The sequence below is a fragment of the Natator depressus genome, chromosome 25, assembly GCF_965152275.1.
Source record: "Natator depressus isolate rNatDep1 chromosome 25, rNatDep2.hap1, whole genome shotgun sequence".
Taxonomy (NCBI): Eukaryota; Metazoa; Chordata; order Testudines; family Cheloniidae; genus Natator; species Natator depressus.
The window spans coordinates 6,932,961-7,053,935 of NC_134258.1; the positions used below are offsets into that span (position 1 = coordinate 6,932,961).

At 51.6% G+C, this 120,975-nt stretch overlaps 1 protein-coding gene across 1 annotated transcript; it reads left to right on the top strand.

The window, feature by feature from the left end:
- Nucleotides 1–20,324: 20,324 nt before the first annotated feature.
- ADAMTS10 (ADAM metallopeptidase with thrombospondin type 1 motif 10) lies at nucleotides 20,325–120,733 on the top strand. The gene is made up of 25 exons (XM_074939438.1): nucleotides 20,325–20,622; nucleotides 38,311–38,773; nucleotides 52,657–53,021; nucleotides 59,984–60,143; nucleotides 66,041–66,258; nucleotides 68,289–68,372; nucleotides 68,973–69,118; nucleotides 73,463–73,506; nucleotides 75,056–75,161; nucleotides 78,528–78,674; nucleotides 82,698–82,839; nucleotides 88,720–88,827; nucleotides 91,571–91,716; nucleotides 91,911–91,974; nucleotides 94,347–94,449; nucleotides 107,246–107,379; nucleotides 108,822–108,945; nucleotides 109,419–109,499; nucleotides 111,512–111,675; nucleotides 112,152–112,278; nucleotides 113,205–113,334; nucleotides 114,521–114,725; nucleotides 117,501–117,677; nucleotides 119,271–119,427; nucleotides 119,935–120,733. Exons 2-25 carry the CDS (start codon nucleotides 38,653–38,655, stop codon nucleotides 120,042–120,044), a joined length of 3,363 nt encoding a protein of 1,120 aa, XP_074795539.1. The 5' UTR covers nucleotides 20,325–20,622; nucleotides 38,311–38,652; the 3' UTR covers nucleotides 120,045–120,733.
- Nucleotides 120,734–120,975: the final 242 nt, after the last annotated feature.

The window sequence follows — 120,975 nt, forward strand, 5'->3', positions numbered from 1 at the left end:
AGCAAATACAAGCTTGTCTCACCCCTTTCCTGGAAGGTGGCTCAGGCCTGACCTACAAGCCCGTCACAAGTGGAGAAAAGAGTTCAGTCTCAGTGGCCTGGTCAGTCCTTAGCCTTTGTGTGTTCTGTGCTGCTGGTCCCGGGTGTCTGAGTTACTCCAGGCCCTTCCTTGCTAAGATATTTATTGACTTGGCTCCAGAATGGCAATCTTCCGAAGCCTTCCCCATGTCCTCGCTGCTTCACATACTTGGCCCCCTAGGCAAACTCACTGCGGCCTTTAGCACATTGTGTTTAGAGGCTAATTTCCCAGTGGGACATCTGCTCATAACAGGTCCCAGCCCCATTCTACTGCAGCACAGAGGCTGCAGCTGAGGTCAGCTGCCAAGGGTTAACGTTCTCCCCAGAAAACCCTCAGACCTCTGTCATCTCCAGCCACACCCTTCTGCGGTGCCCAGCAATGTCCAGTTATCTCACCAATGTGCAGGCTGCTCCTTAGATCATCTGGTGGTAATCCATGAAAATGAACTCTCCTGGGGGAACATTATTGCTCAAGGAACTGGGTGTTTGCCACAGAGTCTTTCACCTCCAGGTCACGGGCTTGAAGCCAGTTCTGATGAGAAGTGATTGGCTATTCCAGGCTGACAGCTGTTTGGTAGCCCAGAGGGGAAATGCGTGCGTTTGTCTTGGTCTGATTCATAGTGGACTAGTGTCCCCATCACAATGATCTAGTTGACACCCCCCGCCCCCCCCCCCACACACACACAGCAGAAAGAAAAGTACTTGTGGCACCTTAGGGACTAACCAATTTGGTTAGTCTCTAAGGTGCAACAAGTACTCCTTCTTTTGCGAATACAGACTAACGCGGCTGTTACTCTGAAACACACAGCAGAGAGTCTAAGAACTGAATTGACTTGGGGGATTGAATTTGCCCTCTGAGGGAATCCTTCCAGGTCACAGTGAAGTGTGTTGCTTGGAGGACATGTGGAAGTTTTCCCTGCTGCAGCCAAGTTGTTTGTTTTTTTGTGCGTAGAGAGAGGACATTAGAGTAGGATTCTCAAAAGCACTCAGCATTGACTTCACTGGGCACCGAGTTAAGCCAATGTTAAAACTCCCACTGAGCACATCTGAAAATCTCCAGCCCTCTCTGGCACACCTCAGTCCAAAAGGAGGAAGCTGGACTGGGAGAGAGGGGGATGCAGTTCTCTATGACCATGGGGCCTTTAGCCAGTCTCTTGTCCATTCATGTGCCCGGGCAGTGTCCATTGAATCTGTTCTCAGAGCTCTGGACTTTGACCAGGGTTCTTTACCCGGGGTCCCCCTCTGCATTGCTTGTTTTGATCCTGTGACCTGCACCCCCATGCCTATTTTTGACATTTTGTCCTCCATAATCTGTTGCTTTTTGGACTCTGGCCCCCTCCCTGATTTGAGGGCAGGTGGGCCAGTTGTTTTGGTAGGCTCCACCCACCAACTCAGGGTTCAAATAGGCTGGCACCTTTTTGTCCAATACCAAATTCACTTAAAAAAACAAAGCACACTTTAAATAATTAATAATGATCACATGGCCATGCTGGCATCTCACCTCTGCTTTCGTGTGTGTGTGTGTGTGTGGGTAGGTGATCACAATCTTCCCAGATAAGGAACAGGCCATATATGTGTGTGCGAGCACGCGCACACACACGCGCGCACACACAGTGTTCAGCTTCTCAGCTTTTTCCACACAAACATCTTGGGGGGAGGGGGGTGTAATGACTTTCACTGTGAAGTGTCACGGTGTTGAAATGAGACATTCTTCTCCGTTTTCCATTTGCCCTAGTGACCCCTCAGAGGCTCCAGTCTGGTTTGCTGGAGAAACGTGCAATCGGAGGCCTTTTAAGCAGAACGACGGGAGGGAGAGGAGGCGGTTGATGGAGTAACAGGCTGGGAGAATGTGATGAATCTCTCTTTTTAAAAGTGACGCAACTGGCGTCATGCAAAGCCGGGGTGGATGAACCAGTCTGGATAGTCTCTTATGAGACATTGCCTTCATAGCCTCTTGAAGGACTTTGTCAACAACTTTTGGAAAGTCCAAATAACTGTATTCATTCATCAATTTTAAGATCTCATGGGACCTCACCGATCATCTAGTCTCACCTGCTGTCTAACAGAGGCCAAAACCTTTCAGGGAGGGTAGAATCGGATCAAGGCCCACCACGTTCATTTCACACGTGCCACCAGACGTTCATTCTGGACCAGTACAGGATTTGAACCCATGCTCACAGCTGAATGGCACCATCCCTGTACCCCACCTGATGAGTCGTTCATCTCCCCTCTCCTGCTCTTTGTCATCTCATTCTTCGTCCACAATGATTTTGCCACACGCAAAACATTTCTAAGCACTTTGGAATGGTACATTTTTGGCTGAATAATCATTGGTGCTAATTCTCCTGAAAAGTCGAGATTCGTTAACCTTTTCACTAATGCCCAGCTTGTGGATAGTATAGCTCCAGGAATCCATGAGCTCAGTTGTTTTACCATGCAGCCTACTGAGCTTTGCTTACCCCGAAAGCTGTCTGAATTGGGATCATTCCAGGAGCCCCTGGAAGAATCCAGCTCATCCTGTAGAATCCGTCTCACGACTGGGCCTTGTGGAATTCTGCGAGCAGCCCTACCAAGTCTAACTGCAGATGAAATGGAAGGTGCAAAGTCCTGCTTTGGTTTTAACCCTTGTGACTGAAGGATTTTTCAATGTGCATCAAGGGGAGTGTTAAAATTCCTCTCCTCCTCTTTGTGAAATCTCGCTGTATTTCAGTGCTCCTGGCTGGAGAGCCCTGGAAGGAGCTAGAGAAGAGGGGCCCTTGAGAGCCAGGGGCTCCTTTCCCATTGACTGACAGACTTGCGGTAGATTTTACCTGATACAAATTTCCCATTGTATTTCAGAAACATTCATTCACTGTTTTTCTTGCTGCCTGACACGTCTGTGTCGTGGCTGTGTGCTACCTGAGAGGCAGGTGACGTGATTACTCATTCTGCAAAGCCCTTTGGGGTCCTTCAGGATAAAAGGTGCATTTATTTATATAGCAAGAGAGAATAGTAATAATACACTGGGATAGAAAAGACCGGCACTGCCCCAAGGGGCTGCTCCTACTTGCATCCGGCCTGGCCTATTTATACATAATTATCCCTGCTAAACTAACCCGGTAACACATTCTACTAAGCCTGTAAACCATCCCCGCTTCCCTTGAGCTCCAGCTTAACCATGTTGTTGCGGTCCACCTGCATCCTAGCAATTGCAAGATCAGGGGTGTAGGTCTGGTCTACGCTAGGTCATGTTATAGCTTGGCACAGCCTTGCATGCATCTGAACTTAATTCTGGATCCCGCTCACACAGCTCTTCCCCCTACTCCTGAGCAACGTACAACCCTCTACCAGCAGAGTGCCAATGTGGATGTAGAAGTACCAGTGTAAGCAGTTCTCCAACAACAATTTCTCAGTGCATCTGTCCCTTCAGCATTGCACTGCCTGGTAAAGGCTTTGAACTCTGCTCTCCAAGGGTGTCAGTGCCCAGAAATACATGTGTAATACTGACAGACCCCACTCGTCGGCCAACAGGCTTGAACCTGGGGCCGCTGGAGCTTAGTGCCTCAGTATCTACTGCATGAGCTAAAAGCCACGTGGCTCTTAGCCAAAATTGTAGCAGACTTATTAATCTCTAGATCAGTGGTTCTCAACCAGAGATATACGTACCCCTGGGGGTATGCAGAGGTCTTTCAGGGGGTACATCATCTCAATTAGGGATTTCCCTCATTTTACAAGAGGCTACATAAAAAGCACTAGCCAAGTCAGTACAAACTAAAATTTCATACAGACAGTGACGTGTTTATGCTGCTCTAGATACTATACACTAAATGTAAGTACAATATTTATATTCCAGCTGATTTATTTTATAATTGTGGTAAATGAGAAAGTTGGCAATTTCTCAGTACTAGTGTGCTGAGACACTTGTGTATTTTTGTGTCTGATTGTGTAAGCAAGTCGTTTTTAAGTGAGGTGAGACGTGGAAGTCCGCAAGACAAATCAGACTCCTGAAAAGGGTACAGGGGTCCGGAAAGGTGGAGAGCTACTGCTCTAGACCAGGGGTGGCCAACGTGAGCCGCATGTGGCTTCGGAGCCCCAGGTTGGCCACCCCTGCTCTAGATCAGGGGTCTCAAACACGTGGTGCACGGGATTATTTCCTGCAGGCTGCCAAGCTCCCCTCCCGCCCTTCCCCCAGCGCACCGTGTCCCCGCTCCTCTGCCTACCTCCAGGCGCTTCCCGCCGCCAAACTGCTGTTTGGCGGCTCTCAGCGCTTTCCAGGGAGGAGGTGGAGAAGAGGCGGGGATTTGGGGAAGGGGTTGGAATAGGGGAAGGGAAGGGATGGGAATAGGTGGGGCCTCATGGAAGGCATGGAGCGGGGGAGGGACTTGGGGCAGGATGTCAGTGATGCGGCCCTCGGGCCCATGTACTAGTCCTCATGGGGTCCCCCTGGTGATCTGAGTTTGAGATCCCTGCTCTAGATGGTCTAGGTGCCACTCGAGGGGGACAAAGCACCACATCCAGCAGGCATGGGGTTACACAAGCCTCCCATTTTAGAAGCTCAGTGTGTTACCAGCTCTATAGGCACTGGAACTTGGGGTGCTCCTGCACCCCTTGGCTTGAAGTGGTTTCCATCATATACAGGGTTTACAGTTTGGTTCAATGGCTTTCAGCACCCCCCCCCCCCCCCGCCTTATACAAATTGTTCCAGCCCCCCTGCACTCCAGCTGCTTTGCACTGCCCCAGCAGTTATAAATCCATTTGAGCTGGTCAATTCTCCGGGCTGATGGCTCCTTTGTGTCAGCAGCGCATTGTAAAGTCGCCAGCGCGTACTGCTAAATGTGACTCTGATTAGTTATAAACCCAAAGAACTCTCCTGCACCTGGTCTGGTGCTTGAACGATAGGCCTCCCCTAGAGAAATATACATTTAGGCATTTACAGGAAGATTTTTCCAAGGACCTAAGGGTATATCTATGCTACCAAAAAATTTTGCAGCAGGGAGTCTCGGAGCCCAGGTCAACTGACTCGGGCTTGCACTACAGGGTTAAAAATAGTGGCGTAGACCAGGGGTGGCCAACCTGTGGGTCCGGAGCCATATGCGGCTCCTTGTCTAGGCACCGACTCCGGGGCTGGAGCTACAGACGCTAACTTTCCAATGTGCCGGGGGGTGCTCCCTGCTCAGCCCCTGGCTCTGCCTCCTGCCCTGCCACCACTTCCCGCTCCCTCCTCTGACCCTACTGTGGCCTTGGTCTTCCCCTTTTGAGCCTCCTGCACGCCATGAAACAGATGATCAGGAGGTGTGGGGAGGGAGAGGGAGGCGCTGATCAGCGGGGCTGTCAGTGCGTGGGAAGCAATGGGAGCAGGAGGGGTGCTGATGGGGGGGCTGCTAATGTGTTACTGTGGCTCTTTGGCAATGTACATTGGTAAATTCTAGTCTCCTTCTCAGGGTGGCCAATCTGAGCCTGGTGTAGACTTTCCCAATTTGGACTGGAGCCTGGACTATGAATTCCAGGCTCTAAGACTCTCTGTTGTGTTTTTGTTGCATTGTAGACATACCGTAAGCAAACTAGGCACCTGAATCCCACTGAAAGGCAATGGGCCCCTAATTCCCTTCAGCTCATTTGAAATCCCAGCCAGTTGTGAGTAGAACTGGATGAAAAATGGTTTTCCTGTCCTGTGAAAATTTTCAATCTATCGGAAAAACTTTCCCAACCTGAATTGGGACAAAAAGGCCCAATTTCAAAAATGTCAGCGAACCAAAATCGTGGCGGGGGTGGGGGAACGTTCAGGTTCATTGAAACGTTTCATTTCAGAGTGAGAGACACAAGGTGGGTGAGGTAATGTCTCACATTAAGTTTTATTGGACAGAAGTTGGTCCAATAAAAAGTACTGCCTCCCGCACCTTGTCTGTCTTAGCCTGGGACCAACACCACTCCAGCTCCACCGAAGAACATCAGAACGGCCACCCTGGGTCAGCCAGAGGTCCACCTCGCCCAGTGTCCTGTCTTCCGATGGTGGCCAGTGCCAGGTGCCCCAGAGGGAATGAACAGAACAAGGAATCATCAAGTGATCCATCCCCTGTCACCCTGTTCCCAGCTTCTGGCAAACAGAAGTCATTTCAATTTTGACCGTTTTTTATTTTTTAAAGTGTTAGTCTAGTTTTTAATTTTGAAAGGAAAAGCCATTTTGAACAGGAACTCTGGAAATTTTTGTTTATAAATGTTGAAACCTTCTGTTTTGACCATTGGGAAACTCTTTCTTTCTTTTTGCCTTTTTTTTCGAGCCGAAAAATTAGTTGAAACTGGCCCTTTTCTGCAAAAGGTTTCCAATTCAACTCATTGGCGTTTGTCGACCAAAAAACCCCTGTTTTGAGGAAAAGCCCAGCCAAGTCTATCTGGGAGTGCTCAGCAACCTTGAAAATCAGGCCAATGATTTAGGTGCCCTAACGTGAATGGAAGGACAGGATGGTCACAAAGCCTATGGGAGTTAGGCACCCAGTCCTACTGAAATTGAATAGGAGCTGGTTGCTTCGGATCTCTTGAAAAATCCTACTCTAGTTGCCTAACATTCAGGGGCTGGGTTTGCAAACAGTGATGCCAGCTTAAGAACAATTAAAGGCAGCACTGAATGTAGGGCTTGACTTTCATTTACACCAAGGGGCCTTAATATAAATAAAAATCACACTTCCTGTGCTCAGTCTGCTTTGAAATACTGAGGCTGGTTGTGAGTTACAGAGCAGTGGGGGATGGGCAGTGCACTGAGGAAAGACCTAAAAGCTTCCATTTTTTTGGTTACGGTTCTAACTGGGGCAAATGAAATAGCAAGCCAGCCCAGACCGAATGATCATCTGGGCCTAACAGCAAAAACCGATCAGTTGAGCCGACCGGTGTGTCTCCTTGAAGAGCCTTAAGTCATACGCTTAATTTATAGTTGATGCACAACTTAATCGGCAGTCAATACAAGTAGTGCAAGATGTGACTAATATTCACATCCGTAGCGAGTGATTGTCAAATGCCTGCTGGACGCGATGCAGGCTGGGACGCTGGTCAGCAGATCCACAGCTGGTGGGGAGGGCTGATTTGCCGCATCCATCTCGTTGCCCTGTGAGTCTGGAGGACAGCATGCCCCTAACGCAGTTTGCTAAGCAGAAGGGTTTTTTCCCCTTTCTTGTTAATCTCCAAAGATGTGTGTAAAACTCCCATTAATGCACATGCTTAAAAGACCCGTTCATGGGCTCTCCCCTTTTCAGCGGGCAGCATTAAGACACCAGGGGATAAAGGTTCAAACTTCGTCAGCTCTGCTGCACTGGCAAAACACCGTAGGCGCTGACGTGCAAACGGATGTTTGCGTGAGACCAGCATGCATTTTGTGCAAAGCCAGTGACTCCGTGAAAATGGATGTTGGTGTACCCTGGTTGCTATTTCTTGTGGGAAAGGGTCCGTTTTGAGTGTGCAAATGCACGAGTGATTTTTTGCAGGCGAGGCCCAGCGGTCGTGGAAGTGGCTTGGATGCTGAATTTTGAAATATTGAGTCCTTAACGTCCGCTGCATGGCAAAGGCTGAGCAACAAACATGTTTAGCCCTGATTCAGGGAAACAATTAAGCACGTGCTTGCACCCCAGGAAGCCAATCTTACGTGCTGCCTTGAATGGGGATGCTTTCCTGTCCACGTTGGCCATCGCTAAGTCCTAGACACAGCTGCTTGGGGATTAAATTCCCACTGCCAATCTGCCCTTTTGCTGCATGTTCTGCACATACCCAGGATATATCTACACTCAGAGCTGGGGGTGTGATTTGCAGCTCGAGGAGACCTGCTGGTGCTAGCTCCCGTCGAACCAATGGGTAGCCACAGCTTCGCAAGCAGCGGGAGAGGCTAGCCATGCTGAGTATGTACCTATGGTCTAGGATGGGGTATCCCAGAGGAATCTCAGATTCCCCCATAGATCCCACCTCCTGTACTGCAAACCACACCCTAGCAGGGAGGATCCCTCTGTGCCCAGACAGCTGACAGTGCCACAGCAGCCTTACCCAGTGGACCTCGGGGCTACTTTGAAATAGTAAAATGCTTTGTGATATTTAATGGTCTGACAGACAAATAACCAGCCTGTCGTACTGCCCAGAAATGACGGCCACTTACGACCCCGTTGCACCCCAGCAGCTAACTGGCGGAAACCCATTAAAAATGGCGGGGATCTTCGAGGACCTAACGTTGAGGCTGCTTCTGTTCCATCTCGTGGGCCCATGCACAGATTGAGGAGGTGGGCTGTGATTGTTAGACCTCAAAGCTACGTCCCCGCCCTGGGCTGGGTCAGAACTGGACTGGGAGACTTTTAAGGGACATCGGGCTCATCATGACTGGCATTTCCAGTTCACTAGGTGCCACTGTTCCCTTTGGATCAGCAACGAAACCATGCTCCTCTGGGGCAGTAGGGACACTAGGGGTGCGGACTTTCAGAAAGGGCTCATGGCCCGGGCCATCCTGTGTGGTTATCAAAGATCCATGGTGCTTCCTGCATAAACAGGGGTGTTTAACCACCGTGTATGTGGCAAAATATCCGCTTGGATAAGAACTTTTTTTTTTCTGCCTCATTCACTGGCTGACTTTTGTTCTCTGTTAAGAACGGTTGCTGTTTCACCCCAGAGAGGGCTGCATTTCGTTGGTAGATGAAGCAATCCCAGTGCCAGTGTGTGAGATAAAAGGCATTGAAAGATCAGTCTCACTAGACAATTTATCTTAGGGACTTAGCTGGTCTCCATCACTGCACTATCCAAGCACCTCTCAATCTTTAATATGTCTATTTTCACAGCACCCCTCTGAGGTAAAGCAGGGCTGTTCTCCACATTTTTCAGAGGAGAACCAAGACGCAGAGAGACCACATGTCTTATATAAGGTCACACAGGACGTTTGGGGTACAGCAGGGAATTGGACCCTGGTCTCCCAAGAACTAGGCTGATGCTCTAACCACTGGTCCATCCTTCTTCTTTAGGACCTGTCCTTTCCAGGAGAGCATCTTGCTTTCCTTCTTTTCTCCCGCTGCAGTTAATGAATAAGTGACATGAACCTCGTTCTCCGCTCCCCCGCCCCCCCTACCAGCTGCTTGTATCTACAGTAGAACCTCAGAGTTACAAATACCAGAGTTGCAAACTGACTGGTCAACCACACCCCTCATTTGGAACCGGAAGTGCAGAGTCAGGCAGCAAAAAAAAGCCAGTACGGTGCTGTGTAAATGTAAACTACCGAAAAAACCAAGGGAAAGCAGCATTTTAATTCTGCATAGTAAAGTTTCAAAGCTGAATTAAGCCAGCATTCAGTTGTAAACATTTGTAAACTAATAGGGGGGAGGGCTAGCTCAGTGGTTTGAGCGTTGGCCTGCTAAACCCAGGGTTGTGAGTTCAATCCTTGACAGGGCCATTTAGGGATCTGGGGTAAAAATTGGGGATTGGTCCCCCTTTGAGCAGGGGGTTGGGCTAGATGACCTTCTGAGGTCCTGCCAACCCTGAGATTCTATGAAAGAACAATCATAAGTTTTTGTTCAGTTACAAACAATTCAGAGTTCTGAACAGCCTCCATTCCCGAGGTGTTCATAACTCTGAGATCTCTACTGTACTTGTTTGCAGTCTAATACTTCGACCATACTCTCTTTGGGTCAGGGCCCAACATTTCCTTCTAGGGATGTACGGTGCCTAGCAAATGGGGCCTCGGACAGGGCCTAGGGATGGTAGTGTAATAGAAATGAAATCATTGGTGATCATTAGCTGGGATGAACTAAATTTAAAAATACAGATTAATCACTGAGAGGCAGAGAGAACGATCCCGAACAGCCAAATAGAATAGCATGCAGCAGAAGCCATAATGCTGACTGTGTGTGTCGCAGTCTGTCCAATGCTTCGTTATGGTAGCTGGGATTAACAACGGTTCATAGGAAAGCAGGTGATCTACAGCATACGTAGAATTTCAAGTTATTTCATATTGATTCCACGCATTCTGTCTAGAAAGCCACACCTCAGTGGCCCCAAGACTGGTGTCCTGCAACATGCTTACAGAGGTCTTCACCTAGATGGATAGCAGCAAATACAAGCTTCCCTCCCCCTCCGCCCCCGGTAAAATGGTTCAACTCTGACCTACAAGGCCCTCGTTCAGGGTGAAAAATGGTTGAGTCTCACTGGCCTGGCCAGTCCCTGATCTCTTTGCTTCCTGTTCTGCTGTCCCCATGTGGCCAAGGTTTGTGTTAGTCAAGACCCATCCTTGCTAAGATATTTATTGCCATTCTTGAGCCAAGTCAATCTTCCCAAGCCTTTGCCACTTCGGTGCTGCCTGCCATACTTGGTACCCAGTGCAAAACGTGACGCGGCCCTTAACCCGTGTCCCACACACGTCACGTTTACAGGCTAATTTCCCAATGGGACATCTGCTCGTAACAGGTCCCAGCCCCATTCTACAGCTGCACAGAGGCTGCAGCAGAGATAGGTAACCAAGGGTTAACATTCTCCCCAGAATACCCAGGCGTTGGCCAATTAAAGGACAAATGTGCCCAGGGTATTGGTTAAAAGACAGGTGCCCAAGGACAGCAGTGACCTTGTCACGTTGCATCTCCTAATTATGGTCTTGGTGGAAAATAACCTTTATAAAATCTCATAAAATCCACTTTACAAATTAACACTTAATGCAATTGTGGCTTCATGCCTATTTGTTTATGAAAGCGTGTACTCAATTGTGGTGCCAAAGCATTTTACAGGAATATCAGCATGGCATACAGGAAGCTGTGCCACTCCCCGACGCCAGTGGAGAAAGGATAATGAATGGAAAAAATACAGAAATCAGACAGGGTTGACACAAACCTGCTGAGATCATCTAATCCCATCCCCCTGCCAAGATAGGCGCCTTCCCTGTGATCTTTTCTCCAGTTCTTTGTCCTGATCTACTTATAACTGACGCACGTTGATGGGGTTTCCACCGCTTCCCTTGGGAGCTTATTCCACGGTCTAACAAATCTGACCATTAAGAAAGGTTTCCGGAAACTTAACCTCAAATTTCCTTTGTTCCATTTTGTTCCATAACCAAGCTCGAATTGATGGGATTTTGCGATGTTGCCTGTGTTCACTAGACAAGTGCAGAGCAAGAAGAGATGCGATGACAAAGAAATTAAGGGAAATGGATGAAAAATTGCCAACAGCCTGTCTTGCGGAGTATAGTTTATGTCGATATTTGTAGGTGGAGAGCCTGTGAAGGCCCCCTCTTTATTTAAAGGTGTTCGTGAACAGGTGTCAGGGAATCTCAGCCAGGCTCTCCTTCCCATATTGCTAACTGGGACGAGGAGTTCTGGCTAGATCCCAATTCGATGGGAGAAAAGGCTCCGGAGGCAAGTCCTGGTATGGAAAAGTTTGAGTACCACTGGCTAACAGGATGTCAGGCCATGTTAATCACTACTCCAAGCTGGCTAACTCCCCACTGTTTTGAAAAGAAAACTCAGGGACCCTGAAACACTCTAACCTTCCTCCAGTTTTGTTCTGCTGTAACGCTCCTGAAATCAACAGAGTAACCCTAGGGTAAAACTGGAGCCATGCAGCGGTGAATCAGGCTCAGTGCATTTAACAGGCCCCCAGTGCTCGGAGGACGTATAGACAGACATAAGAGAAGGGAGAGTAGCAGCAGGGTCGCAATAACCCTGGAGCCGCGCACCGTAGCTTACCTGGCTTTGAGGATGGGGCGAGGGTCTTGGCTGGATTTCTTTACATCAAATACGTAGAAAGAAAGTGAACAACATTCCTGGGCATAAAAGCAACGTGATGGTTTCAGAAGAGAGCAAAAGGGAAATGGGCCAGGTCCCAACCCCTGTGCGGACTGACATTCACAAACCCCCGCCTATAGGTTTCTTTGAAATGTGACCTATTTCCTTGTCGCAAAGACAGGAAAGGAAAGAAGAGAGAAGCTCTGCAGCTCTCAAGGGGTACAGAGTTCTGAGAACAAGCCCGACATGGCTGCATAACTGTCTGTTATGGAGGAAAACAAAATCAAATGAAGAAACTGATGTGCCCTGCCTGCAGAGCAAAGTTTATCCACAGAGCAGACGCCATCTGGGAAATGAGCCCTTTGGCACAAATGCACCTCGCTAACACGCCACAGCCCCTCACTTGGAAATCACTGGGGGCTAGAGCACAGCCGAGTCTCCAGAGGGAATCTCTGTCTGGCCACTCCACTGAGACCGCCAAGAAAGGGCCATTTGCATTGCCCTGCTAATGGCTTTTTGGGATGGGGACACCTGTCCACTAAGAGCTGGGCTGAGATCCACCAAACCCATTTCACGCTGAACAGCCTCGGATGGGAAGGACTCAGGGTTAGCCCTGCGCTGGCTGTAAATCCCTGTCCTAGAGGGGAAAAGATCCACATCCCATTACCCATCCAGCCATCTCTATGCTATTTGTCAGCAGGCAGACCTTGCCTCCTTCTGAGAAAAGCTCGATGTACCTTCACAGGGCAGTAGCAGTAATAACAGTAGCTCATTGCAAGCACCCAGAAGGCATGTTGGGAGGATCTCACATCCATTCCCTGTCATCCACTCCCAGCTTCTGGCAATCAGAGGCTAGGGACACCCAGAGCATCCCTGACCATCTTGGCTAATAGCTATTGATGGACCTATCCTCCATGACCTTATCTAATTCTTTTTTGAACCCCGTTATACTTTTGGCCTTCACAACATCCCCTGGCAATGAGTTCCACAGGTTGACTGTATATTGTGTGAAGAAGTATTTCCTTTTGTTTGTTTTAAACCTGCTGCCTCTTAATTTCATTGGATGACCCCCTGGCTCTTGTATTATGTTAAGGGGTAATAACACTTCCTTATTCACTTTCTCCACATCATTCACGATTTTGTAGACCTCTATGAAAACTCAGTGCCTCTTCCTCCATGGATGCAGAACAGTGACCGAGTTAAAGTCCAGCTTAGCTTTGGCTTTGTCCATCTTCTGTGCTGCTGCGTGGAAAAGACCCATGATAAGTGTCCCAGTCCTTTGGCTCACATAGCCCCTTTCTGCAGTTTCCCTGAGCATGCTGCAGGTATTTCACATCCTGGTTCTCCCAGAGCCTCCTAGGCAATGGCTCCTTGCCTTGGCAATCTTGGCTCTGTGGATGCATTTTGGCCTATCCCGTTCCTCTGTCAGACAGCTTTGTTGAGCCCCCCCTGAAAAGACGTGCAGCAAAGGCCCTGTCTACACCACAGTCACAGTGTGGGGAACAGAGCTTAGCACCTTTTGCCGCCAAAATCCCAGCCTTTGAGGATGTAGGAGAAGCTGCATTGGCTCTATGTTGGATTTGGATTTTGGATTCGGTCCTCTTCATAGTCCTCTGGCCATGAGAGGGCAGCACAAGCCTGAGAACAGCTCTGATTCAATCGACTAGAAGGCCGTGGTCACATAGTCCCTTCCGCCATACGGAAACCAGCTTGGGCCTCCCAGTGACCGGCATGGTCAAATAACTCCTGGGTTTGGTTACTGTCTGTTTAAGGAAGGGGGCTGAGATGTTTAGTGGAGGGGTTCTGAACCTAGGAGGGTCACAACCACCCTGCCCTTCTCAGATTGGTCTGAGCTAGATCCCAGCTAGATTTGGAAGGTGATTCCAGGGAGGGTGTCCTGGTATGGAAGAGGGGAGAAGGGTACCAGTATGGAAAATGTTGAGACATACCAGTCCAGTGGTTAGAGGTTTAATCCACTGATGTTTCTAAAGTGTTTTAAGGTCCTCGGACGAGTGAAAGGTGCAATAGAAGATAAAGCATATGGCAGACCAGCTGCCCGTGAATGTTGCTCCGCCTCTCCCGCCACGGGGTTTTATTGCCAGGTTTCAATCTGGGATTTCTTTTCTTACGTTAAATTCTGTAGCAGCATGAGATTGTGACCACCAACCTATATTCAAGGTTTAACACAAAACACAGGACTGCTACACTGCATACCATCCCCACTCAAAACTTCATAGCCTCAGTAGGGATAGGACCCAGATCTTCCTGGTTCAAGGCCACAGTGCACTTGAGCTCAAGGGAAGCCAGGGGTATCTCTCGGTAGTATAGGACAGTGGCTCTCAACCTTTCCAGACTATTGTACCCCTTTTAGGAGTCTGATTTCTCTTGTGTACCCCCAAGTTTCGCTTCACTTCAAAACTACTTGCTTACAAAATCAGACATAAAAATACAGAATTGTCACAGCTCACTATTCCTGAAAAATTGCTTACTTTATTTTTACCATATAATTATAAAAAAGATCAATTGGAATATTAATATTGTACTTACATTTCTGTGTACAGTATACAGAGCACCGTAAACAAGTCGTCTGTGTGAAATTTTCATTTGTACGGACTTTGTTAGTGCTTTTTATGTAGCCTGTTGTAAAATAGGGAAATCTCTAGGTGAGTTGATGTACCGTCTGGACGAGCTCTGCGTCTCCCCCCTGGGGTTATGTGTATCTCTGACACACAGCTGGGCAATTCTGATTCCTCCAGCAGAGGGCAGTGGTGCGTGCGCGCGCACACACACAGCTCATGTCTCTGCAATATAATGGTTGCCCCATCTGCAAACACGTTCACAGCCCGGTTATTGAATAAGCCCTAATTACCCAACACATCACAACCACACCAGTCAGTGCCACAGCCCCTGCAAGAAGATGACAGAAACATACATCCATAACTTGGCCGCAGAATGCATACTTTAGCAAGAAATGTTCAGTCCTGCAAAACTTCCAACAAAATATAGCAGGGTGACATATTTTCATACATTAATCAATATAATCCATAAATGAGTCCCATATGTTTGCACATCACCATTCTCTGTCCTGAGCTTTATAAATCACAGCGACGCTGTGTGAGTCAGTCTTGCTACCTCTGGGGTGGCGTTCCCATTCTGTTGCCTTAAAACAGTTCTCTTTGCCACCATACGGAGCTGAGACGCCTTCCTTAATTCAGTGCGCTTCAGGCCAGAACTATGATTAAGGATACACGCGGCTGGATTAGCCGCCGTGTCCAAGGGCCTCATCCAGAGCCTGTCCACTGGATCTCATGGGCTTTGGATCTAGCCTCCTGCAGATTCTTGGCTTTTTAACAACCCGGTGTCCTCTCGAGTTGCCCCAGGAGACCGTCCACATGCATCAATATCAACGCTTTGGCCAGCTGAGGAAGATAAGATGATATCCATGAATCAGGGCCTCATGGGAAAAACTAATGCACAAAAAACCCAAGGGGAACCAGGTCGTCTGGATTCAAAATCAACAGGCTGATGAGGTGAGATCGGAATCCGGCTTTGGTCGGGTTAGCCCAAAGGTTGGTGTGGTAAAGGGTGCTTTAAAGGGTCCCAGTGTTGCTGAAATCCTTTCCTGGGAACTGATCAAAGGACGCAGAGGAAGGAAGCCAGCTTTGTATAACAGGGAAAACGGAGGTAGTCGCAGTTGAGAGGGAAGTCAACCAGCAAGCTGAGTTTAAATGTGCACAAGGGACTACAGCCATCTCTGTGTGTTACTACGTGCAGGGTGCTGCACAGAACAGTGTCCGGAGTGTTATTAAACATACTAACCTTACTGTCAACCTGAGCCATTCATTGCCTGTTTTTTTAGCCTCAGCCAAGGGCCCTTTCTCTCCGTTGTATTCGCCTGCACGTTTGTCCTTTGTTCAAAGCCCCCATTCGGCTGGGGCAATAAGCCATGTCCCCTTCCAGCCACGCTGTCAAAGCCATCAGCTGTTCGATAACACTTCCAGGCTGGGCCTTTGTTTGTTTTTAAATGGGATCTATTTCTCCCTGTTGGTGCTGTTAGCTTGCTTCCTTCTTGCATTTCTCTCAGCTCAGCCTATGAAAATCAAGGAAGTCAGTTTCACGGGGGTTTTTTTGGAGTCAGTTTCACTTGCAAGGGCTCAGCCCTGTAGTGTTTGGGTGGCAAAGGGTGCAGAGAGCGTGAATTACTCGCTGCTGCTGTTTATTACGATAGTACCTAAAGGTCCCAAACAGATCCTCATGCGCTAGGTGCTGTGCAAACATAAAAAATCCATGACCTGAGGAGCTGACCATTTAGATGGCACATGAAAGATGGGGGGGGGAAAGTACAATCAGGTGACTGGGACGTTCGTTGGCACATGTTAGGTCCAGGGCTTTTTGGCTGAGGGGATAGCTGGGTAGAAGGGGATAACTGAAGGTGGTAGAGACCATCATGATCCCAGCACAGAAAGACCTGGTTCCTGTTTTTATTTCGCTGTGGTACAAAACGATCACAACACAGCACCAGGCCTCTGCATCACACCCTTCTTTGTGTCGTCTTGTCAGGACGCCACATTCCGACAGAAGGACACAATGTCATGACATTGTGGTGCAAGGCCTAAAATACTATCGGGGGCTCTTTAATTATCCTCTGAGCCAGAGCTGTGGCACAGCCCCCTGAAAACTCAGGAGCACCCCACAGATCTGGGGGAATCTGACAACAGTATCCAGCGGTGATGACTGCCACGTGCATCAGGCTGTATGTGATCCCATTTACCACCTTTCTAGAGGGACGTGATCGGACTCCGTTCGGCAGCTCTTCGGGATCTCCGCGTTTAACTACTGGTGACAACTAAGTGATCTGGACCTTAGAGCAAAAGTTTCTGTTCAGGCCAAATGCAATGTCACGTGGGGAAAAGATGAGAGGCATAGAGTGCATTTGAAATCTGATGGTAACCTGAATCCTTATAAAAACAACGAGGAGTCCTTGTGGCAGAATCCTTATGTGACTATTGCCAGTCATGGCCACATGAGGGCACAGTGTAACTGAGCATCTGAGCGTGTGCTGTTCCTAATGGAACCGCTTTTCAGGCCCTTGCTGATTCTCCGGCTCCAAACGGTGACAGTCCAAACTAGTGAGATTGCAGCAAAGCCAGCGGGGTGGGATTTTGAGTGTCTCCTGGAAACAGGACAGAAATTCTTCATTGCGAGAGTGACAGAGGCTCCAGAAACAACTGTGTGCATAGTTAGTCGAATGGCGGGGTTTGCATGCCAGTCCTCCCCGAAATTTTCATTTCATCACCGCTGCCCTCTACTGGAGAGAATCTGAACTGTACAACTGTGTGTCTGCCGCCATGCACTGTTAACAGCTTGATGGAGGTTCTCCGTTTGCGCTACCAACAGAAGGAGCTGGGTCTGAATTCTGTCCCTGCTGTTGTGGATTTCCAAGGGGTCACAAGATGCAGGATGGTCCCAACCAGGAAGCTCCCAGATGTCTCCAGCGTAAGTCACCTTAGGCCTGGCCAGTTCTTAGGTTTGGAGGCACTATTACCAGGGGCAAGAGGGCCTCTGGTTTACGCCAGCCAGGAAACCCACTCCTCTCTCAGGCTGCGAGTGACAGTCAGTGGCCTGCAAGGAGAGGGAGACTGCATGGGCAGAAGATAGTCCCCCAGAATGGCTCTGTGCTCAGATGCAGGGCTAGGAGGCTTTGAGCATAAGGCAGACGAGCCTACAACCCTGCCCCCTTGTATGTTACAATATGGTCTCTAGTGGCATCTCTGCAGATCAGTTGAGAAACCACAAAATCCAACCTCCAATACAAGGAGAATCTTTTCCCACAAGGGGAAAAAACAAGTATTGGGGTGGGGGGGGGGGGGGAGAATGCAGGGCAGCAAATTCCTGGGCAGGAAAGATGTATCTTTGAAACCTCCTTTCCTTGTAATCACCCATGAAGTGTGCTTGATGACAAGCTTTAGCAGAGAGAAGTCATTCGAAAGTCCTTTTGCCTGGCTTCAGGCCACGTTCAATGCAATTAGTGAGTTTTCCCCTGGCCAGAAGCAGTTCCATTCAACAATTAAGCCCCCAAATACTTTGTTTAGCTGCTCTTTTATGCATGTACTTTGGGGCTCATACAATGGCCAAAGCAGCATGAACTGTATGGAGAGGAAGGAAGGAAGCCACTCTTCCCACCCACCAAGGGAGCTGGCCAAGAATCCAACCCAACAATTACCTCCTCTTTGAATTGCTTTTATTCAATAAATGGCCAATTCCTTTGGGTTTCTAACGTCCGTAAATGAAAAGGCGTTTTCTTGCCTGACATTTTCTGGCTCCAGTGTCACATCGTGCAGAGACGCCAGCAGCTCTGGCCTCTGCTGTCTATGCTTCCAAAGTATCCATGTGTGTGTGACCCACCTGCCGGCCCCCACCCCCCAGAACGTCAGCTTCTTGCTGGGGCTTTCAGAATGAAATCGTGGCTGCGTTGCATACAGACATCAGGGTCATAGAATATCAGGGTTGGAAGGGACCTCAGGAGGTCATCTAGTCCAACCCCCTGCTCAAAGGAGGACCAATCCCCAATTTTTGCCCCAGATCCCTAAATGGCCCCGTCAAGGATTGAACTCACAATGCTGGGTTTAGCAGGCCAATGCTCCAACCACTGAGCTATCCCTCCCCCCCTTGGCTTGGGTCCTTGGCTGAAGGGTGCATCGGCAGCATTGGGAATAGAACCAGCCAAGCCACTGCCACTTGAGTTAAAGGGTGTCTTCCAGCCCCCAGAGTAGGGCTTTTATCTTCTATAGCAGAGGCTCTCAACCTTTCCAGACAACTGTACCCTTTTCAGGAGTCTGATTTGTCTTGCAAACCCCAAGTTTCACCTCGTTTAAAAACAACTTGCTTACAAAATCAGACATAAAAATACAAAAGTGTCTCAGCGCACTACTTCTGAGAAATTGCTTTCTTTCTCATTATTACCATATCATTACAAAGTAAATCAACTGGAATATAAATGCGGCACTTACATTTCAGTGTATAGCATTCAGAGTAGTATAAACAAGTCCTTGCCTGCATGAAATTTTAGTTGGTACGGACTTCGCTAGTGCTTTTTATGTAGCCTGTTGTAAAACTAGGCAAATACCTAGATGAGCTGATGTACCCACTGGAAGAGCTCTGTGTGCGCCCAGGGGTACATGTACCTCTGGTTCCCCAGTTCACTCTTTCTGTCTGCTCCTGATGGTCCCCAGCAGTCACAAAACCCTGCAGCCTGTGTTTCCAGACTGATAGGGGTAGGCCATGTGGCCAGAGTGACCCCTCCGTGGTCTCCCTGAGGCAATAGGGAAGCAGAAGGCTATTCAGAGCTAACCTTCCCAGGCTAGCAAGTGATTTAAGTAGCACGGTCACACGCAGCAGAGCAGACATTTGTGCTGGGTTGGCTGGGCCCTGAACTTTTCCAGCAAGCTGGTGGGGGGCACGCACTGCGGACAAGGCTGCACTGAAAGGGTGGCAATCCCCCGAACGATGGAATGGCCCTTGCCATCAAACTCAGTGTTTTGTTATTGAACTCCAGTGCCTAGTAACATGGAGAAAGGATGTTTTTGTTAAAGAACCAACCCCTCCCCCATCCCTTTTCGTAAAGGTGTGAGAGCTCATGATACATGCCTCGGAATGGTCCGGGGACGGCCAGATTTGATGTTTCTGATATTTCTATGGTTAAATCTTCAGTGGAAAAGAAATGCAGACGTTTGGAAGGGCAGGACCTTTTCTTTCTTCATGGTGAAAAAGGAAAGCAGCTCAATTTCTAAAACACCTGTTGCACATCACGTTCCGATCCATTCCTCTAGTTCGGGGGCTCTCCACCTTTCCAGACAACTGTCCCCCTTTCAGGAGTCTGATTTATCTTGTGTACCCCTGAGTTTCACCGCACTTAAAAATGACTTGCTTCCAAAAATCAGATATAAACATATAGAAGTGTCGCAGCGCATTGCTACTGAAAAATGGCTGACTTGCTCGTGTTTGCCATAGAATTATAAAATAAATCGACTGAAATATAAATGTTGTACTTGCATGTCAGTGGATAGTATCTAGAGCAGCATAAACACGTCATTGTCTGACATTTTAGTTTGTACGGACTTCGCTAGTGCTTTTTACATAGCCTGTTGTAAAACTAGGCAAATCTCTAGATGAGTTGATGTACCCCCCGGAAGACCTCTGCATACCCCCAGGGGTACACGTACTGCTCTAGTTTCCTGGTCATTAATTATTATAATTATTTACCATATGTAATTACGGTGGCCCTTAGGACCGCCAGTCACGGAGCAGAACCCCACCGTGATAGGCCCGGTACAAACACAGCGCAAAAAGTTGGTCCCATTAAATCAAGTAAGGGATGGAGTGTTTCCTTTTAGAACAGGGAAACTGAGTAGTTTTATTCTGTAGCAGAAAAGGCCTGCCTTCTTTAGTGATTTCATCAGTCTGGGCAGGGCTTTTATGGCCTTGTGGGGTTTTGACTTTTGTGTGTGTGTATCCCTGGCAAAATTCCTGAGCGAGCGGTGATTTTTTTTATTTTTTTTTTAACAGCTCCTATCCATGCTGCCTGCAAGCTGCTCTCTGATTACCGCTCACTTCCTGAAAGGAGACTTTTCAGCAAAGCCTCTCACTCAAGAGCTGCCGACCTCTGACAGAAGAAGGCTATTCTGCTGTGACTTGAGCAAAGGCGACGCACACCCTGGCAGCCTGGAAAGTTTCTGACACACGCAGGAAAGAGAGAGAAGCTTTTGGCTGCTGCTGGGAAAAAGAAGAGATCCTGGCAGACTAGAAGGGGGGAACAGAAGAAAAAGGGGGAAAAGATAGCCAAGGTAATATGCTTTCTTAATAAAGAAATCTTTGCAGAGCAAACTCTCAGCGGTTGGGCTTGTGGGGGTTACGGGAGGGGGGTTATGCAGATGTTCTTTGAAATCCAAATGGTCTCCGGTTGAAGGAATGAGGCTGAGGAATACTGCATGCTGGAAAAACATTTATGAGAATGAAAACCATGTTCACCCGTCTCCAACATTCAGAGTTTCCATAAAACCTCTGGGTTGTGTTTCAGAGTGTCTGCAAACAGCGGGAGTCAGGCATTTGCTCTCGCTTGCTCTCTGTCGCTCCCAAACACACCAGTCAACTGCTTTGACTGGGCTAAGCCCTCTGATTGCATGTTTGTTGTTCTAAAATCGGAGTCCCTTTTGCAAAGCGGCTACGGGGTGAAACTCTTAATTACCAAGCCCCAAAGCTGTAATCGTGCTGGAGAATTATATGTTCTTAGCTGCCCTCATTCCTGAGAATAAGCACACATTGCTTTCTCTCTCTTTCTCTCTCTCTCTCTTTGACTTCATGCACTGCCAAGGCTTGCTTTCCCTCCTGTACTATGTGGCTTATAAACTGTCTGCCCCCAAAAAACTACAATGCCGCTAATTTTGTGAGCAGCATCCGGCATTTGGCAGTTCAGACTGGTCATTTGTTTCTCTGCCTTGATTATATTTTTAAAGGGTTTTTTTTTTTCTAATTTAATCCCCTGGACCATGTTATTTTAAACATCAAGGTAAATATTAGCCATGGAGAAATGCCAGCAGATTATCTCATTAGGGTTGGTGGAGCTGTACTATAAATAGAAAGGAGTTTATAAAATAACCTTGGTGATCCAGTCCAACAAAATAAAATCAAGAGAGGCACTGAATGCTGGGCTGGTCTGAGCGCTGGGGAAGGGCTGCTACCCTCTGCCTTTGGCGCCAGCTAGGGCTGTGCGGCAAGATTTAAATTTTCAAATTGGGGCCAGTTTGGGGGAGGCTGTTCTCAGCAGTGATTTGATCAAATATCAAAGTGGTTGTAAGCCTTGAGTTTTTCTAATGGCAGCCGCTACCTGTTTACATGGGAGAAGATTCCCTATCCTGCTTGGACACACCAGCCAGATGGGATTTCTGTCCCGGTTTTATCCGTTTTTGTCAGTAGGGTTTAGACTTTGACAGCTCAGGGTCTGGCGTCAGCTGTGCGGAGGGTCACGAGGGTTCTCGGGGTCTGTGATTTCTGTTGGTCCTTTGGTTTGGATCCATCATAGACGCTTGGAAGCTGTGGGAAAGGGAAATGACTTATTGGGCCATCTAGTCAATTTCAAGATTCCTCCCTACCCTCTGTTCGCCAGTGCTTTTCTCAGTCTAGTTTTAAATGTCTCCATCAGTGACAGTGTCGTCGCTTCTCTTGGGAGACAGTTCCACTGAATTATAGTTTGCAGTGGTGGTGTTGTATCTGTGTGTGTCCCAGCTGGTCCCATGTTTCCACAAAATTATAGACGGGGGCATCATTTGCTATGGGGCAAGGAGGCAGGTGCTCCCCTAAACCTTGTTTTGCCCCCTCCGACTTTTATAGGTCTATAGGCTTGATTATGTCTTCCACCCCAACCCCCACTATGACTTTGCATGACATAATATCACATATAATGTTATATTTGCTGACACAACTTTGTCCTGCCCCAGAATTTTTCTGAAATGATCCCCTGATTATAAATCTCACTGTCAGGAAGAGTTCCTTATATTAAACATACCAAGTGTTTCCTTTGCTCCATTTCATCCAATTATTTTCAGTTATACCCCCATTGGACCTCCCTGTACATTCCTTTCCCCTCCTTGATGTTTAAACCTTCCAGACACTTATATTTGGTTCTCTAGCCCTACTCGCTCTTAGCCATATGGTCAAAATCACATAGATTTTGCTCTTGTAATCTTCTGGGTAAACCAACCCCCTTTCCCAGTTCACAAGGACAAGGCATTGGAGGTAGAATACTTGTCATTTGGGCCTGGAATGCCCCAAACAAAACTCATGATAACGAGAGCTGTTAGATTCAGGGAGGGCTATTGGCTGCCCCGAGGTTTACAGATTCCCCCTCCCATACAAGGAATATAAGTGTGCTTTAAGCAGCCACACTGAATAACCAGCAATCCTTGACTTCCTGTACTTATAAAGCGTAGAGGTCACGGGTGTTGTCTGTTAGTTTAAGCAGCCGGCCACTAGATGGCAGCACCAAGTGCAAAGAACCCGGGACCCATTGGCCACAAGATGGATCACTGAGCCCCTGACAATGGAGGAATACAATGCTCTGGAGGAGTCGGGTGACCCAGAGGGGAGCATTTATTGCCACTGTCAGTCCTGGCTGCCCACCGGTCCAGGAGATGGTGAGCACTGTGCGGCTCTGCGGCGGCCTCAGCCGATGGGAGAGTCTTTTCATTGATTTCCACAAGAATTGTATTGGGGCCATCGTGAGCGGAGAACATCAGTCAGTGGGATGGTTCCGTCCGTATCTAAAGCCCCCTTAACTCTGAAAACCTCCATAGACCAACTCTGAGTTCATGCCAAGCCAGAAATGCCATGGGACGTGCCTCTGAGCCATTTGTCACTTCCCAGACCAACTGTGTCCAGGAAGCGCAGGGGCAGTGCCAATTGGGTGAAAACCCACAGAAAGCGAACCAGGCTTCCTCAACCTCAGAAAGGTTCAAGGCGGATTTGGATTTTTATGGCGAAGTTTAGGCTCACATGTCTGGGTGACACAGGAACCAGAAAGAACACAGCTTGGCTCTCCAATTCCGGGCAAGGCCTGCAGAGCGGCTAGTTCGGAAAACCACCTTCTGGTTTGTAAGCCGATCAGATCTGATGTGGCATCATTCCTACATAAGAAACATGGGAACCCATGGGGCCATTTTGAGGGTCCGTTTCCAGAGCAGAATCACACTGAAACTGTCTTCAGACCTAATCCAAGGTTAATAGTAACTGAGATGAGAAATATCTAACTTGATGGTATCCCTTTACAGTCAGCGTAACTCCATTGAAGGTAGTGGCACTACTACTTCAATTGACACGAGCTGAGGATCTGACTGTTCTCCAGTGATGTGGGTTGTTTGTTTTTTGGTTTCAGTCAGCATGGGCAGTGAAAACAGATTATTCAGCGGCACCCTTTCTAGTCGCTTTCACTTTCTGTTGATTGTCCTAGGCCAATGCTGTTACTTTTGGGTTTCCAACACTTCTTCACACAATGCACAGTCAACCTGTGGAACTCCTTGCCAGAGGATGTTGTGAAGGCCAGGACTATAAAAGGGTTCAAAAAAGAACTAGATAAATTCATGGAGGATGGGTCCATCACTGGCTATTAGCCAGGGATAGTGTTCCTAGTCTCTCTTTGCCAGAAGCTGGGAATGGATGACAGCAGATGGGGGAGGGATAGTTCAGTGGTTTGAGCATTAGCCTGCTAAACCCAGGGTTGTGAGTTCAATCCTTGAGGGGGCCATTTGGGATCTGGGGCAAAAATTGGGGATTGGTCCTGCTTTGAGCAGGGGGTTGGACTAGATGACCTCCTGAGGTCTCTTCCAACCCTGATATTCTATGATTCTATGATCACTTGATGATTACCTGTTCTGTTCATTCCCTCTGAAGCACCTGGCATTGGCCACTGTCAGAAGACAGGATACTGGGCTAGATGGACCTTTGGTCTGACCCAGGATGACTGTTCTTCTGTTCCATTTTCAGTTAATTTTTAAAGAAAAAGCAAGTCACTAACAGGATTCTGCTCCTTTTAGGTTTGCAAAACCCTACTGAATGCAAAATCTTCATCAGTATTGGTCCTAACATGCGTTGAGCTTAGTGCATGCAATACCTGGAGTTTTGCCATGCAATGGCGCCAGGATTTCACCCTTCAGTTGAAACCAGAACAAAAGAACTAGTTCAATCCCCTGTCCGGCTAACAGCCCCAGATTCCAAAGCGATGAACCGCGGTGTCTCGTCAGTGACTAGGCACAGATAGCACGCTGCGTGGCCTTTGAGTTGCAGCTACCTCATTAGAAACCTACACATTTTGGCAAGTCTGCCCTGTCCCATCAAAACTAAATAGTCTGGCTGATATGCTTCCTCCATGGGGAGCCCACAGATGGGGGAGAAAGGGACTCTTAAATCTCAGCAGGTGAGAGCCATCCGAGCTGACCTCTCATGCTCCCATCTGAAGAGGGATTTGGAGCCCAGAGCCGGAGGCAAGAGACATGACTTGCAAGCCCTGTGACTCCATGAGATCCATCTAGAACTCAGGGCCCAGCAGTGTGACTCCCATTCCCTCTGCAATGCTTCCTGGGCAGCACTCCTCCTCAGGCCCATACTGTCGCTGGTTCTCCTGCTGCTCCACGGTACCTTTCCCCTTCCCTCCAGGAGCTGCTTGGGCCAGTGTTAACTCCAGCCTTGATTTCTGCTCACCGATGTATTGGGAGTTGAAGAGCACGGATGTTCCTTCCCTCAGGCGCCCCTCTTCCTTCAGCTCCCTCTGTCAGACACGCTCCCCACATGACGTCTGGGACCTTTAGCCACCATCCGTCGGCATCTGACTGGGATGGTGTACACCTCGGGGCGGTGACCACACACATTTGCACAGGGCCAAGCTAGAAAAACCAGACTGAGAGTTGCAGGGCCTTGGAGAAGGAAGTCCTCAATCAGTCAAGCCCGTCCTCAACCAGTGGGGCCTGGTTCCACGCAGATTGTCCAGGCCATGTTTAAGTAATGCAAACAATGAAAGCAGTGACCAGTTCCCTCCTGTCAGCCTCGCAGATCTCAGCAGTGGGAAGCTTTTCCTGCTATTTAGTGTAGATTTTTTCCTTTGCTTAATTTCATCCCATAGGTCCTAGAGCGGTGATACTCGCTCAGAATCCCCTAGCGCCACCCCCCCCTGTTACTTTAGGTAGCTAGCGCATCCCACAATAGTCAGAGATTCTAAGGCCAGAAGGGATGGTTGTGATCATCTTCTAGTCTTACCTCCTGCATCACACGGGTCATAGGATGTCCCTGAATTAATTTCTGTTTGAGCAGAGCCTACAGTACAGTCTTGATCCAAAGTTTGCCAGGGGTGTTCCAATGGTTACTTACCCTCCTATTAAAAACTCGTACCTTATTTCTAGGCTGTATCTAGATTCTACTTCCAGCCATTGGATCTTGTTCTATCTTGATTGAGGAAACTATGATCAAAGTTCTGTTCGCCAAGCAGGTACTTATGGACTGTGATCAAGTCATCCCTTATCCTTCTCATGGTTAAGCTAAATAGATTGAGCTCCTGGAGTCTCTCAATAGAAGGCCGGTTTTCTCATCCTTCGATGATTCCCGTGGCTCTTCCCTGAACCCAATTTATCACCATCCTTCTTGAATTATGGCCACCCAAACAGGACACGGTATTTCAGCAGCGGTCGCACCAGTGCCAAGAGGTATAATAGCCTTCCTACCCGAGAGTGCCCTGTGTATGTATCCAAGGATTGCATTAGCCCTTTTGGCTCCAGCCCTGGGAGCTCCTGTTGGGCTGATTATCCACCGTGACCCCCCCCCCCAGAGGTCCGAGTCGCCGCATCCAGCACGTCCCAGGTTTTGAGTACAGCTGTGCACCCACTTTAATCCCACGCCACTTGCTGTCTTGGAGTATCACTGTCCAGCATTAAACACCTGCTGCGCTCCACTCCAGAGAGAGTGAAGTGATTACACGTTCCATCTGTCCCATGTTCTCTCTCTCTCGCACACACACATAGAATCATAGAATATCAGGGTTGGAAGGGACCTCAGGAGGTCATCTAGTCCAACCCCCTGCTCAAAGCAGGACCAATCCCCAATTAAATCATCCCAGCCAGAGCTTTGTCAAGCCTGACCTTAAAAACGTCTAAGGAAGGAGATTCTACCACCTCCCTAGGTAACGCATTCCAGTGTTTCACCACCCGCCTAGTGAAAACACACGTTCCAGCAGACCCATGTTCTCACACACACACACACACACGTTCCAGCTGTCCCATGTTCTCTCTCACACATACATGGAATCACAGAATCGTAGGACTGGAAGGGACCTCGAGGGGTCAGCTAGTCCTGCCATGAGAGCAGGGGGCTGGACTAAGTATTACATACACACGTCAGATAGGCAAGACTAAATTTTCAAAAGAACTCAGGGTCAGATTCGCTGTATACTTGCGGTTAAAATATGTCGGGACCTTTGGGCATGACAGGCGCTGTGGAGTTGCAAGGCATTGCCGTGTCACACGTCCTGCGTCCCATCGTAGGGCTCAGTACTGAAGTTCTTCCTCTGAAGTAAATCAGTGGGACTTGTGCTTGAAAGAAGAGCTCAAGACTGGCTCTGCGGTGGTGTGGTCACTGTGCCGCCCAGCGAGCCTGTGGGCTTGATTCTCCATGGCCCTGTGCAGGCATTAACGCCCGTGGACAGTGGGTGTATAAGGCTTGCACAGATGTAGTCGGCTGCCCAAGGCTCTAGGCAGTGGGGAATCAGGCCAGGAGGTTTTGTGTGTAGGAGGGGCAGGGGGAGGGGGTGGTGTTTTCACCGCCTGTGTAGAACCATGAATGCTCCATCCTTTTCCGAGCCTCGACACGCTTATTGCAAGCCAAGTGGAGCCAGCGACGGTGCTGGATATCGCGGACGCTGCTGCTTGCCAAGGAAGGGGGATGGGGGCAGTAAGAGGAGTGGGAGGGAAGCTGCCTTCCCTGACACCCATGAAGGTGGCAAGTCCATATTTCCTGCCCACCCCGAACCCCATAAACTGTTCGGAGCATAGGGGGGCCATTCACAGTTGCACACAGTGTAGCTTATGTCTGAGGACGGGACGCCGCAGGCGGCGATCCCGCTGAACTGCCAACTATTAAGCAGTCAACGATCCAGTTGACGGAAGAGGGTGCAGGGGCCGCAGAGCTGATGTGGAGGCCCTGAGTGCCAAACGATCAGTCTGCACAGTGGAACGGTAACAACTCAAGCAGGTGTTTGTGGCTCTGGATCCGGTGGAAATAGGGTTTGCTGATTGATTGATTTATTTTATGGTTGTATCCTGAAGCTCTCTTTGTCAGCTGAGACTGTAATAAATGTGTGTGTGTGTGTGTGTGTGTGTGTGTGTGTGTGTGTGCGCACACACGTGCACACACACACATGTTCCATCTGTCCCGTGTTCTGACACACACACACACACACACACATACATGGAATCACAGAATCATAGGACTGAAAGGGAGCTCGAGGGGTCAGCTAATCCAGCCCCCTGCTCTCCTGGCAGGACTAAGTATTACATACACACATCAGATAGGTAGGGCTAGATTTTCAAAAGAACTCAGGGTCAGATTTTCAAGTGCTCGGCCCCTATAATTTTGTAGCCCCCCCCCAGCACAGGTAGCAGACAGGGACCCACGTGTAGAGAGATTCATCTGTGTGGATGGAATACATACCTAGTCATTCAGGCATGGGAGTGGCATATACACGGACAAACACACACGTAGGTGGTATACACACACAGACATACATGTGTTTAGGTGGTGCACAGTAATGTAGATGGCGCACATCCTTGTGCATGGATGACACACACACGCAGAGATGGCTCATATCCATGTATGTGTAGACAGCACACACGGACGTACACACATGCATAGATGCATGCACACATGGATGGCACACGGACATGTAAGTGTAGGTGGCACCTGCACACGCCCAAGCCGATGTGTTGATGGCTCGCACGCTTGTACAAAGGTGGCGTGTGCGTGCCCACGCTTCGATGGCATGCGCAGGCACGCGCACGTCGGTGGCAGATACGTTCGCTCAGTGACTGTCTGTTCTTTTTTCACGGAAGCCAGTGGGGGCCAGCAAGTCTGGATCACGTGGAACTGCTCCAAGCCGTTGCGTAACTCCTGTCTGAGAGGGGACCTGCCTGGGAACGCTTCGCTTCATCTCCTTAAAGCAAAAGACGTCCCGGGGCCGGTGTCTCCTTCGAGGGCAGGAGCTTCCAGTGTCACTCAGTCCATAGCTGTCTTATCTCTGGCCTAGAGGGTTACCCTGGGTTGTCCAAGGACTAGGGTTCAGACCCAGTGCAGATGCTGCCATGCGAGGCAGGACAGGAGGCACTGCCCCCACGTCTATAGCACCTCCTGGATCAGGCTCTCAAAGCCTGTACAAGGGAGCTGGACAAGTAACATGATCCCCATGGGACAGATGAGGAAAGTGAGGCACAGATAGGTCAAGGGATGCCTCCAAGATCACAGAGCAAGTCAGTGGCAGAGCAGGGAAGAGAGCCCAGGAATCCCTGACCCCCTGTCTTGGACTCGGCTGCCTCCCACTAAAATGCGGTGCCTTCTGCCCCAGGCCCGGGGAAATCAGAACCCTGCTCTCCTGGCTGGCATTCTCTCCCCAGCGAGAGCAGGGCTGAGTTCTCAATGACTTCTACGTTGGTTCCTTGCTTGAGGCTGTGGGTGGGGGGAGGGAAGTGAAGGGTAACTGTGTTCTCTCCTGTGGAGCCCGAACGGGCCTGCAGAGAGCTTAGGAGAATGAACACAAACTCCCCTTGCTGGCCGGCAGCCCCGGAAAACTGAGACTGTCCAGCACTGCCCAGCTTGCGAGCAGCCAAGCGGCTGCAGTTGGGACTCGCCAACGCCTTTCGGAGGCAGCTTGGTGTCTTCCTAGAGAGCCAGGAGCGTGCAGAGAGACAGCGGAGCGGGAGCCATGAGAAATGGGATCTGCTTTGAGGGCTCCATTTCAAAGACAAGCAGGCAGGTTGGTCTTGAGAGGCTTTTTCTAACCCAGCTATTCCCTTCAAGTCCTTATGCCCTCACCTTGGCAGGCAGGAGACTCTCCGGCTCTGAGCCTGCTGGTGTCTCCTGCAATCCTTCCTCTGTTTCAGCTCCTTCCAGCCCTCCTGCACCCAGAGAGAAACTGATCCCAGTGCAACCAACCGGGCAGCTGTGGCCAGTCCAGGAGCCATGCCGCCCGCTGCAGAATGGACCGGTGTTGAGCCTTTCGTGCGCTGGGGACGTTGCTGTTGATTTTATGGGCCAGGCATTCAGATACTGCCATGATCAGCATCAGCAGAAACCCCCAGCTAGACAGGGGAAGGGAGGGGAAGGTGACACCGCCACCCAGGGGCGTAGTAGACCCCAGGCAGACGCGCACGCCATTCACTTCTGGGGCCGATACTTTGATTTCCCCAGTGTGTGAGTGGCAGGCCGGTTGTCTTGTTCCTCCAACCTGTAACAAACAACTTGCTACATTTGAGGCATGTGAGAACTTCGCAATGAGAGGCAAAGCTACTTGATGGAGTTTGGATGTGGTTAAAAACTCAGAAAAGGGCTCATTTCCCCCAACAAAATAACTAAAACAAAATTCAAGTCAGTTTTAAAATCCCTGTGTTTTATGAATTTTTCACTTCAAAACAGACCTGTCTGGCTGTGCCTCTCATCCAACTGAATGGCCAATCGGGTTCAGGCGCATGGAGCCAGGTGGCCAGTTGGAGTCGGTGACTTGGTGATATTTCACCATGCGAACAAGCCCACCGGACAGCCTGTTTCTCCTTTCAAAGAGCAGAGAACAAAGATGTGCAGTTGGTCGATAGGAATGAGTTTCACATGTCTGGGAAATTAGTGTTTAAAATAATGAACATCCTAATAAAGAGAGGCTTGACTAGGGGGTACAGCCCTTGAGGATGGTGTCGTCTCTGTGGTACCGTTTCAATGGTAGCTTAGGGGTGCTGTGCAGGTGGGCCATCAGGAATGAATGAAGGGCTGTCTCTGGAGATCTAGCCATGGCCTCCCTTCAGCTACTGCCTGGCAAAGGTAACAGCAGCTCTGGCTTTTGGCTTTCAAGAAATGCCAGTCCCCGTTAAGCAATTTGGAGTTCTCTTGGTCACAAATTTCTCAGCTTTCACATTTTATCTGAATGATCCCTGCAGGTTTGTTCCTTTCATAGGAACACACAAATCAGACCAATGGCCCAGCTCAGTATCTTATTTCCATCAGTGGACAAAACTCCACTCTTCGGGGGGAGGGATAGCTCAGTGGTTTGAGCATTGGCCTGCTAAACCCAGGGTTGTGAGTTCAATCCTTGAGGGGGCCATTTGGGATCTGGGGCAAAAATTGGGGATTGGTCCTGCTTTGAGCAGGGGGTTGGACTAGATGACCTCCTGAGGTCCCTTCCAACCCTGATATTCTATGATTCAGAGCTGATAATGGACAATTATGCAATAATCCGTGATACTGGCCTTGGTTACTATATACCCCTGAGCAGAATAACCCAGACTAGGTTTGGGACCGCACTTTGGGATGACACAGAACTACCCTTCCTTCACCTTTTGACTGGATTGGTCCATGTCTGCGAGCCATATTTCAGCAAAGGCTCCAAACCAGAATTCTCCAGGTCTCCATGCAGCAGCTCTAGCATTTAATGAAAGAGGCTGGTTTTCAGAGAGAAGAGATTAGGATAATCTCAGGATGAGTCTATGACTATTTGGATGAATGCTGAACCTCTCCCGCTGCAAGGTCTTTGCTCTGCAGCAGTCCTGGGTCCTTCCTCAGTTCAGGTCCTTGCTGACCTACAGTGGCATCTTTCTGGTCTTGGTCCATAGCGGTGGTGGTAGGAGTGCAGCAGATTGATGGGGCGATTTGGTTTACGGTGATTGTTTAGGATGAGAAATCTTGGCGTAAGGAAACTATCCGGCTGGATGGTGTCTACCTATGGTACTTATGGCCCTGAGCACCTCAATCTTTCATGCATGGATTCTCCCAGCACCCCCATGTTTTGGGGAAGTGCTATTTTACTGAGGCACAGAGAGACTAAGGCTATGTCTACCCTCGCACTTTTGTCGGTCAGGGGTGTGAAAAACACACTAACATAAGTTTGACTGACAAAAGCACTGGTGTGGACAGCGTTCTGTCGGCAGGAGAGGCTCTCCCACCAACACGGCTCCCGCCGCTCGTCGGGGGTGGTCTAATTGTGCCCGCAGGAGAGCACTCACCTGTTAGCATAGAGCGGCTACACAGGAGACCTTGCAGAGTTACAGCCATGCCGATGCGAGGTCCAGAGTGTAGACATGGCTTGGGTGATTTGCCCCAGGTGACCCAGGAAGTGTGACACAGAACAGGGAATTGGAGCCAAGTCCCACAAGTTCCAACCTAGCACGTTAACCCCCTGGAACCTCCTCCTCCTTTGAGCTGTGTGCTCCTGATCTAATTTGAGGACTTCAATAGCTCAGACATAGGTTAGATAGAGGTTTGTTACAGGAGTGGGTGGGTGAAATTCTGTGGCCTGCATTGTGCAGGTCAGACTAGACGGTCATATTGGTCCCTTCTGACCTTAAAGTCTATGATTCTATGATATCAACCACCCGCACTGGATCTGGGCAGCAGACTCGGTGCATTAACTAAGTGCTCTGTGGTTGAGTTCCTCTGGTTTGGAGAGTGTATCCAGCCTGCATGAGCTGTTACCACGTTGTGATGGCATAGACAAAGGCCAGGTATTCATTCGTTCATTAATTATTTAGCTAAGAGAACAACACCGTCTGGAAGTTCGGATTCCGGAGCTTTATGTTCTCCTTGTTTTCAGCAGCTGGCACCGCACATCAGGGAAGGTGTGTAGGTGGAAGGGGGATGGGGACAGGCTGGCAAGAGGGGCTCGCAAGTATTTCCTCCCACCGGGGCGTGCTGGAAGCAGAAATCTGTGTTTGTCTTTATTTCTCTCTCAAAAAGGGAAAGGGACACCTGAGCTCATAAATTGCAAACGCTGGATGAGAAACCTGGAACCAGCAAGCCCCTGCGTCTTTAAAAGTATTTAAGTTCCTCTCCTCTGCACTAGGAGGCACCTTGAACCTTCCTCTTGGGCCAAATCAGAGCCCATCTGCTTTCTATTACCTTCCCATCCAGCTGCCTCCCGAGCCAAAAAGCCAGGCTTTCAGGGAATTCTGTCTGCAGACCCGATGTTGAAATTAGTAACAGTTGTCCTTTCTGTCTTTCTGTCTTTCTTTCTTTCTGTCTTTCTTTCTTGAGAGCCAGGGATCCAAACAGCCGCCTTGTACTCACGCCACAACCCAAGAGTTCACACAGCGAAAGCCACCTTGGCACAGGCAGCTGGGAGTGTTAGCTATCAGGCAGCGCCTGCCAAGTACAATGAATTCCTAGGAAAGGAGCAAATCGGAACCGACCCAAGTGAGGCAGGCACGAGACCCGGAGAGGTCACGCTGTACCCTGGGCCTCATTACTGCTGGACATGGCCCCGCCGCATAAGAGCCGAAGATTCTGGAGCCCCCACCCCCCACCCCTGTGCACAGAGCTGGGGGCTTCCTGCCTGTTTGTGCCTGTGTATTATTGACATCCTGAAGGCTAAATCTTGAAACGAACATTCTGGAAAACTTTATACATATTAAAGAAACTGAGGAGCCCGCTGGTCTTCTAGCTTCCCTCCTCCTCTGCTCCTTGTTTTGGGTCTTTCCCTCCCAGAATAAAGGCTCATTGGGGATCTCAGAGGTGGAGTGCTGTGGAAAAGGGGATGCATTTTTACCACCCTGTGCATCAATGCTTGGGCCCTTCCCCCACTGCAGTTCAGGGGAATTTTACAGCCCTAATTCCCAACCTGTGGCGCTAAAAACAGACCTTCCTCCCTGTGAGGTCAAGGGTTGAAGGGTTCTCCCTGCTCTGCAACCTCTCCCAGGCTTTGATGCCTTTGGGGATGAGGGAGCTGCTAACATAAATGAGAGGGAAAGGGGGAGGGAAAGATGGAAGAGGATAGGAGGGAGGTCAGAAGTCATGGCCACTGCAGCTCAGGGTCTTGGAGATGTGGAAGAGCGACAGGAAATAATAACTGCTTTGAGGAAGCTGGTTCAACAACGGAAAAACAAGACAAATTAGGAGTGTAAAGCCCAGGGGAAATATACTTCAGCTGAGAGGCTTTCTGTCCAGAAACCTTGGAAGTAGGACAAAGTTTAAGAGCTGGAATCTCAAAGCTTAATAGAGTCTAAAAATGCTGACTTGGGAGAGCAAGCCCATGCTGGGCTTTTGTTTCCCTTCTCCCTTGTGCAGTTTAAATCATGCAGCTTTAAAGGGAATCATGATGGACAAGCTCTGAGCTTTTGTGTCGGTTTGGCTGCAGGATTGCACTTGCTGTTCTCTTAAATTTATTCTCCGTTCACCGGTACGTCTGGAGGTCATGTTGCGATGTGGCAACGTCACTAGGTTGGACACCGCTACGTCACTGCCTCATGACCCCATGGCATGGGCCACATCGGCCTTACTTTATTGAGAGGTGGGATCAGGGATAGTCCTGCCTACCAGCCCCCCAGATTTCTCTGTTCTTGGTGACCAGAGTAACCCAAGATCAAGCTTTGGCCAGCTGTTCTGCAGCCATGTAGTTACTTCACTGAGGCTATGGCATAATTGGGAGATGATAGTTTCTGCGTAGGATGTGAAGGGCATAGACAATTGTGTTCTATCTGCCTACTCTTGGCATTTGGACCCAGGGTTTCTAATAGTCTTTTCGACATGTGTGAGAAGATAAAACCTTGTAGGACTCCTCCAATGAGAATTTAAGAGAGAGAACTGAAGATACCCATTATAACTCGGTTGGTTTGGACTGAGAGGAGGGCCTGGTGCCAGGAATACACTTCCCCGCTGTCCATAGCAAGGAAGCATTCATTTAATAACACACCCAAGGTCATCTCTGAGCCATACCTGGCTTACCATTTAAAGGGATACAGAATGTTGATGGCAATCAGGTGTGGTTGGAAGCTTAGCTTCTCATGCGCCTAATTTAGAAATGGGAGGTTAGACACCAGCCTGTAGACAGCCATACTGGATAGTTGGCCAAGTTTGTGTCAAGCAATCGTTTCTTAATTACTAGCTGGAGTTTGCAAGGTTTTGAGAGGGAAGACATCTACATTCATCCAAGGTGCCCAAGAGTTACAGACTGTCCTTAATAAGCCAAAAAGGGTGTGGGACAAAGTTGCATGTGGTGTCTCTGAGATCTTGCAGTGCTTCCAGGACTTGCATCTGATATGAAGAGTCCAAATCCATGCGGACAGAAATGGAAACACGGGTTCTGTATGTGTTCATCAGTATACCTGAGGGGTCCTCTTGGATTTGTGTGACCTGATCTGAGATGAACATTCTTTGCAACAAATTGCTTATGCTTCTGTCACCATCTGTTCACAGTTTTTGTTATTGACCTTCATGCTTCCTTCCTTTCCGCAGGTCATCTGAGAGCCATGGGTGTCTGTGGAGTGATGGGACAGAAACTTTTGGTACTAAGGTTTCAGTGACAGTGGAAAGTATATGTTCCAAATGTTTGACCAGATCTCCATGCCGTGGCTGCTTATTTGGATGGCTGGTTTCTTTTAGGATGTTCTGAAAGTTGACTGGCTTCCTGAGTCTATACGGTCAGACTGTTATCAGTAGGGTGAAAGAGCTGACACTATCCTGGATGAGTTGACTGTCTAACAAGGACTCCCAGGGCCCAAATCCAGGCTAAAGATAATGTCTAGAGTGTGACTTGCCAAATAGCTAGACTGGAGACTACCCGGGAAAAGCTCCGGGAGGAGAAGGTTGAGATGAAGCTCCATGCTAGTTTCTCAGAGGAGCTGTTCGGGCATGCAATGAAATCAGGAAGCCTTGGGGACTCCAGCATCATGCCTGGAGAATATTTCTCTCAGTTCTGCCAGGACAGCATTGCTTTTTGGAGATCCCAGACGTATCTGGATTCACAGGCCAAGTGAATAATGGGCTCAGGGGACGTTTTGTTCTTGCTCAAGGGAACCTCTCTTGCATGGAGGTGGGATGGGAATGACACAGCCACCCTGCCCCAGGCTTGTCTTTCTCAGTTGGTAGTGGACAGAGTAACCTGAGAAAACAGGGTGAGCCATGACGGAGTTTGTGATGTCAGCTAGTCAGGCTGCAGTGATGGGGTCAGGGGGTCTCAAAGAAACTTTGAGACAAATTACACAAATTACAGCCGGCTCTTGCACCATCTCCTGTTTTTCCCCCAGACTCCCTCTAGTGTTCACAGGTAGGTACTGCATCATTCCTTCTCCTGTCCAATTAGTATTTAATATAACAAAATATTAACTATCGTAATGTCTGACGGAACCACTTATGGGACTAAACACAAGATCGTGGTATTTAAATTCTTGAGGAAAATGCCACAAGGAAACTGTATCTTTGGTTTATTTTATCTTTCTAAAGCAAAATTAACTCCCCAAACCTAGAAACAGAAGTACAAAACACAGAGCAATTCAGGTTTCTTCCCGTTCCTGCAGAATGCACAACCCTACTGTGAACTGCAGGCCATTCCCTTTACCCATCTCCTGCCATCCTCCTGTTAGCATAAAATCTCTTTCTATTTGAATTCACGTATTCTTCTACGCAGCCCATCTTCCGCAGCCTGTTGCCGGAGCATTCACACGCTCTGTCTGTTTTGTAGCATCCCAGTCTGTCACCCCAGATCTGGCAGTGACATCCCAAATGCAGCATAATGCATCACCATGCTACAGCAGGACCCAGGGAAGGGGGGGGTGAGAGGATGGTGGCTCTTGGGCCAAATTCTTGCTTATGATCTGGGTGTAAATGGACAGTGGAGAATCTTAAGATATAAAATAATATAAATAATAGGGTTAACTCCATTTTCCAGATGGGGAAACCAAAGGACAGAGAGGTTAATGACCAGTCTGAGATCAAAGAGTGAGTCAGTCAGTGACAGAGATACGAATAGAACCCAAAAGTCCTGACTCCCCAATCCTGTAGTCTATCCACTAGACTATACCTCCCTCCTTTACTAATTAAAAGCATAAGAGGCATTAAGAATATGGGACAAGGCAACGGGTTAATGATTCAAAATGCTTCATTATTCAAAGTGTTCAGAGGGATGAGTAGTTATTCAGATCTCTCTGGTTAACATAAAAGTCACTCCCATTTGCAGACCCTCAGTCAAAATTCTCACTTGGACCCAAAATAACTATCTTAAGGTTGAAAAAAACGCACCTTCTGCATTTCCCATCCAGCAATGGAGTAGGAATTGGCCAGTGCTGGAATTGAGCAAATACTGAAAAACTATGTCCGTGACTACACGTTCAAATTTGAAATCCAGTTTCAATTTGATTGCAGCTTTCACCCTTTTGTGTTCTCTTTCCAGGAACATTTGTGCTTGGTTAGAGATGATACTCGCAAACAGGACATTTAAAGTCAAATATTGTTAGGGAGTACATTTGGAGTTCTGTATCCAGTTGGTAAATTTGTGCAGCATTGGTCAGTTGCAAAGGCCATCCAATCAGCAAACAGAAATGAAACCACGCCCCTATATAACCATCCGACCCCATGTGAATTCCTTACATGGACATTGCGGATAATTGATAATTCTGTGTGGAATTGATCCAGAGGCCAAGACTCTTCACAAATCATTTCAAATAAATACTATCAAGAATCTCCTGATCTATTTAGGAACAGCTCAAAAGGCAAAATGCACTGACTGCATCCTTTAGCTCTGACTGAGTACCCTGACAGAGGCAGCTGTGCTCACAATACTGTGGAGCCATTACAGCAGTGACACTCAGACTGAGCCTCGGGAGCCGCAAGTGGCTTTTTAATGCGTCTCCTGCGGCTCTTTGCAGCACGTGATATTAAAACCCTGTGTGATTGAATATATAGCAAATCGACAATGAATTCACACGACTGTGGCTCTTTGGGGTAATGATGATTGCTAATTTGGCTGCCGAACCACAGAGGTTTGAGTATCACTGCATTACAGAGTCAATGTTTCCCACATGATACCATTCATTTGTTTCATCTGTTTCTTGTTCTAAGGACTGAAAATGGTGGTGGCGTCTCAGATGCCACTGGGTGGTAAGTGTTGACTTTTTCATAGAGACCACTGGTATTGCCACCTGGAGCCGAATGGAGGATATGCCAAAACTTCCAGCCCCGTTATTTAGACTGAAGATGGCCTGATAAGCATCTGAGCAGTGGGGTGCTCTCTGGACTCCCATGGCCCATGAGCAATTATATTCCCCTCTAGGGGACACATGACATTCTGAGGGGAGATTGTCCTAGGGCGTGGATTTGAACTCAGACCCTTTGCTCCACCTTGTGCCTTCTACTTCTGCTCTGCCCTGTTTCTCTCTCTTGAGATCTCTGTTGCTGAGCCAGCCAGCTCGCTGTGTTGCTGAGGGGATTCTCTGAGCGGCAGCTTCTGAAACATAACTCTTGCGCCTCCTTAAAATGTTTCTGCCAGAGCAGCAGCGCTGTGCGTGCATTCGTCATTTGTTTTGAAGAGATCAAGTAGATCTTGGGCCTGATGCTCCTTTGCCTGGCACAAAGACAAGAAAGGGGATGGGCCTCGTTTACACTAAGAACGATTGATACCATGTTGGCAGGGCAAAGGGGCCTCAAAGTGGGTGCAAATGGCAGTTGCCATTACTTTAAGGTCCCTTTACATGGCCCAAGCAGTATAAGGGACCTCGGTATAGCTGAGCGTTCAGGCCGGCGGGTGCAAAGGGGGTACAGTGCCAGCCAGTGAGAAAGGCAGCCACTCTTCACTGGCGTGAATGATGACCCAAGGGGAAGGATCCCGGAGAACAGGCCCCTTGACTAACGGGGCTTTAATATGCTATGAAATGACGGGGTTGATTTAATTTATACCCTTCCCCCTGCCCACACCCCTCTTTTCCTTTCCTTCTCTGACACACTCACTCTTCCCTTCCTGCCCACTCTGCTTTCCCTAGCTTCCCCTGCCTTTTTTTCTCTCTCCTTTCCTTCTCCGTTTTTCCCCACCATTCCCTCTCTCTCTCCTTTACTCCGCTTCTCTTCTCTTTCTCCCACTCCCTCTCCTCACCCTCTCTTCCGCAGGGGCAATGCCGCCGAGAGCCTTTGATTCTAATTAGCACATGTTGAAGCCATTACGCCGGCCCGGGTACAGCGCACTACAAAGACCCTATCGGCTTCGCTGCTTTGGGGAGAGCACGGAGCGGCTGAGGATGTCTGGGAAGAGACCAAGGACTCCTGTCTCTACATAAGCGGTGGCCCAAAGAGAGACATGTTGGGACAGAGCCCTTTAGGCTGGTACAATGCTCCCTGCGCTGAGACGAGCATCGCTAACCATGGCAACAGCTTGGAGGCTTCTGACATGGACTCTCATCTTCACCACAGCGGCGTGCGACTCTCCCGGTTACAAATTCCAGTCACAAGGTAGGGATTTCCCCCAGGGGAGGGGAAGATGGGCTGGAATTGGGGGGGAGAATCCCTAGTGGTGGCTCTAAGGTGGGAAAACCTGCAAGCTAGTCCTCCTGTACTAGTCCAGTGGTTCTCAACCAGGGGTACATGTACCCTGGGGGTACTCAGAGCTCTTCCAGGCGGTCCATCAACTCCATCGAGATATCTGCCTAGTTTTACAGCAGGCTACGTCAAAAGCACTAGCGAAGTCCGTACAAACGAAAATTCCGTACAGACAGTGACTTGTTTATACTGCTCTGATCGATTTTATAAGGAGAGGGTAAAAATGAGAAAGTCAGCCATTCCTCAGTACTAGCCTACTGTGACACTTGTATGTTTAGGTCTGGTTTTGTAAGCAAGGAGATTTTAAGTGAGGTGAAACTTGGGGGTACACAAGACAAGTCAGACTCCTGAAAGGGGGACAGTCGTCTGGAAGGGTTGAGAGCCACCATGCTAGGGAACCCCTGGACCCACCTCTGCTTGGCCTACAGTAGGAGAACCCCCTAGGGCTGGCTCTTTTACACCTGTAGCATAGATATAGACCCCTCTCTGCCTGTGAAAAGAGAGATGCTTTTGTTGTGGGATTTAATGCTCCTTGATTTTAGGCAGTGCTTAGCCAGCAAACCGATAAGGGCTGTATCAAGCCCCAGGATGACAGCTAGAGAGAGCAAGAGGTAGGTGCCTTTTAGCAAGCAGAATGAGGGTCCTCGCATTGCACTTCAGTGGAGTGGAGCATCCCAGTATGAGTAAGAGCTTTATAGCGAAGAGCCTTACGAAAAGGGAGACGCGTGTGTATGTGCATATCGATGTGTGTGTGTGTTTGCAGGCATTTCTCTGTGTGTGCATGTCTGTGTATGTCTGTATTAGCATATGAATGTCTGTGTCTGTGCAGATGGCTGCAATTGTGTAGGTGATTTTATGGGTTTGAGCATGCTTGCGTGTGGGTGGTACTTTTGTACCGTCTGTGTACTTTTGTGAACATGTGCATGTCATCTGGCAGTGACTGTTTGAATGCATTTATGAGTTAGTGTGTGGATACGGATGTGAGTATTGTCGGTCTGTATGCAGTGTGCATGGGTTTAAGTGAACTTGTACAGGTGTTGGATTATCCCCAGGGAATTGTGTGCACTCAGGGTGATGGGGCTATCTGCAGTCGGGCTAAATTCAATGCTATATTAAGGCCCCTCGCACGCATGGCTAATGCCATCAGGCTGTGGTCTGCTTGTTACATAGAGTTCTAACAGAGATGAACAAAGAGAAAGGACAAAGCCACAAAACTATTCTGAGTTCTGAATACAGTCCGAGTGCCACATCTGTGCTCCAAATCCGTGGGACGGCCTCCTCCAGCTGCAGCCTGTGCGGGGGTAAACTAAGAGGTGACTGAAAGCAGAACCACCACTGTCACTGTGCAGTTCACAGTTTTATAAAGGCAGAAGAGAAAATGAATTGGAAACAAACACAGTTTCTGGTGCTTTTAGCCAAAGGCTCTGGCAATTCCTGTTCTGAATGTTCTGGGCTTCCTGCATCAGTGAGTTCACACCTCGCTCCAGCTGCATTACCTTATTCACTGCACTAAATAAACTCCAGTGAAAACTTACCTACCCCATGCAGTTCTGTCAAAGCCCCTCAATTCTCACCTGGAACACCCCCTGCTGCCAAGCCTTGGCCCCCACTCAGTTCTGTCCATGCATCTCAGTCCAAATCTACAGTACCCGCTGCAGCTCCAGTCCTGGGATCTGGTGCAGTTCATTCAGCGCACCTCACTCCAGAGTCCTGACCTGCAGCACCCACTACTCTTTTAGCCCTGGACTTCTGCAGAGCAGAGACTGCCAATTCTGCTACACTGTAGAGTTGTTTTGGTGGCCTGCTGAGATCACCAGAGCCCTGACCACCATTTGACCTGAGCCAGGATTTGAAACCCAGTCTCCAGACTTGAAAAGTTGATGGACTTCTCTGTTGAGTAAATGCCTTTGTGACGACCCCTGGGGTTGGACCCTGTGGCGTTTTGAATGGGTATTTGGAATGCGGGGCATCTGAATACCAAATCGTTTGGGAGGTTGCTTGCTAACTCACACTTAAAGAAAAGGAGGACTTGTGGCACCTTAGAGACTAGCCAATTTATTTGAGCATAAGCTTTTGTGAGCTACAGCTCACTTCATTGGATGCATTCCAAGTTGAAGTGAGCTGTAGCTCACGAAAGCTTACGCTCAGATAAATTGGTTAGTCTCTAAGGTGCCACAAGTCCTCCTTTTCTTTTTGCGAATACAGACTGACACGGCGGCTACTCTGAAACCTAACTCACACTTGGAACAGATATTGTGGATTCCTTTCGTGAAACCAAAGGCAGGTTCTTAATCGTCTTTTCAAGGTCATGTTTCCAATAGGGATGTAAAATATTAAACAGTTGACCGGTCAGCGTTAGTCTTACTGTTAACCCATCCTAACCGTTAACCCCCAGCCCCAGGCCAGCAGGAGCAACCCCAGTCCTGGGCCGGCTAGAGCAGCCCTAGCCCCTCCCCCTTTCATCAGTTAACCAGTTAAACAATATCATTTTAATTGTTTAAACGGTTAACTTTTTAAATGATATTTACATCCCTGGTTTCCAACCTTGTATCAGCCCTGTTATTAAATGGGGCCAGAGACTCCTCAGCCTGTGGCTAGTGGAATATGATTTCTGCACCCGCTTGAAATAGACGCCGGGGACGGTCTTAGGTTTTCATTTTTTGCAGCAGTTGCCAGAAGTAACTACACTTTTTATGAGCTAAGAGCTAGGATTTGATCCATGCTCTCTTCAGGGGCTATAAAACCCCCTGTTCCGTGGCAAGATTCTGCAGCAAGGCCCCCTGGTTGTGTGAGGCGCTGGAAATTCAGCGCATTTGGAGCGAATTTGATGTGTCCGTGAACAGTCAGTCAGTACAACAGCCCCAAGGTTATTGATTCTGATCATCAATTCAGTTTATTTTAAGCGGCCTCAAATGGTTGCTATACCCCAGAGCTGTGCACTGAAAACACACAGCTGCACTGGAGCACTTGTCATGGGTAGCCAGGATTCCTGGTGCTCAGATCGGCGTGGGAAGAGGTTGAGGCTTGGGGCACTGGCCCAGTGGGTGTGTCTCCCCTTCCTCTCTCCTTTTATAGGGCAGAGCACAAGCCAGGTCAGTAGCAGAGCCAGGAACAGAACTCTGCCTCCTCATTCCCAAGCCTGGTGCCCTCTCCACGGGACCACCCAAACCACCTCTTGGTATCAAAATATTTTGATAGGCTGTCTCCCTCTTGGGAATTCTAGGCTCCCTGCTAGGAATAGTAGTCCTTAGCATTTAGCTTCACAGCGCTATCCACAGAGGGAGTAAATAATCCTCACAGCAGCCTTGGAAGGGGCAAAATAGCAGCTTCCCTGTGAGAGGGTGTCCACCTCACACTCACCCTGAAGGGGTTAATGGGGGCCAGGTGGGCCTATTAAGCGGCAGGCTGGGAGAATTAAGGCTGAGAGGAAAGCCCTAACTGGGGGAAGCTCTCCTATGTGGGAACAGGCGGGGCTTCTATAAAGCCAGGGACCTGATAGCAGAAAGGGGCTGCAGGGATTGGGAAGTAGGCTGCAGTCGCTCCCTGAGTGAAGAGACGTGTGTTTTGGGTAATATAGAGGGTAATCCACAGTTACTCCTTGGGAGGAGAGGAGTTTGGGCTGGCAAACCCAGAAAGGTGGGAAAAGCAGCAAGAGATACAGTAGGGCAGACCCTGGCTGCTGATGAGAAGCCACCTGAGCTGGAACCTGGAGGAGAGGGAGGTCCCAGACTGTACCAGCTGCTGAAGAAGTGGCACCAGCTGGGCAGTGACTGAGAAGACTGCCGGAGCCCATTTGTCAGGAGAGACTTTGGTACCCTGTAAGAAGGAAACCTGGCTAGTGAGCTGGCTGGAGGGTCAAGTCATGAAGAGGAGGCTGCAGCTCCCGGAGAGAAAGAGGGGCCCCAGAGAGACAGCAAGGGTGAGAGCGGCAGAAGGGGGCCTCAGACCAGGAAAGAGCTAACCGCCAGAGCAACCAGGAGGAGGCACCATCTGCAGTGAGTGGATTCCCCAACACTCCCCATTTGGCAGATGTGGAAACTGAGGCACAGGGCAAATAAAAACCAACATTTGCAGAAGCACCCACTAGTTTTGGCCTGTGTGATGTGCCCAAGGCTGCTCAGTTAGTTGGTATCAGAGTAGGATTAGAACTCCGGAAGTCTTGGCTCAGGGTTGTGTGTTTTTCTAAAAGATGTGCCATAGTTTAAGCAGGAATTATTTCTGAGCAGTTATCTGGCCAGTGTTACACACGAGGTCAGACTAGATGATCAGATTGGTCCCTTCTGCCCTTGGAATCTATAATATCCCTGTGCTCCAGTCACGAAAGCACACTGCCTTTCATTATAGGTGGGACCCACGTGTAAATGCATTTAGCCAGCACTCTCAATTGTGGAACATTATTTTGGTATGATTTTGCTGGGCTAGGCATGGTGCCAGAGCAGTAATCTAATCTGATCTGATCCTGGTCTAGAGCAATCCAAGCTGCTGCCCATATTCATGGGATAGACATCCACCAATTTATGGTACCACGGACAGTTCCTGTCACTTCTGCAAACTAGAGGTGGATTGGGGGGCCCAGCTGTTCAGATGCAATCCAACCCATCAGTGGAGGTGTAGATCAACGTCTGTCAAAGGGAGTCAGAATATGACGGGAATAGGCACTATATTACTTCTGTGTTTGTAACCCCTGTGACTGCTACTGGAATACTGTGGGCAGTTTTGGTGTCCACAATTCCAGAAGAATGTTGATGAATTGGGAAGGGTTCAGAGAAGAGCCACGAAAATGATTAAAGGCCTGGAAAACATGCCTTTTAGTGATAGCCTCAAGGAACTTGATCTACTTAGCTTCTCAAACAGAAGATTAAAGGTGACTTGATCCCAGTCTCTGAGTACCTACACATGATGAACATTCTATCAGACAAAGGTATAAAAAGATCTGATATCTAGAAGTTGAAGCTAGACACAGTCAGGATTAGATCATTTATGGACAGACTAGAGAGGAATGAGGTGAGAAGCAGGGAGGCCAGGATCAGGGACTGCAGTAGTCAGGGTGTGAACAGTGAAAGCCGTTCTGTGGGAGTGTGGAGGAATGGATGCCCTAGAGACAGAAATGGCAGGATTTAGTCAGTGTTGGTGTGAGCAGAGGAAAATAGAAAGCAGTGGGAGATGACTTGAGACACATCACCATGCATACATGAACACGATATGTTGGGGAAGAGTCAACACAACTTTTGTAAAGGGAAATTATGCCTCACCAGTCTATTAGAATTCTTAGAGAGAGTCAACAAGCATGTGTACAAGGGTCATACAGTGGATATGGTGTACTTGGACTTTCAGAAAGCCTTTGACAAGGTCCCACGCCAAAGCCTCTTAAGCAAAGTAACCAGTCATGGGATAAGAGGGAAGGACCTCTCATGGATCAATAACTGGCTAAAAGATAAGAAAGGGTAGGAACAAGTGGTCCGTTTTCACATTCGAAAGAGATAAATAGTGCTCTCCCTCCAGGATCTGTATTGGGACCCGTGCTTTTCACTATATTCATAAATGATCTGGAAAAAGAGGTGAACAGTGAGGTGGCAAAATGTACAGTGATACAGAACTACTTAAGAGAGTTAAGTCCAAAGCTGATTGCAAAGAGTTACAAAGGGCTCTCCGTAAGCTGGGTGATGGGACAACAAATTTGGCAGATGAAATTCAATGTTGACAAATGCAAAGTAGTGCGCATTGGAAAATATAATCCCAACTACACATACAAAATGATTGGCTCTAAATTAGCTGTTATCCCTCAAGAAAGAGATCTTGGATTGAGTGTGGATAGATCTGTGAGAACATCTACTCAATGTGCAGCGGCAGTCTAAAAAACTAACAGAATGTTAGAGACCATTAGGAAAAGGATGTATAATAAGGCAGAAAATATCATTAATGCCACTATATAAATCCATGGTACAGCCACACCTTGAATATTGTGTCTAGCTCTGGTTGCCCCGTCTGAAAAAAGATCTGTTAGAATTGGGAAAGATACAAAGAAGGGCAACAAAATTGGTTAAGGGGATGGACCCACTTCCATAGGAGGAGAGAGTAAAAAGACTGGCACTGTTCATCTTAGAAAAGAGACGACTAAGGGGGGAGATGATCGAGGTCTATAACATCATGACTGGTGCAGAGAAAGTGAATGAGGACGTGTTATTTACCTCCTTCTCATAACACAAGACTATGGGGTCACCCAATTAAATTAATAGGCAGCTGGTTTAAAACAACAAAAGGAAGTATTTCTTCATGCAACTCACAGTCAACCTGTGGAACTCCTTGCCAGGAGATGTTGTGAAGGCCAAAAGTATGACTGGGTTCAAAAAAGAACTAGATAAATTCCTGGAGGATAGGTCCATCAATGGCGATTAGCTAGGATGGGCAGGGATGTAAAACCATGCTCTGGGTAGCCCTAAACCTCTGACTGACGGGTGCTGGGCCTGGATGACTGGGGGTGGATCACTTGATAATTGCTGTTTTGTTTGTTCCCTCTGAAGCACCTGGTACTGGCCACTGTCAGAAGACTGAATACTGGGGTAGATGGACCATTGGTCTGACCCAGTACTGCCATTCCGTGTTGCCAAGCTGACTCAAGGTGTGGGGTCCCAGAGCAGCCTGAGCTATGGGGCCCAGAGCGCATTTTTCTCACCCATCCATTATGAAACGTGTCAATGGGCTGCTACCGGGGCTCGTCTCTGCTGTGGTAACAAGGCCAAGGAAGCTGTGGCTTCCTTTAATCCCAGCGGTGACCATGCAGTGGTACGAGGTGCAGGAACTGAGACAAGGTCCTGGGCTATCTGGAACGAAGGACGCCACTTGGTAGGGAGCTCCTTCCCATCTCTCCTTCCCCGGTCATGCTCGCTCTCTTCCCCTCCTTGGGCCGCCTCGGCTCCCTCTTTCCCAGTCCCCCGTCACCTCTTTCCAGCTCCTCCTCACTGTCTCCCTTCCTCCCCACACTCCCACTCTGTGTCTGCTGCTTCCTCTCTGTCTATCTCTGCCCCCCTACCTGGACCCCCTCGCACGCCCTTGCAGATCCATTTTCCCTCTCTAGGTGGGAGGGGAGACCTGGAATGGGGGCTGAGCATGTTCCTGCCCTCCAGCCTGAACATCCTGCCAGGTTCTGTTCCCCCGGGGCTTAGTATGGACTCCCTCTAGTAATGTGCTCGCTGCTAGAGAGCTTGCTGGAAACAGCGGGCGTCTTATCACCTGTGCAAACCTCTTTGGTACAGGTGGGCACAATGCTACGTATGTCCGCCAAGGTCTATTAATACAGCATGAGTGGCTGCAAGGAGAGAGAACAGGACTGGATTTCCTGGAAAGAACGGGGCTGGGCCAGGTAGGCTAGTTCCCCTGTAACGCTGGGCAAGGGAAGTGGAGGGGCCCCATAATGCCAATAGGTGGGGAAGCCTCCATTGTCCCCCAGGATAGGAGGGAGCAGGGGAGCCCCTGTAATGCAGCAGGGCAGAGCTGGACAGGGGAGCCCCTACAGTGAAGCAGGCCAGGGGGAGCCCCTGTAATGGAGCGGGGCAGGAGGAGCGGGGGAACCCCTGTAATGGAGCGGGGTAGGAAGAGGGGGGAGCCCCTGTAATGCTGCAGGGAAGGGAGAAGCACAGGAGCAGGGGCAGATGTATCTAGAGCTGCTAAACCACTTTCCAACAGACGTGCAGTCTGTGAATGGACAATACCCCTTTAAGAGAGACCACCAGACATCTGATCGCTATTAGGCAGGGCTAGATTCCAACCAGTGGCCTACAGCAGAGAGTGTCTGTGGCCGATTCCCAGCCCCCAGTGTTCTCCAGCCCTCGTTCAACGGGAGTCTTTGGATTGCCTTGCCGGGCGTGAGCTTGCAGCATGTCGGACCAGCCTGTGAAATCCGTTCTCTCCCAGGAACTGGGGGGCAGGTGGAGTTCCCTCTCCTGACACCTACCAGTCCCACTTTTCTAGCTGTTTGAATCTCGGGGATATAATAGTAACTTTGCCCCTCTTCTAGCTGAGGATCTCAAAGCACTTCCCACACATTAATAAACCCTCATAACCCCCTATCAGGCAGGCTGTAATTTTTATCCCCACTTTACAGGCTGATAGAAAGAACCTCTCTGTGTCTGTCGGTCTTCGGTACATTCGATTGTAAGCTGTTCGGGGCAGGGTCTGTTCTGTGTTCGTACAACGGTTAACGCAGTGGGGTGCTGGTCTTTGACGGGCTCCTAGACGCAATAGGAATACATAGCCCCCCATCTAACCACCTCACAGTCTTTAATGTATTTATCCTCACAACCCCCCTGCTAGGTAGAGCAATGCTGTTCTCCCTATTTTATTAATAGGAAACTGAGGCACAGAAAGGCTAAGTGACTTGACCACGGTCACACAGAGTGTCTGTGTTGAACCAGGGACTTGAACCTGAGTCTCTCTCAGCCTAAGCTAGTGCCCTAACCACTGGACAATGCCATCTCTCTGTTCTGTGATCAGTCTCACACAACAAGTGGGTGGCAGATGTTGTGCTTAAAGTACTGCACAGGGTCTTTGCAGGGGGGATAAGGCAAAGGGCCACATTTATTGGTAATCCATGTATCAATCAACACTGTATCATATGCATATGATATATATTACACTCATGCTCTCTCTCACACACGCACGCACGCAAGCACGCTCCGTCTTGTTGTTACCAACTAGTCGCTCCCCTTAATTTCACTGGCCAGGTGAGTTTGATGGGGGAAGCGTGGAGCCGGGCTTCTGCCGATCCAGATGGATGCTCCGATGTTGACAAGATGTCAACAAGATGCTCCGATGTTGACAAGACCCGGGGTCCTCTGCAAGACACCTCACATTTATAGCAGCTTCCCTCTCACGCAAGTCTATCCCAGATCCAAAATCTGTGTCTGTGTCAGTTGGCCATCTGTGGCGCCTCCCTCTGGGTGTTATCTTAATGCTGCCATATTTACTTTCAGAGAGGGTGTTTTTCTAAAGAAGGTGCTCGCGTCTAACTCCCAAGGCTGTCAATATGTCTGATCTTCTTTAATGAGCCCATTTGACAAGTTTTATTGTTCTTGAGTCTGTCTTCCATCTGCTCTCCAACAGTTGCAGCTGTCTGGAGGTGCTTGCCTTCCACGCCTTGCTCATTCACACTTCATTCATTCAACAGGGCCACTGATTAAAAAGGGGGTGATCTTATTCTACTCTTAGCAACATTTAGGTATTTTCCACTGCATGCATCCGATGAAGTGAGCTGTAGCTCAGGAAAGCTTATGCTCAAATAAATTGGTTCGTCTCTAAGGTGCCACAACTCCTCCTTTTCTTTTCTGAGCAAAAAGACATTTTTCTTCTATCTTATTCTATCCTTAGGGGCTATAACATTATACCAAGGCTCAATACAAAGCTTCTATATAAGGATTTGATACAAAGTTCCCATTTACCAAGGCTCAATACAAAGTTTTCATGAAAACAGCGGTCACACGTGGATAGACCTAATACAAAGTCAAATTAAAGTTATGCAAAGATGCTTAATACAGAGACTTATCTACAGAGAGAGCCCAGCTCCTGGCTCCCAGTCCCCTGTTCTCACCACTAGATGCACAAGCTCCACTCCTAACCAGGCTTCCTTCTGCCCATGTGGCAGGCTGGAGAGGACAAAGAAAAACAAAATGTTTCCGGTAGCAGCAAGTTTCTCCAGGCTTGCAGTCATTCCTTAAGTGGAAATAGCTTTTCTTGTTTGCCCGGCTGCATCGCACAAGATGTGGTCTGATGTGGGGGAAGCCGAGGCAGAAGGAGTGAAAATAAAACCATCGCTTCTGGTTGGTCAGGCCAAAGAATAGATGCCAGAGGTATTTATGGTTTGGAAGGTCGGGACGTAACCCCTAGACCCAGCCAGTGGGAAGGATTGTTCCATTAGCCATAGCCGAAGAAACCACTCTGTCAAGATCCCACGCTGGAAAATGCATTAGAAGGAAAGTAAACGTTCCAGAACTGGGCATGTGGCGACAGTGTAATTTGGAGTCCAAATTTATGATGGCTTTGAAGATGGGCATTGTGGAGCCAGGCAAAATGCAGCCACCCCAGGGCAGCCTGGCTTCTCCCTGGTTGCTTAGAAAACAGCAAGGAAAAGGATGCAAACAGAACAGCAAGTCCCTTGGACAAAATATGTGGGTGAGTCCAATCAGGTAGAACTTCTCCTGATCCAGGCCATGAATAGCTCATGCCTCAGGGCATAAGTCAGCCTCTAGCTACTGGGGGTTAGGAGGACATGCCCTGCAGGTAGATTACCCCAAAACTGGATACTGGGCTCGCTAGAGCACAGGTCTGAACCACTCTGCCAATTCCTGTGATGGTTTGCTAGCTGCACGAGAAGTTTCTCTTGATTTGTTAGTCTCTAAGGTGCCACAAGTACTCCTTTTCCTCTTGAGCAGTGTTTTCCAAACTGTGGGTCATACTGCCGGGGGGGAAGGAGGTCATGAAAGAGCATCAGGAGGTCACAAGATGTGCGTGCTGAATTGCAAGGGGCAGCTGCTTGCCCTGCCCCAACTGTCCGGCACTGTTTGGCTGCGCCGTGTGGGGGTTGGCACAGCAAGGTGGCGGCAGCCAGCAGGGATGGGGCTTGTAGCCACCACTGTGCCAACCCCATGAGCAGGAGCAGGGGAGCCGACCTAAGTCAAGCCCAAGGTGGTCAGAAGACAACCCGGCCCAACTAGGGTGATTCGTTGGATGAAAATAAGGGGAAACCATGTGAAAAATCCGGGACAACATTTCATTTTTAGGGACATTTTAGGGAAACCCCAGTTCCCGTAGCACAGCATGGATTTGTCACTCAAATGTACATTTCTACTGCCCTTGAGTACATCATGCAATTATCATATGCTTCAATTTCATCTTTAAAATGGTATCCGTCGCTATCCATTTTGATACATTTCAATACATTTTAAAATAAGGGACCAGTGGTTAACCTAGATGCAACCCGAACCCAACGCATGTGGTCTGGTCCCAGAGAGTCCCAGTTGGGTTGCAGGGCTCTGTCTCAGACCCTGGGGCCTGGTTAACACAGGTGAGCCCAGAGGGGGTCGTAGTATGAAAAAGTTTGGGAACCAAGGCACTAAAAGTTATCTGGAGCCAATGTCTTTGATGGAGGAAGGTGTTGTGTTCCCCTGCAAGTGCAGTCAGACATTCTGGACTGTGACCTTGTTAGATCACATGTGATAAGTGGTGTTAGACTGTTTCAGAGACTGAAGTGTCATAGGAGGAGGTGATAGAAGAAGTTGATAAGTTAAAGTGCAACAAGTGGCTGAAGTGGCAGAAGTGCCTAGTGGGTAGAGTACTGGCTGGGGCAGGTTCTATTCTTGATTGTGCCACTAGCCTGTTGTGTGATCTTGAACTCCGGTTTCCCTCCCCTTTGTCTCTCTTATTTTGATTGTAAGATTTTCAAGGCAGGGACCTTCTGAGCAAGGTTTTGAATCATGCCTACCACAACGGGGTCCAGATCTCTCTTGGTGCTACCATCATATAAATGATAAGAATAAGAATAAGAACAGCAATGAGTCATCAGGACCAGATGGGACATCCCAAAGTTCTGAAGGAACCTAAGACTGCTTTTAGCTGAGTTGCTAACAGAAATGCACGTAAGCTTTCGTGAGCTACAGCTCACTCACGAAAGCTTATGCTCAAATAAATTGGTTAGTCTCTAAGGTGCCACAAGTCCTCCTTTTCTTTTTGCGGATACAGACTAACACGGCTGCTACTCTGAAACCTGTAAAAATGCCCAATCGCTTATCAGAATCGCTGGCTATGCTGAAGGGTTAGAACAGCAGCTCTCAACCTTTCCAGACTATTGTCCCCCTTTCAGGAGTCTGATTTGTCTTGTGTACCCCCGAGTTACACCTCACTTAAAAACGACTTGCTTCCAAAATCAGGCATAAAAAACCATAAGTGTCACAGCAGGCTATTCCTGAAAAAAATTGCTCACGTTCACATTTTTACCATATAATTATAAAATGAACCAATTGGAATATAAATACTGTACTTCCATTGTAGTATGTAGAGCAGTATAAAGAAGTTATTGCCTGTATGAAATTTTAGTTTGTATGGACTTCGCTAGTGCTTTTTATGTAGCACTGTTGTAAAATAAGGCAAATGTCTGGATGAGTTGTCTTCCGGGGGGACATCCTCTGCCTACCCCCAGGGGCATGTGTACCCCTGGTTGAGAACCACTGCACTAGAAGGTCGTTATTGTCGTATCTATCCTTTAAGAGTTGATCATGGACATTCCAGAGTAGCGCCCTTTTCTTCAGGGCCAGGCTGTAGACAGTCAATGATTTTTTGGTCAAGGAGTGTGTTTTCTTTCCTCTTCTCAACATAATGCTCTGGGTTTATGACTTCATTTGCTAAACCATTAGTCCACCCTCTGTGCTTTAGTGCACCGTTGTGAGACCTTCCCTCTAGGACAGTAATTCTCAGCGTTTACCCTTTCTGGGACCACCTCTCCCATCCCAGGACCCCTGTTCCATCCAGCGGGGAACCCTGGCCCATACAGCAATATGGGAAAGGCAGCAGGGTGATCGCGATCCCTTGACACCTCTTTGCAAGCCCAGAGCCCCAGGGTATGAACCCCCGATCTAAGAACTTCAGAACTAAATAGCTGCAATTTGCCAAAAGAGAATGTGGCTCTCTCCAAGTACAGCACACTCAAATGCCCCTCTGAATCTATCCTAGAAGATAGATGGGAAAAGCCCTCTAGGGTCATTCAGTCCATCCCCTGGCCAGAGCATAGGCGGTTCCTCACAGCGGGCCGTTCTTCAGCCTAGTTTAAATAACGCAAGCAATCAGGCGTCCATCCTTGCCCTGGGGAGACTGGTCAGCAAACTAATACAACTGAACTATGAGGAAAATTGGCCCAGTTTCCTTTGCTCGGTTTTAGCCTCTTGTTCCTAAGGTTTGTTGCTCCCCCTCTGCTATTTACACCGTTCAGGAGCTTGTAGGTAGATGTCGCCTTCTTCCAGCCTCGTGGTCACCGTCTGGATTAGCTCTGCCTAGTTAGTGCTTTTTAGCTCTCCTTGCCAATCAATCCTCCCGTTCTGCCTTCAGCTTTCCAGCTTACCTGGCTCCCATCCCTGTGGTGTCTGAACACTGGGCAATTTGTAACATATTTATCCTCACAGTGCCCCACTGATGTAGGGAATTGTCCCCATTTTAGAGATGAGAAACTGAGGCACAGAGCGATTAAGTGACTTGTACATTCTAGCGCTGACTTTGGTATAAGTTAAGTCACTCAGGGGTGTGGAAAAGCCACCCCTCCTCCCCACCCCCCCGAGCGACGTAAGTTACTCAGACCGAAGCGCTGGTGTGGACAGCGCTATGTTGACAGGAGACGCTCTCCTGCTGACAGAGCTACCGTTGCTCGGGGAGGTGGAGTCGTGATGCCGACAGGAGAGAGCCGCCCGTGCAGCTGTGCCACTGTAGCGATTCTCGTGTAGACTACCCTAAGTGACTTGCCCAAGGTCTCACCGGAGTCTGTGGCAGAGCAGGGGATCCTGTGTCTCAGGCTTGTGCCCTAACCACTCAACCATCCTTCCTGCCTCCACTGGGCCATCCTTGCTATTGAGATGTGCAGCACTGAATGCATTTCCCTAGCTGCAATCTTGCCAGACCTCTATAGAGAAGGATGGTCCTCTCCCTGCTTCTGACATGCCCCTGCAGCTGAGAGCTGCATTAGCTTTTACTATGCCCCTGGGTCTCCTGGCCTCCCTGTCTCTCCAGAACGTGACTGTCACTGTGTTTGCTTTGCCCTCCAGAGGAGTTCCTCTCCAGCCTCGATCACTATGAAATCGCTTTCCCCATCCAAGTGGACCAAAACGGGGACTTCCTCACCTTCGACATGAGAAGCCAGCTGAAGCGGCGTTCCCGGCGCAGCCTGGGCTCCCTGTCCTACGAGGCCGCTGAGCGGCGGGTCTTCTACAAAGTCTCCGCCCACCGCACCCAGTTCCTCCTCAACCTGACCCTGCACTCCAACCTGCTGTCCGAGCACTTCACTGTGGAGTACTGGAAGCGGGACGGGGTGGACTGGCAGCACGACTTCCACGAGGACTGCCACTACGCGGGCCACTTGCAAGATCAGTACCTGAACTCCAAAGTCGCCATCAGCAACTGCAACGGACTGGTGAGCTTCCAAGGGAATCGTAAGACCGGCCCTCCCGGTTTGCCCAGCCAAGGGCGGTATCAATAATTAGGACTGCCCATAAAATGGAGCAGATTGCAGCTTCCCTGATCTTCATTACAGAAGTGCAACCTACTAAGGTTACTGGTCCCAGCATGCAGTGCTCCGTTGTGATATGCTTGGCCAAGCGGGAGGAGCTGAGATGGGTCTCCATTGGCCATATCTCTCTCTTAAAGCTGAGGGTGACCAAAAGCTAGGAGAATTCCCCTGGAAGCCAGTCAGTTTCCATTCACATCAATTGGCATGGGATAGGGAGACCTTTAGATCACACTTTGATTACTTGAGCTGTAAGAGACCTCAGCCCTGTGCTCCTTTGTCTCTTCGCTGCGTTCTGAATGTACTAGAGAGCCGTGAATTCCAGGAGGTTGCAGGACGCTCAGAGATAAGCACTCAGATGCTTATCCAGACCTGTGTAGTTAACAAATTGTCCTTAGGGATCGCCACCCAGTTGTGTTTAAACTGCTGGAAAAAAAGAACTGCCTAGTGATGCCAGACAGCTGGATTGCCAACCTTGCATTGCTCTGCCCTGATGATGCCTTAATGAGAGGCGAGGTAGTGCTGTCACATTGTGACATTAACCTTGCCGGGCGGGGATGCAGTGTGTAGTCTGAGCGGAGTCACAGAGAGGATATATTGGGCTGTGAGACGGTCCCAGTATCCCTAGTGCCTCCTGCATGGACGAGGGCTGCGTCCAGCATTTCACTGGTCACGTTAGCATTTACTTTGTCACCTTCTGCTTCTGGTATCTCTGGGGTTTCCCCACACATGGGGTTTGGTGCTGCCTCCAGAGAATAGCTTGCCAAGTATGATACCCTGTTGCTCCCCAGAGAGAGGGATGGAGCAAACATGCCTTTAGTGGGGTAAACATACACAGGAATCGATTCTGTGGGCCTGATTCTCCTTTATGCCAAGGCCCCTCGGGCAGTGTAAAAGGGCATTAACATGGGCATGAATTTATACCGCCTTTAATGCAGCTTTACGTTGCCATTGAAAGGGCCCTAGTGTAATGAGAATCTGGCTTGTTATGTCAAAGATCCTTTTACCATGTTTCCACCCCGCCCCCGCCACCAGGATGCACCTGGATCCTTCACCCACCCCTCCCCTGATTGCTGCGTCAGAGCGGGCTCTCCAGGTATCTGGGGGTAAGAGCTCCAGTGATGTCCTAGTGGATTTACTAGGACTCATTGGGTGAGCTCGTGGGTGCATTGGGCACTGCTGGCTCATAAGGGATCTGGTGTCAATGCCTTTCCCACAGTGGCCCACGCATCTCAGGACACCTGATGGCCAGACAGTACTTTGACCAAGCCCAGCATGTCCCAGGGAAAGGGACGGGGGATGGAGAGATCCCGATGACAGGCTAACGCCCAGCCTGTCCTTGGGAGGGTGCGACAGGGCAGGAAATAAACCCTCTCCAAGCACAGAAATCTCTCCATTACCCGCTGTCCTGGCGAGCTTATGGACATCAGTGTGGGGGATGGGAGTCTAGCTGCTTTGGTGGGGGGAGTCTGGCAACATCCCAGCTGCACCCAGCCACCCCACAGGGCAGACTTCCGGGGAGCCGACCCCATCAGGCACCAAACCCCCCACATCACCCCCTCACTCGGCCTTAGTGCGTCCTCCCCTGGGCCCTCAGAGGGCAGGCAGCTACGGCTGCTTGGCAGAGGAAACAGGATCCTAGATGCTAGAACAGAGCCCAAGAGCTTCTCCCCTTTCCCACTCTGCTGTCTCTCCTCACTGAACAGAACTGTCCAGCTGTCACTCCTAACCGCCCCAGCACCCTCACCCCCCAGTCACCCCCAAACTGACATGAGGAGAGAGGGTGAGAAGGGGTAACCTAAATCAGGCCATCCCTTGTTCTCTGAATTTCCTGCTACTCCTCCCCTGTGGTACCCACCATTCCCTCAGCATGTAAGTTACACCAGCTCACGCCCACTTAATGATGTATAACTCACACTTTATGTCACTTCTGAGTTGGCCCACTGATAATGACATAGCTACACATTGACGCATATTGCTAGCTACCTGTGCGTACACACACACCCCCTGCTATCTAAACACACGCTGAGACATCTACACCACACTCACAATCACAATGATCTGAACACACATGCAGAGCTGAACACATCTATCTACTGTATCCATTGCTACCCACAAAGGCGCACACATCCCAGGACTGAGAGCTCCCTCAAGCAATGTGCTCTTTGCTACACTTCATTTTGAACAGAATCAAAGTTACCGAGGCTTAAGTTGTCGGAAGCGAAGGGCAGAACGGTCAGGCTTCCAAAACATGCACAGGCTCTTCGCTGCCAGCAAGGAAGGCCGCCAACAAGCCTGCAACGAAAAACAGCTGGAGGTGACAGAAAGCAGCCCCAGCAGCTCTCTCTGCCTGGGCCCTAAAGGGGAACTGAAAACCTTGCATTACACAAAGCAATATTTCAATCCACTGGCTGTTTGTGATCCCCGAGACCCAGGTGCCTGGGAGCACCACAAATAACCTCAGCTCAGAAGGAAAGAGTTGAAAATCACACTTTCCTTCCTTTGCCTCCTGTGACCTGAGTTCACAAGACATCATTCCCCCTGCCACTGCTAGGGACAAGGAGCAGCGTAGTCTACTAGTTAGGAAAGTTGGCCTGCAAATCAGGATGCGTTCGACTCCCCTCCTCTGCTGTTGAATGGCTGCTGGCCTTGGGTAAGTCACTTTGCTTTCCTGTGCCTCAATTTCTCCATCTGTAAAAAGGGGCTAATGCTGCTTACCCTCCTTTGTGAAGTGCTTCGGGAGCTACGAGTGAAAAGGACTGGAGACCGGCTAGGTATTAACATTAATATTCATGGGGAGGCATAGCATGTGGAATCCTGAGCTTCTGACAGGGTTAAAAAACGTTTCAGTTCCTCCTTAACTCTAATTCTTAATGGGTTTGAGAAAGAGTTTGATTTAATTGGTCAGTTATTACTATTATGTGTTGTACTGCAGTAGGGCCTACAGGCCTCCAATCCAAATCAGGACCCCAGTGTGCTGGGGGCTGTACAAACCCGGAGTAAAAAGCAGCATCCATTCCTGCCTCTGCCCAAAAGAACTCCGTGGTTTATAATCTTGCAGTAGAGATAGGGACCGATAAAACCCTATGATGCAACATGCTATCCCTGTAGACCAATAAATACTGTAGATTGTAAGGTGTTTGGGGCAGGGACTGTCTTTTTGTTCGGTGTTTGTGCAGCACCTAGAATAGTGGAGAGTGGTCCATGACTGAGTCTCTTAAGTGCTACTGAGTACAAATAATAATAATTAATAAGTACGCTAGTAATTGGAGCTGTGTAAATGCTTAAGACAGGCTGTGGGGGCCCTCCTTTGCTGTCAGTTCCAACTGACAGTCAAGGAATATGGAGTTAATTATTGTGCAACAGTTTGATTTTCTTTCTGAATCTTGAATTTTTTAGGCCTTTGCATTTGGAATGAGTAATACTTGGGGTCAAATTCTGCTCTCGCATTGGGGTGAATCAGAGTGATTCTGCTGACTTTGTTGGAATTAACTCTGGTTTTTACACTAAGGGAAGTAAGAGTAGAATCTGGCCCTTTTTATCTGTTGATGTTGGAGGTGGGGATAATTTCCTGATTGCAACATTTTTAATTTCATTAAGACTCAGGGGCTGAGGGGAAAAGACCTTGGAAGTAAAAACATCATTCGCTCTCCATCCGAGTTAGACTCAAGACCTCTGCTCTGGTGAATTTCCCCCCACTTCTGGCATAGTCAAGATCATTATCTGATTTTTCACTACTGGCCCCTGTGTCTAGACTGAGCCTGTCTGTCTTTCTCATTTTTGTAAGGCAGCCCATCCCCCTAGTGTTTGAACCCCTTAGTGCTGTGGCATCTGAGAAACTCAGCCCCCAACTCCAAACTTCCCTGTATTTTGGGAAAGTTTGGATCCAGAGCCGGATCCAGACCTGAAATTTGTGGCTTGGATCCCTCGCGAGACAAAACTCGTAAGAATGACAAATCAAGGCCCAGTCCTCCAAACATAGGTGTGCTAAACTTTACTCATGAAGCTTATATAATAATCCTGAGCTCTTATATAGCACTTTGCATCCGCAGATCTCAAAGCGCTTCACAAAGGAGGCAAGTGTCGTTAGCAATATCACGTGTTAAGCGTTTGCCGGCTCAGCCCTCAAATCCTCCCAAGCCTGGCGATCAGCGAATGGGATAGACCTGTTCAGAGCCCATCCCTGCTCTGCAGGTGACTTGAGCAAATCGCAGACGGGATGTCCAGCTCATCTCCCCCACAAACCGCAGCTACATCTCGAAGGACTCCGTTCCTCCCCCTTTCAGCCGCCAGAGGTCATGTCAGCAACCCAAGCCACTCAGCCTGGCCCATTGCAGAGCAGCTTTTGGACCCCAGAAAGGGCAGAGCTTCACACACGCATGGGCAGGAGAGGTGGTGGCATCCTCTGCACGCTAGAAACTCTGCATCGGCCCCAGAGATGATGTCTTGGGCAGATCGGTAGGGTCCTTTTCTAGCAGCACACAATTTCCAGGCCGTTCTGTGCTCTCCCTTCCCGCTGTTCCACCATAAGCCGGCAGTGACCTCCTTCCCCCTGTCCCACAAAGCCAGCAGCCAGCTGGCTTCGCCGGCCGACGCTTGGCTTTCTGTTGGAATCCTCGCCAGGCTAACCTCACACTACCTCGCTTGTGTATGAAAAGGTGGAGCCGGGCCAAGAGCAACAGAGCTTGGTGCAGAAGGAAATCCCCCAGCACTCGGTGGAGATGGGGACTTCACGGCGCGCACACTGCCCTGATTCAGCTTTCCTAGTGCAGGGGGGGGAGAAGGAGACAGAGAGCCCTATTAAGGAGGCAGCATAGACCCCCCAAAGAATGCTCACCCCAACTTTCCCAGCAATCATTCTTTTACTTACATAGCACCTTCCATGCAAGGATCTCAGGGGGCTTTGTTGATCTCCAGTCTCACTCCACAGAACGAGAAGCTTGGGGCCAGAGGGGTGAAGTGACTTGCCAGAGAACAAGCAGGGGGAGAGCTTGGAAGGGAACCCAAATGTTGCTATTCCCAGGGCTGTGCTCTAATCATTAGCACCGAGAGGAAGGATCGCCCAGCGGTTAGGGGATTAGCTGGGGAGACTCAGGTTCAATTCACTGCTCCACCACCAATCTCGTGCGTGACTTTGGAGAAGTCGCTTGGGGTTTGTCTACCTGCACAATTAGTCTGTGGCAAGCCAGGCCGTGAATCTCCCACAGAAGGACTGTCTGGACCCATGTGAACAGTTCTTTAATGCACTTTGATCTACGCCTGTTTCAAAAAGGCTCAAAGCGTATTAATGTGCACCAGCAGGGTCCACACAGACAACTGGTCTGTGGCAGGCGACTGCAGGGCAGATTCACACCCTGACTTGCTGGGACCTAAAGGTTTGTGTAGACAAAGCCCTTAGGCTCTTTCTGGCTCCATTCACCGATTGTGAAATGGGGTTAGCAGCACTTCGTACCTTACAGGGGTGGGGTGAGGATAAAGACATTATCAATTGTGAGGTGCTTGTGTACAAGCATAAGGGTGACCATATAAGTACGTAAGATAGATAGGCTTCCCCCATACCATGCAGAGCTGAGCTGATCATTGAATTTAGGCCGGCAAAAATCCTTTTAGGTCACCGAGACCATTAGTCTGGCCTAACGAGCCGAGCCAGGCAGGCTGTCGGGGAAAAGTATTCGCAGGCATACTGCTGGTTCTGAATTGCAAGTCGATTGGTCCCCACCCTCTCTTTACTGCTTTTCACAAGGGCAGAGTTTTGCTTGCACACCTGTTTGCAGAAAGCGAATTGTGCACCCAAAGCTGAGATCAAAGAGTTCAGTCAAGGGGGGGGAATCAGACGTGGAAGTCAGTCAGTTAATCAGGGACCAGAAGCAATGCCATCGGACTTGGGCCACGTCTACACTACAGCACTCTGTTAGCATTGCTACAGCACCTTAGCTGTGCCGGCATAACCCCGAAGTGTAGATACAGCCTAGACCAACCAAAGGGGTTTGTCGGTGGGGGTAGGGACACCACCTCCACGAGCAACGGTACCTAGGTCGAGGGAAATATTCTTCCATTGACCTAGCTGCGTTTACACTGAGGGTGAGGTCAGCATAGCTCTGTTGCTCAGGGTGTGGATTTTTCATACCTGTGATCAAAGTAGCTAAGTTGACCTAAATGTTCAGTGTTGACCAAGCCTTAGCTGGCCAATCACCTAGTGTGAAGGAAGAAACATAATGAGGAGGCTGTGTGGCCTAGTGGGTAGACCCCCGGCCTCGGACTTTTGAGACCTGGGTTCTATTCCCATCTCTGCTACTGGATTGCTGGGTGACTTTACGCTAGATTTTCAAAGGTATTTAGGTGCCTAGTGATATTTTCAGAAACATCTAGGTCTCTAGTCATCTAAATACCTTTAAAAAGGAGAGTGGGGCTGAGTTTAGATGATGTTTCAGGGCATTGGGTCTAATGTTGGGGCGGCTGTTTGCAGAGTGGGGCTGAGTTTGGAGGATGGTTCGGGGTGTTGGGGCAGCTGTTTGGGGGAGTGGGGCTGAGTTTGGAGGATGGTTCGGGGTGTTGGGGCAGCTGTTTGGGGGAGTGAGGCTGAGTTTGGAGGATGGTTTGGGCTGTTTGGGGGAGTTGGGCTGAGTTTAGGTGATGGTTCAGGGCATTAAGTCTAACATTGGGGCAGCTGTGGGGTTGACTCTGAGTTTGTGGTGACACTCGGGGAGTTTGTGGTTTAAACTCTGTGTGAAGGTTCAGTTCTGTTCCGATTTCATCCACAGCAGCTGATGCCTCCCTCTTTGTCCCCTGGGGGGTGGAGTTTTGCAAATGGGAGACAGCACCCTGTTTCCCTTTCACTTCCCCCTCCCTCTTCCTCTCGCCTGTTACAGCACGGGGTGATCGTTGCCGACGAGGAAGAGTATTTCATTGAGCCTCTCAGCCTGGGAGCCAACATGAGCACAGAGAGTGAAGGCGAGGGAAGCCCCCATGTTGTGTACAAGCGATCGTCTCTCCAGCACTCGCACATGGACGCGGCCTGCGGCGTTTTAGGTATCGATGTCGACAGACAAACCCTCAAATCCTCCCCAACGCTGTGATATTCACCTCTGTGTATGCCAGATAATCCCACTGATAGAGCCAAATTTCTCTCCCGTCCATGAGAACCTGACGTTGCCGAGCTGGTTTCAGAGAGGTCAGGAATGCTGACTCTGGAAACCAAATGTAAACCAGGCTATCGCACTGTACGTCTGTCCCCTTCTAATGGTTAGGCCCCAAATAAAAGATCACGAGTCAGCTACTGCCTGTAAACTAATGGGATTGGTTCTTTAGCTCAAAGAGATTTTAGATCCAGAGGTCATGAGTTCAATCCAGGCAGATGACTCGACTAGGGACATTGTTCCAAGTGCCCATACAGGGACTAACTCTGTACACATGCCATAGTCACTACACGAGGATGAAGAATCCCTTCAGTATCACCAGGGATTACATGAAGTTATGATAGTTATAGGCAGGGCTGGCAGCACCTGGCTATAATTAAGGTTCCCTGACACTTTCCATTATAAGACCCAGTTTCTTGTAACTTTACATTTCAGCCAACGCAGTTCAGCCTTTTCCGAGAATGGGCGCAGTGCAAAATGTATTGCTTTGCTAACGTAAAAAAATTCTGGTGACTGTTTTTCTTTGAGAAGCTTTAGCAACCCCACGCTTTGTAGCAGGGACTTGAAGTTTGGCAGGCGGGTGGCCTTTGTGTCAGGGATGTGGCTTTTGCTGCCCCCATGAAAATCCACCCAAATTTGGCCAAGTTTTAAGCCTTTGAAAAATTCCAGTTTGCACATGCTCGGTGGAGACTTTCGAGAGCTTTGGTGTTAAATGCCCTGAAGATTCCGTCCACACTGAACAGGACTTGCCCTGTAACTGCAGTGCTGGGCTGCTCCAGGCTGGGCCAGGTCTTCGTTCGGGCATTGGAATTGAGAGCTGGGAGCCAGTCTCAACTCTGGTCTCAATGACCCCCTCCCCCTGCTGAGTCCAGGCACCGAGGAAAAGGAAGCCACCTGACTCAAATACAGACGGGGACAAGAGCTGGAGTTGGGGTTGGGGCCTTAGATTGGGACAAGGAGCTTGGAGGTGTTTGGGGGAAGACTGAGACCAGAGGATGGTGGGAGGGTGGGGGGAGAGGGAAACTGAAACTGGGTGTTTGGGTGGGGGAGACTGGGACTGGGAGCCAGTGGGTGCAGGAGAGACTGACACTGGATGAATAGCATGCAGCGAATAAGGCCTAGGGATCCACATTGAACAATAACAGAAGCTGGATATGAGTCAGCTGTGTGCCCTGGTTGCCAAGGAGGACAACGGCATATTGGGCTGTATTAATAGGAGCATTGCCAGCAGATAGAAAGAAGTGATTATAACCCCTCTATTTGGCACTGGTGAGGCCACACCTGGCGTATTGTGTTCAGTTTTGGTCCCCCCACTGTAGAAGGGATGTGGACAAATTGGAGAGAGTCCAGCGGAGGGCAACAAAAATGATTAGGAGGCTGGGGCACATGACTTACGAGGAGAGGCTGAGGGAAGTGGGCTTATTTAGTCTGCAGAAGAGAAGAGTGAGGGGGGATTTGATAGCAGCCTTCACCTACCTGAAGGGGGGTTCCAAAGAGGATGGAGCTCGGCTGTTCTCAGTGGTGGTAGATGACAGAACGAGGAATAATGGTCTCAAGTTGCAGTGGGGGAGGGCTAGGTTGGATATTAGGAAACACTATTTCAGTAGGAGGGTGGTGAAGCACTGGAATGGGTTCCCTAGGGAGGTGGAGGAATCTCCATCCTTAGAGGTTTTTAAGGCCCGGCTTGACAAAGCCCTGGCTGGAATGATTTAGTTGGGGTTGGTCCTGCTTTGAGCAGGGGGTTGGACTAGATGACCTCCTGAGGTCCCTTCCAACCCTAATCTTCTATGATTCTATAATTCTAATGAGGAGAAAAGAAAATGGACTAGTTGCTCGTTAATTGAGCACCATCCATGCCATGCACTGACTGAGGCAGGAGTGCTGTGGAAAAATAGCATGTGCTCATGTAATTAAAGGATGCACATGCACAAGGGGGTAATGATTAATAATCTGAAAGTGTGTGTGTGATCAAAATATATATAGCTAGGGTTAAAGGAAGGAATCCCTCCTCATCTCACGCCCTCTCCTCAGTCTGAGAATGAGCCTCTGAGCTGGTGAGCATGAGTGTCTGTGTGACCCCGATACCCCCAAACCATAGACCTGGATCCAGACTTTGCATCTTGGGTGCCATCTTTAGCATGTCCTGTGTGTGCGGGTATCTGTGTATGCCAGTGAGTGTTCGTGGGCCTCTCCGTTCTCTGTGTGTGTGGGGTTGTTGTTATGTTGGGGTGAGCACAGCTGAGAGTGTCTGTACACGGCGTGAGGGGAGACTGTAGATTGGGTGATTCTTTGTGTGGGGTTAGGTACAAGGTGGGGGTGTCTTTATAGTACCATGTGTTTTGGTGATTGGGGGAGCAGTATCTGGGGGGAAGGGGTACCTGAAAGGGAAGTTCTGAGGGGAGAGAACCTGGGAGGGAGGTTCTGGGGGGAAGGGAGGTTCTGTCGAGAGGGGACCTGGGAGGGAGGTTCTGTTGGGGGAGACGGGGAGGGGGGATCTGGGAGGGAGGTTCGGGGGCGCAGGGCTGGGAGGGAGGTGCATTGTGTGAGTATCTCTGTGTTGGGGGTAGGGGTCATGTCTCTGTGTGGATGTGTTTGTGTGGGGTGAGGTACTCTGTTCGGGTGAGTCTCTGGTGCTGAGTGTGTCTGTGTGTGTGTGTGTGTGGTAGAGGTGTGCTCTGCGTATCAGTTCTTGGTGTTTAGGGGCACACTCAGGGCAGAGGAATGTCAGTCCGTCTGCGGATGGTGCCGCTCCTGGGTCTCTGGCCCCGGCTGTGGCGAGTTGCGGCTCTGCCCTCTGTTCACCACGTGGGCTGAGCCCAAGGCCTGGCCCATGTTCGGGCTGGAGCGTTACACTTCCCTTTGTCAGTCTGAGTCACGTTTGTGTCGCTCGGCTGTAGGATGCTCCATGGATAAGGGTGAGAATGCCGGAGCCATTCACAGGAGAGACGACAGCAGCTCCCAAGAGTCACCGTAGGCTCTGGGAGGTATCGGGAAAGGAGGGCAGTTATGTAGTTACCTTCCTCTCTTACCCCTCCACTGGGAGGCCCTCCCGCTTTTCCTCCCCATCTGTGTTCTTATGATTGTTGCCTGAGAAGAGCATACGACAGGACTCCTTTAGAGGTGATGAACCCCCATGTACGTATGGCCCAGAGGGTGCCGGCAGAAGTGTCCTTTCCAGCTCCAGAAGCCTTCAGCTTATGCCGGCCTCCTTTCTGCAGAACGATGCTGAACCGCAGAGGACAGTCCCCATTTCGCTATCGTGAATCATTTCTGTTGTGCCAGCCCATGCCAATCCTCAGTACTGTGCAATCGCAGGCCTGCGATCAGCCGGCAGAGAACTGCTCCCTGCCACAGAGAGCCTACAAACGAAATGATCTGATTTTGCATCATATTCTAATGAACTCTGTGGTGTATGCACACATGTGTGTGTGCGTGCATGCGTGTGTGTGTGTGTGTAGATGAAGAACAGTGGTTAGGGCGCTAGCCTGTGACCTGGGTCACCTGCGCCCTTCTCTACCACAGACTGTCTGTGTGACCTTGGGCAAGCCACTTAGCCTCTGTGACTCAGTTTCCCCTCTGTGAATGGGGGAGAGCAGCACGGCCCTGCCTCCCTGGGGTGTGGTGAGGAGAATACATTAAAGATTGTGAGATGCTTGGATATTATCTATGTACCTGAAATACATTGTGTGTGTGGTAAGTCCTGCAGTGGGAGGAGAGATTCTCCTTTGGGGCCAGGGCTCTGTTTTGGGAGCAGGGGGATCTGAGAGTCATCCCCATTATCTGTAGTGTGTGGCAAGGTGACAATCCCAACCCTAGGCTGCCCTGTGTAGGCTCCTGCTGATCGCACTAAAGGAAGATGCAAGGAGAAGCTCCCCCCCGGCAGGGTTCTCTGACAGAGTCAGAGAATGCAGAGAGGCGGCTGCTCCCAGCTGCCCCAGGCCCTTGGCAAGTTTGAGTGTCGCCGCAGGATGCGTTTGACCCCGAGCACGTAAATCCAGCATCTCCCTGACCCGCTGAGCAAGCACAGCTGTAAGGGCTGGTGCCTGAGGAGGGGTCTGAGGAGAGCTACGTCCGCTGGAGCATCAGGAGATGACCTGGACTCTCCTGGCCCCGCTCCTCCCACCACGTTATGCGAGGCAGCCAGCAGAGTCCCCTTGTGCTGACTCTTTGCCACATTCCCCGGCTTCCAGACGAACGCGAGCCTGTTCCCAGTTGTTTCTTGGAAAGCAAAGACCACAGAGTAAGAGCCACGGGCCAAATACAGCTCAGAACAACCACAGCACAACTGGCCGCAGCGGCGACTCTCCCTCCCATCCCCTGCACCCCTGACCTGCCTGAGCAGCCCAGCCTCGCCTGTGTGCAACAAAGAGCTCTCCCCCATCAGCCCCAGTGAGCCAGCCCGAGCGGCCGCAAGGCAATGACTGAGAGTCACCTCTCCCTGATGGCCAGCCCACTCCCACCCGGGGGGAATTTTTGGATTGAGTCCCACATCGGGGCAGAGAGGACATGAATTCACCCTGCCTCTGGTTTCCCAGTCGGTGAGGTCAGTGGGAGCACTGGCCACAGCCTTCCAGCAGACCACAGCTCCCAAAGTCCCTTGCAAGATGCTTCTCCCTAGGGGACGTCACCAGGGTGTGTGGCGGTGGGGAAGGAGCATGCCCAGTGAGGTGGTACCCATTGGGAGGCAGTCAGTTGGGGGGCAGAGGGCTCAGTGCACCAGCTGGTGGCACCAACCGCTCTTGAAGCTTGCAGCAAAATACCACAGTCCTGCTTCAGGGTACATCCAAACGGCAAAATACAACCCCCAGCAGTGAGTCTCAGAGCCCAGGTCAGTGGACTCAGGCTCCTCCTGAGAGGATAAAAATAGCCACGTAGACGTTCCCGCTCGGGATGGAGCCCAGGCTCTGAGACCCACCCCCATCGCTGGGTTTCAGAGCCCAGGCCCCATTCCCCGAGCGGGAACATCTACGCTGCTATTTGTAGCTCTATTTTTAACATGAGCCCTGCCAGCGCCAGTCAGCTGAGCCGGGCGCTGAGATTCGCTGCTGTGGTTTTGTTGTTTTTTTTTTTTTTTTACAGTGTAGACCTACCCTTAGAGCAGTGGTTCCTAACCTGGGGTGCACACCCCCCTGCGGGGGCGAGATGCCCTTTTTGGGGGTGCGAGACAGGCCAGATTTTTTTTGGAAGGTAAATCATCGAAAACACAAATTAAGCACAGGCACGTAAATACAACTACTTTGTTTCAGCAAATCTCTGTCTTTATTAACAGGAGACATTTTTTAACGATTACTGTCATATACAAACAACAACTATATCTAGGTTTAAAGAACTGACCTCCTTCGATGATTTTTGATAAGGGGTGCGAGAACACATTTTGAGAACCAAAGGGGTGCAGGCTGCAGTAAAGGTTAAGAACCACTGCCGTAGAGGTTGCAGCTCTTGCTGCAGGAGGAATCCCGAATTTCAAACTCAGGTCCCGGCAGAGAAAAGGGGAAGAAAAGGATTGGTCATTGCCTTGTTTTCAGGATATTTCTTTGTAGTTTCTAAATCTGCGCAGCTGCTCCCCACGACAGAGCAGTGCACGGGCCGCGCTGGGGAGAGGGCTCTGGCTCGGGGCAGCAGAAAGTGCCCCCTGCCTCAGCATTGAAGTGCAAGCGCAGATGGCGAGGAGGGTGGATACTAGGGCTGGGGGGCAAGGGGAACTGGCAGGACAGGGTTGTGATGAATCCCATTCACGCGCCACAAAACACACCCCAAAGCCAGAAAGCCCCTTTCTCTCTCTCTTCTCAGATGAGAAGCCCTGGAAGGGGAGACCTTGGTGGTTGCGGACGCTTAAGCCCCCCCCCCTGAAACCATCGAGCAATAACAGCCAACGAGGCCAGCTGCCCCTGAAGAGATCCGTCAGCACCGAGCGCTACGTGGAGACCCTCGTGGTGGCCGACAAAATGATGGTGGGGTATCACGGGCGGCGGGACATAGAGCAATACATCCTGGCCATCATGAATATTGTAAGTGTTACACCCACATCACGGCCCCCCGGGGTCCTTGTGGCCCCCCAGGATGGGAGCCATGGGGATAGCCATGTGCCCACGCTGCTGGTGAACCGGGATAGGCTGCCAGGAAGCAGGTGGGAGGTAGACTGCAGAGTGCGGCACTCAGAGGGCCCCCCATCTCCTGGAGGATCATTGGCAGCCCTGGGACAGGTCACAACTGAAGGCTAGACATGGCCTGGTCGGCCTAAAACACGGTGATCCAAAACCCAACTTGTGTATTTGCTGCGGCGGGCGGATCACAACAGGCCAGACTGTGCCCGTGTCTCACTCGGCCGAGCAGGGCACAGTGAGCAGGAGTAAGCTCTGCCCCCACCTCCTTGTTCAGGCAGGTAATATTTACCCAGCCAGCTCTTGGGTCCGGGTTTGGGGTGGGGCAGACCCAATGCTCCCACTGCCAGCACATGAATAGGGAGAGGCTAGAGAGCACTGGGGAATGGGCGGAGCCTTTGGAGGCCTGCAGTAACTTACTCCCCATCTCCAGGGTGAGGGGTGTCGGGAGCAGAAGGCCCTCAACAGCTATAGCTGGGGTGGAGCGATTACACGCCACCCCTTACTCCAGGCAGAGCCTAAAGTTCTTCGTGTAGCCCATAGGGACCACTTCTGGAGTCAGGTGCTAATGTATCTGAGTAGGAGTGGCAAATTCTAGCCCCATACAGCCGTGCTGTAAGGCAGTGGTTTTCACCCTGGGGTCCGCGGACTACGGCTAAGATTTCCAAAGGGGTCTGCATCTCCATTCAAAATGTTTGAGGGGTCTGCAAACGAAAATAGGTTGAAGCCCCCAGCTGTAGGCTAGATCTCATAGGGGGGACCAAAAGCCATTCTCTAAACAGCACCTCCCTTATGATCCGCACTGCAAATAGGGCAGGAGAAACGGTGAAACACGTGGGAAAACAGAGGGGCCATCATTATGCTTCAGGGCATAAGCTGATTAACATGAGGGTTAGGAAGGATTATATCCCATCCCTCCATGCAATGCTGCTCAGGTCTCCAGGTGAGTTATAGACAGGGAAGGACTTCCTCTGCGTCCATCTACAACACCAAGGAGAGGAGGTTGTCTGAGGGGGTTCTCTGCGACTGTGGGGCCTATTTCCGATCCTCCCTCTGTTTGCGCATCTGGGCAGAGTTCCTCTGGGTGGCATCCACTGGCTCCCTTCACACCTTTGAGGAGCGGTGGGCGCTGTCCGGGGTTCTCTGCTCGATGGTCCCCTTCAGGTTCCATTTTTTTTACCCTTTGACGTTCACACCTGCCCTTGTTCTATTTTCTGTTGTCCCCCGTAATTATTTGAGTTCCCGGACTCAGTGAATCCTCCCCAGAACCCAGTAGGACCAGGTGCAGATTATTAAAGAGACAGGATACCAGGCTAGATGGATTAAGGGGGTGAGCTGGGTGTGCTGACTCCTGTTTTCCTGTGAGGTGGAGACAGGCTGGGAAGTTGTTGACAGCATGTGTGAAAGCCTGTCTTTGCTGGCTCTTTGCCCCGTCCCCTGCAGGACATTGTTTAGCTAGACTTGGGGCTTGCTCTGTGTGTGGTTTAAGGCGGGTGCTAGATTTTAAAATAAGCCCATTTCTGATTGTTGCGCGTGGTGTAAAACATTCACCACGTTGTTCCCAGCACTGCTCAGACCCAAGGACAATGCAGCTCCAAAGCCAGAGGCCTTCACCGTCTGAACTCCAGCAGAAGATCCAGAGAGGTGGCGCTTTCTGTTAGATTCAGGGCAGAACCAGAGCCCCGATCTGAACACCCTCGGCCTTTGTTAGGTTCCGAAATCCAGATCCCAATGTGATGGCTCAGGCCCATTGCTGGCCACCATCTATCTTGAGTTCAAGCCTCCCCACAGTGGAGGGCGAGACCTCTGCACACCAATAAATGCTAGAGCAGACCTGGTTCCTTCCAGCAGAAAGCAACAGTGGGTACGTGAGACGCCATGTCCCCAGTGATGAGCTCATTTTTAAGACTTGTCTTTTCTTGTTTCTTGGAGGTCAGGTTGCCAAACTTTTCCAGGACTCAAGTCTGGGCAATATTGTCAATATCCTTGTGACCCGTCTGATTCTTCTCACTGAGGACCAGGTAAGGTGGCAATGGAGCTTCTGGCTAGTGGGGAGCTTTGCCAAACCCCCACACGTGCACCCCCCAGCTGTGCAGCGTCGTCATGGCCCCCTGACTGGGGAGTGCTGCCCTGGCTTTGTGAAATCTTGTATTTTTTCTGTGTGATAAAGCTGTGAACTGCTGCTGAATGGTCCAGGTTCCATGCAGCGTGCACCTGGTGCGCCGCTCAGCAAAGCAGGTTCTCCCTGGTGCAACACACCTGCTGGGCATATGCCAGGTACCTGCTGTGCTAGAGACCAGACCGTGGCTTGAATCGGAGCTCACCTGCTGTGCCCCTGAATGGACCTGGGTATTTGCTGGGGGCTTGATTCTCTGTTTGGAGTGGAGAGGGGTTGCTGCAGGGAGCCAGTTGCAGTTCTATTCCCATACAGGACCTTAGGCCAGCAGAGATGTCCCACATCTTCTGCTGTACTTTCCCCGCCTCTGCCTGCCAACTAGTCCTTCCCCACAGCCCCACTGTGCAATGGGAGAGGGAAGCAGTGCTGGACTTAGCCCCCTGCTCATCTGGGGAGGGGCAGTGCACCTTCCCCATGTCATGCTCTCCTCTTGCTTCTGTTCCAGCCCACCCTGGAGATTAACCACCATGCTGGGAAATCCCTGGACAGTTTCTGCAAGTGGCAGAAATCCATTGTGAACCGGAACGGCAATGGGAATGCCATCCCTGAGAACGGCATAGCCAACCACGACACTGCTGTGCTGATCACCAGGTAAGGCCCCCGCTGCTGGGCTGTGCTCTTTGGGTCCATCTTCGCTGCAGAGGTGACCCAGACACTTACCCAGGTGTTGCCCCCAAACCTCTTCCCTGCAGACACAAAACCCCCTCTCCCGAGCGTGGAGCTGCTTTTCCCCAAGGTTTGAAAGCCCGAGCAAGGCTTTTGCCCAGGCTGGGAACCCACCCGCTTTGCAGTGAGGACACAGGCTAAACGACGTGAGTGCTGACAGTCCTTCGATGCCTTCCCAGAATTCGCCCGGCCTGGCCAGAAGGATATGTGCTGAAATCAGTGGGACATAAGCACATGTCTAGGTGCTTTGGGCCGTACTGTTCTGCCTGTGAAAGTATAACCATGGTGCAGATATGAGAGCGGTGCAGGGTTTAACTAACCCGGGGCATTGTGTCATAGGCTAGCCCCACCCGGAGTGCTCTGCTGAGCCATGCCATGGCACAACAGGCCCATCTGCCTCAGTTTCCCTCCTTCGGAGACCCAATAACTCTACTCCAGGTTCTGTTGTCTCAATAATACCCTTCCCAATCGAGTTTATTACAGAAACATTGTGCAAATATCCGAAAACATCAGTCGCAACCCATAGTCCATTTGTCACCTCCTGCACATAGAGTCCTTAAAATCCCAGGGCTTCTAGGCCCTTGGGGCCCCACGTTCCACTCTCCAGTGCATTCTGTCGTACCTGGCTTGGTCCTCTCCTGTCCTTCTGCCAGGGTAGCCACCCCAGTCCTTCCAGCTGGAGTGTAACCCCACTCTTCCCAGTGGGACTCCCACTGCCTCTCTTCTGGGAGATCATCCTCACCAGGGGAGCATCCCTCACTCCCCCAGTCCTCCCACTCTTCCCTGGGTCCAGCTCTGCGGCAAGGAGACATCAGCAGATAAGTTTCTCCACTGCCCCTCTGCCTTCTCCAGCCCTTGGCTTCAGCTCTCCGGGTTAGATGTCAGCAGGCAACTCCCTCTGCTGCTTTCTGGCCTTCAGCCATCTTCAGCCCTGGCCCTCTGGCTAGGGGAAGTCAGCCAGCAAACCTCTCTTGCCGCTCTCCTGCCTTCTCCCAGGAACCAACCACTGCTTACTTTGGGGACCTTCCAAAGCCTCCTGGTCTCTGGCAGCTCTCACCGGCCCTGTCCTGACTAACGCAGTCTCTGCTCTAAGGCAAGCCCCCGGTGTCTCTCAGGTGTCCTTGTCCCCTTCTGCCGCTGTACTAGTGGTTGGCCGGGGAACCGTGCACTGGGATCCAGCCCAGGGATCCTACAACCCCCAGCCAAGGTCTGCTCAGTCCAGCTCCTCGGTGCTGCTTCCATAGGCTTTTCTTCCTACGGTGACCTTTGTCAGGCCTTCTCCCCCACAGCCTCTCTAGGTTCCCCCGTCCTGCAGGGCTGGGACTCTCAGGACTTTCCCCTGGAATTCCCCACAAAATCCCAAACTAAAAGTATAAACAATAAACCCCACTTCTGCCTTGCTTGGGCTTGACTTTTCATCCCCCTCATTTTCCTGGCTCCAGTCCTCATTTAAAGGCCTCCTTGCACCCTCCCCTGAAGTCCAGCTCCTGCCCTTTTATCGGGGCTTTACCGCTGGAGCCTGCTCCACTCCCAGCAGCTGCTTCCGCCCTCTCCTTTCTCAGGTTCACCCTGATCCTATATTCTCTTAACTGGCCAAACAGGGCGCACCTGTTCTGGCACTGGGATGCTGGACCTGCTTCGTTTACTGGACCCAGCCACCTGTGACATGTTGGCTGAGCAAGACAAAAGTCTGGGGGCCCTGAGAGCCCAGGACTGAAGGGCACCAGCCGGACTGTTTATGGGGCGTGAGACTGGCATGTCAGTGGGTGCTGACAGGCACATTTGGACGGCTTTGGCACGGCTTCTCGATGCCCGCCCACAGCCAGCCCTGCCTGCCCCTCGCCTACCTGAACGCTCAGTTTTAATGGCGGGGGGCTCAGGGTGGAGACAGGTTGGGTGTCCCGAGTTTGGGGCGACTGCAGTGGGCTACAAGCAGGGAGGGGTTGCGCCTTCCTTTTTCCTCCAGGAAGCGAGGGGAGAGGGGGGAAGGTCATAAAACGAAAGCAGCAGGGCCGGGAGTCTCCAAGCAGGAGCCGATTCTTGCTGGCTTCCCCAGCACGCTGCACTCTCGCTCCAGTTCCCTTCAGCTGCAGGAGCTGCACAGAGCCTGGCTCATGTCAAAGAAGCTTGTGAAATTTTTGATGGCGGGGGGGGGCAAGCCAAAGCCCTGTCAGCCCCAACTTCACCTTCTCTGGCTCGCAGTGGCTGCTGCGTGTGGGACGCGGACGCTGACTCCGAATTCCTCGGCCTCCTGCCAGATGTTTGAACTAACCCTGAGAGACTCTCTGGGCCCGAGTCCCCGGGGCCAGCTCCCGCGCCAGCCCTTGGAAGGGCCTACCGCATCTGGAGCTGTCTGTAATAAATTCCCCGTCTCCCGATAACATCTTGCTGAGCTGTGGGCTTTTTTCCCTCCGCCGGAGACGTGTCAAGTCAGAACCTCCGAAGGCTTTAGCGGAATCCGCTCGAAACAAAGCGGCGAATGTTTTCCCCTCGCTCGGTTTCCTGTCGGGGGGCGAGGGGTTTGGACGCATGGAGCGAGCGGGGAGGCCAGAGGGCCAAGAGCCATCTACCGGCAATTGTCTCTCTTAACCCATCACCTGCTGTACGCTGGTTTTCTGGTTTCAGGGTCTGTGAGGCAGTAGCAAGGCCGATTTACAGTGCTGGCAGGCACCTGAGCTTCCCCCCTCCACGGCTCTGCCTGGACTCAGCGTCCTCCATGCTTTGAGCCCTGGGCCCACACGCAGCCCTGCCAATGCACCTCACTCCTGACCAGCAACACCTCTGCTGTTCCAGCCCACCCGCCACCATCTTCTCTCTCTCTGTCACACACACATACACGGATAAAAATTCAAGAAAGGCCCGTATCACTGAATTGTTAGTTCCCAAAGCCCATGCGTATTCCTATCTGGAGCTTAGCTCTGGCCTTTCTTTGGAGCTATGCCCCCAGCCCTGTGCCCCAGGTGAAGAAATCCTGACAGATTCTATGCGTCCCGCTCCATGCCTCGAAGCTCAATGAACGTGGGCTGGGGCTGACTAATGGGGAAAGCGGACTGCAGAGCCAAGCCCTGTTCCAAGCCCTCTGTCACCTCCCGCTCCAGCCGTGCTGAGATCAGGGTGGCCCGAGAGATCTTAGCTGTCGTAAAATTGTCCAAAGCGGCCCCGAGTTTGCTCGGGTCCCCCAGTCTGAGCCTGGGTAAAGGACTCCTCCGGAAACCGAGGTGCACAAAATGAGCAGCTGTTTTGGGAAACGTAGGCCTTGCCGGAACCTCCCTGTGCGTCGCTTTCCCCATCTGTGAAAAGTGGCTCACAGGTAGTCTGAGGGGGGATAAATGAATTGGGGCATGTGAGGCTCTCGGACACGTGTGTGACGGGGGCTATGGGAAAGGCTCCTGGGGAACAGACAGTGCTTCATTTGTAATTAAAAAGGTGCCGGGACTCAAGCAGTTTTTTTACATTCACAAGCCCAGAGGTGCCGGGGGCTCTGAACTGCCAGGCCCAGAGGTGCCGGGGGCTCAGCCCTGGCAAGGCCTGGCACAAATCAAGCACTGGGAGCAGGGCCCCATGGGTAGCAGGTGGTACAGCTGGAGTGAGGTCAATGGAACAGGTGCTGTGATTGGCTGTAATCCAAATCGCTGCCCGCTTCCTTCTTTCAATCTCGGCATCATGTTCTTCTCGATCAAATGAAATAAGGAGGGTGTTTTCCAGCTGGAGGGGCACTGCTGCTGCTCAGTTCCCAAGATCTCCTGGCATCTCAGGGGACGGCTGCACTGCCATAAATAACACCACCGCGCCGGTCAATTGACAGGTTTGCAGGGCTTGGGCCGCGGGGCTAAAAAATAGCAGTGTGGACCTGTAGGCTCAGGCTGGCGTCTGGGATCTCATGTGGGGGGTGGGGGGGTTCAGAGCCCAGACGCCAGCCTGAGTGTCTACACTGCAGTTTGATAGCTGCCCTGCCTGGGCCCCATGAACTGGAGTCAGCTGACCAGGGCCAGTTGCAGCCATGCGGTGCAGTGTAGACAAACCTTCAGAGCCCCAGGCTGTGATAATACAAGTGCTCAGAGCTGCTGGATGACAAATATCCAAAGGGTCTGTGCACACCTATCCTAGGGGGAAATCCCATGGGGTTAAGATGCTTTGGCAATTAGCCAGAAAACCATGTTCTTTTTTTCCCACTGGGCAGAAACTATGGAGATCTAATGAAAGCTGCCATCTTTTCAGCCTGCACAGGGTTTTGGTTTAATTTAGTGTTTTTCCTTTCTTCTCTTTCAGATACGATATATGCATCTACAAGAACAAGCCATGTGGCACCTTAGGTAGGTAAGAGCCCAGCTCAGAGACTCTGTTGTAACTAATTCTTCACTCTTCTCTAGCGCTTTGCATCAGTAGATCTCAAAGTGCTTGACAAAGGAGATCGGTATCATTAGCCCCATTTTACAGATAGGGAAACTGAGGCAAAGAGCCGCAAAGTGCCTTGCCCAAGCTCACCCAGCAGGCCTACGGTAGAGCTGGGAACAGAACCTTGGTATCCGGAGTCCCTGTCCAGTGCTTGATCGTCTAGGCCACACTGCCTCCTTACTTCAATAAGTGTTAAAAAAAAAAAAAAAATCTACTTCGTGCCAAGGGTCTGGTGACTGGCTTTGGACCATTTCACTGTTCTATCCCTTGTTCAGTTCCAGCCCAGTGACTCAGAACGGTTCTCGTTCTGAAGGCTGGTCAGCAGCCCAGTCTCCCTGGCTGCAGAGGAGAGAGCTAGGACTCTGTTGTGATGTACACAAAGGGAATTCTTTATTGCCGCTGCTGGACACAGACCATGTAGTTCTCTCTGGCTCTGCCCTCTTGTACTGTCCATACACAGGGTCTCCTTAAGTTCTGGTCTAAACTGAGCAGTCATGGAAGGGAGGGCCGAGTATACTCCCCCAAAGTAAAATAGACAGGGTGGATCTCAAAGCAACTTCTTAGAGGCTAGGTGGTCCAGCCGGGAGGCCAAGAACTGAGGACGAACTCCTCACTCATCGTGGGATTGTGTCCTGTTCTGGTAGGTTGGTGGGGTAGGGTGGGAAGCTTGCACCTGGTCTGTAGGTAAAAGAGGGTTACCTTGTCTTAGTATGGCACCTGTCGGTAGCAATCTATGCTCTTAACAAATAGCCAAACTCCCCCCCCACCCCGCTGCCTTGTTTCCGACTCTGCGGGTGGGAGGGTGCCCAGCATTGAGGCACAGTGCCTGGGGCGTTCTGTGTGCAGAGGGACAGAGGAACCCAGAGATATTTCCGGGGTGCTGAGCAGCACAGATGGACACAGGTTTGATTCTAGTGGTGATGGGCACCAATCAACCCCCCTCAGTGGAAGCCCAGGATCTGGGCTTTGTCTCTCTCCAATGGGCAGTGGCAGGACTGTGGCTTCAGCCCTTTATAGACAGATATTCAGTCTGCTGAAAACAGGCTTTGGATGGGCCTTTCTGTCCCCACTGAGCTCATCTGCTGTGACCAGCCCCGCTTCCTCACTGTGTAGACAATCTGGGGAGCAGATCTGAAGTCTGGTGGAGTTTTATTGGCACTTGGCATTTCCAAGCCCTCCTGCTGTTGCCAGCCATCTCGCGGCAAAGCGAGTTCGTGGCCAGCACTGGGAGTAGCTGGAGACCTGGGTGCCGGAGCCCAGCAAACCACTTTCCTGTCCTGCTCTAGTGCGTGATACACAGTCCACTGAAGTCAATGAGAAGAGTCAGGCCCTCCAGGCCAGGTTAACGCGCCGAATAAACATTAAGCCCAAAGCACACTGTTGAACCCTGAAACGTGGCCCGTGGCCTGGCACCCAGCCACCAGTGCTCCTCACTGGCCCCGTACCAACCGTAGCTGCCTTTCCTAGGGCTGGCCCCAGTGGGAGGAATGTGTGAGCGAGAGAGAAGCTGCAGCATCAACGAGGACATCGGGCTGGCCACTGCCTTCACCATTGCCCATGAGATCGGCCACACGTGAGTGTTACACCCGGAAGCGTTCCCCCGGGGAGTCGCTTAACAGGAAAGACCTCCCCTTTTTGGCTGCTCTCACCAGTAACCAACTGGAGAATCGTCTTCAGTGTAAAGACCTTGGAATAGCCATGCGAGGTGGGACCAACAGTCCATCCAGTTCAATATCCCACATCCACACCAGAACAGATAGGCCAGTGTCCCCACTCCGGGCCAAAGCAGATCACACCAGTAGTGCATGTAGTCTGAGATCTCACCTTCTTGCTCATACTGGGCCAGGCCAGTGGTCCACCTAGTCCATCGTCCTGTCTCCAGCAGTGGCCAATGCTCCGTGCATCACAGGAAAACTTGTGATGCCTCATGCAGCTGGACCGATGTCCGACGCTATACTGTGGGGAAGGGAAATTTATTCCTGACCTTAGTGATGCGCTGGTGTCCTGAAGCCTAAGCACTAATAGCCCCTTGACACTTTATCTTCTCTTGTGTAAATTTTTGGAGTAGGGACTGTTGTTTATTATATGTTTGTACCACACCTTGCACGGTGGGCCCACCCAGTTAGCTCACATGTACATGCTCCTCAGTAGAAATATTTAATAATAATGAATACATTTATCACCTCCTCATTTTTAATCCTGCTTAGCTATGTGCCTCAGCAATGACAAATATCAAGAATGACAAGAATAGCATCCTGTAGTTATGTAGGTCTAAGCTAAGAGCAGTCAAATCTCATGCTCCATGTCTTCAGCTGCCACCTCCACGGGTCAGGAAGGAATTTTTGCCCCACATGCTTTTATGCCCAGTTGTCGAGGTGCATTGTGGGTGGTCAGGATTATTACACTATCCTCTGAAGCTAGAAGCAGAACACTGGACTAGGCAGCCCAATGGTCTGGTCAAACAGAGGAAATGCCATGTTCCTATAATACTGTGTTACAAGCCCAGTGCAGAGTGAGTCTCATTAATTCAAGGGAGGGGAGACTATTAGTCATTTAGGGCCCAATCCTGTGAAATGCTGCGGCAACACAACTCTTGTTGCCATCAACAGGCGATGACCCCGCCGGATCAGGCTTTCAGCACTCATTACTCAGAGACTTACTTTACCTTAGACCTTAGCCCATCCCGTGCTTTGCTGCACATTGGGCTACCCACAGTTGCCCTCCTTGCCTGTCAACTGCCCTTCTCTCCAAATCTTCCCATTTCATGTTGAGGTGCTTGATGTTCGTTTCCATGTTATTCATGGTCTTCCTCTCTTTCTTCTTGCACTTTCTGGCTTCCATCAAGGGCGGTATTTGGTGAGCGCTCTTCTTCTCATGCTCAGCACATGTCCCAGCCACTGAGGTCTTCTTTTATAGCTTATTTATGAGAGGGTGCCTTGTCCAGTAATGTTTCTGACTGTTTCGTTCGTCTTCCTATCTCTGTATGTTATTCCCAATATTGTTCTCAGACATTTGTGATGGAACGCATCCAGCTTTTGCATACCTTTCTTGGTAAGTTGCCATGTCTCTCTGCTATATGTTGTGATGGCGATAACAATTGCTTCGTACGTTCTGTTTTGTCTTGAGGGAGATGTTTTTGAGTCTTCTAAATGCAGTGTTTGCCTTCCCATTCTTCTTCTTTCCTCAGAACTAGTACCATCTTGGCTGATGCTACTTCCAAGATACGTAAAATTGTCCACCTTCTCCAGTTTCTCTTCTTCAATTTTGATTTCTGTCCCTAGAGTCTCCATTAACATGACTTTACATTTCTTTGCATTGTATCTCAAAGCTATCTTCTCCATTACTTCTTTTACTTGGTTTGTGCATTTTTGTAGTCCGTTGGCGTCTTCATTGATAAGAGCGATATTGTCAGCAAAGTCGAGATCAGATAGTCTTGAATTGTTCCATTTTAGGCCATATGTATCACTGTCGCATTGTTTGAATCCATAGTCGATGACTAGCATAATCAAAAAAGGAGACACGACGCACCTCTGCCTTATACCTGTCTTGATGCTGAATGTCTTACTCAATCCATTTTCCATTTTAATGCAGCATTTTGAGTTGGCATAGAATGCCTTCATAATGTTAATTAATTTTGTTGGAATTTCATATTGTTCCACAATTTTCCACATTGTTTCTCTGTTTACACTATCGAATGCCTTTTGAAAGTCCACAAAATCGATGGCAAGACTGCCTTGGAATTCAATTGTGTTCTCAATAATCCGTCTCAGGGTGAAAATAGTGTCTGCGCACAATCTCCCTTGTCTAAATCCGGATTGTTCACGTAGGATGGTATCCATCTTTCCTTCCATTCTGCTCAGGAGGACCACTGCTAATACTTTTCCTGTGACAGATTGAAGTGTTACTCCCCTCCAGTTTGAACAATTGTTTAGATCACCTTTCTTTGGTAACTTGATTACGATACCGAGGGTCCATTCTTCCGGCACTTTACCTCCATCCATATTTTGTTGCAAGTGAACAGATGACTGATTCCACATCTTTGCCTCCATATTTAAGCATCTCAGAATGAATGCCATCCAAACCAGGTGCCTTGTGGTTTTTCAGCTTCTGCAATGCTTTTTTTACTACTTCGATTTTTACCTCAGATACATCTATATCTAGGTCTAATGGTTTATCATTGTTAAATTCCAGTCTTGTCATTGGTTCTGGTTGGTTTAGCACTTCTTGGAAGTGTTCCACCCATCTATTTTCTTGTTCCTCCTTGACAAAGCAGTAAAGAAACAATGCAAAAAAGGATAAGCAAAATTGGATAGAAAGTAAGGCTAGTGAAGCTGAAGAAGCAGGGGAAAGAAACTATACGAGAACAGTCTCCATGGTCCTGAAACAGTTAACAGGATATGGAACTCAGAGACTAGAGCTGAGTAAACTCCTCCCCGGTCCATCTCCCTCCTCCCAGACAGAGTCCCACTCCCTCTCTTTGACCAAGTGAGGTTCCGCTACCTCCCAGTGAATGCCAGGACACACCTCCCTACAATCCCCCCCCCCCCCCCAAATCTTCTCTGCCACCAGCCCTGTCTCCCTACTCAGCCATGTGGTCAGATCCTCGCTGTTCTTCCCCCGCTCCCGTTCTTCCATGCTTTCCCACTCCTAGTCCCCCACCTGAGGGAGGGATCAGAAACCAGAAGCGGTGGGAGGCCCGGAGAAAGAAGGCGTACCCAGGAGGGGCAGGCAAAGCTGACCGGTTGCACCCTAAAGTCCCCACCTCCCAGGGCACCTTCCATCGGCACAGCATCCCTTATTGGCTTCCCCCAGCCAAGGAGACTGGCCATCTTGGCATTGTCTGGCCTCCCGTGGCTCTGTGCACAGACACGCTGGAGGGATGTCAGCTGCCTGTAACCGCAGCTCGCGTCTTTGTCGTTGTTGTTGTGACCTTTTCCAGGTTCGGCATGAACCATGATGGAGTTGGCAACAGCTGCGGCTCCCGCGGACAGGAAACAGCCAAGCTCATGGCGGCTCACATCACCATGAAGACCAACCCCTTCGTATGGTCGACCTGCAGCCGGGATTATATCACCAGCTTCCTGGAGTAAGAAACCTGGCCAGCCCCGCCCATCCTTTCCCCCTGGGAGCAGAGACTTCTCCAGCCTCTGACAGTGATTTCCTTGCCCAACCTCATAAATTACCCCACATGCTCATGTCCCGTCTACATTCTATTCCCTGGCTTCCAGTATCCATCCCTTTCCCAGCCAAGAACGCATTTCCCCTCCCCTCTGTACATTTGTCTGTGGTTTGCATTTATCATCTGCTAATGCCACTAACCCTCCCGACTAGGGTGACCAGACAGCAAGTGTGAAAAATCCGAACAGGAGGTGGGGGGGTAATAGAAGCCTATATAAGAAAAAGACCCAAAAATTGGGACTGTCCCTATAAAATCGGGACATCTGGTCACCCTACTCCCGACTTACCTGGTCCTGCAGCATCCAGACCTTTCCATAGATCTCCTCTCCCCCCCACCCCCTTTGTAGGAATTTCCCAAATAAACCACCAGCTTTCTGAGACGTTTCAAAGGATTTTGGTTGAGCCAGGAAGTGCGGAGAGGGGGTTGTGTGTTGAGGAAAGGTGCCGGGAGATGCAGCTCCTCTCTTTATCCACAGCAGCACAACCTGCTTCCCCCATTCACTGTGGAAGGGGATTTTCAGATGTAGCTAAGCCAGGGGTGGGCAAACTTTTTGGCCTGAGGGCCAGATCTGGGTGGGGAAATTGTCTGCAGGGCCATGAATGTAGGGATGGGGCAGAGGGTTGGGATGCGGGAGGGAGTGTGTGGTGTGGGAGGGGATATGGTGTGCAGGAAAGGGCTCAGGACAGGGGGTTGAGGTGCAGGAGGGGGTGCAGAGTGCGGGAGGGGTCTCAGGGCAGGGGGTTGGGCTGTAGAAGGGGGTGCAGAGTGCAGGAGGGGCTCAGGGCAGGGGGTTGAGGTGCAGGAGGGGGTGCAGAGTGCGGGAGGGGTCTCAGGCAGGGGTTTGGGGTCTCAGGGCAGGGGGTTGGGCTGTAGAAGGGGGTGCAGAGTGCAGGAGGGGCTCAGGGCAAGGGGTTAGGGGTCTCAGGGCAGGGGGTTGGGCTGTAGAAGGGGGTGCAGAGTGCAGGAGGGGCTCAGGGCAGGGGGTTAGGGGGCTCAGGGCAGGGGATTGAGGTGCAGGGTGCAGGGGAGGTTCAGGGTGCGGGCTCCTTCCCAGCGCCACTTACCTCGGGCGGCTCCAGGGTGGCAGCGGCATGCAATGGGGCTAAGGCAGGCTCCCTGCCTGCCCTGGTCCCGCGCCGCTCCCGGAAGTGGCCAGCAAGTTCGAAAATGGCTCCTGGGGGTGGGGCGGGGCGGGGCAGGCGGCCCCACCATGCGCTGCCCTCGCCTGCGAGTGCTACCCCGGAAGCTCCCATTGGTCGTGGTTCCCCCTTCCCAGCCAATGGGAGCTGCGGGGGGTGGTACCTGTAGTGCATGGATCCCTCTGCCTCCTCCTCCCCCAGGGGTCACAGGGACATGGTGCCGGCCGCTTCCAGGAGCGGCACGGGGCCAGGGCAGGCAGGGAGCCTGCCTTAGCCCCGCTGCACCACGGGACTGGTAATCCCGTGGGACAGACTGAAAGCCCTGACGGGCCAGATCCAGCCTGTGGGCCGTAATTTGCCCTCCCCTGAGCTAAGCAACGTAGGAGCCACAGAAGAGATTTTCATAAGCACCTTTTGGGATTTAGGTGCACAAGTCCTAGTTACTATCACCAAGATTAGTGCACCAAAGTTCCTTCAGTAATTTTGAACTTCTCTCCCCTGAGTCCCATTGAATATTGATGGGACATGTGCTCCTAAGCCACTGATGTGCTTTTGAAAATCACCCCCATCCTAGCAATGCACTGCAGACCTGCTCAAGAAGGACTCCCAGGGACAAGAAGGCTCCATTTTTGTGGCCATGCAGTCCTCAGCTTTCCTATCAAAGAGGCCCTGGTTAGCATCAGTTGCGATGGTGGGTTGTTGGTGTGATGTGGACCCCTGTCTCTGCTAAAAAGATGGTGTTAACTTTAAACCGAAGCTGGATAGGAGCAAACAATGTACTGGGGTCATCAGCCACTGGTCCAGTCTTAAAAAGGTCCAAGCATCAGAGCCCTCTAGAGTAAGGGGTAAAACAAAGACTCCTCCAGTTGCAATTTTTAAAGAACGTAACAAACACAAACCTTTCCGATGGGACCCCGAGGGCCCAAGTTTTCCTCCCCTTGGCTGGGACATGAGGCTTTACCATGAAATTCCAGTTCTGGCAGCTCGTGTTGGGCTGCAGTGAACTCCTTCCCTCTTAGCCCCTTGATCTCTGCACACAGAACATGGCAAAGAGTGTTCCCTTGATAGTGCTGGAGAAATGTGGCCTCACCAAAGAGGTTTCCGTTGTTGTCACAGAGCCCTGAAGAGTCTCACCTGGTTGGCGGGGGATGGGGAGTTGACTTTAGTCCCCTTTGCCATCCCTTCCATCCACCCCCACTCAGATGCATGGACCTGCACGGTCCTCTTGTGCCACAGGACACGGCCGTGGAACCCAAGGCCATGGGAGGGATGATTGGAGACTTGATTTCAGAAAAGAACATGGCAGCCAGGAGGGACCGTGGTTCGGGAGGAAAAGGCATAGTTCTTGCAAAACTTGGGCATCCCCACAACGGCCTGGCACACACGGGGGCAAGCTGGGAAAAGCAGGAGTGTTCCAGCCATTGTTAATTGTAGCATTTTTGTGCCATGTGGCTCCTTCTGCATGAAGGGCTCCAGCTAACTCCAGGCACCTGATGCTGGGCCCTAGAAGCACAGAAGCTCTGCGCTCAGACCTGCTCCTTCCAGCCATACATTCTCTGTCGGATCTGATACCCAACTGGCCAGCTGTCAGAGTGGATCGCTTAGCGGGGTGGGCAACAAGACACAAAGCCCATCGGCTGGTGCTTCAAACCCAGCGGCCCACACAACCACACTTATATATCGAAATTTAAGGATGTGCTGAATCAGAGCCTTAGTACCTTGCCCTTACAGAGGGCGGGTCTCCAAGCACTTTATCAACATTAAGTAAGTCCCAAAATTGCCCCTGTAAGGTAGGTCAGTATAATTATCTCCAGCCTACAGATAGAGGGCTGACTTTTCAAAGGGCCCTATGAGAGTTAGGCATCCACTGAAAGTCACAGCGAATTGGGCGCCTCACTCCCCTCCAGAGAGATTAAGGCCAACACTTGCAAACTTGGGGGCCTAAACTTAGTCCATATTTTGGTGCCTAAATGGAAGCGGCCTGTCAGAGGAGCTGAACACACGCAAATCCTGCCGCAGCCACTAGAGGCTGGGTGTGTTCAGCATCTTCAGAAACTCAGGGGCGCAAACATGGATTTAGCTGCCTAAGTTTAGGACAACCTGTTTGACAACCTTGCCCTAGGTGACTTGCCCAAGGTCGGCCAGCATGTTACTGGGGACAGACCTCAGTTCCTCTGAGCTCCAGCCTTGCGTTTTGGTCACAGGACTAACCTTCCCACTCCCTTCCCTTCTCTTATCCTCTTCCTTCTGCCTGGGGGCCCGTGGGAAATGAGTGCATCAGTCCAGACTTCACAATGGGTAGACCTGAAACCCCAGTACCATATGGCCTAGAGTTCAAGGAAAGCTTGAAACTCAGATCCGGGCTTTGCAACTCCCATCTGAGTAGCAGGAGAACCAGTCTGAAGCTCTAGGTCCCTGTGTCTATGGTATCTCCATTGCCACCATCACTGTAATATTTGGGTCCTTGCTAAAAACTCAGGTGGATCCTTTTGTGAGGTTCCGAAGGGTTTGGTTCATTTGTCCGCCTGTTTCATGTCAGTTTCCCAGCAGCCTCTGCACTTCCCAGCTCTGTCTGGAGGTGGAGGCGCTGCGTGACCTCGACGAAGCCTGTCCCACTGAGGTTTCCATCCTGGTTGTGCAGACTCCAGCTGCTTGGTGAGGTAACCCAGGCTCCCCTGAGCCAAACCTCCAAGCCGGTAGCTGTTTGCCCACCGCTCGTTCTCAGCCGGCTGGTTATAACCCCATTTGTCTGCACAGGTTTCCCATCTGTGATTCTCTGTTTCTTCTCCAGCTCAGGCATGGGGCTGTGCTTGAACAATGCTCCTCCCAAGCAAGACTTCGTCTACCCAACGGTGGCTCCCGGACAGGCCTACGACGCGGATGAGCAGTGCCGTTTCCAGTACGGAGTTAAATCTCGCCAGTGTAAATACGGGGTAGAGAGCCTTCCTGCTTTACTATCGGTTCTGAGGGGGCGGAGGGCTGGGCCGCGAAGGGCTTGGGCTGTCGGGGCCGTTCTTCCACCTCCCACGATGCTTTGCTGGCTTGCGTGAAACGAAAGCGCTTTCCCCGTTAGCTTTGCTGGGAAAGGGCGGAAGGGGCCAGGTCAGGTCTGCGAAGGGCGAGCTCAGCTCAGCTCGGTTTCCATCCGCTCATCTCCGGCAGAAGCAAATCGCTCGCCTGCCTCACCTGCTGCCGAGGGGGCGCCCTAGTCCTCGCTGGAGTCCCGGCGGCAGTCTACTCCTCTGATCCGCTCTGCAGATGGTGGGTGATGGCCGGGGTTTGGTCAGACTGGTCATTTTCATCGCGGTTATTGGGAGCTGGCTGGAGAAATCCCTCACGCACGTGCGATTAGGAGGAGAAACCCCTCCTGTGGGAATTCGTTCCTGGGGAGACTGGCACATGCCCTTCACAGAGGGTCGGTCTCGCTCGGATGCCAGCAGCGAAAGCGCTTTGGACCATTAACCAGCCGTTGCCTTTTCCCGGAATTCCCCTCCGCCTCTGTCGCGCTCAGCCAATCGACTCCGGGGGAAGCTGCTTGAAGCCAGGGAATGTCTGCTGTGGAAGGCAAGGCTCCTCTGGAGGTGAACCGTATCAGCCACCGGGCCTGTCCCTGAAGTAATGCCTGCCATAACTGATCCATTCCCCGCCTGCGCTGGGTCTGAACAGCCCATCCGATTGGAACTTCAGCTGGGAGGCCTGTGCACCAAAGGGTTAAATGTGGTGTGTGAAAGGGCCAGTTTCCCATAGAGGGGACAGAAGATTCACCTGGGTAGGAGGCTGAATCCAGCAGTAAGGTGCCTCAGTAGCTCTGCTGTCAGGCTGGAAGGGATGTAGCTGGACAAGTGCTAGTGCGTCCTGTTAGTGGGGGGAAGCAGGACTCACCCTAGATGGGGAAGGAGGTGGAGGGATTCAAAACTCACTCATTTCCAGCATGAAAAGTACAAGACTCAGACCATCCCAAGAGGAAGGAGAAAAGATGGGCTGGGTGCTGCCTTTCAGCCTGGGGATGTGGCCTGGGATTCAGGCCTCCACACCGATCAATGGAGGAGCGGTTTGCAGGTCTCAGAGGGCATCACACGATGGGTCTGTTCAAGCTGTTGGCGTTGGGGAGGCCAAGAAGAAACAAGGAGTAAACTGCAGAGGTTAAAGTAAAATTACCAGCTCTGCTCACCACTGGTGGGTCCGTGGGGGAAGCCAACATAGGGTTAGAAAAGAAAAACAGCCGGGAAGAAAAGACAGTAAGACCAGATCTTGATTTCAGTTACACCAGTGTAAATCCAGAGGAAATCCACAGAAGCCAATGGAATGGCTCTGGATTTACACCTGTGTAACTGAGATCAGAGTCTGGCCCATCACCTGCTCTAGAGATGCACAAAGAGCCCCTCAGATGCAATTCACTTACTGCAATTATGACCCAGAGGACGATTCTCTAATGATGGCGTCTCTGCATCCATCAGCAGCTTCCACGGCAGTTCACTCTGCTTACAAGGCAAAGTGAGTTTCTTTTTCATTGGCAGCCACCATCAGCTCATTTTGGGGATCTGATGGCCACGCTGGTTTCTCTCTGCTTCTAGCATCATCAGCAACCGAAACGATTCTGAAATCAGAACTTAACTGGTCATTTGACCTGATGCTTAAGACAGAGGAAAATCCTGCTCACCCTCCTGTGGCCGTGTCAGCTCTGTGGGACTGGCAGGATTAAAACAGATGATTATCAATCAGCTTGGACTCATCGGGATATCTCACTGGGGTCTGTAATCTAGCAGAGAAAGGCAGAACAAAGGAACTGATGGCTGGAAGCTAAAGCCAGATTCAAACTAGAAATAAGTCCCCCGTTTCTGACAGTCAGGGTGATTATCCGTTGGAAGAAACTACCAAGGGCAGTGGTCGATTCTCCATATCCTGAGGTCTTCTAGGCAAGATGGGAGGCTTTTCTGTAGCGTGTGTTTGACTAAAGCAGAAGTGACTGGGCTCAATGCAGTCAAGGTTGGTTGAAATGTTATGATCTGTGTTATACAGGAGAGCAAACTAGATAATCTAACAGTCCCTTCTGGCCTGAAAATGTCTTAAATGAATCCATGAACAAGGGTTGATATTAGCAGGGAGGCTTTGCTGATTGTTACTGTACTTGCAAATGTGGACTGGAGCCTTTCCAAGTTCACATGCCCATTTCCCAGCTCGTTTTTAGCTTATGTAGGTGCTTCCTGTGTGAAAAAAGAAAAACAAACACCTGCAGTATCCTAGAGTAATGGGGCCAAAGACTACAGCTTCCCATAACCATGTGATGCCCAAGGACCTCCACATTCCTTATTCACCTTAATGAATTCAAGTAGAGTTCTACCCAGAACAGCGACTACAGAAACTGTCTGTCGATGCCATGTTTATTTCTCTCTCTCTGAGTCTAGATCAAATGTGCCCCGTTCATGTGTGAAAAGATTTCTGTTCTCCTTGCCAGCCCTGCAGCCTGGAATCTGAGAGCAGCTGGGTTCTTTCCTCCTTGCTCCTCATCACGAGTAAGGAGACTTGTGTCCTCATGTGACACCTTTGCAGCCCTACTGGGAGCTCTGTTACTATAGTGATGGGCATCATGTAAAAAGCAAGTTACTACAGAAAGGTCATCTTCCAATTTTGCCCTCCGTTGGTCTGTCTGCACTGCACACTAAACCTGGGTCTGTGCTTTTGTGTCCCCACTGTAGTGTAAACCTGGGTTTACAATTGCTGGAGCTGGGTCTCCCAGCTGTGCTAACCTGTCCATCCTGCATCACACAGACCGCCTATCTGAGGTCTATGGCTCAACCTGCGTCCACACTGCAAAATGACAGGGCTTGGACCCAGTCACAGTGGGACTCAGGCTTTGATCCACTCCCCTAGCAGGGTCCTAGAACCCAGGTCCTAAGTGCTGGGTGACCCAAGTCAGACTGATTGGTGTGGGGACTGAAGGGGGCTTAGGATCAAACCAGAGTCAGAGCCTGGGTTTAGTGTACAGTGTAGACGCACCCAGTGGTGCCTGTGGAGCCTCTGCCCTTCAGTGGGCTGCCCAGATGTATCTGGTAGAAGCTTAGCAAGTAATTCTGTTGACGATGCACAAGAAGGAGCCGACTCCCTCTCCCATCCCTGTATTGGCGAACAGGCATGAAAAGTGTTAGACACATCAATAAGCAGAGATGACTTCTCCTTCCTCTAATCAGGGGCAGTAGTTATGTTATTGGCTGGGATTTGCCTAAGGGAGTTAGGTGCCTGCCCGCATCCCACTGAACCTCAGTGGGAATTGGGTGCCGGAATCCTTTACAGACCTTTGAGACGCCCAGCCGCTGTAGGGTGTTGGGCCATTACTGCAGGATGCTGCGGTATTTCTTGTTCCTTAGTCCCCTCGTATGGTAACTCTAGTAACAACGGGAGCAGCACCATAGTGTCGGGTTCATGTCCTGCCCCCTTCGGCACCCACCAGGAGGATTTCCCGCTTGCTGAACAAGTTCATTGATGATCACAGGGTGTCGGTTCCTGTTCCGAGCGCTGCCTGCACCGGGGCCAAAGAATTTCCTACTGAAGCGCTCCGAGAAGAGAGGAAGGCGGGATTAATGGCCTATCACCTGACTGCAGGTTGGCGGCCTGCATGAGCGTGGTACTGTCAGGTCCTGCCGCTTTGGGGATGCGGGGGGAGGCCAGAGTGGGGGAGGGTTTTGCCTCATTCTCTATCAGCAGCACCGGTAGAGTTGCCAACTTTAGTCGGACAGATTCCTGGAGGTTTCATCCGACGACTTAATCTTTCATTCAGATTAATCTTTAATTTCTGGCGACTCCAGGACAATCCTGGAGCGTTGGCAATCCTAAGCACTAAGCCGGTAGTGCTGATGAGCGAAGGCTTTTTTTGGCTGAATATAGCTAAGGCCTCAGCTCTCCTGCTCGATCGCAGCCGGCCGGGCTGAGAGCGTGATGTGCGTGCCACCGGGTCCTCTGTGCCGTAAGCCCCGTGTCTCTGATGAAGTCCTGACTCTGGTGCGTATGGCACTGGATTCCAAATCCCATTGTCCCTGCATCTCTGGGGAAGGCCCAGCAGCCACCTTCCCTAGATCCTGAATCCCATTTGGTCCTCCCTCTGTATTAGCCAGTGGCCTTCACTTCTCTGCTGCCAACCTCCTTCCAGCACCTGGTCATCTTGGCCACTGCCAGACTCACCAAAGCCAGTCTCTGCGGCCACAGCAAGTGCTGCTTTCCCCCCCCCCTTCCTGTTTGCTGGGACAATGCCAAGCGGGTCTGCAGCTCTGTTCATGCCGTGTAGTGGCTGGAGCAAAGGACTCAGCTGGTAGGTGGCAGTGTTTTAAGAGGTCTTGCAATCCACGCCATAAAGCCTTTATTCACCATGAGCATACCGGATATGCCGAGGCTGGGTTAATGGAGGGCCATGGCCCTTTAGCTCCTGTTCTCACATCTCAGGCCGTGTTTCTACCATAATAAAAAAAACAAACTATAATTTTGTTTTAAATACCCACAAACCTAGTTAAACTCCCCCCAGGGAGTCATTTTCTGTGTAATAGGCTTGTTCTAATAACCATAGGGCCACCATAGAGATCCGGCAACCAACTCAGCCACCCTCCTTAGATGCTGCGTTGCGGTTTGCAGGTGCTGAAGTCTGGATTTAGAAGATTGGGGCCCAGAGCAGGTTCCGAGGGTCTGCGTTTTCCAGTTGAGCCACTGTGATGGATTTGCAGAGTCTCTGTGATGGAACTGACTTTTGGGTGGGGTTTAAATGGACTGATGGGAGAAAAGGCCCAGCCAAGGGGAGCTTAGCTCGCCTGGAGCCCAGGAAGGGTCATGGTGGGACTGGGTTTGAGAAGCTGGAACTTGGATAGAGAGCTGCTTCAAAGGAGGAGTGGGATTTTAGGGCCGAGATGCACTCAGGGCAGGACCTGATGAGAGAAAAGGCGAAGGAGACTCGAAGCCAGCCTCTGTCTCCTCCAGTCCTGGAGCTGACTGAAGGCCAGTTCAGCACCTGGCATAACTGAGAGCCTCCTAAAGGCAGATCTAAATTCTTCCAGCAGGAACAGTCCCCTAAGGACCGTTACACCATCTGGGGACAGTGGTAGTGCTGTGACCCTCCCCCTCCAGTGCACTTCCTGTGGTGTTTGGGGGAGCCAGGAGAAAAGTGGCATAAACCATCTAAACCAGCTTTACATCTCTTGGGGATTCCCAGTTGCCCTGTAAACACAGATCTCCATCCACCTGGCACCAAGAGGGGCCAGGATCTGTTCCCTCGTGTTTATCATTCATAACGGAGATCCAGAGAAGGAGACATTCCCGCGAGCATCACCCCAGAAGGAGAGGACTGGGAGAAGGGGAAGGGCTGGACACACTGGGTTAGAATTGGATGTACCGGGTAATCCTGGGAGACACTTTTTCTGCGAGGCATCCTCTGTTAAAAATTGAGTTCAGATGTGCTGGAGGCTCAGTTTATTGCCTTAGTGCCATTTTGGTGCTTCCAACACAGGTGCAAATCTTTGAAAACTCTGCTCCCATGTCTCCGAATGGACAATGAACGGTGTCCAAAGAACCAGAAATATCCTCGGGCCAGATCCCAAGAGGGGCTGAACTCAGTGTGCGTTGCGAGGTCTAAGCGCCTCTCCAGATATGACCCCATCTTTGTATTTTCCCTGCTGAAAATCTTTCCATTACGAGAATGTCCTAGACCAGCTGGAGCTTCTCAAAGACACCAACATGCTGCTACTGCAATCCTAGCTGCCGCTAGCACAAGTGATTCCTAATCTGTTTGTTTCTTTTTTCTCTTTCCTCCGCCCCGACGACGTCTCCCTTTCCAGGAAGTCTGCAGTGAGTTATGGTGTCTGAGCAAAAGCAACCGCTGCATTACCAACAGCATACCGGCTGCTGAGGGGACCATATGCCAAACCAATACCATTGAAAAGGGGGTAAGGAAGCCCAGGGCCCCAGCGTGAGTTGACAATGCATGGTTGAAGCAATTGTCGGATGATTAGTGTGATTACTGTTTGCATTGGTGAGTGATTTAAAAGCACTGTGTGCCCACCCCTGCCTCTTGCATCCCAGTGTGGAGGGGAGAGTAAGGCTGGAATCTACCAAGGAGCACAATTGAATTTCAACTCATTTTAGGCTCAAGTGAGAGACTATATGACCTCCCCTCATGAGGCCCAAAAAGTCTGTTGATGGAAGAACTATCCACAGCACAATCCAGCGGTAGGTAGGCCCTGTGGTGTAATGGATAGACTCAGGAGATGTGGGTTCTGTTCCCACCTCTGGCCTGCTGGGTGGCCTCGGGCAAGTCACTTCTCTATGCCTCAGTTTCCCCTTCTGTAAAGCAAGGATAATGGCTTGTGAAGCGCTTTGAAATCTACGGCTGAAAAGGGCTAGATAAAGCTCAGTGTTATTAACCCATCACTTTTTCCGGTCAGCTGAGCGTGGACGGTTTTGGTTTTGGTTTTTGCCATGGCTATTTATTTGGAAAGTGAGTTGTGATTTGGCAGCATCCAGGCCACTTTTGTGTTCGCTCAGGATTTCCACTGCCGATATTCGAGTAAGATGACGTTTACGGCTATTTGCTGAGTGCTAACGCCAGGCTGTGAAATTGAAGGTCGTCATTCACGCTGCGTTGGTTAGCTGCATGCCACCCAATCAGGGAAGAGGATCAACACCACATGACTAGCCAACCCAGCATGAATTTCAGAGCTTGACTACTGACGTCCTGGTTCTCCATTGCCCGGGACCTCATGCAGCCAGGGTGACGAGGGTGACTAAATCTGACTGTTAATGACTAACGTGCCCTTTGCAAGATGTACATGATGAAGAATCAGGCTCTGAACATTCACAATGAAATGGACATGAGTTTCTCCAATAGGGAGAAATTTGTTGCAAAGAAATTCAAGAACCGTTTCAAATCATTAATAGGTTTGTGAGTTTCAGGCAGAAAAAGAGGCAGAAATTGATAATCCTGTTGTTCCTTGCAAATGGTCCACTCAGTTCGGCTGTAAATCAGATTGAAATGTATTAAACAGCACCTAGAAACTGGGCATTCCTGCTGGTCAGGCCTGGCCACGCACCATGAGGAAAAAAAAAATTTTCATGATTTTTTTTCTAGTAATTTTTTCTTTTTTTACCCTTTTCTACCAGTCATTTTTTCAGCTAGTGATTGGCAGCTTTCCAAAGAGAGGCAATGTGTCTAGGAGTTAGAGCACCCAGGACTCATGGGTTCTATTCCCAGCTCTGACACAGACTCACTATATATCCCTAGGCAAGTCACTTCACCTCTGTATGCCTCAGTTTCTCCATCTGTATTAGGGGTATGATGGTACCGATCAGCCTCTCAAGATGGAATGTGAGGCTTAATGTATTAATGGTTATGAAGTGTTTTGAGGTCTTTGATTGATATAAACTTCAACTGAAGGTTGCTTTTTCAGAACCCCAGTTAGCCAAAGTTCCTGGTAATCCAGAGTTTGGCTATCTCCCTCCCTTGGTTTGCTTGCTGGGCCAGCCCCGAACCCTGAACACCTTGCTAGATCTGCTCCTTCAGGTCTGCGCTGGTTTTTCCCCTTTTGGCTGGTGGGGGAATAAGGATCAAGCTGTAGGAAACAGCAAAGGGTTTTGGCTATCAGAGATTGGACTGAAGGGGAAAGAGGCGCTGCTGTGCTCTAAGTGGTACATAAAGATTTCTCCTGCCTACTCTCTTGATTTACCAGCCCTCTGGGTTATGGCAGCCCTGAGATTTCTGCGTAATCCAGATTCGAGGCTCTCTGTGGTTATTTTCCAATGGACTGTCATAGTTGCTCTCTGGGAATCAGCTCCTGCATGGTGTCTGGTACCAAGAGCTGCTGCTGCTCACGCTTGCCCCAGGGTCCAGGCCATGCTGCCCGTCCTGCTCCTTGGCACCCTCTGTAGGCAGATCGCAGAAAAGCTGGGGAGGGAGACATGAGTCAGAGAAAAGAAGGGCAGGACTCTGGGGTGTTGGAGCTGACATAATCTTTGCCCCGTGTGACTGGGCAGGCTTCTTTCCTTCCTCCACTGCTGCTAGGGTGACCAGATGTTCCGATTTTATAGGGACAGTCCCGATTTTTGGGGCTTTTTTTTATATTGGCACCTATTACCCCCACACACACACCCGTCCTGATTTTTTACACTTGCTGTCTGGTCGCCCGACTGCTGCTGGTCAGAATATGCAAGTGCTGGGAAGAACAGGCCAGCTAGCCCTGGGCATGGGGAATGGATACATGGCCACTGTCTGCCTCAGTGGCTGGATGCGGCCTGGGGCTGCCGATCCAAAGGCTCCTGAGCAGCAGTGGCTCATGGCAGGAGGGTCAATCCAGGCCCCAATACCTTCACTTTTGCCCTTCCCTCCCTCTCTCCGCCCCCCACCCCCACCCCAATGCTCTGGAAATAGCGGAAATAGGGCCCCTCCTCCCTTTCCAAAGAGCTGACAAAATTCCAGAGCCCACCCTGCCACCCCCTAAAATGCACCTCGGAGGCCTCCCTGTCCGACCCATCCCTGCACCTCCACAAGCCGGACTGGGCCCCGTGCTTAGTGTCACTCGCTCCTGGCCATCTCACATTGCTCCATCCCGGCTGTCCCCTGGGCCGCGCCGGCCTGACGAGCTGCCCACGAGGAGGCCATGCGCTCTCGGACGCTGACGCTCTGTGTTTCCCCAGTGGTGCTACAAGAGGGAGTGTGTGCCCTTCGGGACGCGGCCAGAGGGAGTGGACGGCGCCTGGGGGGCCTGGTCCTCCTGGGGGGAGTGCAGCAGGACGTGCGGGGGAGGCGTATCGTCATCCATCCGCCACTGCGACAGCCCACGGTAGGTAAACTGCTCGCACTGCCCAGTGCAGCCCTTCGCCTTGGGGAGCACCCTGGATTCCTGCCCTGCCACCGCGGTTTGCGATGGCAGGGAATGGAGCGGCCGTGTGCCCGAGCAGCACAGGGCGTCCTTGCCTTCACAGCACGGCCCGTCTCACTTCGCCCCCTCTCTCCCCTCTTGTTCTCTGTTGGAAGGCCGACCATTGGAGGGAAGTACTGCCTGGGCGAACGGAAACGCTACCGGTCGTGCAACACCGATGTAAGTAGCAAAAGTGCTCTCAGGGGGGTGGTGGACGGTGAGGCAGATATGGCTCTGCAATGGGATACGACTACAACCCAGGCCAAAGCAACTGGGGGAAGGGTTACATCACACAGCAGGGAGATGGTCGTTCCTCTCTGCATGGCTCGGGGGATGCCGGGTACCGTGCTGGCATCCACAGAAGCAGAAATACCCTGACAAGCTGGGGGCAGTGCAGAAAAGAGCCACAAGACGATCAGAGGGATTCAGTTGTGACTGAAGCTTGGAGTGATGTGGCTAAGTGAGGAGATGGCGCGGCAACAGCTTACACATACTGGCAGGGGTTCAGCACAGGGACGGGAAAGGAGCTATTTGGTGTGGTCGATGGAGTCAAGACCAAGGAACCATGGGGTGAAATTAACGAAGGAGAATTTGAGGCGAACTCTCTGACACTGAGATAATGCTGATGACTGTGGTGGAATAGCAGCTCCAAGCCCCAGTCAGGGATCACGGCCCCACTATTCTAGGGACTGAAGACAAACATAACAAAAAGTCCCTGCCCCAAATCTTCCATTAAACAGCAGAGCAGTGTCCCAAGGGAAGGGATGAAAGCCTTATAAGAGGCCAATGGAAAGTTAACGTAAAGCTAGACTAGAAGGCGTCTGGTAGAGGACAATCCTGCATCTGTCCCAAGGACAGTGACTGAATTGCCTAGAACATTGGTTGTCAACCAGGGGTGTGGGTCCCTCTGGGGGTGTGCAGAGATCTTCCAGGGGGTCCATCAACTCATCTAGATAGTTGCTTAGTTTTACAACAGGCTACATAAAAAGCACTAGCGAAGTCAGTACAAACTAAAATGTCAGACAATGACGTGTTTATACTGCTCTAGATACTATCCACTGAAATGTAAGTCCAATATTTATATGCCAGTCGATTTATTTTATAATTATAGGGTAGCAATGAGAAAGTCAGCCATTTTTCAGTACTAGTGTGCTGTGACACTTGTGTGTATTTTTATATCTGATTGTGGGAGCGAATAGTTTTTAAGTGAGGTGAGACTTGGGGGTACACAAGACAAATCAGGCTCCTGTCTGGAAAGGTTGAGAGCCACTGGGTAGAGCCTTTGCCATCTCTTAACGTCTATGATTCTGGGATTTCATTGCTGCCGGCTCTCAGGTCACAGTCTGTATCTGTGCAATTCTCCAACCATTGTGACTTTTATATTCGTTTGCAGGCTGCTAGTGACATTAATGGCATTAGTCCGGTGGTTCTCTAACCTTTTATATTGGTGAAGCCTTTCACAACGCAAGCCTCTGAGTGTGAGCCCCCCTTATAAATTAAAACCCCATTTTTATATTTAACATTATTTGAAATGCTCAATTTATGACCCTGTTTTTTAAAATGAATGTACCTTTTCTTGCCACTTTTAAATTAAGACTAAAACACGTTTGTATTGAATTATTGTTATAAGCATTAAAGTTTTTTTTTTTAATGATGATTGTTTAATACTGGGGGGCGCGAAGAAACTTTGCCAGTCTCTCTTTTCACAGCAGACTTAGCACTCCACTGCCACCCTTACTTCTGCGCTGCTGCTGGCGACAGCGCTGCCTTCAGAGCTGGGTGGCCCGTGATCACCACCTAATAACCTTGCAATGCCGAGGGGCCACGACCCCCAGTTTGAGAACCTCCGCCTTAGTCATTGAGAGCCTTCCCATTGCCTTCAGTTGGCTATGTATCAGGCCCCTAACATGATTCACAAATGATTCCACAGGGCTGGAGCACCTACGGGGAAAAATTAGCGGGTGCTCCGCACCCACGGGCAGCCAAGCTCCACCCGCCCCCTCCTTGCCGCCTCCTCCTCCCCTGTGCGCGCCACATCCTCGCTCCTCCCCGGCCCTCCCAGCGCTTCCCGCCCACCGCCTAACAGCTGTTTGGTGGCGCTTAGGACTTTCCGTGAAAGAGGGAGAAGAGTGGGAACACAGCGTGCTCAGGGGAGGAGGCAGGGCGGGGCGGGGACTTGGGGGAAGGGGGTGGAATGGGGGCAGGGCCAGAGTTGGGCAGGGGTTGAGCACCCACTGGGCAGAGGAGAAGTCGGTGCCTATGCTGGTTGGGATCCAATGGCAGGTGCCATTGGCCTTCATGCTACCCCTGGGTTTAGAAAGAAGATGCCCCTCCCATGCTATAGCACTGTACAGTTGGCCAGGGACATCACCGGCAGGGGTTATTGGCTTTCTCCTTGACGTGCCAAGCATTGGCCATTGTTGGAAGCAAGATGCCCATTTGAAAGGACCATGGGTCTGCTTTGATACGGCAGTTCCTCCTTGTAGGTCTTATGCATGGTCAACCTAGGCTCTAGGGAAGCCACTAATCTCACTTGAATCTGTGTCCCGCAGGACTGCCCTCCAGGTTCCCATGACTTCCGAGAGCTGCAGTGCGCCGAGTTCGACAACATCCCCTTCCGAGGGAAATACTACACCTGGAAGACGTACCGAGGAGGTGAGTGGCACAGGACTTGTTCAGCAATGGTCCTCTTACTGCTTCACCAGCGCATCTCTGGGCCTCAGGAGCTCTGGCAGCCGGAGTTGGAGCAGAGTCTTATTAATAGGAGCTCACCCACACCTTCTGCAGGGATTTGCAAACTCATCAAATTTGCAGATTTGCACATTTCGTCAAATCTGTCTTTCCAGGGGTCCCCCGTTCCTGTGGCATCCCAGTCCCTTTTTAAAAGCTGTCTGCATCCACATTTAGAGTGACTCTTGCGTGACAAGTGGAAACACACTTCGCTGATGGAAGTATTGTTCTCCTCCAGCAACTGGCATGATGACACTACCTAGCAGTTCTCCTGCTCTTGTTTGTGTTACTCTATGCAGCTGCTTTTTAAATTCCTAGCTATGCAGACAAAAATCCAAAAGGATAAGGGCTGTTTAGTTTATTTCTTTGGATCCGATTGTTCCTTAATCTCTGAGTGGTATAAACAAGAAGACCAGAAACATAAAACCAGGAGTTGCGTAGTGACTGCTCACTTTAGTTCACTACCCAGCCTCTGGCCGTGGCCAACACTTGATGGGCATAGAGGGAAAGGGAAATCCTCCCATAATTAGGGCTAGATGGACAATTGGGGCCGGGGCGGGGGGGGAGGGCGCAGGGTATTTTTGAGTCAAATGAAATGAGTTTTTCAGTGTTTCTTGTCAGAATGTAAAACCAGACCAATTTTGTTTGGGGTCAAATGAAAAAACAAAACATTCCATTTATGGGTGCGTTTCTACTCTCTGGGGAGTTGTTTAGAGAAATTTAGCTTAATTTCCAAATGAGATGATGTTCCTCAATGAAAAGGTGACCCATTTTATTTTGAAAAATATTGAAACGGTTGGACTTCTTCAGAATTCCACCCACCCACCCCTTGGGTTTTTTTCTGGCCTAAATTATTCGACCGAAATTGGTGGACCATTTCGGTTGACCGGAAGTTGTAATTTTCAGCAAATAAACTATTCACTGGGAAATGTTTGCCCAGCTCTTCCCATAATGCACCTAGGCTCACTCACACGCACAGATTTCACGTTTCACCACCTGGCATTTTAGACTGTGTCCAGCCAACTGGGGAAGAGAGCGGAGTCTACCCTCTGAGATAGCTGGTGGCTAGCAGTCCCCGCCTCGTCTCTTCAGTCAGTTCTAACGGGTCTTGTAGAAGTGACTGGCTAAGAGGGAGGAGGTAGGGGGAGATCTGTGTGGCAGAAATCTTTTAATAACGAGAAAGAACAGTGCGTCTCCTTCATGTACTTAATGAACTTGACTGGGGAACTCCTTTGCAGCTGTGTAAATAAGCTTACCTCTCCGGGGGGACCCTGCATCAGGAACAGATGTGCTGAGGCTGCAGGGAATGGATCAATAAAAATGTAATAAAATGGCAAAGCAATAAGTCAGACAACGCCCCCGAGGGATTCCACAGTGGAAAATGCAGTTGAAATACTTGCTTGGACCTCTTGCTCCGTCCCAGCTGAGAGATAGGCGTGGCCTAGTGTCTGACTACGGGGCTTGGTGCAGTGAACTATTGGCTGGTTGCATTCCAGTCTACCTCTGACTCTGATTTCTTCTGTGACCTTGAGTAAGGTGCTGCCCCGCTCCTTGCCTCAGTTTCCCCATCTGAAAAATAAGACGATAAAACTCCTCTTCCTCTGAGGAGGACACGAGACATCATAAGTTAATGTCTGCAAAGCACTGGGGAGTTGTCGCTCTTTAAAAACATCCTGGTTTTGCTTTTGGCTGTGATGATAACTAATAATAACAATACTTTGCTCTTATGCACCCTGTTCATGCACAAACCTGAAAGCTCTTTGCAAAGACAAGTCAGTATCATTAGCTCCATTGCACAGATGGGGAAAGCAAGGCACGCAGAAGGGAAGTGATTTGCCTATGGTCATGCCAGCAGAGGTGGGAATAGAACCTAGGTACCCCAAATCCGAACCTAGTGTCCCAGCTACTGGCTAGATATTACCAAGGTATTCCATCTACCTCGGGAATAGCCAGGCAGTACTGTGTACATTGTGATAACGCTGTCTCGTTTACAATGACAGAGAGCATGTTGAATGGTGACTGTTGTCAGTATTATTAGAGGACACTCCCGGCCACCAAAGTACAAGAAAGGGAAACCGAGGACTGAGAGGCAAATGCTGACTGGGCCCCGTATGAAGGCCCCAGAGTTCAGTGGGGAGGGTGGCGCTAGCTGGCCTATCGCAACTTGTTTTGCGCATGAGAATACCAGTGGCTGGTTTGAGGTGACCCTGCCAGCAATGGTGCCTGGCCGGCCAACTCCCCAGGGATCAGGGTAGCTCAGAGGGAGTGATGCTGGGTGTCCTTTGGGTGGCGTGGGAGCAAGTCTGCTGAAGACCATGGTGCGACCCCAGAGGGGAGCCTGCTACGTGTCTGTCTGGAGGAGGAAGAGGTTGTCTCAGGCAATCCCATCTGCCATGTTGTTGTTTTGAGCAAATAAGAGGCAGAATCAACATTCCCAGATACAGGAGGCCGAGTGGCCTGTCCAGGAGCCTCCATTTGCGTCTGATATTTTTCCCTCAGAGCTTCCAAGGATCCGTCAGGGATTATGCTCTTCTCTCTCTCATTTTCTCCTGCCCAGCTGGTCTGGGGTGTGCTCCCTCCTGTCTGGCTGCTGGGCAGGAGAGGGATTCGATCCCCTTCTCTCTCCCAGGCATCAGTTCCACCCTTGGGACATATTCTGCTCCGTCCTGGAGTCTCTTCTGAGTTCCCATAGTGCTCTCCGCTCGTTCAGCTGGTGCCATCTTGGGATAGACCCTCTGGGAGGTGCTGCCTCACCCTGCAGGGAAATCTGGTACCCAGCACCTGGTAAAGCCAGCTCCAAGTGCCTCTGGCTCCTTGTTCCCCCTTCCACTAGCTCCCTGAGATAGGCTCCTGTCTGAGGTAACCAGCTTTGCCTCTCGGATCTTGGCCGGCTCCCCCAGCAAGGGTCATCAAGATGTCCTGCGTGTGATTGCACCGGGATGCCACCTTTTTGCCAACATGGCTGCCATTGCGTGGGACAGGGAGGGAGGGAGGCCCTGTGCTGGGCAAGATCCTGTCTAGGGCCAACCCTTGTCTTTATTAGCAAGGTTTAAAGGCACAGAGCATCCCTGTGGCTCAGATGGGGGAGGGAGCCGGTTCCCAGGGAGGGTAGGAGCAGTCAGCTGGAAGCCTGGCGCCAGCTGCCGGGTCACTGGCGAGTTGAGATTGGGTGTTGCATGGGGCCAGTATGGCGTGTTTTCCTGGTGGTGATTTATAACGGTCCTGGAACCCAGACCCTGGGAGTGCAGGATACACAGACTCAGCGAGAAGCACTGAGCTCAGCCTGTCCGAGTTTAACAGTCAGCAGATACCTCTTGGAATGTGGCTTTAATTGTTTGTTTATTTTGTTTTATTCACTTAGTTATTCATTTGGCTCTTGGCAAATGTCAGAGCCAAGGGAGCGGGGAGCAGCTCATGGGGTCGGGGTGGGGAAGCAGGGTCTGCTGAAAACAGGAGAGATTGCTCATCATAAGCTATTATGCGCTTTAATTCCTTCCTGGGGGAGGTAAGGGGGGGACGGGAACAAAACACGTCCTCTGCGGCAAAGCATTGTGGGTAAATGCAAGCACCCATGGCTGTTCTTTCTTATTGACTTTGGATGGACCGGACCAAAGTCGAAGAACACATGTCTTGGTGTTCCTGATGAATGTTTTGGATCAGCCTAGTTTTCAAAATATGGAATTTTCACACCATTTACCCATGATCCTTTGTTGCTCAGGAGCTTCTGTCCCGTCAGTCTTTTTGGTTTCCCAGCTGCCTATGAGCTGGTGCAGAATAACACCTAGAAAGCCAGCAAACCAGCATGGTTCTGCCCCGAAAAAGGAGTGGGGGAAAGTGGCCCCTTCCTACACAGCAAACCCACCCCTTGGGTATATTCAGAGCCAGGGCTGCTCAGCACAAAGAAGCTTTCAACCCTATTCGCCCTGCAGAGCCAACTCGGCTGGGAGAGAGTGAGCTGGATTCTCTCCTGGCTCAGCATGGCCAACACAAGTGGTTACCTCCATTCGAGATGCAGGGCCAAATTCTGATCTCACTTAACCCCAAGCAATTGCAATGAAGTCGAAAGGTTGCCTAGTAAGAGAGGGCCAAATTTGAAGACAATAGGGTAACAAAAGATCTGCCATCCTTGGGCCTGATTCTTCTCTTGTTTATACACTTTTACTCCCGTGTAACCCTATTAACTTCAGTGGAACTACAACTGGTTTACGCTGCTGTAGGAGGGAGCAGAATCAGGCCCTTTGTTTGTATGTTGCATCCCCTGGCCTCTTTCATCTATCTTTGGCTTTTAGGTTTGGATGCCCTTTGGCACAGGGACTGATTCTCTGGGTTTTCTCTAAATTAATACATAGTAATAATTAAGGAAGGCAGGATTCAGGCTAGTAGACCTTTATTCCTGGCCAGGATGCATGAGAAGTGAAGAGTCCCGCTTGAATCTCAGAGCCCAGTTGAATTTGTAGTGTTGGTAGGTAAAAAACAACAACCAATAACCCATATCATAGAGTTGGCGGCCAGAAAGGCCCATTAGATCCGACTTCCTGTATAATACAAGCCATTAATTTTCACCCCTGTATTAAACCCAAAGGCCTTCGTTAAACTAAGCTATTTCAGTCCTCAGGTGACTGGAGTCTATGCCACAGGCAGAGAGCGGGAGAGATCAAAGAGCCATCAGTGCCCACTGACTTTGAAATGGCAAGGAACTGAGTAGATGAAATGCACCCAGATGATCCCAGCAGGTGAACCACACTGCACAGAAAGGCGAACCCCCCCTCCCCTCCAACCACCACCCCATTCTCATAAATTGAGCAATCTTAGCATGGAGCCTGATCCCATTGTGCCATTTTCCAGAGTCACCTTTCAGAGCAGGGCCACTTTGCAAGGCCCCAGATGAATCCCGTAGTCAGTGGCTTCTCAGACAAGCGCAGGCCACGTGACGTGGCCGTGCCGCTCGCAATGAGCAGCGGTGTTACTCCTGGTAGACGTGGCAGTGCCGCCCTTCTCAGGGCATGGTCACTTCAGCTGGAGTCAGAGCCAGGGCCAGGTTTTCAAAAGAGCCTATCACCCAGCACTGACCCCTGCAAACAATTCCCCCTCCCTCTCCCTTCCACTGAGAACAATGGGAGCTGCCAGATACTGAATGCTTCTGAAAATCTGGCCCTCAGCTTCCACATGGGGGAAGCCCAAAGCATGCCCCGATCCCTAAAGGAGCATCACAGGACCCTACAGTATGACCAGCCCCTGCCCCTGCAGTCAGGAGAAAGCTGATCATCAGCAAAACTTCCCTGCTGGTCAATGCAGCCCAAGAGCCATATCGATTGATCCAGCCAGAAAGGTGCAAGTGCAAACAAATATGGCAGGTAATACAGTGAAGTGTCTTTAGTTGGGATGAGCCGGATCCAAACCCCCTTGAACGTGGGGAGAATTCAGGACTGGGTTTGAATTTTGCTGTTTAGAAGTGTCTCTCTGAAATTCGCAAGCCAGTTAGGTTCCCAGCAAGCTGTCAGCAAGGCCCCTGGGGTCACCGATTTGGTCTCTGTCTGTTCTCCCACTGAGCATGTTCGCAAAGGCCCCCCCAGAATGGACTTTAAGAAACTGGAACTGGGCCACTCCACCCCCCCCCCACACACACACACACACCAGGGGCAGAACTCACTCCTCCATTCCTTACTAAACGGCCTGGGAGCCCTGCTGAGCCAGCACAGCTACTCCACAGCATCCAGTGCCAAGGGAAAGAGAAACCGCAGCATCGGAAACCTCGGAGAGCAGCAGCGACAAGTTGCAGCCGCTCGGGTTCCCCTGCCCACATCCCTGGGCAGTACCTGCTTTTACACACAGGGTGGTGAAAGCCGCCTCTCTGAAGAGTGCTGGTGAAAGCCACGTCCAGCCACCAGCGGGAGTCAGGCAGGTCGGGACGAAGCACGGAAGACAGAGATGGCAAAGCGCTAATCGGCCCCGTGCAGTCCAGCCACTCCAGCCGCTTTGTTCCACCCGGCTATGCCCAGTCGGTTCTCAGTATCGCTGTTATTTCGTTAATTTGCATTGTCATCGGAGGATCTCCAAACCCTTTGCAAAGACTGAGAAAGCCCCATAGCGTCCCTGTGAGATGTGTCAGGGATAGACAGAAATCCTTTGACCCCCCCACGGAAAGGCAGGGGGCATGGAGTGAGCCAGCACTCCTCAGAATTGGGACAGGAAGTGAGGAGTGTCACAGGAGCCCAGGGAAGTTGTGGGTGCGAATCAGTTAAACAGAATGGGGCAAATCTGGCACTGCCTGCCCTTGTGATCCCCTTGGAGTCTGAAGGCTAAACTCTGCCCTTAGTGACTCCTGTCGTTGGTTCAACTGGTGTAAGTTAATGCAGAGTTTGCCGCAGTGGCATGGCCCAGCACGTCAGCCAGGGGAGAATTTGGCCCATTGCAATAACCCAAGTTGGAATTTGGCCAGGACACCAGGATTAAGGCTCGCCAAGTACCATGAAATTCCATTTCACCTCTCAGCTGGATGATGGTATCTAGAGAGCAGCGCAGCACCCCCCAGAACCAGGCTGGGCCATTGCCGCCTACTTCCTAGCTGGTATCTCTTCTTGCAGCCCTCAGTCGTTCCGCCCGCCAAATACAATCGTGGCTTGGCCCTGCTGTTTGCATGATCACAGCAGAATGTAGCCTGGCGGCAGCCCGCAAATTAACCATTGGGGACCAGTTCATTTGCACAGCAGCTCGCATGCTTTCTTTTCTTTAAATCTTCCCTCCACTGAGGAACCAAATACATGAACCACCACCGGAATCGGATCCGCCAATCCGGAGTAACTCCGCCACCGGGGTTTACACCGCTGCCGGGGAGATCCGAATCGGGTCCCAGCCGCAGAGCCATTCCCCGTCTAGCAGTGGCTTGTTTGTGCCCCGATGGACGGCGAGCTCTTCTGCCTTGTGTCTGCATGGCCCGAACCGAAACCGGAACTGCCGACGCTGCAACACCATAAACAGTCATTGAGGGAGAAGGGACGAGTCTTTGTGCTCCGTGGCCCGTGCTGGGGCAGAGTGGTCTAGGAGGGACCATCCCTGTCTGAAGGGGGGCGATCAGGATGCACACGGCTAATGCCAAAAGCAAGAAGGCTGCAACGAGCTCCCTGTTTTCTGGCTTAGAAAGGAGCCGAGCGGCTTTGCTTCGTGGCCTGTTTGTTTATTTCTCTTGGAGGCTGTGCCAGGATACCGGCCGGTGCTGCCACCGATTCGCAGGAGCGCAGCCTGCTTGCCATGAGCTTCCTTGGACAAATACAGCTTGGGAAGCCTTCGCCAAGCGGCGTGCGTAGGGGCTGATCCAAAGCTCGTTGGGGTCAGCGGAAAGACTCCCGGGGACCTCAGTGGGCTCTGGATGAGGCCCTGAGTGAGCGAGGCAGAGAACCGTGTGGGAGAAGGTTTCTCTTTCCATTTCCCTTGCACTTAAAACCTTTTTTTTTTTTTTTTTTTTTTTTTAAAGAAAAGCTCTCCCAGCTGCAAGCCTTTCTCAAATCCCCCGCCAAACAGCTGGCCAGGGGAAGATGCCAATAAACCATCCTCTGCTCACAGGGAGATTTCTCAGACCCTGGGCCATCCTGAGCTTTGGCAGGGAGCAGGCTGCGGGAGGCCCCCCCGAGATGTGCTTCCTCTCAATAGATCAGCTCTTTTGCCCCCCACCCCACCCCCCAACCAAGCTGCTTAATTCCAGCCTGTCGGTTTGTCAGGAAGGGACCCCTCCACACCGGAACCCAAGCCGTAGGGAACCGTAGGATGGCCCAGGGCATGAGGCATAAAGGGGGATGCATCATAGCCACGGGGAGGCATCGTGGTCCTGTGGTGAAATGTTCTCTGTGTGACAATGGTTTCCAATTAAATCAGGGCCCCGTGTGCCAGGTGCCGCACAGACACAGAGTGAGAGACAGCCCCTGCCCCAAGGAGCTCACTGTCTAAACAGACAGGACAGGCCAAGGGCGGGAGAGGAGTCAGATATAGGCAATGACTTGCCCATAATAGGTTAGCAGCAGAGCTGGGAATAGCACCCAGCTCTCTTGACTCCTAGTCCTCTGCCCTTATCTACAAGACAAACCTCTCGGGATGTGGCACAGCTTGGCACTAGCTGCTTGGTATTTGCATATAACCATGCTGGGTAGCTGGTACAAGCAGCCAGGGAAAGGGCATAGACACCCACTGTAGGAGCTTCTGTTCCATTTTATCCTGGATAATTCACGCCGGTGAGCAGATCTCCCGTGCAGTAGCCCAAGCTGGCTTGCTCCCTTCTACTGGGGCATCTTGCCCATTGAGCTGGGTGAATGGGTTGTCAATTTGCCTAACCGGTTACAACCCAGTAGATCAAAATGAACAGTTTCCAGTTTTACTTTCCCCTCAGATAAAATTAATAAGCCAGGCACATTTAGCAGAAGGCCGGGAGGCCTGGGATTTTATAGTCACCTGAGCGGACTAGCCTGCTCGGCCAGATTGCCTGCCTGCTGGCTGGGCTCCCTTTGCACATAGCCACCGCCAAGACATGACACAGGATGCTGGTGTTCCATCGGCAGCTGAGCCTAAAGGGAGTTTACCCCTGATTGACCTGCTAGGAGCCAGACTCTGCTGGCCTCAGCTCGAGGACTCGCTCGCTCGCTTTTTCTAGTTGCTGATTTCCCTTGGAAAGAAGGTTGAATTCTGAAGGATTTAAGCGAAAGAAAAAAACCACCCTCCTGGGCTGTAATGTGGAGAAGGCCAGAAGGAAACTCCAGAGCCTCCCCCCAGAGCTGGATCCACACCTGCCAGCTTTTCCCTCTCGCTCCCGAGTTCTTACGCCCTGCACCGTTCCTGTAGGTGCTGCAACAAAGCCAGGGCACTTGAGGCAAAGGAAGAAATTTGGCCTTCAAGCCACCAATCCCTGATCCCTTTTTTTTCCTCTTCATTGTATTACATATTTCATTCCCATTTTCCGTCTTGGCTGCTTTTTTGAGCCCGTGATGATTCCGCCGTGGGCCGGTTGCGGCTGTAGGTGTTTGGGCCGCTGAAGGCTGGGCATAGGACAGTGACAATCAGAGAGTATTCTAGGAAAGAGCAAGAGGACCCCACAGCTGCTGAAATGGAGGAGACAGGGAAGGGGGAGGAAGCAAGGCTGTGTCATGATTTAGCTGCTCTCCGGGGGGGGGGGGATTTACATTTGGTCTCACTTCTCCTGCAGGAGGGACCGAGACAAGGAAGGAAGGGAAGTGGGGAGGGGGAAGGGGGTTGCTTGTGTGGAACAGTTTAAAGAAACATTTGCAAGTTCTGAAATGAGACCGCTGAGTCTCTGGCTGTTTCTCGGTTCCACCTGGCTACATATTCAGTCTCATGCTCAAGGGATGGAAGAAATGAGAGGCCCCCTTTCAGCAGGAAAGCGAGTGGCTCAGACTGGGGCTGAAGGATCCACAGGCAGGCTTGACTTTGTGTCTGTCACTAGGGGGTGAAGTGGTGGGGGGGGAGGGAGTGACACCTCTGAAAATAACCAGCTCTAAAGCAAGGTGGCAGACAGGGTTTAACCTAGAGAACACCAGGGCAATTAATCTGCTTGGACAAACTGATGGGCTCTTCGGAACTGTCAACCTCTTAGTATCTCTGTGCAGTTCAATGAAAGGCGTGCTCCAGACACAGCAGCAGCAGGTTGGAAAAGCCCAGGGTTCGGCTGTATTATTTAAGCTACAACATCGTTCCGCAGATCAGTGACTTCTCCTCCCCTGGGTAGGGCAGGCAGCGTGGGGCACCTCATTGTAAAGAAGCCGTCCCAGAAGACGAAATGGTGGGAGGGGTCAGGGATGGAAGGGGAATGAGGTTCCAGCAGAGGAGAGGCTGCAAGGGCTGGGGTGGTTTTTTTTGGAAGTGAGAAGAGTAAGACAAGGGTATCAAATACATTCAGTAAAGGCCAGTCAAAGGTGCTCCTGTGGCCATGGTCTGGGCAGGCACTTAGCCCTTGAACTAGCCCAAATCACTAGACCCTATCCTCGTGGGAAGCCACCACCTGCTGGCACTAAAATACGTCGAGTAACAGGATGCAGACTTGTCTCGTACGGTGATGGCTCTCAGGGAAGGAACTCTCGGACACAGGAGCTTTGGGATGCTGTGGCCAAGAGAACTAAACTAGTGGCAGAGGCCCAGCTGTCTCAAGGGCTAGAGGGTGGGACATTGAGCCTCTGACCTTCCAGTCACAAGTTCAAATCCACCCAAGGGTAGAGCCCACCTAAAGGCCTTGCCCAGCTGTCGGCTGCCTGGTGGCCTCTGTGAAATGAACTGGTGGCCTCAGTGGAGTGCCCAGTGGATGGGGGTCGGTGTGACAGAGTCGATCGCCACTCCGGGTGAGCTCAGACAGGAAGCTGAGGATTGAATGTGCTGTGGAGTCTCTCTCCTTTAAAAAGGATCCCCCAAGCCAGCGTCGAGGCACATTGTGGTGAGCCTGAAGGAGAAGATTGTATGGCTCCTGCCCATGTTGTCCCTGGCCTGTGATTTGACTGTAGCACTGTCAGTCCAGCATCCTTCAAAGATAGAGGGGAGGTCAAAGGGAAAGAGTTTCGGTAGATGATCGTCCTTGGCTCTCAGAGAGTCTGGGATAATGCAACCCCCTTCACCAAGTGCCTAGCCCAGTCATCATTTTCAACGGCTTTGCCCGGAGCTAGCTGAACTCCCCTCTAACGGCCCCCCATGTAACTTCCCTCTTCCTTCCCCCTCCATCTGCTTTCACTGAACTTGCAGGCTCCCAGACAAGCAGCTGGGCTGCCTCTTCCCTCCATCTGCCCCTTTGATCTTCAGTAACGACTTGCAGATTTCAGTTGCTGGGGTTCTCACTCAGCTAGGTGGTTCTGAGCTACTGTCTCCTGAGCATCGCTGGTACCACGAGGAGGAAGCTGCCCGTGTCCCAGCCCTGGGGGATGCCTCTCCGCCCGAGTCTCCTACATGTTGCTGACCTGCCTTAGGATACTGCGATACTGAGTGAATGCTTCAAGCACTGGGAACTGGGCACATGCACAGGTCCAGTAGGGAGAGAGAGAGAGAGAGAGTGTATGTGTGTTTTCTAGCCACTTTGAGCCTCTTCTTTTTGTCCCCAGACCCTAGGAATCTGCTTCTGCCATGAGTCTAGTCCCATTGGCAGCCTTCTTCCAAAACAGATCGGACCTGCTCGTCCCTCTCACTGATATCCCACTTCCTGCTAGGCTGTTTCAGATCACTCCTGGAGTCCGGACGAGCGCCCTGGCTCTGGGCCCTACCAGAGGAGTGAGGCCATTGGTCCAGCCAGTCCTGGGTTCTGCCAGTCCGTCTGGTCTAACCTTGCCACTTGGCTCAGAATTTGTTTGCTGGATGAAAGTTCTTCTGCTGCAATTTCTTCCAGAATTGAATCTCAGGGAAACTCCCTCAGATCTCCTGCCGCTGCCCTGCTTAGTACCAGTGCTGCGGAAGAAGGTGCAGGCGAAATCATAATGCACCATAGTCGGTAGGAGACAGGGTACAGCCTTCCAGTCACCGGCAGATGCTCAGCTGCTCTCTGAAGGCTGAGATCTTGTCAAATGACACACGCTACAGTATCTGCTTCAGGCCCGGTCCTGCTCCCTTCGCTGGCCTGTAGGAGCTTTGCTAGTGACTTCCATGAGAGCTAGGTTGGGCTATTCCTGGCTCTGCGTTTGACGGGCTGTGGGAGGTTGGGTAAGTCTCTGCACCTCCCACCCTTTGACTGTCTGCTCTGTTTAGCTTGCAGGCTCCTTGGGGCAGGGGCTGTCTCTCGCTGAGCGCCTGTACAGCACCTAGCGCGATGGGGCTCAAGCTCGGCTGGGGGCTCCGGGCGCTGCCGTAGTACAAACAGCAATGCAGTGGGGGTGCTCTTGTGTCACAGAGATGTGCACTCTGAAGGGAAAAGGGGCGAGTTCTGGCTCCCTGGGAGCTGGGGCTCAGTGCGGTATGAGCCCAGAGGAAGAAGATCCTGTCAGGCCGGAGGGCTGCACGGCTCTGAGTGGCTGCTACCAGAAGGCGTGGGGGGCTGTCTCTGCTCCGAAGCCCCACAGGGTAGTTAGTGAGCAGGCCTGACGCTGCTCTGAACTTGCTGCCTGGCAGTGGGGCCTCCTGACCCCTCGGAGCAGCCTAGGCCAGGTACAGAGTGGAGGGGGTCAGGAGAGCAGGGGGAAGCTGGCTGGGTGGGGAAGCTCTATCACTAGGGCCTGACCAAATTCACAAACATGAAAAACGCATCACGAACCGTGAAATCTGGTCTACTGTGTCCTTTTACCCTATACTATACAGACTTCACGGGGGAAACCAGCGTTTCTCAAATTGGGGGTCCGGACTCAACAGGGAGTTGCAAGGGGATCACAAGGTTATATTGCGGGGGGGGAGGGGCGGTATTGCCACCCTTACTTCTGCGCTGCCTTCAGAGCTGGGCGGCCGAAGAGCGGCGGTGATTTGCCGGGCGCCCAGATCTGAAGGCAGCAGCGCAGAAGGAAGGGTGGCGGTACCGCAGCCCCCCTACAATAACCTTGCAACACCCCCACCCCCCAACTCCTTTTTGGGTCAGGACCCCAACAATGACAACACTGAAATTTCAGATTTAAATAGCTGAAATCATGAAATTTACCATTTTAAAAACCCTGTGACCACGACGTTGACCAAAATGGACCGTGAATTTGGGAGGGCCCTCGCCATTTCTCCTCTGGCTGTCGCTGTGCTGGAGCAGATGAAACTGCCTCCCTTTCTCTTGCAGGGGGTGTGAAATCCTGTTCTCTCAACTGCCTGGCCGAGGGCTTCAACTTCTACACGGAGCGGGCAGCGGCCGTGGTGGACGGGACGCCCTGCCGGCAGGACTCCAATGACATCTGTGTCAATGGGGAGTGCAAGGTACTTGCCGAGGTCAGGGGGTGCTGGGGCAGGAGCTGGAATGGGACGGGGGCTTCCCTGCAGGCACTCAGCCCCTCTCCTGTGCTCTGCGGGCCCTTCTCGTGTGCCTTGGCTGTCGGTGGGGAGCTCAGCTGCCCCTTCACGGCACAGCAGTTAAAGAGCAGAGCCAGCTACTCTCCCACTTGCCTGGGGTCTCATGGACTCAGCTCTGCTGCTGACTCTTTGTGACCCAGAGCAAGTCAGCCCACCTCCCGTGTTTGGTTTCCCCATCTGTGGAGTGCGGGCTATAGCCCTGACGTGCCCTGTCTGGGAGGGCGCTGTGGGTGCTTAGCATTACTGTGTGACAGGCTCAGGGCCTGAGGCTTCCCCCACGTGAGTGGGTGAGTGGGTGGCCCTGAAGGTAGCTGCGCATTGCCCTGAGAAGAAAACAGGCAAAGCCCTCTGAGCTCTGGAGAAGGTATGCAGGAGCTGGCGGGGCCTTGGCGTCCCTCCCGGGTCTGAGAGGGCATGACTACATAAGCAGAAGTCTCTGGGAAGTTGGAAGTAGGCCCAGCCTGCCCCTTCCAGCTGCTGGGGCCTGTGCTGTGAAGGACCCCAGAGCACGGTGGAAGCCCGGCAGGAATCAGCCCGTCACACAGGGGTTGCTAATTACAAGCACAGGGCGTCCCTTCCTTCCTCCCTTTGAAAATGTCGCCTTCTCCCTCCTCCTCCTCCTCCTCCCTCGGGGCAGCTGTACGTTCCGCCTCCGGCCGATGAGCGTTCAGCATCAGGGCCTGGAGACACGCTGGCCTGACCCTGCGCCTGCAGCGGGAGGTCCAGGACCCAGCAAGGGTGAAGGGCCCAGCCTGGCCAGAGGCTGGAAGGACCATGGAGCCTCTCCTCATGAGATTTCCAGCCAGGTGCTGCAGAGCCAAGCCCTCCAGATATCGGGGCCAGCTTTGGCCGTTGCAGGGCCATAGAGATCTGGGGCATTTCCTTTGCGGAGTGGCAGGGCTGTGCAGGGGAAAAGGGGGCACCCCTCGTACCCAAATGGCCTGGCATGGAGAGGGAGCTCCCGAAGCTCCATGTGCCAGGAGCCTCCAAGCAGATTGTGGAGAGGACGCGCTGAATCCTCCCCCCGGTAAGGAGGGTGGATTCCATCACAGCATCCCACACACACACGCTCACCCAGGGCACTCGGGGTGCGGATGGGGAGAGGCGGATTTTGTCCTTGGGCCCCATGCTCACACCCCTTTCTCTTGCCAGCCCCCAGGGGTGGCAGAAAGACAGGGGAGCCGTGCTGAGCCCCCATGGCTGGGAGGGGGAGGGGGCAGGAGTAAAAGGGAGGCAAAGGGGACGTCTGAACCCCCCCATGTGACACAAGAATGGCCATCTGGAGGTCTGGTCAGTTGGAGGCCAGCACCCCATGCAGGCGCATAATCCCCCCTGCTCTGTCCCTCCAGCACGTGGGCTGTGACCGCGTCCTTGGCTCTGACTTGAAGGAGGACAAGTGCCGCGTGTGTGGGGGAGACGGGAGTACCTGCGAGACCATCGAAGGCATTTTCAACCAGTCCCTGCCCGAGGGGGGTAAGGAGCGTCTGGCCCAGCTGGGACACAGCAAGGCTTGATTTACCCACCCCTCATTTCCTTCTGGTTCAATGCCTTTATCTCAGGTGACGGGGGGGTCGGATACACCCATGGGCTCCCTGGGGTGGGGTTGAGGGGGTCGGGTACACCTGTGGGCTCCCCGGGGTGGGGGATGTCGGGTACACCCGTGGGCTCCCAGGGATATGGGGGTCAGATACGGCCATTGGGTCCCCGGGGTGGGGTGGGGGTCGTCGGATACACCCGTGGGCTCCCCGAGGTGGGGGTTGGATATGCCCATGGGCTCCCTGCCCTGGGGTGCCGATATGCCTCTGGGCTATTCTGGGGTCCTTGACTTGATTTCCCTGCGCTGGGCTCAGGTGGTCTCCTCCTACCCAGGCAATCCCACACAGTCTCTCCGATCCCAGCATGGCTCGGTTGCCCTGCTAACCCCACGCCCTGGGGTTGTCTTCCAGGTTACAGGGAGGTGATCTGGATCCCCAAGGGCTCAGTGCACATTGACATCCGGGAGCTGAACCTCTCTCTCAACTACCTGGGTGAGAAAACAGCAGGGTCTGCAGCTCAGGGGTGACGCAGGGGGTCAGGGAGAGTCACAATGGAGAGCCAATGAAATCCCAGTCAGACGCCCGTTCAGTGCCAAGGCACCCTTCTCTGTGGGTGCTGTGTGGGCAAGACCTGCCTGGCAGATCTCCTCTGGAGGGGGTGCTTGGAGGGTTTTAGATGCCAGCCTGAGGGGGCAGTTGGGTGAAGTATTCTCAACACTCAGTAGCTAACCACTGAGAAAAGCTTTTTCCCCCTCCCCAGGCAAATCTGCTGGCAAAGCCGCGGTGCCTGGTGAGGTTTGCAAAGCATGATGGGGGAGCTGTTTCGGGGCCGGTGGTGTGTTTGTGTGTGGTGTAGATGCCCCCTATCTCGCTGCAGCTCCACCTCTGGTCAGCAATGTAACCCCACACAAACCCCACGCCCCGGCGCTGTCCCTGGCTCCTTGGCACTTCCCTTGGAGCCAGCATGTTCGGCTGGGGGTTCAAAATGAGACCGTCTCGCGTTTTGCTCAGGCTCGGCTTTCCAGCCAGACTCTGGCTCGTTGCTTTTCTCAAGCGATCGGCAGCCATTACAGCGAGGGGAGAGGAAGGGAGGGGAATGTAAACATCCCCCGGCAGGTCACCTGCCAGGTGAGCTTGAAGCATGGCAGATTCCAGAGCCTGCACTGAGGTCCCATGGGAGGGAGCTCCCTTAGCTGGGGTTTCCCTGCAGTTCTGGGGGAGCAGCATTTGCTAACAGGGCCCGCGCTGGTGCCGGACCGGGTAAAGGACCCCTCGGGCTGGCTCCCTTGTGCCGGTTCCAGGGGAGCAGCGTCCCGGAGCAGAGCCTGCCCTGGTGTCGGACAGACCGGGGCTCCCCTAGTCTTTCCAGTCCATCAGAAATGATTTACTGGTGCATACACGTCACCGGGGATGTTCCTGGCTAAGGCGCAGGCTGGGATTTTACGCCCTCCTCTAATGGGGCCTGCCTGGTTGGGACATTTGTGAGCCCATCATACCTGTGGAAAGGCACTACCCAAACCTGCCTCTGTCCCCGGAGTAACAGCCAGCATCTCTCCCTGCGGCCAGCACAGAGTATCCCCTGCAGCTGCAGTGCCCATCCGGGCAGTGCTCATGCGATTTCCAGCCTGGAGGGGAACGAGTCTCCCCCGCATTTCTCACCAACGCGGGACCATCCACCCTGCCCCAAAGCATCATGGGAAAGAGCACGTTAACAGCAACAACAGTGCAACCATTACAAACTTACCCGTGGGCCTTCGTGTAACACACGGGCTTAGTGTGGGTGTGTGCGAGAGAGATCATGTCTCCCTCTAGTGACCGACTTCGGCGACTACAACGGCCAGCTGTAGTCCCTCCCACTCGCTCACCGCCCACGGGGTATTCCTTTAGCACAGGGTCTAGAAGCTGCATTTCGGGCCTGGAAGATCTCGAGTGGGGTCCCAGCTGCGCTGGGGTCTCTGCGTATAGCCTGTGGCCACTGTTTTACACTACCGGGGTATGAACTGCCATGTGCTAGTCGGTGCCCTGGTTACCATCCCCGGTGCCACCAAGCTGGCTGGTTAAGCCCTGTCCCACTATGGCATCTTTAGTGTGGCTTGGGCACAGACTGTGAATCCAGATACTGGGCTGCTAGTCCCAGCTCTGTCCCTGGCCTTGACCAAGTCACTTAATTTGCGTGCACCTCAGTGTCTCAATCTATAAAATGGGGACAATGGTACTTCCCCGGCTGTAACAGTGGATGAAGAGCAATGGCTGGAAAGCACTGGATGACAGGCTAAGCATTGTTCTGGTGTCACGGGGGGTGGAGGAAATCCCAGTGCCCTGATACTATGGTGAGGGGTGTATTAGAAGCCATGCCCCATGATTCCCGTGGCAGAGTTGCTTTCAAAAAGACTCCATAGCCTCCTAGCTTTACCCATTAACTCGGTTGCGGGAGGCAGTGCAGGCCGGGAAATAGCTGGCAGTCCCCTCCGCACTGAGGACCCTCGCCTCGCCTATCCTTCCAGCGCTGAAAGGGGAGAATGACGAGTATTTCATCAACGGGAAGCTCTCCATCGACCCGCCCAGGCACTTTGATGTCGCCGGGACGACGTTCCACTACAGGAGATCTCAGGATGACCCCGAATCGCTGGAGGCCTTAGGACCTACCAATGCCACTCTCATTGTCATGGTTGGTAATGGCCCTTTCCGTCCCCCTGGCCCTGCCTGCCTGGCCACGGCTAACCCATCCCAATCGATTATCCCCATTCCTGACACATGCACCACAGTTAGCGCTAATCCGGGATACAGGGACATTGGCGTCATGGGGCCAAATTCTTCTCAGATCCCTACCCTGGAGCAGAGGGCCCATTACACCACAGAGCCAGGCTTTGGAAAGAAAGCGGGTTTTGGCTGCCCCGGATCTGTGGTCCCTCCTGATCACTGCTCTGCTGAGCACACTGGCTTCACGCCTCCATGCTGGCCTGCTGCACCGTGGCCAGAGTCGATGGATATCGACTCCCGGTGGTTTCAGAGCTGGGAAGGCAAGGGAAGCCCAGCAGAGCTTGGAGAGCCTGGTGGGGGTCCTGGGACACACCACGCGATGGGCCCACGTTCGGCTCTGGTGGCACGTTGGCCCCAGTGCACTGACAGCCCCTTTCTCCACAGGTTCTCGTGCGGGCAGAGCTGCCGGGGATTCAGTACAAGTTCAACGCGCCCATCACCCGAGGCTCCTTGACGCAGTACTCCTGGCACTACACCCCATGGACCAAATGCTCAGCTATCTGTGCAGGGGGTGAGAGGTTTGACTGTACTTTGGCAGGGGTAGCGGTGTAGTGTCTGCAACTCCCTTGACTCCCAGGCACAAGACGCCATGCATGGGGACTTGCTTTGGGAGCCATATTGGTCTAGTGGGGCTCTCAGACCAGGACCTCACACTCAACCGCTTGCAACTCAGTGTCAGTCAACAAAGCTGCATAGACAACAGGTCTTGTCACATGTCCTGGATGTTGTTCTTTGGCTGGACCCCAAGAGTGGCTGATAAAGGTCACTGGGTTGAAATGATACACTTGAAATTCAATGACGTGTGTTAGGCTGGAGGTTGGACTAATGGTCCCCTCTGGCCTTTAAATCTCTGCATCTGTGAACTGGTCTGCCTCAGACAGATGCTTCCCAGAATCCTTTGGGCTGAAGCCGTGGTTTCTGTGGGGTTTCTGGCAGAACCTGGCTGCGAGGGGCTGAGCAAATATTCAGAAGAAGACAGAGGCACTTTCAAAACCAAGGCTGAGTGATCTTTCAACTTTGATGTTAGGGGCCTTGGTTTTGCATGGGGCAGCAGTCCTCAGCAAGGGGAGCGCAGGATAGGCCCCCCTAATCCTGCTCAAAAAAGGGTTACAAGACTTTCAAAACCAGGTTGGTTTTTTTCTGGGTGCACGAACCCCTTGATCAAATGCCCTCAAATTTTCTCTACAAACTTTGCCCTGGGCCCTGACCTGACCTACCAGTTTTTAGCCCAACCTGTCAGGAGTTGTAGATTTTAGAGATGATGGAAAACTTGGCTTTAAATAGAAACTTAAGGGCATCCTTGTCTTTGGAGTGACAAGTGGTTGTGCCCCCCTGTAGACCCAGAGTGAGCAGCTGGGTGGTGCATCCTAAACTCTGGAACCAGGCCAGAGCTATTTCTCTCTTCCCTTTCCCTTCCCCCCCCCCCGTCCCCTGCAGGCAGCCAAGTCCAGTCCGTCATATGCAAGAAACAGGCCGACAGCTCCACAGTCTTCAACCATTTCTGTAGCCCTGAAACCAAATTACCGGAGAAGGAGAGGCCATGCAACACTGAGCCATGTCCACCCACGTGAGTGCGGTCACCGGTCTGGGAACGGTGTCTGCTGTTGGGGATCATGGGGCGGCTGGGCTGGGGAACTACTGGCGGGGTTCTTGGCTGGAGAAGCAGGGCTGGATCGAGGTGGAGAATGGATGTAGTGCCTGCTCTCTCCCTGAATCAGTGAAGCAGGTTCTTCCATCTTTTTTCTTCCCCCGAATCAGTTCCCCCGAGTCAGTTTCCCCTGTCTCTCTTCCCTCTGGGAGAAAGGATGATCCTTGTGGTTCCGTTCCAGACATGGCCACAGGCTCCTGGGTGGAGTCAATCCAGCTTCCGGGGGTGATGATCATACTCAGCAAGGCACTAAAGTCTGTGTGGCGCCACTGGGCTCCCCAGAGGAAAGGTGTCAGAGGATGGCAAGGGTGTGGTATTATGTTATCTTTCCGCTCTGTCACTAATAATAATATCCAGCGCTTTTCACCTCAAAGTGCTTCACAAAGGAGGACAATAGCACTGTCCCCGTTTTACAGCGAGGGAAACTGAGGCACAGAGCGGCAGTCACTTGCCCAAGGTCAGTGGCAGAGCCAAGACTAGAACCCCAGTCCCTGTCCAGGGCCCTTATCCACTAGACTAGTGCAGGGGATGGGTTCATAGAGTGTGGGGGGTCTGCTGGCCAGAAGGTTCATCGGTAAAGTGGAATTTCTCCCAGAGTCATTGTACCCCCTCTCCCCACCATGTGCCCCTCTCCCCGCAATATTAGCACCTTCTCTGTGCGTCTCCTTAGAAACATGCACAGACCCAGCCCCGCAAGTCGGTGTCATTGTCCCCGCTGTACGTGCAGAGATTAAATGACCGGTGCAAAGCCAGTCCGTGCGAGGCCGGGGAGGACTCGGGGTATGTGTACTCAGCCTGTGGGAGCCAGCCTCTTAGCCCAGAGGGTGCAGACAGCCTAAGGGTAGCAGGACTTGTATAAATAGCCGTGTAGCTTCAGGACCCGAGCTCCAGCCCGAGCCACAACCTCAATGCACTGTCTACACAGCTGTTTTCAGAGGGCTAGCACGAGCCGAGCTAGCCAAGTCTGTCACCCCAGGCTCAGAGGCTCACTGCGCGGGCTGCGTAGATGTACTCTGGGGTTGCTGGCTCCTAGTGCTGGGCTCAGACAATGGCTGCCCAGGGTCAAGCTTCGCTCCTAGCTGCCAACGCTTGTCTCTTTCCCCAGCTGGGTGATCGGGAACTGGTCCGAATGCAGCCGGAGCTGCAACGAGGGCGTCCGCACCCGCAGCGTCGTCTGCCGCAGGAAGATCGCTGCCACCGAGGAGAAAATCCTGGACGATGGCTCCTGTTCCCAACCCAAGCCCAAGATGCACGAGCCCTGCAATAACCAAACGTGCCCCCCAGAATGGGCTGCTCTGGACTGGTCAGAGGTAAGGGCCCATCGCACGGGCTCTCAGAATCCCCTGTCTCCTTATAGCTTGGGCCCTGCTGTGCTCCATTCATTACGGCAGGTCAAGGCTGTCCAGGGCCTACAGTGCCATTGACGGAGGGGTACTGCCCCATGCAGGGCACAGTCCTGCACTTACCAAGGAGATGGACTAGGTGGGACCTAACGAGGCTTTGCCACTGGGTGGGAACCTGGGTGACTTCAAAGTGTCTGCCCCATGCTGAGCACTTAGGCTGCATCAGGTCCTAAGAACGGCCAGAGTGGGTCAGATCAATGGTCCATCTTGCCCAGTATCTTGTGTTCCAATAGTGGCCAATGCCAGGTGCGTCAGGAGAAATGAACGGAAGAGGGCAATTATTGAGTGATCCATCCCCTGTCATCCACTCCCAGCTTCTGGCAGTCAGAGGCTAGGGACACGCAGAGCCTGGGGTTACATCCCTGACCAGCTTGGCTAATAGTCATTGATGGACCTACCTAGTTCTTTTTTTGGACCCCGTTATAATGTTGGCCTTCGCAACATTCCCTGGCAACGAGTTCCACAAGTTGACTGTGCATTGTGTGAAGAAATACTTCTGACTACCCCTCTGATTTGGTTCTTTTTGTTTGTTTTAAACCTGCTGCCTATTCATTTCATTGGGTGAGCCCCTAGTTCTTGTGTTATGAATAAGGCTACGTTTTAGTCAAGGGTATTTTAGTAACAGTCATGGACAGGTCACGGGCAGTAAACAAAAATTCATACCCCTGACTAAAACTTGGGCGGGAGCCATGGGTGCTCTGGAGGGGTACTCCGGGGGCACCGCTGGTGCTGGGAGAGGTGACCCAGGATCCCGCTGGGGGGAGCAGGCAGTGGCGCCCAGCCCAGGACCCCCACTGGTGCTGGGAGCAGGAGGGTTGGCCGGGCTGGCAGGGGCTCCCCACCCAATCCGCGTGTCTCTGCAGCTCGTAGGCAGCGCAGGGGCCAGGGGGCTCTGCGCACTGCTCCCATTGGCTGGGAACTGCAGCCATTGGGAGCTGCGGGGGCGGGGCCTGCAGGCGCTGGCAGCACGGGGAGCCCCTGGCCCCTCCACCTAGGAGGACCTGCAGGGCCATGCCAGTGGGAGCCGCGGAGCCCCAAGGTAAGCGCCCCCTGCACCGCCCGACCCCTAGCCCTGAGCCCCCTCCCACACACCTAACTGCTGCTGCTGGCCCAGGAGCTGCCCGGCTCAGGCAGCCCCTGAGCCAGCACCGGCCGCTGCAGACGTGCCGGAAAGTCACAAAATCCATGATAGACTCACAGCCTTAGGTCTGATAAGGAGTAAATAACACTTCGCTATTCACTTTCTCCACCCCAGTCTTGATTTCATAGACCTCGAGCCGATCGCCCCCCTTAGTCGTCTCTCTTCAAAACTGAACTGTTCCAGTCTTTTTAATCTCTCCTCATACGGAGGCTGTTCCATGCCCTGGATCATTTTGGTTGTGCTTCTCGGTACCTTTTCCAGTTCTAAGTTTTGCCATCCTCTGAGCTGGGAGGGCCAAGCCTAGGGCTTCATTAGCTGACATATCTAGCTAGTGTTACCACAAACTTCTGAGAGCTAAGGTAGCGCGGAGGGTCAGTACGTCCCTAGCCTCTGACCACAAGTGAAATGAGTTTGGCATCTCAGCCCGGAGTGCCGAAGCAGCCAGTAGGGATAAAGCTTGCTGGCTTAGTGGCTTGTCTCAAGAAGGGGAAATCCAGAAACTCTGGTCGAAGAGACCCCCCCCATTCGAAGCAAGGTCCTGGTTGGCACCTAATTTAAAGAAAGTGTCATTTATTCATTATTTTATTTTTGTATTACTGTAGCTCCTAGCAGCCCCAGTCATGGCCCAGGACCCCCCTGGGCTAGGCGCTGGACAAACAATGGAAGGACAGTCTCTGCCCCAGAGAGCTTCCATTCTAAATAGACAAGCGACACCCCTGGGGCACAGAGAGATGGGGAGCGCAAGGAAACAATAGGCCGTATTGGCCAGCGTGATGGGCAGTGGCCCAGCCCAAGGCCACGAAGATGCTAATACTTGACTGTTAGTGGACCAGATACTGCTCTGTGTAATGTCATGTGTGAGCCTGGGGTGTACATGGTTGGGAGTGCTGAGCAGGATGGGAGTGCCTTGAGCTCACAAACTCAGCTGTGCTAAGGGAAGGGATCCCACGGCCTTTGTAAGTTTCCTGCATGACCCATATTTGCCTCCCGGAGTTGGGATCTTAGAATCCTAGAACTGGAAGGGACCTCGAGAGGTCATCTAGACCGGTCCCCTGCACTCATGGCAGGACTCAGTATTATCTTTTTGGCATGGTGTCTTCTTCACTTGGGCATTGGCAGGCTGAAATGTGTGGGTGACAAAGGGCATGGGGCCTGCTGTTGCTCAGACCTTTACCTTGCACGCCCTTGGGTGGAGAGGGAATGGGGAGATTCTCCATGCGCCCTGAGATCAGTGTATCTTTTCTTTCCTCAAAAACAAAAGGAGTACTTGTGGCACCTTAGAGACTAACAAATTTATTTGAGCATAAGCTTTTGTGAGCTACAGCTCACTTCATCGGATGCATGAAGTGAGCTGTAGCTCAGGAAAGCTTATGCTCAAATAAATTTGTTAGTCTCTTATAAGGTGCCACAGGTCCTCCTTTCCTTTTTGCAGATACAGACTAACACAGTTGCTACTCTTGAAACTTTTCTTTCCTGTGCCCCCTAAAGCTGAGCCTGCCCTTTGCAGGGCACCCCAAGTTTCATGGGTCTCCTCTTTGCAGTGCACCCCGAGCTGTGGGCCTGGTTTCCGCCACCGCATTGTGCTTTGCAAAAGCGGCGACCACAGCACGACCCTGGCAACCTCGCAGTGCCCCGAGAACACCAAGCCCCCGACCAGCATGAGGTGCAACCTGCGACGCTGCCCGCCCCCGCGGTGGGTGACTGGCGAATGGGGAGAGGTACTGAATGATCTCCTGCCACAGTCCCAGGAGTTCCCAGCCCACTCAGTGGCCTTGGGGTGGGGAACCCAGGTGATCTCCCATGTGGGACCACCAGGGGGTGCTGCACCACAGGGAATTGAAGTAATGCAGCATGGGTGGAAAAGCAAGAGTACCCAGGCCGCCAGGCAGACACTGACTGACCGCAGCAAACAGCCCCGCCCCAGTCCCCTTGCCCGCAGGTACCTGTTAGCCTCAGCGCAATGTCTGCCCTCCGCTATAGCCATACGGCCCCATTCGGCTCCTAGGGCACGTCTACACTGCCATAAATAACTCACAACTGCGGGGCTAGAAATAGCAGTGATGAGACGCGGGGTCTGGCTGGCGTCCAGGCTGAGACCCGCCCCCCTCGTGGAGTCCCAGAGCCCAGGCTCCAGCCTGAGCCCAACGTCTGCACGGCAATTTAGCAGCCGTGTAGACGTGCCCTTGGAGTCCGCAGACAGACACCCGGCTGCATGCCAGGGAGCACTCTGCTTCCAGTGGTCACCAGCGCGGTGGCGGGCGGTGGCTCCTGGTCGGCTGGGCCAGTCTTGCCTAGGCCTGGCTGGAGTCCCTGCTTGGCTGGCGCGGGTTTGCTGCGTGTGCCCCTGGGACGCCTCTCTGTTGAGCCCCGCGCTCTGCCCTGCTCCAGCTGCTCAGGCCTTATCTCTTGCCTGGTCCCTGGGGTCCCTGTGCTGACTAGCCCACTGGGCAAATGAAACGCCTCCCTTTGCGAGCTCGGAGCCGCTGCTTTGCCACCTTTGGGGCTCCTTCTCCCTGTCCCCCTTCCCCGGGGCAGGTGGAGCAATCAGGCTGGTTTTTGTCCCAGCCACCAGGCCCCCTCCTGGAGTCAGCCGGGCACCTTCTTCCCACTCAGCCCTGAAGTTTCAGCCCCTGCTTCTTGCCTGCAATGGGGAGAAGTGAGACAAGGAGCCCGCAAGCCGTGGCCAGATGGGATCCGGGCAGATAAAGGGGAGAGGTGCCCTTAAGTCTGTTCCTCTTTCCTTCCCAAAGGGGGCCCTTATTTACCTGGGCATGGCTGTTGTCTCCACCCCCTTAGCCTCCCAGCCCCTTCCCCGAGAGCCCAGGAGTCCAGCCTTTGAACCCCTCTGCTATCAACCACTAAGGGATGTCCAGCCAGGGAAACTGAGCTGATGGATCTTCCCTCCACTCGGGCACAGGCAGGCCGCCTCTGTCTCCGTGGACTAGGCAGTGCCCCAGTTACTGATGGGTGGACGGCTGGATTAGTAAATGTACCGAGAACTGGGCTCTGTAGTTCAGGGCAGTGTAGGGGTGGAGGGTTGGACTCTCCAACATAACAGCTATCTAGGGGTGTGCAGGGGGAGGGCCAGTAGGCTTGGATCAAGCCTATAAAGGCAGCTGGACTGCATTGATCCGCTCGGTGCATAGAAGTCCCTGTAGCCAGCTGGAAACAGCAATCTGCAGCCCTCAAGGGCTGGGTTAAACACAGTGGCCGGGCTGCAGCCCTGGGAGAAGCCAAGCCCAGCCCCCTCCCCATTAGCAGTGAACCGCAGGGCAGGTCTGACTCTGCCCTGTCGCCCGTCCCCCCCACAGTGCTCCGCCCAGTGCGGCCTCGGCCAGCAGAGGCGCTCCGTCCAGTGCTTGACCCACACGGGGCAGCCGTCCGGCGACTGCGGGGAGAGCCTGAAGCCTGCGGGCATGCAGCAGTGTGAAGCGAGGTGCAAATCAGGACCTACCGAGAGCCCCGAAGGTACCGGCCAGGCCACGCCGATGCAGGAGAGAGAGCTTCAAATCTAAATCCTGTCCGTTGCTAACAGTCGGGTTCGAAATCTCCCCTCTGGGTCCGTGCTGACCCCAATATCCCTGCACGGAAGTGTGGGTCTCAGTAAGGGGCGCTCTCCCCTCTGGGTCAGCTCTCGTGGGGGGCGGGGGTGAAGTGGCTCCTGCATGTACTTTGTCCGGGTGAGCCTGCCCAGCACTGTGGGACCCCTGGGAGGAGAGGCCTTGATCTCCCTGTAAGATTCCCCATCCCGAGCTCGGTTCATTGCCCTTGTGTGGGGTTCACCCCGTTTTCTCCTTGGCAGCCAGTCCATGGAGACTGGGCCCTGGGCAACAACACTTTCCCAGAGTTTGGGGGAGTTCCGCTCGGGGGGGGGGCTGCTCGGAGCCCATTCTCTACCCTGCTTATGTAGACTAGCGCCCCCGCCCCCAGTGCACAGCTGGGTCTCTAATCCCTTTCCCTCTGGGCTCCCTGCAGAATGCAAGGATGTGAACAAGGTCGCCTACTGCCCCCTGGTGTTGAAGTTCAAGTTCTGCAGCCGGACCTACTTCCGACAGATGTGCTGTAAAACGTGCCAGGGGCATTAAAGTGCAAGGCGACCCCTGTAGGAAAACTGGAAGGCGAAAGCAATGCCGGAGGGCAGCCGAGCCGTGCCGTGCCGTTCCCCTCCACCCCCGGGAATCTCCAAAGGATTCAACCCAAACACTGGTCGTGCTTCTGGTGGGAGCCGGCGACACCCCCTCACCCCCCGACCCCAACCCCACAAGAACCCCCGTGGCGGGAGCCTCAGTTAAACCACTGCCAACGCGTGTGCCACTCCGGAGACCGGCAGCACAAAGCACGGGAGGAGCGGGGAGATCTCTGCAGCCACAACGGAGCCGGTCACCGTGCCGGGAGAGGGCAGAGCTGGGGAGAGTGTGGCAACAAGGACATTACTTGAAATTCTGACATTTGTTATTTATTTAGTAGCACAGCTGGGTCCTGCGGGCACCAGCCAACAGCCTCCAGATGGTGCCAACAGCCCTGCCCACCACACTGGGGAGGGCAGGGTGGTCCTCGACAGCCAATCAGCATGCTCTGGTCCTGCTCTCGCCTTGCTCCGTGCCGGGTCTCCTGAAGGGCATCGCTGTCCGCCTCTGGGAAACCGAGTGTGCTCCATGGCTGCCATGGCGCTGGGAAGCAGGCCTCGGGCCGGGGAGGGGGACTGAGTGAATGGAGCAGTCCGTCCTGCCCTATGCCAGCGGGAGCCCGGGGAAAACCAGGAGAGCAAGAAGAGGAGAAAGATTTTAGCTGTGTGGAGCATCAACCTGCCAAGGACAACCCTTGGCTTGTGCCTTTGGGCTTCTTTATGATGGATGAGGCAAGACTGCTGGGGTGGGAGGGGCAGGATTGTTTGGTTCGTTCAAGCCTTGTCTCCCCTGGAAGACTCTGTGGATGACTGGAGAAGCGGTCGGATACTGATCGTCCCCAAGGAAGTGACACCGGATGAATTGGGAGGGGAAGGGTGTTAAAAACATG

Bases quoted from the DNA above. Each gene is read 5' to 3' on its own strand.
- ADAMTS10 (XM_074939438.1), top strand. From the start codon at position 38,653: ATGCTCCCTGCGCTGAGACGAGCATCGCTAACCATGGCAACAGCTTGG. The intron at 91,717-91,910 runs GTAGGTAAACTG...CTCTGTTGGAAG, and splicing joins CGCCACTGCGACAGCCCACG to GCCGACCATTGGAGGGAAGT. The intron at 119,428-119,934 runs GTACCGGCCAGG...GGCTCCCTGCAG, and splicing joins ACCTACCGAGAGCCCCGAAG to AATGCAAGGATGTGAACAAG.